The 144,179-nt window shown below is 41.6% G+C and overlaps 2 long non-coding RNA genes across 3 annotated transcripts; one reads left to right on the plus strand and one right to left on the minus strand.

Moving 5' to 3' along the window:
- Positions 1-42,579: 42,579 nt before the first annotated feature.
- LOC120399083 lies at positions 42,580-57,622 on the plus strand. Its single transcript, XR_005594947.1, has 3 exons — positions 42,580-42,704; positions 46,933-47,133; positions 56,967-57,622. It is a non-coding gene; the product is annotated as an uncharacterized LOC120399083 (long non-coding RNA).
- A 21,520-nt stretch (positions 57,623-79,142) lies between these two features.
- On the minus strand, positions 79,143-105,397 carry LOC120399221. 2 transcript variants are annotated; one of them, XR_005595038.1, is made up of 3 exons: positions 105,361-105,397; positions 84,701-84,818; positions 79,143-79,621 (listed from the first exon to the last, which is right to left on the minus strand). It is a non-coding gene; the product is annotated as an uncharacterized LOC120399221 (long non-coding RNA). The 2 variants fall into 2 exon arrangements; XR_005595037.1 differs by lacking the exon at positions 105,361-105,397 and adding an exon at positions 92,900-92,995.
- Positions 105,398-144,179: the final 38,782 nt, after the last annotated feature.

The raw sequence follows: 144,179 nt of genomic DNA on the forward strand, positions 1-144,179 counted from the left end.
TCCTCGAACCCCTTGTTTCTTTGTGAGGTATATAAAAGGGTTGAAAAGTTCGCTCAAAAAGCAAGGGAGGATTTTCTGCTGGTCTTTTTTTTTCTGGTACATTAAAAATTCAGATAATCTACCCTGAAAGATTAGACATCACCTGGACAACTGGTGAAGTGGTCACATCAATGAGAAATCTGAACAACCGAGAGAACTGAATGTGTAGTCATACTGTTTCAGACTTGTTTTTGTTAGCACTTATTTAACTCCAATACCAAATGAACGCCGATGAGAAAGGATGTCTTAATTAAAGAGTCACCCTTTTGAGAACTTCAAATAAACATCTGAAATTCCCCAAGGAAGTTCTTCCATAAGCAAAAGGTTAATTACATTTCATTGGGTACCTCTGGTAGAAGGCTATTTTTCTGCTGTTCAGTTACAATAAGAGTAAATTAAAGGTTTTCAAGATTTCAGGGTTTTGATTGATGTGTCCATTAATTCACCTTTTCAAACTGAGGTGGAATAAGGTTTTAAATATTTTATTAATCATTTGTGTTTTTTCTGAAGTTCTCTTTTATTATTTTGTTTGATTAAATTGGGAGTTTGTGAATGGTCCTGATTGTTGTGGGGTCCTGGCACCCCATAGCACTCCCTGCTGGCCAAGGATGTCACTGCAGGCACTGCCAGACTCATTTTACTCCTCAGGGTGGATCTGATCAGCTTTCCAGATACCCATCTGTTCTGGAGATGTATCTTTGCCCTGTGGCCAAGCCAACAACAACTTAACCCCATCTGTGTTAGCAAAAAGTCCATCTAAAAAGTCCCAAATTTTCTCAGCCCTGATCCAAACTACCTGTAAGACTCTTTCCCTGCTCTGGTATAGAGTACTGGGCCCTCTGGTTGGTTAACATAAGAACATAAGAACGGCCGTACCGGGTCAGACCAAAGGTCCATCTAGCCCAGTATCTGTCTACCGACAGTGGCCAATGCCAGGTGCCCCAGAGAGAGTGAACCTAACAGGCAATGATCAAGTGATCTCTCTCCTGCCATCCATCTCCATCCTCTGACGAACAGAGGCTAGGGACACCATTCTTTACCCATCCTGGCTAATAGCCATTTATGGACTTCACCACCATGAATTTATCCAGTTCCCTTTTAAACACTGTTATAGTCCTAGCCTTCACAACCTCCTCAGGTAAGGAGTTCCACAAGTTGACTGTGCATTGCATGAAGAAAAACTTCCTTTTATTTGTTTTAAACCTGCTGCCTATTAATTTCATTTGGTGACCCCTAGTTCTTGTATTATGAGAATAAGTAAATAACTTTTCCTTATCCACTTTCTCCACATCACTCATGATTTTATATAACTCTATCATATCCCCCCCTTAGTCTCCTCTTTTGCAAGCTGAAGAGTCCTAGCTTCTTTAATCTTCCCTCGTATGGGACCGTCTCCAAACCCCTAATCATTTTAGTTGCCCTTTTCTGGACCTTTTCTAGTGCTATAATATTTTTTTTGAGGTGAGGAGACCACATCTGTACACAGTATTCGAGATGTGGGCGTACCATGGATTTATATAAGAGCAATAATATATTCTCAGTCTTATTCTCTATCCCCTTTTTAATGATTCCTAACATCCTGTTTGCTTTTTTGACTGCCTCTGCACACTGTGTGGACATCTTCAGAGAACTATCCATGATAACTCCAAGATCTTTTTCCTGACTCGTTGTAGCTAAATTAGCCCCCACCATATTGTATGTATAGTTGGGGTTATTTTTTCCAATGTGCATTACTTTACATTTATCCACATTAAATTTCATTTGCCATTTTGTTGCCCAATCACTTAGTTTTGTGAGATCTTTTTGAAGTTCTTCACAATCTGCTTTGGTCTTAACTATCTTGAGTAGTTTAGTATCATCTGCAAACTTTGCCACCTCACTGTTTACCCCTTTCTCCAGATCATTTATGAATAAATTGAATAGGATTGGTCCTAGGACTCACCCTTGAGGAACACCACTAGTTACCCTCTCCATTCTGAGAATTTACCATTAATTCCTAACCTTTGTTCCCTGTCCTTTAACCAGTTCTCAATCCATGAAAGGACCTTCCCGTTTATCCCGTGACAGCTTAATTTACGTAAGAACCTTTGGTGAGGGACCTTGTCAAAGGCTTTCTGGAAATCTAAGTACACTATGTCAACTGGATCCCCCTTGTCCACATGTTTGTTGACCCCTTCAAAGAACTCTAATAGATTAGTAAGACATGATTTCCCTTTAAAGAAACCATGTTGACTATTGCTCAACAGTTTATGTTTTTCTATGTGTCTGACAATTTTATTTTTAACTATTGTTTCGGCTAATTTGCCCGGTACCGACGTTAGACTTACCAGTCTGTAATTGCCGGGATCACCCCTAGAGCCCTTTTTAAATATTGGCGTTACATTAGCTAACTTCCAGTCATTGGGTACTGAAGCCGATTTAAAGGACACGTTACAAACCTTAGTTAATAGTTTCGCAACTTCACATTTGAGTTCTTTCAGAACTCATGGGTGAATGCCATCTGGTCCCGGTGACTTGTTAATGTTGAGTTTATCAATTAATTCAAAAACCTCCTTTAGTGACACTTCAATCTGTGACAGTTCCTCAGATTTGTCACCTACAAAAGCCGGCTCAGGTTTGGGAATCTCTCTAACATCCTCAGCCGTGAAGACTGAAGCAGAGAGTCCATTTAGTTTCTCCACAATGACTTTATTGTCTTTAAGTGTTCCTTTTGTATTTCAATCATCAAGGGGCCCCACTGGTTGTTTAGCAGGCTTCCTGCTTCTGATGTACTTAAAAAACATTTTGTTATTACCTTTGGAGTTTTTGACTAGCCGTTCTTCAAACTCCTCTTTGGCTTTTCTTATTACACTCTTGCACTTAAGTTGGCAGTGTTTGTGCTCCTTTCTATTTGCCTCACTAGGATTTGACTTCCACTTTTTAAAGGAAGTCTTTTTATCTCTCACTGCTTCTTTTACATGCTCGTTAAGCCATGGTGGCTCTTTTTTAGTTCTTTTACTGTGTTTCTTAATTTGGGATATACATTGAAGTTGGGCCTCTATTATGGTGTCCTTAAAAAGTGCCCATGCAACTTGCAGGGATTTCACTTTAGTCACTATACCTTTTAACTTTTGTTTAACTAACCCCCTCATTTTTGTATAGTTCCCCCTTTTTGAAATTAAATGCTACAGTGTTGGGCAGTTGAGGTGTTATTCCCACCACAGGGATGTTGAATGCTATTGTATTATGGTCACTATTTCCAAGCGGTCCTGCTATAGTTACCTCTTGGACCAGCTCCAGCGCTCCACTCAGGATTAAATCTAGAGTCGCCTCTCTCCTTGTGGGTTCCCGTACCAGCTGCTCCATGAAGCAGTCATTTAAAGTATCGAGAAATTTTATCTCTGCATTTCATCCTGAAGTGAAATGTTCCCAGTCAATATGGGGATAATTGAAATCTCCCACTATTATTGGGTTCTTAATTTTGATAGCCTCTCTAATTTCCCTTAGCATTTCATCATCACTATTACTGTCCTGGTCAGGTGGTCGATAATAGATCCCTAATGTTATATTTTTATTAGAGCATGAAATTTCTATCCATAGAGATTCTATGGAACATGTGGATTCGCTTAAGATTTTTACCTCATTTGAATCTACATTTTCTTTCACATATAGTGCCACTCCTCCCCCTGCCCGACCTGTTCTGTCCTTCCGATATATTTTATACCCCAGAATGATGGTGTCCCATTGATTGCTCTCAGTCCACCAGGTTTCTGTGATACCTATTATATCAATATTCTCCTTTATCACAAGGCACTCTAGTTCACTCATCTTATTATTTAGACTTCTATCATTTGTGTACAAGCACTTTAAAAATTTGTCCCTGTTTATTTGTCTGCCCTTTTCTGATGTGCCAGATTCTTTTTTATGTGACTGTTTATCATCTGATCCGGCCCTTACATTATCCTCTTCCGTCCTCTGCTCCTGACAATAACCTGGAGATTCTCTATCATCAGACTCTCCCCTAAGAGAAGTCTCTGTCCGATCCACACGCTCCTCTGCAGCAGTCGGCTTTCCCCCATGTCCTAGTTTAAAAACTGCTCTACGACCTTTTTAATATTTAGTGCCAGCAGTCTGGTTCCACTTTGGTTTAGGTGGAGCCCATCTCTCCTGTATAGGCTCCCCGCATCCCAGAAGTTTCCCCAGTTCCTAATGAACGTAAACCCCTCCTCTCTACACCATCGTCTCATCCACGCATTGAGACTCTGAAGCACTGCCTGCCTACCCGGCCCTGCACGTGGAACTGGGAGCATTTCTGAGAATGCCACCATAGAGGTCCTGGATTTCAGTCTTTTCCCCAGCAGCCTCAATTTGGCTTCCAGGACATCTCTCCTACTCTTCCCTATGTCATTGGTACCTACATGTACCATGACCACTGGCTCCTCCCCAGCACTACACATATGTCTGTCTAGATGCCTCGAGAGATCCGCAACCTTCGCACCAGGCAGGCAAGTCACAATACAGTTCTCCCGGTCATCACTAACCCAGCTATCTACGTTTCTAATGATCGAATCTCCCATTACTAACACCTGCCTTTTCCTAGAAACTGGAGTTCCCTCCCCTGGAGAGGTAACCTCAGTGCAAGAGGCAACCCCAGCACCATCTGGAAGGAGGGTCCCAACTATGGGAAGGTTTCCCTCTGCTCCCATTGACTGCTCTGCTTCCCTGGGCCTTTCTTCCTCCTCAACAGCGCAGAGGCTGTCTGAGCGGAGGTGGGACAATTCTACAGTGTCCCGGAAAGCCTCATCAACATACCTCTCTGCCTCTCTTAGCTCCTCCAGTTCTGCCACCCTGGCCTCCAAAGTCCATACATGGTCTCTGAGGGCCAGGAGCTCCTTGCACCGACTGCACACATATGTCACCCGCCCGCAGGGCAGGTAATCATACATGCTACACTCAGTGCAATAAACTGGATAGCCCCCACTCTGCTGCTGGGCTTCTGCCTGCATTGTCTCCTAGTTAATGGAAGGGTGGTTTAAAGAAAGAGGTTTTGAAATGTGATTTGAATTATAGGTTTTAAGGGGACAACAGGGGAACAAATAGGATCGACAAGGGACCCCACAGATGCTGTATTTGCTCTCCTTCACCTGGAGAACTCCCTTGCGAAACTCCTTGTTAGCAGCCCCTGTTCACAAAGCTCCCTGGTCACTTGTGCGCGGCTTTATAAAGCCCTGGCCTGAGTGAATGCCCCGCCCACTGATTAAGGCTCAGCCAATTACCAGAGGCTTCGAGCTTTCAAACCTTCCTTTGAAGTTCCCCCAGAACATCCACACTCCTGAGCGATATAGTTATACCATTCTAACTCCCAGTGCAGACAGCACTATGTCAATGAGAGGACTTCTCCCATTGGCATAGCTACCACCTCTCAAAGATATGGAATACCTCAGCTGACAGGAGAAGCTCTCCCATTGGTGGGGTAGCATCTTTACTAAGCAGATGTCCTTTTGATGATGTTTATTAGAAGGAAGCCCTATGTTTTGATTTCTTTTCTTTTAAAATAAGAAATTTCTTTTTATATTCTAATCATGTACATTACAAATGTCACCACTATTTACTGCAAAGCATTAACAAGGAACTTTGTTTATTATTGAACAAGTGAAAATTTAACCCATCTAAGTTTATCTCAGGGAAGTTATACTGAAATTGAGATCTGTTACTGCCTGCAACCAGCCCAAACTCACATGCTGCACTTTCCTAGGAATCACGGGGAAAAAAGAAAGGCACCAGCATAAAATACTTTATCAGACACCGACCTTTTGGCAGAAAGTCAGAACTATCTTGTGGGAAAATGCATAACTCTTAGCTCTCACTCTCTTTTTTCCTGACACTGTACATCACCCTGTTCTACCTCCCTGCTACTGCTAAGCTTCTATTTCATACACTTGCACAGGATAACAGACGTGCATTACATTTATTCCCTTATGTTCTTCTTTGAAACCAAAGTCTATTAATTTGTTCTCCTTATGTCAGCCCCAGCTCAGTCTGCTAAAATCATTAAATATGTCTATCTGCTAAGTGAAGCCATGTTTAGGCAAAAATTCTTCTTGAAACAAAAATAACGTACTTACAGCTGAATGATGTTTCCAACCATTAAAAAGACAAGATAAAACAATTTTAAATGAAGATGATGTTAACCCACCTGCATCATCTAAAAGGAAACAAAGCCTGGATTCTGTTTTAACTTGAAGTATCATTTATCTCCCCAATGTGTGGAAGTCGGGTCAGAGACTCAAGTTAGATTTACAGGTTTCACACAACTGCATAAGCAAGTACCAGTAAAACAGCCTCTGTTTAGGTCAGGACAGCAGTTATATTGCAACTGTGGAGGAATGGGAGTTTAGTACAAAGTCATTATCAGACACATATTACAAATTCAATATGTGTTGCAGATAACGTATGTAGGATTTCTCCTTCCAGTATATCGTGTCCCAAAATACCATGCATTTCTGAGGCAGGGGTGAACTTAAAAGGAAATATTTTATTGAAAAACTGTTTTCCCGATATAGGTAAGTAGAACGTAAAGTTGAAAACATTTCACAGTCACCTATAAAAGCACACTTAGAAATGTTCTTAGGATTCAGATTTCCTGCCAAGGAAATGAGATAGAATAGAATATCCCAAGCAGGAAGGTTGTCTGATAGACACTATTAATCACTTGAATTTTTCATATGGCATAAAAAGAAAACATTTTTTAAAAGTTAAACACTCCCATCATCAAATCTGCAATACTACATATTCCTTGTGAAATAATCACAGCTAAGATAAATTTGCCAATGCGTTTATTTTCTGTCTTTCATAGCATGATGCGGTATTATCTTGCAGCTAAATGTCTGACATTTCATGTCTTTTTTACAAAATGTAATAATGTTTTTTTCAAAAGATTTACACTAAGGGCCAGGTTCTGTCCCCCATGTGCACGTAAATTAGTAATACATAGAATAATTAATAGCAGTAGCCTTTTACTAAGTGTACTATTAGGATACGGGTTGCAGAGATTTCTATAGACACAGAGTAGGTACACTTAAATAGCTTCTTCTGCACTTAGAAGCATTGCCATTGCTACCAGTATTCCCCATTATAAGTGCTAGGAATCTGTCTCAGACCAGCAAAATTTTTCAAAATAGAAGAAACTTTTTATGTTTGACCACTGTGTTTAGTTTATAGACTAACAGACGTATGGGCGCATAAGCTGGTGTCTGACGAAGTGGGTATTCACCCACAAAAGCTTATGCTCCAATATGTCTGTTAGTCTATAAGGTGCCACAGGACTCTGTCACTTTTTACAGATCCAGACTAACACGGCTACCCCTCCGATACTTGTATTTAGTTTGGGTCTGTTGATGTATAGATTAACCCTGGAATGTCAATCCAGTATGTTTTAATGGCAATTGTACATGCACTCGTTACTTGATTTCCCACTCTCCCAAAGATTTGACTGACTATCTTGAACTGTTCAAGTGACATGTTCACTTGGCCACGTCTCTCTCTGCTTCTTGGCAATGGCCATCACAAAACACTTAGAGACTGGTAGCAAAACCCTCCTCCCTTCTATATCACCAGTGTAAAAGTTAACAACTCATTCCTGCATGTAAATATTAACAACTGGCGAGTCTTATTCTGGAAACCTTGACAGATTGCACTTGTTCACTGCCTTGCAGGAATAATCCAAATTGTCAATACAACTGCTATTAGCATAACAATAAAACGAACAACGTAAGAAACACCATGGACAAGCAGCCTGCTAAGAGCATGCTCCTGGGTTGTGCAAATCCCACAAGGAGCAATGATACTATTATTTTATCATAAAGATTGGAACAAATAGTTCAAACAGGATAAGAGACAAAATATGAGTAAACCTCTCCACTTAAGAGTTGACTCACCCCCCGCCCTCCCACACACCGCTCCGAAACCTATATAAGGCAAGAAATGGATTTATTCTCATACATAATGTCAGATAAATGGCTTTCTGTGCAGATCCACCTTAAATCCTTTCATTTTTTATTCCCTTATAGCTTCACATCCCAGCTGGCATGCCCCAATCCTATAAATGTCTCAATATAATACACCATCATTGTTTGATGTATGGGCTTCCATTTAGAGCACCATGTCCAAAGAATATTTCTTCATGCTCGAATGACTCATCTATGAGGAGATTAATCTCTCTGGGGGAGAAATCTGGGTCTCTCCTATGGAAGCAAGTTGCTATGTGCACATTAAGAGCAGCAGATCTCTCTGGAGTTCTTAATATTCAGGGAACTGCTCCGATCTGCCATAAACATCCTTTTGTCCTTCCCTCACTTAGTGTCATTCTCCATTATCATTTTCAACATGGAAATAAAAATGTAAAGCTACCCTTTAAAATAATATGATGAAGTAACACTCACTGAGGGCACTAATTTTTAACTAGTAAGCTGTTTGCCGTTCTTTTCTTTTTAAGTGTCTGTTTAAGTATCCTTACCTATTATATTTAGTGTTCAGCCCCTGCCAAGTGGATGCAGTCAGCTGACTCACTGATGAGGTCATGGCTTTTTTATTTAGCCCATCTTTCCCCTTGAAAGGGCTGAGGGTGTGGGAGGGTTAAATCCAGTACCCATGCTGAGTACCATCACCCTTAGCTCCTCCAACAAGGTACAAGTTAAGGGGCTACCTCTGGTTTTACAGAGAAATCAAGGCAAAACATGCAGACATCCCTAGACTTGCAGAAGTTTCACTTTCCTGTTAACCAGAAAGAGAATCCCAAGTTGAGAATGTATTTCAAAAACCCAGAGCCTAAGTTCTCTTGCTCCTTTCTGTCAGTAGTTTTAGAACCATGCTTTTATATTCACTCTGTGCAAGAATGGGTAGCAATGAGGAAAACAGAATTATAAATAGTTACTAATTAATTAATTCATCCTACAAGCAGCTATTAAAAGGACCAGACACAGCATTCTTCCAAAAAGCAGAACAGCGCTAAGCACTTCCACTCAAAGTCACAAACAATTTTGTGGCTATTGTCTTCTTTTGAAACCTATCAGAAAACCGTCTTTATCAGCCACCTCTATCAAGCAATCTAAAGCTATTAATTAATGCACCAATGTTTTTGCTACAACAAACATTTAATTTGCTGTCTAAACGGTGGTTATGATTTTAGCCCTTTGCTCCTTTTATTTTTGTCTGTGATATATACATTACACTTGAGAGAATCCTCTGTCCATATGTCCACAAATTACAGTGGACATATGGCAGTACACAGAAAAACAGTCTTTTGTATTTTGCATACAGAAGTCTTCTCGACTGTTATAAAGGAGACATTATAGAGTCCCTGTATTTCTATTACCATGCAGTCCAGTTTGGATCTCATCTCTGATCTTTCTCAACTGACTTGATTTATTTTAATTGTAGGGTCGCCCTATCAGGCTATATGTAATTTGCAAATTGTTAAAGTTATCCTATTACTATTGCCTGTAACAGGTATCACTTAATTAGCTGATCATCAAGGAATGTAGGTCATCGTTATAGGAAAGGAGTATATGTTATTTTCTTTTTAGATAATGTATTAGCACTAATTTTCCACTAGTTCTCAGTATATAATCAATAGGGTTGCAAGAAATATTAACAACAATCTTTAAAAATCTGTTAATGAAAAGTTTTCACATTTCATTCTGAATTCACAAAAATGGTCTAATTTCACACAAAAAAAGACCTTTAAATTTTGAAGTTTTTGAACTGAATCAGTTCATTTTTTAAATCAAAATAGGTCAGTTTCATTTAAAATAGTCCTATTTTTAACAAACGTTCGAGATTTTGAGTGTTGAAATTTCAGACAGGTGAGGAACAGTTTTAGGACAGAAACCTGCAAAGATGTGTGCTTTCCTGCAATGAGTGCAGGGGACGGGACTAGATGACCTCTGGAGGTCCCTTCCAGTCCTATGATTCTATATGTTCTGATACAACACCAGTCATTTCTCAAAAATCTCATGAAAAGTGACATTTCTGGGCTTCAGATCAGGCTAGAACAGATTTTTTTTTCTTGAAAGTGTTCCATGTGGTTTTGCACACCAGTGATAAATCACCGATGAGCAAAGTTCAAAGGTGTCAGAAATGTTATTAAACTGGGTATCTGGATGATCGGATGCATATCCAAATAGACATGCCTTTTTGGGAGCTTCTTTTTTCGTTAATGTTATTCTTAACATTTTCCATGCCATGCTTTCAAGTGAGCTTGTTCTCGAAATCTCCTGAGGAGTAGTGGGTGAAAAAACCAGTCACTGATTCTTTTCTCAGATACGTTCTTAGTAAGAAGAGTCACTCCACATGTTCACAATTAAACAAGGAGTTCTTTTATTTGTGTTTTTAGAGATTATGGGCCAGATTATCTATTATGTCCAACTTCCATTTGGGATTCATCTATGGGCCAGCCCGAGGTGTCGGTTAGAGCAGACCTATGCTTCTCTAGCATGTGCTAGCCGTCAATAGTTCCCAAGAGATCACTAGCCATCTGGGAATTGCTGGAGTGCATCATGCTCCTGCCCAACACACCACACTCCTGCCCCAATACACAGCCTGCACTGGGAGGGAGATGCAGGAGACAACTCTGCCAGAGGACTCCCACACACCAGATGAGACCCCGGCAGGGAATTTGCAGTTAATCTGCACTCCATTGGTGTTTCCTAAATGGGCACAAAACAAGCAGAACATCTCCTGTGAGCCTAAACTGTCTTCCCAGGAAATCAATGATGAAACTCTTACTGACTTCATGTGGAGCTAATATTGTCAAGTGCAAAAAATATATGTATGATTATAAAAACAGAAGGAAAGCAGTACTTATCTGCACTTAACAGGGTCATTTTTCTACAAAGGCTTATTTATAAGTTCAGACGCACAAAAAATAAATGGGATAGACGTCTAATTCTGGAGCTGTGAACGAGACTCAATAAAGGGCCTAATTCTGCTCCAATTTATGCTGTGTGAATCAGGAGTAACCCCCTGGATGTTGATGAGTTACACCAGTGGAAAGGTGGTGTGAGGGAGAAGATTCAGTCACACCAATGGTTCCAGAGACAGAGCTGTACATGTGCCGCACTGTTGTTAATCTACTTGTAGAACATTTACTAACTCGGTTTCCTCAGAATATTTCTGAAGGTAAAGTAATAAATAAAACAAACACAGAAACAAAACAGAAGTATTCCCTAAATAGTTAAATAAAACATCCCAGGAAAGTGCAGCACTAATGGGTCTGAAAACCTAAGCAGCAACATCTTCTCAAGTGAAAGTGACATCATGTACACTGACTGGTTTAAAATTGTATGCGGTTACACACCACACATTTCAGATTAGAATAGTAACATGTCCTTCAGTTCTGTGCTTCCTTACACACAGCAGCTACAGGGCACTGCCCTGTTCCCTGTATTTATTAACACACCAGATCTATTTTAATGCTTTCCAAGCAGATGACAAGGGATGGTTGCCAGGTAAAGTAAGCAAGGATTAAAGCTACATTTCGTGTGCCTAGTAACAATAGTTACCTGGCAACAAGTATTCTTTTTTTCCCCAAAACAGGTTATATATCCAAACTGTACATACTGAATTCATTTCCAAATTTAAACTCTGACTTCAGAACTGGAGTCCAAACGGTTTTACCACAATGGTCTGGTATGGGGAGATGGTCTATTTTATAGCCTGTGATCACACAGTTACAAAGGCATTGGGGTGGGCTTTTGGGACAACACAGTGGTGCTTCTCCTGTAAAAGTAGGAAGCAGTTCTGCTTACACCCATATCTACCTTCGGACAATGTGACACACCCCTTGGGGCTTGTGATCAGATTGTATGCCAGCGAGTAGAGCTGTATGGAATATTGGTGAGTTTTTGTTTATGTGCTGAGCTTTGCCTTGTTTGAAATTTCTTTTGCAGCAAAGGAAATGTCTTTATATGGAAGAACCAACGGGGAGAGCAGAAGAAACCATGGAGAGACCCTGCCTACTCCAAGCCCCACCTCACCAACCCTAAGATCCTACTCATATACCTGGGGAAAGAAGGTCAGGAATAGGACTAGCAGAAAACAACAATTCCACTTTGTCAAAAATTAAGATTTCAAAAGTTGTTTTTATCCAGCACTGGAATGGAAAATACCCTTTTTTTTTCTTTTTTGGTGTGGAACAGCAGCAGAGACAGAGGGGCAGCAACACCCTGGAGAATAGCCAATAGGCTGGTGGTTGGGACATTCATCTGGGATGTAAATGACTCAGGTTCAAGTCCCTTCTCTGCCTCGTTCAGAGCAGAGACTTTCTCACATCCCAGGCAAGTACCCTAACTACCAAACTGTACAGTTAGCCTTTCTCTGACCCTATTTATTATTTATTCAGAGGGAGATAGACTGACTTTATATCCTGCTGGTTAGGACACTTGCATGTCTCAGAGCATGGACTTGAACCCCAGTCTCCCACATTCCAAGCAACTGCCCTAACCACTAGGCTACTGGGTTTTCTCCATTCATCAGCCTTGAGATGTTGGACGCACTCCCTCCCTCCAGAAATTCCTTCCTGAGCCTGAGAACCTTTCCTGATGAAACTTTTGTTGCAACCCATATGTTTCCACAAAACATTTCGGTTTCAATGAAACAGCACTTTTCAAAATAAGTTTTAGCTGTAAATTTTTTGGCCAGCTCTAATCTGTAGCTGCTAAGAACTACGAGATTAGGACATGTAATGCAGAGGGTTCGATTTCCTCTTCCCAGACCAGACCTCAAGATTTCCCTCCCCACCAACCTAAAGGAATTGGGAGTAACAACCACAAAGGCATGGAGGGCGGGTATCGTAGACATAGCAAGGCGTTGCCTTCCCAAATAAACTGACTTCCTCCTGCCCATGCTCCACCTCCAGACCCCATCCTGCCTGCTGTTTGATGGGGGAGGCAGGCTGAGGGCCGTGGTGCGCCACGGTGCCTGCCCAGTGCTGGGCCCAGGGCCATTCCGGCCACGCCTCCTGTCCAGCACTGGGGTCGCTCCGGCTGAGCCGCCTGCCCACCCACCCAGCACTGGGGATGGCAACTTGGTGTGGGGGTGCCTTCAGGACAGGGGGGCATGCTGGCCGGGGGTTGGGCCTGGCGGCGCAGCCCAGGGCCACACTGACCGGCTCTCTAGGGCCAGGGGGACTAGCCTGGGGCAGTCGCCTGCAGCCACAGTGAGGAGGGCTGGCAGAGGCGTCTACAGTGGGGGCTGGGCTCTGGTGGGCAGAGAAGGGGCATGGCTCAGGCAGAAGGGGCAGGGCTGGGGTGCTAGCCTCCCCAAGCCAGGGGTTCACCCACCGCCCATGCACAAAGGGCACAAAGTGGGCAGGAGAGGTCTGGCTCATCCCCAAGCCTAGGTTCAGAACTGGAGAACTTCCTCTGACCACTGGGATTTTAAAAGGGTCCAACTATCTGGTTGGCATTTTTACCATTTCTCTCAGTGCTAGGGCCATGGTAGGAGAGGGGGCAGCTGGGAAGCAGTGGGACATGCAGTGGTAATGGAGCCGGGATCATATCACTAGAATGATAACCGTTATGATAACTTATCACCAAAGGCTCTTACGTAAATTAAGCTGTCATGGGATAAAAGGAAAGGTCCTTTCATGGATTGAGAACTGGTTAAAGGACAGGGAACAAAGGGTAGGAATTAATGGTAAATTCTCAGAACGGAGAGGGGTAACTAGTGGTGTTCCCCAAGGGTCAGTCCTGGGACCAATCCTATGCAATTTATTCATAAATGATCTGGAGAAAGGGGTAAACAGTGAGGTGGCAAAGTTCGCAGATGATACTAAACTACTCAAGATAGTTAAGACCAAAGCAGATTGTGAAGAACTTCAAAAAGATCTCACAAAACTAGGTGATTGGGCAACAAAATGGCAGATGAAATTTAATGTGGATAAATGTAAAGTAATGCACATTGGAAAAAATAACCCCAACTATACATACAACATGATGGGGGCTAATTTAGCTACAACGAGTCAGGAAAAAGATCTTGGAGTTATCATGGATAGTTCTCTAAAGATGTCCATGCAGTGTGCAGAGGCGGTCAAAAAAGCAAACAGGATGTTGGGAATCATTAAAAAGGGGATAGAGAATAAGACTGAGAATATATTATTGCCCTTATATAAATCCATGGTACGCCCACATCTCGAATACTGTGTACAGATGTGGTCTCCTCACCTCAAAAAAGATATTCTAGCACTAGAAAAGGTTCAGAAAAGAGCAACTAAAATGATTAGGGGTTTAGAGAGGGTCCCATATGAGGAAAGATTAAAGAGGCTAGGACTCTTCAGTTTGGAAAAGAGAAGACTAAGGGGGGGACATGATAGAGGTATATAAAATCATGAGTGATGTTGAGAAAGTGGATAAGGAAAAGTTATTTACTTATTCCCATAATACAAGAACTAGGGGTCACCAAATGAAATTAATAGGCAGCAGGTTTAAAACAAATAAAGGAAGTTCTTCTTCACATGGCGCACAGTCAACTTGTGGAACTCCTTACCTGAGGAGGTTGTGAAGGCTAGGACTATAACAATGTTTAAAAGGGGACTGGATAAATTCATGGTGGCTAAGTCCATAAATGGCTATTAGCCAGGATGGGTAAGAATGGTGTCCCTAGCCTCTGTTCGTCAGAGGATGGAGATGGATGGCAGGAGAGAGATCACTTGATCATTGCCTGTTAGGTTCACTCCCTCAGGGGCACCTGGCATTGGCCACTGTCGGTAGACAGATACTGGGCTAGATGGACCTTTGGTCTGACCCGGTACGGCCTTTCTTATGTTCTTATGTTCTTATTAAGAGTTAAAATAAAAAATAAAAAATTGCCAGTGACCTGGCAGTCAGTTTGGGATAGCTTATTACCTTGGTCTTACAAACAACCAATGATGAGGCCTGCATTTTTACATGCTTGTGTTTAAAAATATGCCTCCCCCTCTCATAGAAGTATAGGAAAGAGATTATTTCAGTATAGGGCCTGCTCTAAGGCAGCTGTCTATGGAATATTTCAGCTGCCTGCATCCTATCACCCAGGGTGCAGCCATACCATGTGTTCAGCACAGTATATTAGATACATTCATGGAGGATAGGTCCATCAGTGGCTATTAGCCGGATGGGCAGGGATGGTGTCCCTAGTCTCTGTTTGCCAGAAGCTGGGAATGAACAACAGAGAATGAATCACTTGATGATTACCTGTTCTGTTCATTCCCTCTGGGGCACCTGGCATTGGCCACTGTAGGAAGATAGGATACTGGGCTAGATGGACCTTTGGTCTGACGCAGTATGGCTGTTCTTATGTTCATATAACTAAGTGTACAGGTCAGATTCAGAATCATTTTGACCACGTTACAGAAGTAAGAAGGGATCCTGGTTGAGGACAAAGCTGGAAGATCTGTCCAACTCTGCTGTTGCCAACATTTATTGTTTCATTAACTGATCATCATAACACACCAGTGCTTAGATACTATGGGGGTGGGAATGATTTAAAAAAAATGAAAATAGATAGCTTAGAAAATCCTTCCTATAGCAGACTGAGTGCAGCACATAGGTCCTAAAGATCCCTAGTGCTTTGGATTTTATGGCAGGAAACAGGCAGTCTCATCTGCTGACACATCATAAAAAGTGTGTGTGTATGTGTGTATGCATGCATGCATGCACGCACATGTGCTAACTGCAACAAACACTCTCTCCTCAGGCCCAAACTCTCCTGTCGTTTTTTCCACATACCCACAATTCCACTTTGAGTCACACACAACCTAAACTGGCTCTCTGTTCTGTTTCTGGACCATCTCTCTCATCTATATAAGGGGAGATAGGGACTCACAATGTAGGCAAGCCCAGTAGTAGGCAAACCCTTGAGGTCCCCTCCCAGTTGGACTGTTTCCAGATAAATCTGCACCTGCTAGCTCCTCCCCCTGGTGGGCAGATGCTTTCCTTACCTTGGCTTCCAGTCTTCCTTTCTTTCCTTTCATCATTTGTTGGGAATTTTGTGGAAATTTCCAACTTTCACTCATCTGTGCATTTGCGGATGCTTGATCTAATGCTAGGGCAGCCATTTCTGTTCTATCCCCCCTAAAACAGGAAAGTAAAATTTCTGGTGTGATGTTTTCTCTATTTTTTTAACTTCTCATTACTGTTATGCTTCTGTTCCCCTCACTATGTCTTCTTTGTGCCTCTTTCCTGTTGTCTCTCTTCTCTATTGCCCTCACTCCCCCATTAGTTTTTTCTCTCTTCCAGCTTCTCCACATTCTGTCTCCCATCTCCCTCTTGCTATATCCCTCACTTCCATTTTTTTTTTGTCTTTTCACCCACCCTTCTCAACTAGTTTCCCCTCACTGCTCTAAGTATTATTATACACAGTTTACAGATGGGTGAAGAAGCAGAGCAAGGTTACGTAACCTACCCATCCCACAGTGAATTTATAGCAAACTGAAATGAGACTCCGAGTCCTACCTCAGCCTCTTGTGCTCTAACTACTAGACAACACTCCTCATTGGGAATTTCAAGATCTGGAAGTCCCTAGTATAATGGATATAGCAAAATGTTCACCTCCACCCATCTGGGAGAAAAATCCCAATGCATAGCTAAAATAGAATCACAGGACAGTGACCTCACAGCTGTGAACTGCAGCCTTTTAAATGGTGTTCAATCAGTCTTTATGGTAGTAATTGTTTTTTACAATATTTTCATTTTGAGAAAAACCCAAAGCAATTTTCACAACAGTTTACTTAAGAAGCTCAACAGGTGAGGAGCTACCTGTGCTGTCCCAGTCCACCCCCTTACCCTTTACCTTCAATATGTTGATATCAAAGAAGTTTTAAAATGGACTCTCAAAAAGTTTCCCTTCCTCCCACTTCAATTTTTGTTTGTTTCTTTAAGAAACCAACTTTTACAGAAAAATAAACACACAGAAGGGCTCAGGGCAAAGGTACATTTTGTCTACAGCTTTCATGAAAACATGTTTTTTCTTGTTAACACCTTGTTATATCCTAAAATCACAATACAGAAAAAAACTGTGAATGAGGCTATATGCATAGACATCTAAGCTTTCTAATGAAATTCATAAATCAGCATAGCTTTCCCCATATGGTTACCACTGGTATGTCATCAGAACTTCTTAATGCCTATCAACTTAACTGAGAGCTACCTGCATAGTCTCCTTTCTCACCATGTACTGTGCAGACAGCTGGAGCTGACACTTATAGTGGCAAACTATTCCCAACTGGCTGAAAAAATGAACAAAAGTGAGATATAATTGTCGAAGCCACAGGCTGAGAGAACCATTTTCCATTAGAGATCACTTTTGCAATCCAACAGGCAGTAGTTTTTCAGGCAAGTCAAAACCACCAGACTTCATGGGTTTATTAAACTATTTCAAAGTGATGAATCTATATAAAGTGTGACTTTGGGGGGCAGAGGGGTTGTTTTAGAAAATAGCTCACCTTCTGATTAATATATTGGTATACTAACACAATGATATTTTTATGAGTATTTTTCATGTGGCCTCTCAGGAGTGGGCATGGCACGTTCCGTACATGTTGTGCTATCTTTTAGTTTAGAAGTCTCCTCATTACTACTCCCACCTAATTTACTTCCCACAGAACTGGCTTTTTAATTCCTCACTGACTCATATCAGCAGGAGCCATTGGTTGCAGAATCAAAACAGGATCCCCATCACAGCTACAATGGAGCTCCAGAGGAAACGCCATTCCTACAAAACTGTTCTCTGGTGATGACCCAAAGCTGCATGTTGCTGCAGGGCTCTGAGCCATTACTGTAGAATACTGCATTGCTTTTTAATAAGTCCTGCAGCCCCGCAAAAGATCCTGGGATGCTTCTGAAACATGACTGCAGCTGTGCCTCTTTGATGGTTAATGAAATCCTCTTTCCCATTAGAAGACAGGTAATGAGGGCAGAAGGGCACTGGAAATTGTCAGGGTTTTAATTTTTTGTTTTGTCTGGCCAGCGGGAGAAAGGACGCAGTTTGAGAGACATATCCAGCCCTCAAGAGGCTCAGAGAAGAATCCACATTTTGTGGTGCTTTATAGTAATCCAAACCTAATGTGAACTGGGAGATATGAATTATCAATTACACTAAGCAACACAGATTCCCTACAGCAGGATTTAGACCCACTTTAAGGAACCTTAACATTGCTAGAGTAGCAGAAAGATGCCTTAGTGTAACTGAGCATCGGGCCCTGAACGTTTAGGGAAGTATGATTAGATGGGACTGAACTAGAACAGTGGATTGAAATCTCTCAAAGCTTAGAAAAGTTCAGATCTGAATCTCTGTCTAGAAATTCTTACCCAGTTTATAATAGATTCATAAACACAAGACTGGATCTACAACTCACTCAAAGTTTGGAGAAGTTCAGCTACGAATCTGAACTTCCCAACATGAGCCCAACACTACCTAGTTTCTGTACAATAACCACTGGCCCCAGGAATGTCTACTCGTGACTGGTAAAGACAAAAGAAAAATGCTGGTGTTTTTCTATTGAACTGAATGTATGCCTTCTTCAATAGCATCTGGGTTTATTATAGCCGAGTACTGGGAGTCTCACGTCTGAATGGGTACAATGTCATCGCCTGCTAGGGCTAATGCTTTCTTTATTTCAGACATGTTGGCATTATTTTTAGCACAGCAGGTGTGGAAAAGGTTGATTTTGAAAGAAAGAAAAAGAAAACAAAAATAATGAATTATTTATGTGAGTTAAATCAAAAATGTGCTCAATATAAATGTTTAATCAGGTTTTCACCAACTCCTCGCCATATGCTCTGTCCTGCTTGATGGCAGATTTCTAATGGAATCACTAAATATATCTTAATAGCTCAGTAGATAGTATGATGCAACTATTTCTGCCCATAGAGTTTCTCCAAATTTGCATTAGCCAGGTTAGAACAATGTAAACAATAGGCAGCTCAAAGATGGTTTACAAGATCAATAAAAAGCACCCATGAAATTTCAGCAAGCTTACAACATAGCATATACCCTACGGCCCTATCCAAGTTTTTATTGGGGAGGGGAACACATGTGTAAATACACCAACAGACATGAAAACAGACACACAAAATTTGGATAAGGCCAACATGGTATTTTCTGGGTAGCAAACTTACAAGCTGCACTTATCTGAAAGCTTCCTGAATCAGCAGTGATAGAGACTTTACTAATCTGTTTCAAACCTTCATATTAGGTTTGTGCTCATTCTTATTTCTTTGCCCCTCCCCAGTTTAACCTATAATTATCTTTTATAATTATGCCTAAAAATGAACATCCAGTGTGGGCTGTCACTAACCAACAGTGAGAGCAATCTACAGAACAAAACAAAATACCTACAAAGTTCTTCCTTTTCCAGGGTAGCAAGAGGCTGAAATGTAAGTGCTCCCCTTTTCAGGAGAAGTTCAGTACACTCTTCCTTTTTATACATAGCAGCAGTGCCCTGCAGTTTAACAGAGCCCAGCTGCATCTGGTCTCCAGCCACTTAACCCTTTCTGGTCTGGTTCCTCACCCCGGCAGTCCTGGTAGAAAAAAAATGGGGTTTGAACTTTCTGGGAGCCTCCTGGGACATGCATGGGTAGTACACCTCCCACCAGTGAGAGAAGGGTAGGGAAACTGGGGAAGAAAAACATGTCTGAAAGGATTTTTCATGGGTGTGGTGAGTCTAACCTTACAGAGCAGGGGTCTGTAGAATTTAATAGGGATGGAACTAATAATATTCTATAGAAAGGTAATAGAGATTTACAGAAATTACTCTATAACCCTATACAGTTTAATAGAGAATAATCTCCCTTTTATAACTGTTTTGTACTATCCTAATGAACTCTCTGTAGCAGGGATGTGATTCTCTGTGAAATTCTACATGGTGGTTCAAATAGCTTGTAAAAAAGTTATCCTACTCTATGAACTTCTATTGGACTTTTCTTTAAGGAATAATGGGATGTATTCATTAATGTTTCTCTTATGGTCTGTGAAATGTAAATAAGAGGTGAATATTTATAGACATTTATGACATTACTACAGCATTTAATACCTTTTATACCAAATTATAGATTCAGACAAAGGTTAGATATTAACAGCTTTGCTGAAAATGTCTAAATATTTATGAAGTTAGCTACACTTACAGTAGGAAAAACTTTGCAAATTTTACTTTTTTAACATTTGAGTATATATGAATTTCTGAACAATGTATCAAAATTAGTAATCAGACATATATTCCCTTTGTGACTCAATTTACCTTTTCCATCCACCTTCACTCATTCATTTCTTTATTTCTCTTCTCTCTAAAGGAACTTTTCTTTTACCTTTTAATATTTCCCCCCTTCATTATTTCCCCTCCCCTCCTCTCTGTTCTTCTCTTCATCTTCTTTCTTCACTCTTTCCTCCTCCCACCCCAAACCCTGCACTCTCCCCTCCCCGCAAACCCTTGCTCAGTCCACATTCCCTCCTGGACCTGAGTTTTTTCTACATAGAGTAAAATCTTTCACTGTCTATCTTTAACCATTGTCTATCATGCTCTTAAGTGGTATAGTTTTGCAAGTCATGTGATCCTGAGTAACTGTGACTGTTACTAACCAACCTTAAATGGTTTATAAAATGGATAAGATACATAACCACACATAAGAATAGGTCTGACATCCCATCCAGCAGAGGGCAATGGCACACATGCTACATGTCAAGTCTCTTGATTATAGCAATCCATTTAATACCAGCTGCCTCATCTCCTACTTTGTCAAACCAGCACCAGCGAAGGTAGTAGGGGTCATGTAAATGTGACTGGTGCTATTCTCCAGTTCCCCTTATAGCTATTTACACAAGCCTCTGCTGTACCCAGTCTGTCACTTCAGACAGCACATTGCTCAGCCGTCACCATGATGAAATCTTTCTCACTACTCCTGTTGCTCTTTTCTTCAGCCATACTGTGGAATGTACGCACTAAGGCAGGGTGGAACAGTCCAGAAAAACGAAGAAGAACCAGCCCAAAGGTTGGCCCTGACACCACACCTGTCTTATAGCTCAGATCAGTGCAAAGAAATAACCAACCTCCCAATCCTGTCTAAGGTTTCTTCTATCCCCAACAGATCTTTCTACCTTTGCTTATATACTAGCAAATCCTCTTGTGAGGCCTCAGCAGGTTGGGCAGTCTCTTCTGTGCTGGATACTTGCTTCAAATCTCTTACGCTCTAGTGCTTCCTCCACATGAGAGACACACAATTCATTGCTTCATGATGTGCTTCTGACCCAGGGAAGCCCTAGAGCCAGGAGAGTTGAAGACAGCTGCTAGTCTGGCAGAAACTGCCAGGTTTGCTGAGACCCTGCAATGGATCCACAACATCAGCAAAAGGAAAAGGTCCTGGGGGAAGAACAGACCTCAGATCAGGTTAGAGTGAAAGGCAAGGGGAAGAGAAGCATCAGGGAGGGAAATGGATAACTTGAATCTCTGATTCGGGGCTAGGGAGATCAGCTGGAGAGCTGCTCATTCTTGGAGAGTGGAAGCTGAGCTGGATTAGGGGTTACATTGCAGAAGATGGGAAGAGAGGGATGTACGGAAAGATCTGATTGGGTTGGGAAGGGAAAGGATTGGGAGCTGGCAAAGCACAGATTTCAAAAGATTCAGATAATTCCTTTAAACTCACCCATTATTTAGTACAAAAACATACACTGTTCTTAATTCTTTATCAGTAGTGCATCATTTACACTTTAGCACCACTATCCATTTTGTTTCTACTCGTTTTTCATCTCTTTCTTCAATGTGGTCCCCTGTAAAAATTCACCAGTTACCTTAGAATACAACATAATGTAACCCAAGTATTTACCAGTCTCCCCTAGATGTGTCTGACCATAAATATATCAAATACAATGGAAATACTGAAGTAAAATGAGTTATTATCTAGGATAAAACTGGCAAATAAGGGCATTTGTTTCACCTATCTCTCTAACTGTACAGGTTATCTATATAACTCTCTGTCTTACTGTTAACTACTATCTTTTGTGTTCACCCCTTTACAAATCCTTCCTGGGGCTTCATGAAGAAAACATCATTGCTTACATTTCCGTCTGTACCTATTGGGTTCTGGGAAGTGGGCGGGTGGAAGCCTGCCCGCTGCTAAAGGATCCCCTCCCCCCAGCCTAAGGGGAGGATCTACAGGACCTCAGAAACCCACTAATTTCGGGGGACAACTAATGAAAGAACAGGGACAGGAGTGCGGTCAAAGGGTTATATTTCCCTCTGTATCTATTGGGTTTCCGGGAAACGAGGTGGGAGGAAGCCCGCCCCATGCTAACGGAACCCCCCCCCCAGCCTAAGGGGAGGTACCACAGGGCCTCCCACAGGGCCTCAGAAACCCACTAATTGCGGGGGACAACTAATGAAAGAACAGGGACAGGAGTGCGGTCAAAGGGTTACATTTCCCTCTGTATCTATCTATTGGGTTTCCGGGAAACGGGGCGGGCTTTGCCCGCCCCATGCTAACGGAACCCCCCCCCCAGCCTAAGGGGAGGTACCACAGGGCCTCAGAAACCCACTAATTGCGGGGGACAACTAATAAAAGAACAGGGACAGGAGTGCGGTCAAAGGGTTACATTTCCCTCTGTAGCAGGGTGGTCACCCACTCCAGCCGTAAAGGCCTTAAAACAGCCCAGGAGAGGGCTGGGGCCAGGAGCAAGCAATTCCCAGGCTGATTGGGAAAGCAGGCTCAGCTGTGGCCACACCCCAATTAGGGCTCAGCTGACCCTTATAAGAGGGCAGTGGGCCAGAAGTAGAGTCAGTCTCTCTCTGCCTCTAGAGAGGGAAGGGCCTGGCTGCTTAGGAGCTCACAGGGTATTTAGAGTGGAGCAGGGCTTGGGGAAGGCCAGAGGAGCTGGGGAGCTCCGGCCTGGAAACCTCCCAGGCTGCAGGCCTTGTTGAAGGCCCAGAAGGGTACTGAGGTTGCAGAGGGCAGCCCAGGAGTAGGCCAAGGCAGCAGGTCCAAACCCCCCTTGCCTGTGATGAGTGGCTTGTACACTGCAGTCTGCCCCAGTGAACGGGGGCTACCTGGTGATTGGCAGTAGCCTGATACTGAGGTGAGATGGGGATAGTGGGTGGGAGTTCCCCTGGGTGGGGAGATCCAGATACTGTGGGGGTACTGCCAAGGGGCAGCCCCCAAGAGAAAAGGGCACCGGGGTCCAGGAGGGACACGGGGGCCAGTGGCAAGCTGAGACACTGGCCTGCAGAGGTCACTCCTGGGTCAAAGTGCTAATTCCCAGGATGACCGACACGAGGTGCCACGTGGATGAGCTGCCACACCGCTACACCCTCCCATTTTCTGCATCTGATGTATATAAAAATCACATATGGACACAGCATCCCTTCTCACTATTTTTTGTGATACTGTATAACAGTACTACAGAATCTTTTTTCTCTTCCATCCTGATCCTTCCTCCTTTTCCTCAGTCAGAAGTGTTTGCATTTTAGTGAATGAACGTCAGCACAAATTGTTTTTTTGTTTCCCATCTGATTTCACTTACCTTTAGAAGAAACATACATTAATGTAATTTTGTAAATAAATAAATGTTTTGCAAATATCAACAACTTGAGTCACCTTTTTGTCTCCTGAACTCCTTTTCAGTAGCTTCTATATTTACATTAATCCTCAAATTGCTGAGTATTTGCGGTCATTTTAACGCCTCTTCCTACTGTAGCACTACAAATTAATTGTACTAAAAGATTATGACCTGATTCTGTACTAATAATGCTTTCTGTATTAAATAAAATGAGCTGGAATCATGTTAGTTCATTTTAAAAAAAGAACTGAGTTGAACTGGCCTCAGCAAACTTCAGTCTGAGTAGTGCACTTTTAATTTGCAGAAAGAATCTGGAAAGCTGAGGCAGTCTGTTTGGTCACCTGTACCATATGAAACAGTGGATGCAAACAAGAGACCTCCTAAAATTGGAATATTTTGTGGCTGCTGAGAGCACCTGTCATTCACAGTAAAACTTTTTATTTTTTAACTAAAACTGCCCTCCATTTCCTACAACAGCTAATCACCATGTAGTCTTCATTGATTTTTCATCGTGTAATATTCACATCAAAGCATTCTTGCCATGCTGATCCTTTTCAGAGTATAACGTAGGAAGGTTAATAGTTGAAGGTCAGCCCTCATCTCTCACCACCTTGTCTGCTGCCATACTTGGTAATAGTAAATGTTCCAGCTGGTGTGGGGGAAGTAGCCTAGCATACACTATTTGTGTGCCTAGCAGATGTAAAAAGCCTGGTGCAGTGATCTGGGTGCACCTGTTGGTTTGTCACCATCTGCTAGCCAAAATGTTAAAAAGCCACACCCTTAGACAGCCAGCTGAAGAGAACTTAATCGCTTCCCTACAGGCTTCAAAACACAGACCACTGAACACGTCTTACAATAGAGGAAAGGCGAACACAAAGGCACAAACTGTCTGAACTAGGCCTCAGGGGGAACCTAATCTGCTATCATTGTAGGGTTTTGTTTCTTGTGCTAACAAGAAAGAGCTCTTTAAATAAATCTAGATAGTTATTACCTGATAAGAAAGCATGTTATAAACTGCCAATTTTTAAAAAAAAGAAAGGCATTAGGTTAACATGGATACTAATATTAAGTAAATTAAGCTGCAGTGGTATTTTTGAAGACTCTTTAGTGATGTGGAACTATTGCAAGGAAGCCTGTGTTAGCACTAGCAGCTAATGAGGATGACTTGTAAGCTGAATATCACAATACTTGCTTTGGAAACTGGAGACTGTGTTTAGCGCATGCCATGACTTTTTCCTATAAACAATTACCTAACTTCCTAGTGTAGCTCAGAGCAACAGAAGCATCAACACCCTCCAAAAAATGTACACTATGTGAAACCTGTCACTGAAATACATAAAAATGCCTTTACCACTGAACAAGCTCTATGCCAGAGCAAGAAATATACCAAGACCATGATAAATCCTCATTTATTTAAAAATATTCCAATATTTCAGATGTTTCCCATGCAACTACCTTAATTACCTAGAATAAAATGTTGTATGCTGAGAAAATCAGGAAAAGGCACTTGTAAAAGCTCTGCATGTTTGGATACAATTTCAGAGACGGGGTGCTGCCCACTTTTAGTTTAGTGTCCAGTAATTATTTACAGAGTAATTAGGAAGGAATAGGATAGAATTAAGAAATGGAAAGAAAAGGCTGAACATTCCTGATACTGAACCCAATCTTGATTACCTCCTCTGTATGGTGTATTAGAAAATGGTTAAAAAAAGGACAAGCAATAACTTAAATGTGTTCCTGATCCTGCTTGCAGGCTAGGGGGTTCTGAGGGAAGCCATATGATCTTTGTAGACTGAGTCAGGCAGCAGACAGCCAGTCTGGAAAGAGCCTGCTTAAAGCAAGGTGGGATGAGTTGTCCTCCTCTGCCTGAAGGAGCAGCCTGTTTTCTCTTTTTGTTTTGGGGTTCTTATATGTTATCATGCTGAAGTCTAAGAAATAAAGCAAAGTTACATTGCAACTTTCCAGCAAGACTATTTATGTTTTTATCTAACTTGTCTGTTCATCAGGGCCGGCTCCAGGCACCAGCTCAGCAAGCAGGTGCTTGGGGCGGCCAAGGGGAAGGGGTGGCAAGTCCCTCTCGGAGGTGGAACTGCCACCAATCGCCATCGTGGCTTTTTTTTTTTCACCGCTTGGGGTGGCAAAAACCCTGGAGCTGGCCCTGCTGTGCATGTGGGCTCTGAACACAACACTGTGAAATACAGAGCATCATCAATTTCCACAGACTTCAATAACAGCTGCCTCACTTTCTGGCTTGTCTGCTTCTTCATCAGGCATTTCTGAGCTTTATCCCATGTTGCTGCTCACCAAAATTTGTAAAGCCATCACCTTATCCTCTCTTAAATCCCTCCTTAAAATCCATTTCTGCCAAGTTGCTGCCATCTGGCATTGGTTAGATGAGGAGGTATATTTTTCTGTTATACTCTGTTACCTTGTCTTCTTGCTTCATTTGTCTGTTTTGTCTCCCTGTTGAATCCTGCTGAGACCTAGATTGTAAGCTATCCGGAAAAGGGACTTTTCTTCTATGTTATTTGTCAGCATGGCACAATGGAGCTCTGATTTTTGACTGGCTTTTCTCAGAGCTATCCTGCTACAAATATAATAAATAAAAGAATAATGTTGCAAGAGCTGCTTATCACCTATGAGATATATTAGCCATAAGGAATATTCTTCAAGAGGAAATAGTGGAAGCCTCATCACTTGAGATATTTACAACTAGAGTGGACAAAATACTGGAACATGTACAATAGGGGAATAATCTTTTATTGGCAGGCATTAGGTCTTTTCTATCTCTAAATTCTCTGAAGCCACCTAAAGGCAAACACTGGGTGGAAATTTATTAAATTACTGTGAAGCAATCCAAATTTAACAAAAATTAAATATTAAAATATAAATTACAACTTCTCTCTTTAAAATATGTACAAGATAATTCAGCAAAAACATTAGAATGAATCCTTCTATTAAATTATTAGTAATGTCCAGTGGCTACTTTTCCATTTATACTAACGCTGAGAAACATGAAAGGCTCGCTTCGTAATTACAGTGTTTCATTCAAGAGGTTCCAAGGACACTTAAGGTAGATGTGTCTGTGTCTAATCAGCTGGCTTCTTTTTTCCCCATTTCATATCAAAATACAGTTACCAAATCTATGCTTCCAGCCCTTTCATTTTGACTTCACACTACAATATAGTTCAATTTTAAAGAATGCTGAAGGATCACAGATCTGCATTAACACCTTTAAACTAACCATAGTGCATTCTCTTAATTTAATGGTTTCACTTCTGCCCTTAAGCAATATGTATGTGGTTTGTAAACTTGAGACATGCTACCTTTAGGCAATAGGCAAGCTCTTTACAAACATTAAAGTAGGCAGCATATGGTGGCACTATGCAATATGGAACTGTTCTAAAGGTACACGTTTCCATCTTCAGTTGTACAACCCCCGTTTTAAATAAAACATAATGTCATATGGTTTATGCTTAAATACTGCAGTAGAAAATACTGGTTATATGGTCATCTTCTAAACAATAAAGGAAACAATTTACACATGTGCAGTTGGAATTACACTGTTTACATACACACACACACACACAGAGGAGTCACCAACTACCTTTCAACACATTAAAATGCTAAAATCGGACAGTTTATGGATTTGCAACTCCTTGCAAGCTCATGAGGTTTCCTTTTTTGTTTTTATTTTTAATCATGGAGATATAACAGCAGGGTATTTTTGTTTTGTTTTGTTTTGTTTGTTATCAATGCATATGTGTAACTCTTAAACCAGGCATTCCCGTCCCTCCCTCCCATGTTTCTGCTTCTGAGACCAGCTGGGCCATATTAGTCGTGTCAAAGAAAGTCGTGGAACATAACATGCAATTCAGCACAACATTACAGTAGAGGTGAATCTCTTTTATTAGAAGGGCTATCAGTATTACTGCTCTGGGACACTGCTATCTCCTTAAGACTACTCTTATGTACATGTATATCTCAATAACACTTACACATAACATAAATTATCCTATGGTCACAAGGGACAAAGATAAATGTGTTTTATTTTTCACCAAGGGCCTCAGCTTGTAATTTACCAGTGATTTGAGAGGAAGCAGGATTGGGCCCTGAAAAAGAGGATAGTGATTTGATTGCATTGGTACATATACTGGCAGTGTGTCTTGGGAGTCAAGAGACCTAGGCCTTATTCCTATCTCTGGCACTCATTTATTGTGTGACCCTGGGTGGCTCATTTAACCGCTCTGGTGCAGAGCTTCAGTGTTCCCATCTACAAAATGGATAATGAGACTCTTTCCCTACTCTGTTATATTTTGAGATCTAGGGGTGAAAAGTGTCATATAAATATAAATCAGGTGTACCAGGTGAGGCCAGTATGTCAGTCTATGGTTGAGTTTTACTCCCAAGTATGTGACAACTGTATGGAATAGCAGTAGCTATCCTTGGACGTGGATCCTTGGACATGGGTAGATTGGCAAGATGATTGTTTAGATAGAAAGTAGGTGGCACTGTCTTGGTTTCATTGAGAATTAGTCCCCATTGCTAGAAGTAAGTGATTAACACATTTATGTCTGGGCCTGAAAATGAAGATTCCTTCCCATACTGCTTTGGTATGAAAACTATCAGGACCCTTCTGGTCAGTGGACACTTCAGTCCTTCATATACCTGTATTGCCCTGGTGTTTGCTCCAGCAGAATACTGCTCTGCGATCTGGGTATTCAGCTGCCACACTCATCTTGTCAACATGAAACTGACGGTTGGCCATTCATTTCATTAGTGGCTGCTTGAATTATACAGCAACCTCCTATCTGTAGGTCCTAGTATAACCCACACACCTTCTGGGTGTGGTGTTCTGTTCCATCTAGTGGCACCAAGTCCACTTAGAGAGAGTTAAATGAGTCAGCTCTACAGCCTTAGCTAAGGGACAGTTGGCTTTTATCTCATGTGGTAGAGGCTCATGCACTAAGCTCCAGCGGTCTCAGGTTCAATCCCACCCGCTGACGACCGGGTCTGTCGGTGTTACACTAGCACACACAGCTCTGCCAGATCTTCAACAAGATGCCATTACTGTTAAGTCTCCTGGAGAGATGTGATGTATGAAACCAACTTATTACATCGGTTGACTGATACCCCATTCTCAGACAGGAAACACCACACCGTGCCAACTGGAAGGTCTGCTTGTATTCAGGGGTAGAATCTCATTCCTGCAGACTGGGGTGTGACACTCCAGTTCATCTCTTGACACCCTTCTGCTATGTCAGCTCATGTGCTCCTGGATGAGAGTGCTACTGGCCCTTTACTATGCACAGATGATCAATGCTACCAAGGGGCTGAAAATCTACATCCTTTCAGGATATAAGCCTTGGTGGGGAAGAAAGGCTAACACACTAAGGAAAGTCAGGAGTCCATCACAGCAGCTGCTGCCTTGTCCACTTGATCATAAATCCCAGAGTAGGTTCAGTAAGTTACTCTCTGGCTCATCCAGAGTTGCTGAAACTATGCACTGGCTTGGTCTGGCTTCCTCCATGCTGTGGCTGTGGGGCAGGGCTGCAGATGATAACTCATGTGGTGAAAGAGTGCCCAGTCCAACATCTGGAGGGTTTACAATGCTTTGCCTCCCTTGATACAGAGGCTATCTACTTGTTACAGAATCTGAGTGCTGAGCTCCAACATCTGCATCTGAGAGGAGGAGGAGGAGGAGAAGGGCTGAATATCTTTGCTTTAGAGTCTAGCCTACTCTCTTGCACAGACAGAAAAAAGAGCTTTAACTTTCTGCTCACTGAAAGCTAAAATCAGCTCCACTAGCTGTAAGTCAGACTCTTGTCCATCTTGGTCTTTTACACAAATAGTCTGGTTATGATGCCAGTACTGACAGGCATCCACACCAGCTCACTATCACCAGGGAATGGAGCTGCATGTCAACCATCCCTTAACTATGAAGAGGTCCAGCCTTTCACTTAATAGCCATTTCTTGGTCCTGCAGCGCTTGCTAATTTCTACCCAGTCTCTCAAAGTTGCTCTGCTTGGCAATTTTATTAATAAGTTGGCCGAGTCCATTTAAGGTATACTTTTCACCATTGATACTCTGAATACATTCCATTCTGAGTTCAAGTCTTTCTTTGTCAGGGTTATGAAAGAGCAGGGGCATTAATGGGACTCTTGCTTTTTTTAGAATGGGGTCACCTAGCCCATGTTGTCATGCTGAATCTTTGATTGTGAATTTCATTGTGATGTCATTGACCAGGGTTGTTGCTTTGGTGACTAAGAGATGTTGCTGGTATTTCGATAACAGCCTTTTAGTGGTTTTAGTTATATCTAGAAGTTGAGTCAGTTGGTAATACTAGACCATGGTATAATCACGGCAGGCTTTTTGACGTGGCATCCTTCAGGGATCTTTCCTGTCTCCTATTTTATTTAGTATTTGTAAAAGGCCTTTGTCTGAGATTTATTAATACTGGCAGAGTATTATCAGTGCATTGATGATACACAGGTATACATTCCTTGCCCTGTAGACCCTGCAAATTAATTCTATAGTATGGAAGAATATTTGAATAATATTCCTCCTCATCTTGCACTTCTTCCTCTTCTTGAGCCCATGTAGAGTCACTCAACAATAAGAAACTCTTTTGTGTCCCCATTTGTGGAGGAAATTCAGTTAGAGAATCCTACCTGTTGTTGCCACTTTTTTGTATTGTTATTTGCACAATCTATACAGCCTGTGCTGTTCTATATTTTGCAATGACCTCAAAACAGTAACACATGACCTCATATTCTCATGTCACACTTATTGCAATTACCTCTTTTCAAGCCTGACATGAGTTTAGCTTTGATGCATTCAACTTGTCCAGAATACAGTACCACTTTAGATAATTAGCTGGCGCAATTGTGATGACATTACATCCTGTGATCTGTATGTGACCTGACCATAAAATAAGATTGATTGTAATTTGGCCTACTCTGTTTTAGACTCTGTCTATATTTAAGATCTCTGAAGCCATATCCTGATGGGTCTCTGAGCTCTGTCCCCTTTTAGACATTGCATAGTCAAATCTCGGCTTTGGAGACATACGAGCACAAGAGCTCCCTTACTGGGTCAGACCATGGTACATCTTGTCCACTATCCTGTCTCCAATAGTGGCCAATACCAGAGCTTCAGGGGGACTGTACAGAAGACGGCAATTATGACGTGATACACCTCTGTCTTCCACTGCCGGCTTCTGGTAGTCAGAGGATTAGGGTCACTCTGAGCATGGGGTTATGTCCCTGATGACCTTGGCTAATAACCACTGTTCACTCCCTTTTTCAGATCATAAATGAATATGTGGAACAGCATAGATCAAAGCCTGTCTTTGATCCAGTGGGCCATAGAGGTGAACATTTCTCCCCATTTTGAAAAACCACTCAAGCGTTATTTGTGTATTTTTTATTAAGAACACCGATAGCCTTATGTGTATTGTTTTCCAGTGCTCCCCATTCCTTTCTTTTATTTATTTTTTGTATTTGACTCCTTGTTTATTTTTATCTAGGGCTTTTAATAGGGTTGTTGTAGGCATGGACCAGATCCTTAGCTTGTGTAAATAGGTGCAGCTCAATTAAATTCAAGTGAGCTGTGTCCATTTATATCTGCTATGGACCTACTTTTTATTATTACTGTAATGTATAGCATCCTGAGTGCTGGAGGCAAAGGCAGAGTGGGGTTATTTCATAAAACAGAAGAACTGGACCATCTTCTGACCTGGATTGAAGTCAAACTAATTAGATCAAGAAAGGTTATTATTAATAACAATGGGAGTTATGGAATCCCACTGACTTCACTCAGAGCAGATTGTTCCTAGCACCTCTGAGGAGGCATTCAGCACCTTTTAGAATTGAGGCCTATGAATGAATTAGATCTTTAATCATATAGATATGCCAGAAAAGTAATATGTTGTCTGCAGTGTTGGTTCCAAGATACACAAGAGACAAGGTGAGTGAAGTAATACCTTTTATGGGACCAACTATATTGAAGACCTCTGTGTAACTTGAAAGCTTGTCTCTCTGACCCACAGAAGTTGGTCAAGTGAGAGATATCTCATCCACCTTGTCTCAGAAAAGTAATATGGCTATTTCCTCTCTCTGTGGACAGAGATATGCCTTAGGTTTTCCTGGCGAAGGCTTTTCTGCTCTACGCCATGAGGCATCACTTTTCATGATATTATGTAACATTAGAAATATGCTTCAGTATATGGATTATATTGAAAAACTCAGTCACGTGAAAAAATGGGTAAATTCCAGAATAATTAAGAGGCTCTATCATCTTTACTAATGGTCTGTCATATCTTATTCCACACGTGGTTTCACTGAAGTCAATGACCATGATTCTTATTTACATGAAGGTCCTTTTAAACTTCTCTGGAAGTGTAAAAAGACCTTAGGATAAATGGGAAGAGGGGTGGGGTGGAGAATCAAGCTCATTGAGAGTAAGGCTGGAAGAATAAAATAATTGGAAATTCAATCAACATTTTTCTGCAAATTAAAAGAAAAAGCAATAGGTGCTGATGAAACTTCCCTTTGTTGATGGAACAAAACCTAAATTAAACTGTTGACTTATCTGGCCTTTTGGTAAACTGTCCAAAATCCAAAAATTGAGAAGCTTTGCTACTGTGTAAAGCTGTCTGTTCAGCTCTAACGAGCAGTGATTGTTTCAACATAGTCACAATTCACACTAGCTAGCCAAACTATAATTGCATTGGACTACATTTTCAGAAAAGTGCATGATTGCATGCACAATTGTGGTGAATAGGTCTGGAGATGACCAGCTCGATGTGTAACTGGCCATGTGTATGCAATTATTGTGAATGTGAATACAAAATATGGTAATTAGGTACGAGAAATATAACTATACATGAAAATTAGACACAAACACATACACCATTTTAGTCACATTTTAGTCAGCCAAAAATCTGAGTTGAGTAAAGTTTTGGCAAAGTCAGCAGCCACACAAAACTTGCATGCTTTCAGATTTTGCTACAAACTCCAACCAGGTTAAGCAAGACATTTGTTTAGGTTCTCAAAACTTTAGTGTGTTTGGTCTGGATTTATGTTTTCATCACTGAATCATGCTGGTTTCATGGCTCCAATTCATGGCTTCAGCTAGGAATCACGTGAAACACAACAGTTCTGAATGAGTTTTGATTCGAGGCTGTGGGATCAAACATGAAACTCAAATACAGCTCAGAGTATGTAAACTCATGTAATATGGTAAAAAACACTATATTTGGAATGTTGTGTAGCAGTAGTTTTAATTACAGTACTTTTTAGTACAGAAAATTTATTCTTGAATGAACTACCCAAGATCCCTAACAGAAAGATGGGTATGTCTATGTTTGGAGAGCGAAAAGAAAAGATGGATGGCAGCACCTCAATGTTTCTCTCATTTGCTAATAATAAACAAAATTCCATGTGTGCTGTATTCCAGATCCATCAAATATGAATACCTGCAAAGAGAAATAATCAAACTTCACCTCAAAGTTGTTAAACAATATCATGATCATGGTACCAGCAGCATATATTTCTTCTTGCAAATGTCCTAGTGCTATCTGGCCTTCATAAATCAGATCAGAGAACCACAGAAATTAGAGCTAGAAGAAACTGATTGTGCTATACAGTGCAGCACAGTTTCATTGAAGTATATTTTCTACTGTTTTGTCAGCTGGCCCAAGTGGTGAGGTTTCTACAACTTCTCTTGGGAGTTTACTGCCTAGCTTATTACGCGACATTATCTGGGAATTTTTGTCGGATGTTCAACCTGAATTTTCCCTTCCTTAATTTCACCCCATCACTGCTTATAATACACGCCCCCTTGCACCAACCATAAATAACTAATCTCTCCCCTTGGATGTTACATCTTTAATGATTTTAACAAGAATCAAAAAGGAACTGGGCATTTCTATGGCTAACAAGAATACCCAGAGTTGTTACATAATGAAAATTTTGGAAGGGAGATAAAACCTCATGCTTGCGGGCTTAGGCTAGTCTCTTACTATTAGGAAGAGACTTTCATGGTAGCAGCTTGTCCCATAGCTGACTACTGAAGAATTTCTTGTACCATCCTCTGAAGCATCTGCTGTTTGCCACCCTCAGAGGCATATATTGGATTAAATGGACCTAGATAGCAAGTCCCATGTTCCTATTAAATAGATTTGTGAGTTTCACGACTACCACAATTTTAAAGTTACAAGTAATTTTTAAAATGAATTTTTAAGCGTGATTGACAGGTCTGATATTCAGAGAGGAAAGGAAAGGAAAAAAAGCTTGGTATACATACTGACTTTGTGTAAAAAAAGGCTACATTTTCCCCACTTAGACACAAATACTTGCTACCTTCTGTACCTGTTCCGCAAATTCTAAATTAACAATTTAACTTGGATTTACTGTTGATAGAAGTTTGGAGCTGCACATCAGCTTGCCCCACTGTTCTCAGCACTAAAAGTCCATAATGTCTTACCACACTTGAAATTCTTCCCCACTCTCTAGAGTCCCTAATAATATCCTGGACATGTACCTTCATCTATATTCATGAGAGTGCAGATGCAGCCAAATTAGTGGCAGCAAAGCACATTTTACACTGTAGAAAATACAATCTGGCTTTTCTGTTTTTTTGTGGGTTTTTTTGGTATGATAAAAGTTTTATTTAAAAAAAAATAAAAAATCAGAGCATAAGATTTAAATTCAGCACCACCCGTCATAAGAGTCTGTTTAAAAATGCACAGCTGGCTTGATGATAAGTGACAAATCAAAAGTCAGAGTGAAACTTCCCGATCATCTGAGCCCTTGCCACCCGATTAGCAGAAGAAAAACAGGGCAGATGGAAGGAGATGCAGCAGTTCGGAGGGAACAGATGGCCACTACGAACTTGATATATGAAATTAATAACACTTTCTCAAATACAATTAGTAGCAGGAATACATTACCTGAATTTTCATAACTGTGAGAAAGCTGACATTAAAATGAGGTTTTTCAGATTAACAGTTGATATGGCATTGATATTTGGAGGGAAATAAAAATATATGGAAAACAATGACCTTTCTGCTTTTTTGTGTCGCAGTGGATTATAGATGCCCAGCCATCTGAAGCCTTCATTCATATAATGCAAGGTTGTATCGTTTAAAATTCCCAAGATATGTGATTCTTTTATTAAGATTTTTTAAAAATCTATTTAGTGCCATACACAGAAACCATGAGGTTTCATATACCGTCTGTTCTGTCAAATGAACCTGCAGCAAACACAAGCTTATTCTGTCTTTCTGGCTCGGGGCTTGTCAGTCCAGGGTTTTTTCAGAAGTTGACTGGCTGTTTGGATGCTCAGTTTGAGATCTCTTAAAAGGTCTCAATTTTTAGAGGATGGGTATTCAGCACTTTCTGAAAATCAGGTCCATACAAAGTTGGTCACCCAAAAATCACTAGCCAATTTTGAAAATCTTGTCCTCCGCCCCACTTTTCTGGATATTCTATACATATGTCCATAGAGTAGAGAAGCAGTAAATTCCAAAGGGGGTGGGGGTTGAAATCATGCTTCTGCTTTGGGCAAGAACAGCTTTAGAAAGCCTCATGTTAGCCAGCTCAGTAGATTACACAGATACACAAGCAGCAAAGAGAGTCCTGTGGCACCTTATAGACTGACAGACATATTGGAGCATGAGCTTTCGTGGGTGAGTACCCACTTCATCGGATGCATGTAGATTACATGCATGTAGATTACATGCATCCAACAAAGTGGGTACTCACCCACGAAAGCTCATGCTCCAATATGTCTGTCAGTCTATAAGGTGCCACAGGACTCTTTGCTGCTTTTACAGATCCAGACTAACACGGCTGCCCCTCTGATACAGATACACAAGAAAGCAAGGCTAGAAGTACTCCTCTTAGCACTCTCACTGCCTGGGTGGGTGGATCCCAGGTGTCTTGCATGACTGCCTACAAGCTTTGGCATCTAGAGGAGGATGATTTAGTAGGTGTTTCTTCAATCACATCCACCATCAGCTTATTCATAAAACAGAATTACAGGAGATGCTCTTCTCCCAGCCCAGAGGAAAGTGTTAAAAAGAAAATTAATAAAACCAATACTGACACTCTGTTGCCCTAGGAGAAGTAAAAATCATTGTCCTCAAGTGAAAAACATCCCTTCCAGAATGTAAGACTACACATACATGTAGTGTACACATACATGCACTATTGAAAGAATTACCCCCCCACCCCATGAGCAATGTTTTACTGCAATGTAAAAGTCAATATCTGAATAGATACTTGGGGCTAAATTTAATTCTCTTTTACAGCACTTATACAGCCAGATTCTGGTCTCAGTTAAAGAGGGAATTTCAGGGAATAAACAAAAGTGGAAGCATATGACCTAATTAAGAATTCATCCCTAGGATGGTCTGAAATAATGCCATTCTAAACAAAGTGTATTTCATTGGTTGTTCTGTGCAGAATGTTCTTGAAAGGTTTGGTGATCCCCTATTGCCTGATTCCTGAGATAGGGAGGCAGTGAAGTTGTGTTTCTTCCTACAGTGACACACAATAATTTCTAGCCCTCTCCTTTTCATGTTTTGTTATTTTCTTCATTGTCACTTTCCTAGACATAGTCGACAGATGCAAATGTAATCTGTTTATGAATCACAGCATATATTTATGTGAATATACCATATGAATATGCTTGCAATGTGATTAGAGCTGGGGTGAATACTGCAAAAAATTATCTGCAAACATTAATGTAATAAGGGGCCTGCTCGTAAGCATACTGAAATCAATGGAAAGACTCCCACTGGCTTCTAGGGGTGTTGGCTCCAGCCCAAAATCAGTACATTCTATTCAGTGGTACTCATGATCCCCTTTTATTTGCTGTTCATGAGTATTTGGGCAAGCAAGGTTTTGTTCACACAAGGGTTGTGAAGGGGCTGGTGCTTGGGCTAACACGTGTATTTGTGTGCCAGTATCCATACTGCCACATGACTACATATGTTCACATGAGAACATGTGTTAAATAGACACCCAATGCAATAAATGATTATTATTTATATTGCAGTACTGTCTAGAGTTCAAGAATTAGGGCATACTATGAGAGGTGCTGTACAAGTGAGTAAAACAAAGAGAGTCCTTGCCCCATAGAACGCTCACAATCCAAAATAGGGAGAAAATGCAACAGGTGACTAAACAAATAGAGTTTGATCCTGTATTCACTGAAGTCAGTGACAAAACTCCCATTGATCTCACTGGTGCAGGAGGAGGTCTCTAGTTAGCAGGAAAGTTGCAGTAAAATTCTGAATGTGAAATAGGTGCTTTTCGGGGCCCAAGATTTTTGAAGGTTTCCTGCTTCTAGTCTTGCCAGGTGCCAAGCTACCTTCTCCTACCTTTAATTTCAATAGATTTTGAGGGTTTTAGGCAGCTCACAGGACATGCTCAGTATCTTGAGGGATTGGGCCTTAACAAAGGGCAAAAACCTGTTCATCTCTTAGTCATCCCTTAAACCTGGGAAAACTCCCATTCTCTTGGTTTAATTTAAGCAGGATTTGGAAATAAATAAGGCTTCTCAAATCAGATGCGCAGAGGTGTGAATGCCATCAAACTCTAATGAACAGCAATGAGAGATTTTTCCAACAATATACTGAAAATGCCCATTGTGGCACATGCCAAAGGCATCTCTGTTAGACTATAGTATGCACTGCCAACATTTAAAGTGCAAAACTGTCACATTTTTATTCAACAGTAGGAACTGTTCTCAGCTGCCTTCAGTCTTCTCTTTTTCACTTGCATGGTGGAAAATATGTAGAGACGACGGTACACTCATACTAAATACAATCTTTTCTATGTATTTAAACTTTCGGTGCTCGCTTGACTCAGTGACCCATCTGTAGTGTCCGGAATTACATTAACCAGTTCCAGGCAGCACAGACAGAAATTCCTTTCATTCATCAATAGATAAGGGGTTTTGACAACCTTCCCTTGGGATCAAGAGGGGGAAAAAAGCAAGATGAGATTACACTGTAATAATGCAAAGAGCACAGTAAAGGAGCCAAAGAAAGACTGAGGGAGGCTTTAGGGCCGCCCGGGCAGACTGGGAGACTGCTATCAGAATTAAACAAGAGAGAATCCAGATCCCCCTTCTACTTCTCTACCTGTTTCTTCTCACTGTCACTATCAGCTCGCACACTGATATAAAACAGGTCCAACAAGTATTCCAGTAACTCTTCAAGACCACCAGGGCAAAAACAAAAACATTCAGGGCTTGACACTTAACCAAGGCAACATGCCAAGCTTATCACATGTGAAAAAGGCTTCTAGAGGAAAATAATCATCTTCATGTTCACAGGGCCAGGGTGTTAACTCTCCAAGGAGTCCCAAGCATTTTCCATCCTTTTAACCAAAGGAGCCAAGAGATTCTTTGCATGGAAATTCAGACATCTCACCAACTTTCTAGCAACTGCAGAGGAGGGGAAAGAGCCCAGGAATTCTTTTTTTGAATTGTATCACTGACCACAGAGGAAGGCTTGCAAGTTAATTCTCAAGCCTGGGAGATGGGGAGTCTGAGCTTTATTTCTAGCTACTCCACTGACTTCCTCTCAGGTCAAATTACTAATAGAGCAGACCAGAGGGTGACAATTCTATTTCATGGACACCATGGAGGTTTCAAAATGTGTTTTTGTTCCATGCTGAACCTTTTTGCAAAAACAGAGTTGTGTCAAAGAGTCTGTTTTTGGAGCAGGGTCATGGTTAGAGCATTTGCCTGCACAGCCTAATTCACAGCAGAGTTCTTCAGCCCAGATCACTCCAACTCAGGGACTTGCACCTTAGCCTCCCACATCCCAAGCCAGTGCCCTACCCTCCAGGCCAGGTGCAGACAGTCCAACCGACTCGCAAAAAACCTTCATGATAAAATGTAATCAAAATCAATGCATCTTCATGAAATGTTTCAGCTTTCTGAAACAGCATACTTTGGCAAAATTGTATTTCTTTGACAGTTTTGCAACCAGGTCTAATCACTAACATCAACATTTGATCCTGGCCTTTGTCATTCAGTCTTGCAGGTGTAGATAACTGTGGGTTCAATTAAGTTTGCAAATTTTTTGGTGTCCACAATGTTGGTCAGTTAGATGTGAAAACGCGAAATCCTGAGAGGTGCCAACAACCTTGTCACCTGAAGTCTCATAAGTACTAGGTATTGATCAATATTACATGTAACTTTAGCTGTGCTGACATGAACAGTTAAAATATGTCCACCACATTTTAACTGGATGTTTTCAAATAAAACAAAATTAATTTGCTTCTGTCTCCACCTATGTTTGTTCCTAACATTGTCATTTCCTTTTCAATAGATCCCTTCCCTTGGTGCCTTAGGCTCCCATTCAATAAAAGCTCAAAGTGCCCCTTTATGCATCTTTTTGTTTGACGAATAAGGGCTTGATCCTGCAAGGTGCTGAGTGCCTAAATTCCCACTAAAGCCAACGGAAGCTGAAAGAACTCAGCACCTCACTGGATCAAAACTTCAGTTGTTGTAGTTGAAAAAAAAATCACTTAGGAACTAAATACACTACAGCGTGGTGTTGCTCAAAGACCTCTGTTCTACACCTTTATTTGCACATTTTACACATGCAGACAACGAGGCACACTTTGCCTATTCTTGGAGAAAAAACCTTTATGAAATCCCTCACTGGAGGAAAAAAGTTAGTTGCATACATTATTCCTACTAGAGGCAGGAGGAACATTTGAAGTATTCATTTAATCAGTGTTTAACATCAGCAGATTTCAATGCATAAACTTTCATTTCTCATTGAAAGTGAACTGCATGACACTGACAGCTACAAATGAAAGTGATATAGTTTCACAAACTGCACCAACTGAAAACCATGACTGGTTGAAGATGATTCCTGCTTTGTTGGGTTTTTACTATACATAGAACACCAACACACTTTCCAAACAGTGGCAGGATGTCTATGGGTAATGGGAATTTCGGTAGATATCTGATTCATGATTTCTGACTATACAGTATTGAAGATGAGACAAACATAGGGTTATTTTTGAGGAAACGAACAACAGGTATCACAACTATTCCTCCATTAAAGTAGCAATGAAAAGTTTGAAGAATTGGACTTATCCTTTTCTTCATATAGGTAATACAAGTGAAGACGGCATTAGTCACATATCACTAGATTGGTTTTAACTCTTATTTAATATATTAGAGTGGTTCCACATGCTTAAGCCCCGGTTGTGGTAGGCTTTGGACAAACAGACTTGGCCCCTGTCCCAAAGAGTTTATAATCTAAGGGTATGTTGAGCTATACTTCAGTTAGGGGGTGTGATTGCAGACATAGTCAATCTAGCTAGCTCAGATACTAGAGCAGGGAAGCCACAGCAGTGTGGGCTGTACAAATCCACTCAGTAATTACCTGGGTAATTACTCAGGTGTCTAGCCCATGCTGCCAATACCCAAACTAAACAGATTAAAACCTACCCAAGTTGATCACATTCCATGATTGGGAGACGGGTAGACAATCAACTGTTTAAGCTTTCTGTGGTGCAGTTGCTTCACCATTCCAACCCATCTTTCTCTTCCCAGCCTCCTGTCCATACCAACATACCAGGCAAACAGTTCCTCCTTCCTGAGATCTGTCTTCAGTTGCCCAAGCCAAACCTAAAACCTCAGCCTCTCCAGCTACTCCTCCCGTTCTTTTCCTTTTAAAGCCATAAAGTTTCTCAGTACTGGTGTCTCTATGAACTTTCAGGCTGCTCCTCGAAGACTTACCCAACTGCTTCACCCAGGAGCTCCCGCCAAGCTCTTCAGGTGGTGCTGGATGTCTCCAACAGCACACGCCAGGTCCTCAGTGACTCTGAGTTCTCAACTCTGTTTGTATAGTCCTTCTAATTCCCTCTACACAGCTGGGGTCAGTCATTATAATTAACCTCCCTAACACCTTCAGATGCAGCCACTAATTACCGGTACTGGGTTGCCAGGTCACAGGCAAGGCGGAGCCCAGCTTGCTTGAAGGGCTAGCCAGCCTATGACAGTGTCTTACTGTGAAATTTTTATATACAGGACTTTTCTACTAACCAGGCTCTGCTAGGGAAAAGCTGGCTCTGCTACCAAAAGTTCCTCTTCTTGACTCTGGCTTTGTTTATTCATAGTTTCTCTTTATGTGCCCTTGGTGTAAGGGGGCTTCTCAGCTATAGGGCTATTCATTAAATCTTTCACTTACAGATAGCCTGTGATTCCCTCTTCCAAACACATGGCTTTCTTTCCTTCTCTCTCAGAACTATTTGCTTTCCTGTGTTCCAACTTCCTGGCCCATATGCTCCCTTCCCATATATGGCACAGAGGGCAGCAGATGGGCGATAATCATGCGGAAAAAGGCAATTGGAGGCCATGCAGAGGGGAAAGACAGCTCTGTGGCATCATGCCCTGGCAATACAAAGCCACCACCAGCCATCCACAGCACTCACACCGCAAAGTTGCTTGATGATAAAAAGGCCTACCAGAGAAGGAAAGAGGTGGGTTGTAGCCACTACATGGCATGCTGCCATTGGCAAACATTATAACTTATGATCCAATGCATATCAGGAGTTACCAATGGTTTGAGCAGCAGTAAATCTCCCTCTGCACCAACAACACACTCTGCACAGGGCACGGATCATACTTCTTTGTGTCTTCTTCAGTTGTGTGTGCATCGTGATTAGCAGATGACAATTACCACCCACTGGAGGGGACACATTCATGGAGCCACTGAGGGAAGCTAATGGCAGCATGTCATGGGAAACAATTGTACTACCAATGGTGGGTGAGACCTGACACGCATATAGGGGCATGCCAGTGTATATAGATATCTTCAGCTCTTGTAGGTTTGACCTGGAATTTCCAACAGCTATTTGGTATCTTGGTTTTCAGGTGGCCATGCCCCTTCCCTGTATCAGCAGCTCAACAAAAGCTGTGCTATATGCAAGGTGAACATTCCCATTGAAATGACAGCAAAGTGCAGTCCAGCTTCTCTGAGTGCTGTATCATAGAATATCAGGATTGGAAGGGACCTCAGAAGGTCATCTAATCCAACCCCCTACTCAAAGCAGGACCAATCCCCAGACAGATTTTTGCCCCCGATCCCTAAATAACACCCTCAAGAATTGAACTCACAACCCTGGGTTTAGCAGGCTACTGCTCAAACCACTGAGCTATCCCTCACTCTTCCTTTAGTGACTGAGTAACCTTCCCAGAATGATGGAGAGTAACAGTTATCACTGACAAATCATGAACCGTATCAACAGCATTAAACTTTTGCTAAAGTTTAGGGTTTTTTACATTTGCCCATGGTGTTACAGCAACCCCTATACAAACTAATAGCTGGCTCTTGATAATGCCTGAAACTATTCCACAAAGTGCTTCTTTCCCCTTAGAAAACAGATTTTCCAGACGGCCATCCAATGAATAGTATATAATACATACCATTAGCATGCTATATTATCTATAAACAAGATACATATGCTATATTACACACATATACTATATCTGCTGCTATCTTTCTGGAGGTATGAAGTATATTTATACAAACATGCAGACACACCTTGAATGTATCTCAGTGTAAACAGGCACAATTTCAAGTGATGGGAGTTACACCAACATATACTAGAATTTGTTATATATACATATAACGGAGGAAAGAGTGGTTTGGCTCAAAACTAATTATATAACCTATTAGCAACTTGAAGAAAGGGCAACAGCACACTTCTTTGGGCAGTGGTCAAATGTCTAACATTAGGACATGAGACATGGACATGTTCAAGTTATTAGGTTGGGAGAAACTGCTAGTAGAGATGAAGAGCACACCTGGATTTGAACCCCAGAGTAATGTCCTTAGGATGCCATCCACCTGTACTGTATGAGTCTCAGAACACTGACTTCAGTAGAAGGCAGCACAATCATCAAAGGTACTTTTGTTCTCCCTCCAACAATCCAGAACCCAGTTCAGCAGAGAATGACCACATTGTCTTTACTGAGCTCTTGGAATTGATGGCCCATTCTGCCGCTGAATGACTCTTCTATGTAGCTTTTGGAGCTTCCCTTTCCTAAGAATTTTCATGGGAAGGTGAGAGAGAAAGACTGGAGTCATGGGTGAGAAAGAGAAAATGCAAAGAGTGTTGGCCTTTTTGGAGAGTAGAGAAAGAAGGCTACAGGAGACTGGGAGTGAATATGTGGAATACTGTGGGAACAATAAAGCAAGGGATGGATCACAAGGGGGCAAAGAAAGAGCCACTTTCCCCATCCTAAAGATCATCCCAGTCAAACAAAAAGAGGAGCTCCAGGCCTTCCTGCAGGAGTAGAACTGGAAGATAAAGTATTGATGGTCTCTTTAGGCAATATCATTTTTTTAAATGGGTCCCAAGCAAATACTAATGCATTTAATAGTACATACTGTCCTCACAATCTCAGGAAATATATTTTCTCTTGGACAATATTTTACTTTTCTTACCCTCGGAACAAGTAAATATTTCTACAGTACAAACACACATATTCAAGTGATTTCTTCCTTAATATCCATCTCTTATATTTGCCCCCCTGGTTACCAATCTTTAATGCCATTACTTCAGTAATAAGGCAGTCTCCAGGCAGTCATTTCGAGGGGCTTTCTGCAATATGTCTCAAGTAATGTTCTCTGAAGCCATAGGCCAAAGGTCTAGGGCTGTATAAGAAATGTCACCGCCCCCAGATATGTACTGCCTAGAGTGCGATGTCCTGCACTAGAGTTATGGAATGGAAAATGTATAAAAAAGCTAAAGGAAAGAAGGCCATACCCAGGCACTTAATGGAGCTTGGTAGCATAGCTTGTTATGATATAATTACCAGCCAATCAGAAAGCTCCATTTATGTCCTTAAGTCCATTTTATAATAACTCGTAATGATAGGATGTTATTGCTGCCATATACAGCCTTCATGCAGAGAGCAGTGATATGGATTCAGAATACATTTGGTGGCTTGACAGGGTAGGACCAATTTTATTTTAGCTATCCAGTTTTCTCTGCCAGGCATTTCAGTTCAAGAAGTAAAACCTTCACATTCAAAACTGTTTTCCAAGACTAACTGCTTGAGATGTTTAGTTTGGCTAGAGTCAAGTTAGTAATACTGGCCACCTGTAAGAAGGAAAAAACAAGACATTCCTGCAGATGGAAGTTCTGAGCTAAAAATGCAGAGTTCTAAAAAAGGAAAACTTTGGGGGTACAACATTACAAAGTAAACACCCAAGACACGATACCAATGTCTAAGAATCCCTCATGATTCCTTTAGTGCCACACAGATGTATGGACAAAAAAATCCACAAAACGTCTGTACAATCATTTATAAGACTCTTCATAGCTTGAGTCACGCAATAGTGTGCAAAACACTACAGAATATACTTACAGGAAGAATCTTGCACTAGCGAAGAAATGGATAAGATGCTTTGTATGATCCTGCTGATGGCTGTCATATACAATCTGCTAACTAGAAAAATATATAAGGTAGATTTCACATACAAAATGCTCTTTCGCCACATGAATTGTGATATGCCAAGGCAGCTGAAGAGAACCCTGCAGCACAGCAGTATATTAGAGGAAAAGGCTGCCATGTAGTAAATATTTGTGTTTCATTCATTAACAGTTACATGACTGGTCTCTGACTTTGCTAATCTGATGGCAATCTCAGGGTTAATGAATTAAAAAATAAATCTGTGCAAACCTAAACCTAATTCTAATTCTAATGAGAAAGAGCAGCACAGATCCACAGCACACAGGTAACAAAGAAATATCAGGCATTGTGGAGCCCACTGAGAAAAAGACAAATACTGGGGTAAAATGAGGAGCACGTTCTATTTCTTTGTAAAATGGCGTATAAAAAGTGAGCCCTGCCATATTATCACCATTACAAAACTGTATACAATAAGCAAAGAAATGTAAACTAGGGCCAGGGACATGTGGGGAGTAAGACAAATACGGAAGAGAAAGGTGAAAAAATAAATCTGAAATGTTATCTATAACCAGTGTGACAGGAGAGCCAGGCCTGGGGCTTGGTAGCTTATTCTAACATCTTGCTCTGGAAAAGATCGTGTTGGAAATCTTGCAAGGTCAAGCTCTCTCATGCGATTTCCAGTACTTCCTGCTTTCAGCCAGGCTGGAAATACCATGCCAAGAGTATCTCATTTATATTTTCCCACCCCAGTGTTTCTGCCTTCTGCTTCCACCAGCAAATACAGGTGCTGGGTTTTGTTTTTTAGCTAATCATACTTTTTTAAGCCTCTGAAAAATTCAGGTCTGGTTCAATTCCAAGTCTCAAATTGGTTCTTACTTTGTTTGCATCATTTTGCCTATTCCTAGTCTATTTGCACTTGTGTGTGTCATTTACTTGTAGGTGACCACTCATTTCACTGGGTCAGATTCTCAGCTGCACCAAGTCCAGAATCTCTCTCAGCTGAGCACTGCAAAGGAGGACAGTGCAAAGGAGCCATTTGTGGCTCCCCAATCCTGGGGCCAGTACTGTGCTTGTCTGCACGCCAGGATAGTTTAGCGTGGCCCTGAAGCCACAGTCCTCAAGGGTCATTCTGGTCGCTGATGATCATCAGAGTTCATGGGCGCTCTGGGCATGCCCACTTTCTCCCACTATAGTACTCACTCTGCCTGGGGCCAGAAGGTGGGTGTTGTATTGGCTCTATGCCACAATCAGATCGATCACTCCTTTGTGTATGCAGACTGACTCAAATGGGATGTGTTCTGGTGTAGAATCTGCCCCAGGGTCTTTAAACCTTACTTATAATCAGTACTGGAAGGTTGTAATATAGAAACCCTCTTGTGCTCCATTGCTTTGAGTAGGGATATCATTCTGCATTTGCAGGGGGATTCACTAGATGATCTAATAGGTCATTTCCATCTCTAATTTCCATGATTCTATAGTGCTATCAAAGTTGATTAAAAAGGCTCAGCAAAACAATGCTCTTCCTGAGGCAATAAAAAAGGCAGCCTGACTGCTAATGGCAAAACTAGCAAGAAAACAGAGCAGGTGTGTGCTTAGAAAAGCAAAAAGAAATCCTACAAGAAGCAAAACAAATTAAAAATAAATAAATGCTTAGAGAAAAAACAGCACACCTCTCTTCTGAGACACTTAGCTGATAATACAGCCCTCACAGCATGATTCAGCCCAGTGGGCATTAATAAAGATATTTTCTATTCTTTTTTCTTTCCTCCCCCTCCCCCCACTCCCAATACAGAACTACAATAACCATTAGCCCTAACTTACAGGAAAAAAAGTTTATTACAGTGCAGGAAAATGACTGTGTTTTGTTTGCAAATTCAGTTAATCAGTTCTGTATCCTGGCAAAATGTATAGTAATGAACTTACAGTCAGGCACATTTTAGTGCAGTTAATCCATTCTGGTAATATTGATTTCTTCTCAAATAAAAGGAGAAGTTAGATAATTGCAATGTTTTCCTTTGTATGATTTTATTTTGTTAGTAATTTTACTGGGGCTCAGTTTTCAGATAATTTAGATGTACAGTGTCAATGCTGTACTGGGTTGGACAGGGAAATTGGGTAGCTGTCCATGCAGCTAGATTTGCATAAGGGATATAAATTGGCAGTCGGGAAGTTTAGGCTTGAAATTAGACGAAGGTTTCTAACCATCAGGGGAGTGAAATTCTGGAACAGCCTACCGAGGAAAACAGTGGGGGCGAAGGACCTCTCTGGCTTTAAGATTAAGCTTGATAAGTTTATGGAGGGAATGGTTTGATAGGATAACGTGATTTAGTCAATAGGTCAATAACGTGCGACCACTGGTAATTAGTACCGAGGGTCAATGTTGGGATATTGAAAGTCTTTTTCCTGAGTGTCTGGCTGGAGAGTCTTGCCCGCATGCTCGGGGTTCAGCTGATCGCCATATTTGGGGTCGGGAAGGAATTTTCCTCCAGGGTAGATTGGCAGTGGCCCTGGAGGTTTTTCGCCTTCCTCCGCAGCATGGGGCAGGGGTCGCTTGCTGGAGGATTATCTGCTACTTGAAGTCTTTAAATCAGGATTTGGGGACTTCAACAGCTGAGTCAAGGGAGAGAATTATTTCAGGAGTGGGTGGGTCAGCTTTTGTGGCCTGCATCTTGTGGGAGGTCAGACTAGATGATCATAATGGTCCCTTCTGATCTTAAGTTCTATGATTCTATGAATCAGTCACCACAGTAACTCCATAGGATGCTTCCCTGTATTCTTTAGGAAACAGTTCTACATGAGGGGATTGGTCTGATGACAGGTAAAACTGTTAGAAGGGTCAGATGGAAATTGATGTTTGCTTCCAACTTGATTAGGTTTTGTTGTCCACTTGAGGACAGAAGAATTAAAGATGGGAAATGATGGCCTGTGTTTCCATTGTTTACTCTACATCCCTTTGGAGAAAGCCTGATTTAAAGGTCTGAGGACTGAATAATTGCTGGAAGGTTCCATTTATAAATGGCATAGGTATCTCTGTACGAAAGGGTGAGCTTCTGTCTCCTTTAATGAACAATCAGGTACATTTTTATGTATTTTTTATTATATAATGTTGATTTCCATTTTTCTTGTATATCCGAATCCAGCTCCTTTGTTATTATGTTTAAATACTGGTATAAAGACATCTATCTCTAGTTTTATCTTAGTGAGGTGTAGCATTGGAAATAAAAAGAGTAGAAAAACACAAGATCATAAATGTACAGACATACTTTATGGAAGGGCTAAAAACCAGAACCTTGAACGTGAACCCTTTAAATTTGGATTCACAGTTCAGGAGCTGAACTTGTTTTTATGATTCTGATTCTGTGTCAAATCCTAACTCACAAGAGTTCTATGTTCCAAATCCATTTCAGATGTGACCCAACTCTCACCAATTCATAGATTTTAAGGCTAGAAAGGACTATTATGATAATCTAATCTGACCACAAACAACCCACAAGACTTGGTGCTGTTGAATCATAATTCTTATTCAGCCTTGACTCCAAACCCTGAACCCAACAGAAACCTAATCTGGATCTGATCACAGGCTCCTTCAGCTCTGTTACATTAAAATACTGGCATAGAAGGGATATCAGGAATGTCTTTCTGTCTAGAAAAATTATAACAGAGTGGCAGGGGAAGCACATGTGAAATAATGAAACCTTCAAAAACACACTTGTCATAAGTAGATCCAGCTCTTGCAAGAGAATTTTCTAGCATGTTCCACAAGAACCACAGGTATATTCTCATCACAATACACAGTGATTTGTGTGTGTAGCACCCATTTGTGCTAATGGGAACAGCATGCATAACCTCCCCTACATATAAACAAATCAAAGAGTGTATACCCCAAAAACACCTTTCTTGATATCAGGGCGGTAAAATTAATCTGGATGCACAAGGGAAAGATTTGTAATTAGCAATTTAGATTTCTTTGCTGCTTTTCATAATATCCTGCAAAACTCCAGCTGACACAGTAAAATGTACTTCAGGAATTTTTTTTGTTTCTTTTTAGTCTTTTGCCCTTTGAAACTAATAGAATAAAAATAATTATCACAGGAGAATGTTATGCCTGTGTAATTCTTTTCAGTGCATTGATAATTATTGTATTTCACGTGGTCTTTTAATTACATAGTATCTGAGATTAAAATTCAACAGCAGCTCTCACCAAGAAAGTACTTTAATATCTGCAGTGCTGCTCCTGTACACTGGCATCTGAAGATAGGCTAAAAAAGGGGGACATTCAGTGCTAGCATTCACATCCCTTCTAACTGACTGCAATGCCAATGAGCTGCACTGACTTTAAACAGACCTCCCACATTCTTGATAGGATGTTTTCTAGCAGAGTGATCCACAAATATTATCATTCAATGACAATACAGTTTCATCAAGGTACGTTTCAATCCACAGGATACAAGTCCCACACAACAGACGGAAAATCTGGCGCAGTGATGCGCACACTGCGTGTGTTACTTACTGGTTATTGCGGTGGTCATACCGAGTCCCGTATGGCATTGTATTAACGAATGGCATGCAAGCACCTTCTGTTGAAACATCTGCGACAGGGAAATTTCAGGCATTTTTCCAGATATTTTTTGTGCTCTGGACCAAATTTTCATTAGGACTATAAAACCTGGCAGGCAGCAGTGTTGTGTATGATTTTTTAATAAACTGGGACATGCCTTTGTTAGAAGAGTGAGGAAAAGGGCTCTTAAGAGATTTCTTTCTACTACAAAAAGTTCAGAAAACATACGACAGCTCACAAAATAGCATCTCCTAACTTCTTTTCTTCTCCAAGAGTAAGATTTCCTGATTCTTTAGATGTATATAAAGATTTACAGTTTTTGAAACGTAACCAAAAATGTAGATTTTTTTTCATCTCTCAGATGAAATGATTCTAACAGTGGCATGACTTGAGAATGTGTTCAAAGTGAGTGCATGCAGCTAACAGACTTTTAGCATCTTTATGATGCCTGCTGCCAAGAATCTCACAAAGGATTTCCACTTCGCTGACGAGGTCCCTCGGAAAAAAAAAAAAAAAAAAGAAGAAGAAGAAAGGGAAACAAATGGACATATGTCGATTTCATCTTGTATACAGTATGAACCTAACTCATAGTGTTACTCTTTTTTGTTTGTTTTAACACCAAATCACACATTATCCATTCTTCACTTCCCTGTAAAACAACAGCCACCAGACACAACCTGAAGTTTCCATTTTGTAATTCTCCCTGCGATCCTATGAACACTAATGCAGAACAAACACGCTTGGTAGTAAATATGTACATTATCATTATGTAAATAGGTATGTTATCATTATAGCAAAATGATGATGTTCTTTGCTAAGCCAATATTCCCTTCCCAAAACATTATGTAGTTTGAAGTATAATTCCCATTATACCACTGGGGCTGGAAAAACACTTCAGTTCAACAATTATTAGTATGCTGTATGTAACAAAATGTTTTCCATATATAAAGATGGTGTTCAATTCTAAATCTTTCCAGACAAACTAATGCTTTTTCACATGGTACAATTCAGCCTTAGCAATGAACAGAAGCATTTTGAGATTAATATCCATTTCCATGTTCAAACTGAGCATCATATTATGACATTTTATATTGACAACACTGCAAGCTGAGATGATAGCATTTTAAACTGAATGAGGTGAATGATTTACTACTAATACAAATTACACTGCATTTCTGAACCTTATATGAACTAGGAATGACTGCATGTCACAGTCTGTTTGGAAATATTACAGTGTTTACATAAAATCTATTGCCTATGCATAAGCAAGTATATCAGCACAGGAGAACTGAAATCTTTAGGCATACAGTAATTCTTAAACCAGGGTTATTCTATCTACTACCCAAGATCCACAAACCCGGAAATCCTGGACGCCCCATCATCTCTGGCATTGGAACTCTCACTGAAGGACTGTCTGGATATGTGGACTCTCTACTCAGACCCTATGTTACCAGCACTCCCAGCTATCTCCATGACACCACTGATTTCCTGAGGAAACTACAATGCATTGGTGACCTTCCAGAAAACACCATCCTAGCCACCATGGATGTAGAGGCTCTCTACACAAACATCCCACACACTGATGGAATACAAGCTGTCAGAAACAGTATCCCTGATGATGCCACAGCACAACTGGTTGCTGAGCTCTGTGCCTTTATCCTCACACACAACTATTTCAAATTTAATGACAATATATATCTCCAGATCAGTGGCACCGCTATGGGCACCCGCATGGCCCCACAATATGCCAATATTTTTATGGCCGACCTGGAACAACGCTTCCTCAGCTCCCGTCCACTCACGCCCCTTCTCTACCTACGCTACATTGATGACATCTTCATCATCTGGACCCATGGGAAGGAGACTCTGGAAAAATTCCACAATGATTTCAACAGCTTCCACCCCTCCATCAACCTCAGCCTGGACCTATCTACACAGGAGGTCCACTTCCTAGACACCACGGTGCAAATAAGTGGTGGTCACATTAACACCACCCTATACCGAAAACCTACCGACCGCTATGCCTACCTTCATGCCTCCAGCTTCCATCCCAGGCACACCACAAGATCCATTGTCTACAGCCAAGCACTGAGGTACAACCGTATCTGCTCTAACCCCGCAGACAGAGACCAACACCTAGAAAATCTCCACCAAGCATTCTCAAGACAACAGTACCCACATGAGGAAATAAGGAAACAGATCAACAGAGCCAGATGTGTACCCAGAAGCCTCCTACTGCAAGACAAACCCAAGAAAGAAACCAACAGGACTCCACTGGCCATCACATACAGTCCCCAGCTCAAACCCCTCCAACCCATGCAACAAACCTCGATGCCAACTCTGCCCACATCTCTACACCAGCAACACCATCACAGGACCTAACCAGATCAGCCACACCATCACCGGTTCATTCACCTGCACGTCCACCAATGTAATATATGCCATCATATGCCAGCAATGCCCCTCTGCTATGTACATCGGCCAAACTGGACAGTCTCTAAGGAAAAGGATAAATGGACACAAATCAGACATTAGGAATGGCAATATACAAAAACCTGTAGGAGAACACTTCAACCTCCCTGGCCACACAATAGCAGATTTTAAGGTGGCCATCCTACAGCAAAAAAACTTTAGGACCAGACTTCAAAGAGAAACTGCTGAGCTCCAGTTCATCTGCAAATTTAACGCTATCAGCTCAGGACTAAACAAAGACTGTGAATGGCTTGCCAATTACAGAACCAGTTTCTCCTCCCTTGGTTTTCACACCTCAGCTGCTGGAACAGGGCCTCATCCTCCCTGATTGATCTAACCTCGTTATCTCTAGCTTGCTTCTTGCTTGCTTATATATACACCTGCCCCTGGAAATTTCCGCTGCTTGCATCCAAAGAAGTGGGTATTCACCCACGAAAGCTCATGCTGCAAAACGTCTGTTAGTCTATAAGGTGCCACAGGATTCTTTGCTGCTTCTACAGAACCAGACTAACACGGCTACCCCTCTGATAAGTAATTCTTAAAGTTCTTGTGGCAAAAAAAAAAAAAGCATACTAAATGTCTAAGTTGTGCGCTGTGCAATAAATGACAAATCCCATGCAAGTCATACAGTACATCTGCCATGTACCTATGGTATATAGTACATGGGTACAGAAGTGCCAGTTTCCAGTGCTTAATTTGTAATGAAAGAGATGCTGGTGCTCAAGCAATTAGGTGTAGGTACTCAACCTATTTTTTACTTTCAAAACTGATACAGCAAGTCTAAAGGTGCCGAGGCTATGAACTGCCAAGCCCAGAGATGCCAGGGCTGTCCCTGTCAACCCCTGGCAAAAATTAAGCACTGCCAGTTTCCTGTGGCTATCTAAAGAAGGGAGAACAAAAGGAAGACCAGGCATAAAGTAATGTTGGATGAAAATATTTCTAACATTTTTAGGTGAGTAAATGTGAATATGTGTCTTATTCTTTCTGAAAAAGTGGGCTAATCCTTTAGAATCACAGAATCATAGATGTATGTAAATGGATTCAAAATGTCTCAAGTTTCTGCTTTCCTTTTCCTTTGAATGTTGCTTTGAACTGAAAAAAATCCATCTTCAGAAAACGAAGATATGCCAATTAGCATGGAAAATGAGACAAATTGAATTCACTAACTATGAAAGAGATGAGGGTCCGATTCTTACAAATTTGCTGCCCATTTATTACAAAATATCATGTACCATATTCCAGCTCAGAAAATGTTTAATTTTAAACAAACTATGCATATGAATCACATCAGTTATTTTAACGCCTCAACTCCCTTAATTTCTTCCCTTAAAACAAGAAGAGGCAGCATAGCCTACGAGTACACTCAGAGCTACTATGCATGGTCAGTTTCCTCTGTCCAGTTTGGCCGATGTACATAGCAGAGGGGCATTGCTGGCATATGATGGCATATATTACATTGGTGGACGTGCAGGTGAATGAACTGGTGATGTTGTGGCTGATCTGGTTAGGTCCTGTGATGGTGTTGCTGGTGTAGATATGTGGGCAGAGTTGGCATCGAGGTTTGTTGCATGGGTTGGTTCCTGAGCTAGAGTTATTATGGTGCGGTGTGCAGTTGCTGGTGAGAATATGCTTCAGGTTGGCAGGTTGTCTGTGGGCAAGGACTGGCCTGCCACCCAAGGCCTGTGAAAGTGTGGGATCATTGTCCAGGATGGGTTGTAGATCCCTGACGATGCGTTGGAGGGGTTTGAGCTGGGGACTGTATGTGATGGCCAGTGGAGCCCTGTTGGTTTCTTTCTTGGGTTTGTCTTGCAGTAGGAGGCTTCTGGGTACACATCTGGCTCTGTTGATCTGCACGTCCACCAATGTAATATATGCCATCATATGCCAGCAATGCCCCTCTGCTATGTACATCGGCCAAACTGGACAGTCTCTAAGGAAAAGGATAAATGGACACAAATCAGACATTAGGAATGGCAATATACAAAAACCTGTAGGAGAACACTTCAACCTCCCTGGCCACACAATAGCAGATTTTAAGGTGGCCATCCTACAGCAAAAAAACTTTAGGACCAGACTTCAAAGAGAAACTGCTGAGCTCCAGTTCATCTGCAAATTTAACACCATCAGCTCAGGACTAAACAAAGACTGTGAATGGCTTGCCAATTACAGAACCAGTTTCTCCTCCCTTGGTTTTCACACCTCAGCTGCTAGAACAGGGCCTCATCCTCCCTGATTGATCTAACCTCGTTATCTCTAGCTTGCTTCTTGCTTGCTTATATATACACCTGCCCCTGGAAATTTCCGCTGCTTGCATCCGAAGAAGTGGGTATTCACCCACGAAAGCTCATGCTGCAAAACGTCTGTTAGTCTATAAGGTGCCACAGGATTCTTTGCTGCTTCTACTGATCACATAGTTTCCCCCGATAATCCATGCAGTGTTATCAACACATAGGCTGTTCTTGAAGCTACAGAACAGCATGTTAAGCCAGCAGAACTCCATAAGGGACCATGCTCTAACAATTAGCCCCTGGGAGTATGGGCTCTGTTCTGCTACTAACTCCTTTAGAAGCAACAAAGAAGAAGAAGTGGGTATTCACCCACGAAAGCTCATGCTGCAAAACGTCTGTTAGTCTATAAGGTGCCACAGGATTCTTTGTTGCTTTTACAGATCCAGACTAACACGGCTACCCCTCTGATACTTAACTCCTTTAGAAGTTTTTCAGCAACAAGCTTATATTTAAAAGCAACCTGTGATTTGCTAGAATAAACCATTTTGAACTAAACAAATTAGTCTACTCTACTGTGTGTAACATGAAACAATTAAAAATATTAAACTTATAATCAGTGCAAGCAATTTAATACATTAACTTATAACCAGATTGGTTGACTGGATCTGCCAGAACTGGATTCATTGGAAGGAAATAAAGGAAATTATAAACCCACATGGCCACATATATCCTTGCTGAAGTCAACATATAACTTTAGTCTACTATGTTCAAGTGGGATCCCAATTGCCCAAAATGCACTGCAACTGTCCTTAAATTTAAAAGCAAGAGTAAAATAACAATTAGAGACCACTTAAACAAAAAATATCCTTTCAGCTGCTCAGACACTTAGTCCCACAACAAATTTTAAGCTCTAGGTCTCACACCCAGAGCCACCTTAATCATTTACATTATTAAGCCCTTTGGTCCATTGTTGTTTGCTCTGCTCAGCACTGCCTTAACATATGTGGTTGTTTGGAGATTCCGAGGTGACATGGTCAGTTTGATGAAGTATACATAAGCTTTTGGCACTGCATATCTGCAATATCATGGACGGTCAAGGAGGCGCCTGTTATAAAAATACACAGTGAAACACAAATGGAGGACTGCTCTTTCTCAAAGGCTAACGTAATGCATTCCTTCTGTTTAGGCTCATTTTCCAGCCTTTCACATTCTTTGTGAACAAGAGTTATAAAACAAGCCTGATGCTGGCCAATTATTTTTACTTTGAAGGCCATTAATCAAGATTGACTAAGAAAATGAAGACAGCTAAGCAAAATTTCATATGTGACTAGAGTGAGATTAAAATAAAACCAGATGGGGATGGACAGAGACGCTAAGCATTTTTTTTAACTCATGTAATAAATGTCTTTTACAAATTACAGCACTCTTATTTTCTTACAGTAAATCAAATTGGGTCATAATGTACAAGTGGTCTCATTGCTGAAATGTCAAAAATAGAACCTGCCTTGTTCTCCCAGAGTAATTCCTCAAATCTAAACCAGCAGTGTGGCCTGACAGCCTATAAACCATCTACCTGGATGCAGATCAGTTTTAAGGTAACTGTCTGTATCTGATAGATGTATTTCTTAAGCCTGCAAAGTAAGCCTTACATTGAAATCTATAGAATACACTATTCTTAAGGGTCTGAATTTGCAATCCCTCTATGCATAAACTTCCTATTGAAGTTATGGGATTCCTAGAGCCAGGAATTTTGCAATATAGGGCCTAAATTGATCAACTTTGACAGTTACCAGGTGAATCGGTGGCCTATATACCTGGAGAAAGGGCTTACATGTTTTTCCTCTACTATATGTAAGATATCACACAAGCTGAGGGTGTCATTTAGAACTTTCAGGGGGTATCAAAGAACTTAATAACCAAGAGTGGGAAGAAGGGAAGAAGGGAAGAAGAATCTCCCATCCTCAACATCAGCCTATAAGCAAATGTGAAGCCTGTATATACAACAGTAATACTAAATTCTCAAATCCTACTGTCTCTGAAATGCAGATCTGGATTTGAGTTTTCAGGCTTGGGGTCATCTCTGAATAATATATGCATAACCACTTTTGATTAGGGAGGAACAAACTAAGTTTGCACAAACTTCTCACACAAATGTTTCAAGTGTTCAAAACTAGTTTCAATTTCTAAATCCTTTTCCCTCTCAGTAATTCATTTAAATCCAGGGCCTTCTTCTGCCCTCTGATCACTCAGTGTAAAATGCCACCATGTTTTTCCCCTACTAAAGTGGAGCTTATGCTTTGCATTAGGGATAAAAGAACATTAAAAAAAACAAACCCCTAGCTGGGTCCATGTGGCCTATATATAGTATATACACTGTATTTTCCTTCTCTGTTAGTATTTCTGCTCTTTTCTGGTCCATTTTCAATTTATCTGTATTTGTTTATCGCTGTTCCTGGTATCTCTTCCCTATCTACCATGTTTTCTCATTGAATTCTCTCTCTTTTTGCCCCTTTTCCAGTCTCTTTTAAGTGAAATGGTTGCCCCACAATGTGCAAGTGTGAATCCACCTTTTGAACCCAGGAGTGGGTTTGAAACGAAGGAAATGGAGAGTTCATCCAATTCCTGTTCTTCTGTTCCAATCTCGTTACAAACATTGGGTCACATAATAGAAGTCTAAAAACTCAGTACATTCCACTTAGTTCTGTTTTCAGAGCAAATGAGGTTGGATGGCAAGCTTTCAAGGGAAGGTGATCAGTGGGGAAATTTAATAGCCACCTTCCTAGATCCTTGGTCATTTCATGAGATTGCCCTCTCCTTCATTCTGTTCCACCCAGTCTCCATCTCCTCAATGGCTCTCCCAAAGTCTATCCTCCCCAAAATTATGCCTTCTCAGTCTCCACCCCCAATTCCATATTTGGAGAAGGATAAAGTGCAAAGGCAGTTATTGCTGTTCATAGGAGTAGCTTTTGATCAGATTTCCACCTGAAAATCCTCAGGCAAGCCAGAGAAACATGCAGCAAAGCGGACCTGTAGGCTTTGAGTCTTCTATTCAGATTATACCTCTCCAAGTTGGCTGGTAGAGGACGCAAACTCCCAAAATGCAACAGTTGCTCATCAATTTATGAATCTCTTCTCATCTCCTCCTAAATCTTTCCCTGAGACCCTCTCTGGTGTTGTCAACTATGTACCACATTTACTCATGCCTGTTCTAATAAATTAAGCATTCCATACAATAATCTAGCTGATGCAGTGGAAAGACACTCTACCTCTTTTTATAAACCACTGTTGTGTAGAGCTGGTTGAAAATTTCAATTAAATTATTTGTGAAAAACTGTCACCATTTTTCAAATGGCTCTATTGTCTGCTCTTTCGAACTAACCTCCTATATGTGCTGCGTAAGTCTCTAATGGCACATACTCAGAATATATACTTTAAATAATCCACAGAACACTCCTTGATGATTTCAGTGCTGTCTCTATTCACTGACAAATTTTATATCTAGCAGTTTAATTAAATGAATATATAATCTACTCATTCCTATTCCAGGACCATATCATGATCTCCTCAGTGCTAACAAGCTCAGCTACACACAGTAATACATGACAACCATTTTAGTGTTTCCAATCTGCCTTACTTTTTCTTTTTACAGGAACTACTGCAAAAGAGTCAGGGAAAGACAAACTCTTGAACATTTTATTCAGCCTAGATACTGATCCTGCAAGGTGCTGAGCACCCTCCACTTCCATTGCCTCCATTAGGACTCATGAGACCTCAGCACTTCCCAGGAGACCATCAGCACCTCAGAATCAGGTCCCAAATGCAGTAGTAAAATTAACTGTCAATTTTCTTATGCTTAGCATGTGGAGTCTTCATAGAGCCGTAGTATCTCACCATTGCTGCTGAGCTTAAATCCTATATTATCAAACCACTGCACAGAAGGTGCATGATCAATTCCTGCTAAGCTCTTTGGTGGTCTTAGGTTTCCCAGGTGCTTGCCAGAATACAGCCTGCTCTGTGGACAGTGACACCTGACTGTGAACTCTGCGCACTCCTCTGCTTTGCTGCTCAGGTGTTTCTTTTGTCACACAAACCGGTAATTGTCTGCAGGTGTGCTGAACTGTTGGTTGGTATATAGTTCCAATGCATGCTTCAGTAAAACAGGAAAGACTTAATCCAGAGAGATTTAGCCTGCAGTGTTATACAGGCTTCCCATTTAAAGTCATCATTGCCTGGCATACAGAATAAAATCCTTTCAACCTGGGATGAAGGACCATGCCATTTTAACAGATGGCTGTAAGTGTTAGCAGCCGAAAGACCAGGTATGTTCATTAAACATGTTTACTGATGATTCATATCAATCAAATTGCCCAAAGGCTGCCAGTCCTGATCTTGCATGACTGTGGTAAGGAGGAGTTATCATCACTAAACTAACTCTAAACTAGATTTATTTTTCAATATAAACAATAGCTTCTGTGACTGTGTAGCCAATAGAGTTTTGGCTTACTTTAATCAAGTAGAATCAACGGCAGAGGCTGATAGCAGCAAAACAAGGCAGATAATAGAATCATAGAAATTACAGTTTATGATCTATGCCCTTTTCCCCAAAGAGAGGGGGAAATCTAATGGGTAAAGCACAGAACTGGGAGCTAAAAGACGTAAGTATGATTTGAAATGCTGCCTCTGACTTCCTGTATGACATTGGGCAAGCCATTTAAGTTATCTGTGCCTCCATTTCTCTATGTGAACTGTAGAATGGAGATATTGCACTTCTTACAGACACCTTGGTGATGGGAAATACAGAAACCCTAATAGAGAAACAGCCATCTCCCAGGGAAGTGGTGACAGTTAGTCCATTAGATTGACTGGTACTGAATATCAATTTTAGACCTGAAGTGCAGCACCAATTAAAAAAAAATGTATAGGGTCTAGAAATGGCGCTGCTAAAGCGGCGGCAGGCAGCGCGCCGCCCTCCTCGGTCGGTCCCCGGCGGGTCCCTTCCTTCCCGCCGCGGCTGAGCCGCTGCAGGGGCAGGTCCACCCGACGAGCGGAGACCTGCGCGGCGCCGCTGCGAGCGGAACCGAGGGCGGCAGCGACAGCGAGAACGCGGGCGCACGCGACGCGTGACGCGGGCGCGTCGGCGGGCGTCCGAGCCGCCGCAGTGCATGCCTGCGGGAGGTCCAGCTGAGCAGCCGGCAGGCCACACCGCGCAGTCATGCGCCTGCGCGGGGTCTCGTCGTGCTCCGGTGCTGGTGGGATCTCAGGCAGGCATGCGGCGGCCCCACCACCGCCCAGCCGCCCATTTGGCCGCCCTAGGGCAACAGCATTTGCTTGTGCTGCCTAGAGAGCCCCCTGGGAAAGAGCCTCTGCTAGATGGTAGAGAACTTGATCACTCTGTTTGGGGCATTCAGGAAACAAAGGGAATTTTCAAGGGTGCTGCTTGCATCTTGAAAATATGGTCTCTATTCTGGGCACTAAGCTAGAGCTGTACAGACACTAAGGTTGGAATTTTCAAGGTGTACAGGAGTCAGAGCTCAGGGTCAGACCAGAGTCAGAGGCCACATGCCAGTGCTAAGGGTCAGAGCTGAAGTGAGAGATCAGGAATTGGAGCTGGGGGCCAGAACCAAGTTACCTGGAGTGAAGAAATAGTGGGGTCACAGCAGAGACGGGTGAATGTTTTGAGCAACTACTAAATTAGTGATACTGCTGTTGCTGGGCTTAAAAGCCAGTCTGCTGACCCTTCCAACCAATCAGTTGGTGCAGTCAATCACGCAGCCTACCAGGCCAGCTGTGCTCATTAGGTTGCCTGGAGATTGGTTCTGAGGCTATCCCTGCTTCCACAGTGGTTCTGCTGCAGGCCCTGATTCCTGACAGCTATGTCCTTTCACTAGGACAAGAGGTTTGGGGAATCCTTTCAAGCAGCACTCTATCCAATATAAAGCACTCTACTTCTAATATGCAAGCATGAAAAGGAGAATAACTTAAAATTCACTTCTCATGAGCATTTGTGTATGCAAAACTCAGGTGTTCAAAGGTTCATGGTGAGTGAACACAAAAGCACAGCCCACGTGATTCAAATTTAAATTCACTCAAGTACTTCTAGATGATTTTTAGTGGCATGCACACAACTCTGTCGTATCTGTCCCCTTTAGGTTTTAAATAGTCCCTGTCATTGTGGTATCTAAGCTCTACCTATGAACGTCTTTCTGGATGTGCAACATTTAGCCAAATCTAGTCATAATACAAAAATATTCATTAATTCTTTTAAAAACAAAATAAATTGCTAGAAAACTTGCAGTGTTTGCAGGATTTTGTACAGTTTGTGTAAACCATGTAAATGAATAATATCAATCTGATAAAACAACTATTTTATGCTAGTTCTTATTCATGCTCATAGGAATCATAACCACTCAGATACAACTTTTGCTCTATAAGAATGCTTCTGAGTAAGTCACTAACTTTACCATGGATGTTAAAGTGAGAGAATGAACTACATATGGATTTATCAAATGAAGATGGGGAAAGATCAAGACAACAGTCTGGAAAATATCAAATTCACCCCTCCTTAGATTCTTCCAAAACCAGATTTTTTTAAACAATTTATTGGACACCTGAGAAATAGCTAAGTCCAGGTTTTTCACCTGATGGAAAATGTTGGAGATGCACATTGCAGAGCAGACATCAAATCTATCACACCAACTGATTTTCTTGTTCTAAAGTCAAGTGATGGATTGATGTTTCAAGAAGCCTCCCCTGTTCTCTAAAAGCCTCGTTATATTCCCAGTTTTGTGTCTCTACATTTCCATCTTTATTCATTTCCTCTGAGAGAAATCCCTATAGGGCTAACAATAGCTAAGGCCTGTACTTGGGACCACACCTTCAGACCAGCTGGATAATGAAGTCAGTGTGGATCATTAACTTTTGTTTGACAATGAGAGCTCATTCTGTGGGTGCTCTGTAATCTGCTTGGGTTGCCTCTAGTTTCCAGTTGGAATCTGAGTTTTGCAGGGGAGGGGTGTGTGTTAACTACTCAGTAAAGATCTGAATGGCTTTGGAGTTCCCTATGTGAAAAACTACCTTCTCTTCCCCATATGATACTATCACTTTTGGTATCAGCTGAAATGACTGGGCTGCCAGGAAGCAGGGGCGGCTCTAGGCACCAGCAAAACAAGCTGGTGCCTAGGGTGGCAAAATGTAGGGGGCGTCCCCTGCCGCCGGGGAGGGCGGGAGTCTGGGCCGGCGGACCTGCCGCCGTCATGGCTGCGGCAGGTCGACCGGAGCCCGGGACGAGTGGACCTGCCGCAGGCATGACTGCGGAGGGGGCGCTCGTCCCGCGGCTCGTCTGGACCTCCCGCAGGCATGACTGCGGCAGGTCAACCGGAGCCGCGGGACCACGGCACCGCCGCCAGTCATGCCTGCGGCAGGTCCACTCGTCCGGGGCTCCGGCGGACCTGCCGCAGCGGGAGCTCAACCGGAGCCGCGGGAAGAAGGGACCCGCCGCAGGACCGGGGAAGGGCGGCGCAGCGCACCGCGCTGCTTGGGGCAGCGTGATTTCTAGAGCCGCCCCTGCCAGGAAGTGCATCTTTTGTGATCAGCCCTTGAATCTAGAACTTACACAACATGCTGGTCTGAAATAGCTGCAAACCTTTCCATTTGGCATGCTGTGAGGCCCTTATATTTCCTCAGTGGGGCAGGAGGGGCAAGAAAAGCAATCTAGGGAATATGATTGGAGGGAACTTCAGGCGGATCTGGGCTTCCTATTTCAGATAGGCTACTCATTCTGATCATGCTTTATAAGGAATTCTAAAAATGCACAGAACCACAGGATAGGGCACAAGAGCACTCTATTTAAAAGAAAAGTGTGCTCTGCCCAACCGACTAATGCTGCCTTAATGGAGATGTTTTCATGTAATGGGATAAATAACAGAAAAAAGTTATGATCAGAGCACCAGGGGCCAGATCATGCCTCCCCTCCCTGAGTGTACCAGGAGATTAGCTGGGAGCAGTTTCAGCACCAACATAAATTAGGGAGGCTTGAGGTTATGACAGCCAAAGATTGCTGGGAGGGCAGCATGTTCCAGCCTTGCTTCAGCCTGTCTTTAACAGACTCTTGTGCTGGGTGGAGGGCAGAGGGTGGGCCAGAGCTCTTCACCAGCCATGTTGCCTCTCCAGCTGCCTGCATTCTGGGAGACTCCCAAGCTGTCTCTTTAGAGCAGCTTTAAGTATCCCTGACACCACTTGAGAAATTTAGCATGAGCCAGGACCGGCCCATTGAGAGTAACTTCACTAATTTGGCTCTGACGCTGCACTGGAGTGTGAAGCTGGGTTTAAAGAGGGAGATTCAAATGTGTTCAGTGTTGGTCTAACTGTTCTCCCGTTGAACCTAGTGGGAATGTTGCCACTGACTTAATCAGGGGCAGAGTTAGGCCAAGGCTGGGCGCTTTTGAAAATCCCACCCGACTGTCTCAGCTCAGACGTGATTCTTAGTTTTACTAATTGTAGAAACTATTCCTTTCACCAATGTAAGGTTACATGGACCAAATTCTTATCTCCTTTGCACTCGTGCAACCATGCCAATTGCAATGGCATAAGGTAGCTGTAACAGAATTTAGCCCGAGTGTCAACTCTCCCGACCTCGCTTATCTTAACATTGCTTTGAGATGTCTCAAACGTACATATAATTTCCATTTAAAATATGAAAATTGGCCAGGGATTAGTCACAAATCTAATTATTTTTGGTACTATGAATTTAAAAAAAACAAACTATATGAAAACTTTGTATCTGCACAAGTAAAATGCATTTTTTCCTTACACATTTCTATAATTTTTTTCAGGCTAGCACATGTTCTAACTACAGATTGGCACAACAGACCCAAGCAGTTCCAAAGGCAGTTATTTGGGGAGGAATATATGCCATAAGCATATTCAATGATAGACCAAAATATTCCTGTCTAACAGCTACATAACATGCATTTCAATAAATTACCAAAATATATATTTATCTAGTTGGTAAAAACAGCACAAGATGTGCCTTTCTGATCTATGCGGGGGGGAGGGGGGGGCTAATCCTGCAATGGGAACTGCTAGCACTGACCCTTTGTCTATCTCTTCTGTGCTAATGGTTTCTGCTATGCAACAGCAGATTGTAGTGAAGGCTCCAATTTTTGTCATGGAGGTTGCAGAAGTCACAGAAGCCGTGACTTCCAGAGACCTCCGTGCCTTCGGCCGTGGCGGCTGGGAGCTGCAGGGTCATCACCGCACCCCCTATGCTGCCTTTGGTGGCTGGGAGCTTGCGGGGTCCACCTACCACCTCTGACAACGGGGCCTCCTAAGCTCCCAGCCTCTGGTAGCAGGGTTTACTCCACAGCTCTGGGCCTCCACAGGTGGCAGAGGGACCCCTCAGCTCCAGGTGTCCACAGGCGGCAGTTATTATTAAAGTTTCAGTACCATACCCCATCACAGGGAAATTTGTGCCTTTAAAGCACTGACCTGCAGTGGGTTATTGTAGAGTTTCAGCAACCGTAGGAGAAACTCTGAGGGCAGAGGAGGTAGATTATCCATCAGGGAGGCAAAATCCCATCCCAAGCAGCTGATTTCTAGGGAGTTATGTGGGCTGCCTATCTTTTAGGATGCTACAGCCTGCTTCTGCTGGCATGCTCACTTCATAACTGTCTGGCCCTGTATGGAAGTGTCTCAAATGGAAGCAATGTGGAACAGAAGATGGAATTTCAGAAGTAACTTTGAATTACAAGGCTTTTTACAATACAACACCAATACAGAACACAAATTTTGCTTTCTGTTTGCTCATTTCTGCCACCCTGTGATGGGGTGTGCTCTCCACACTGGCCCTGCAAGAGCTCCCTGCAGGGGCTGGAGCTCCAGGCCCTTTAAATCCCTGCCCGAAGTCCGGCAGAGATTTAAAGAGCCTGGGGCTCCCTGTAGTGGCTGAAGTCCTGGGCCTTTTAAATCACCGCCGCAGAAGCTGGTCCAGTCCGGCACTGTAAAGAGCCGGTATGCCAGACCGGCTTACTTTCACCTTTGGTCAAGGGTGAGTCCTGGTTCCTCTGCCAGCCACGATGGGAGTGGCACAGTGAGGCAGTGAAGCAGAAGACTGCTGGAGAGCAGAAACTTTGATTATGCCCGCCTCCCCTCCCTGCCCCCAGAAGGGGAAACCACAGTAGTGATCTGGCTGGAGGGCTGAGTCAACATAAGAACATAAGAACGGCTGTACCGGGTCAGACCAAAGGTCCATCTAGCCCAGTATCTGTCTACCGACAGTGGCCAATGCCAGGTGCCCCAGAGGGAGTGAACCTAACAGGCAATGATCAAGTGATCTCTCTCCTGCCATCCATCTCCATCCTCTGACGAACAGAGGCTAGGGACACCATTCTTACCCAAGAGTCAAGAAGAGAATCCTGTGATTCCTGGAGGAAGAGAGGAGCTGCAGAGGATGTAACCCCTGGAGGGAGCATTGGCCTGATGGAGATAATCCCCAGAACTGCCATCCAGCGGTGAATAGAGCAACCCATCATGCTCCAGTATCTTACTCCATTTACTTAATTTACTTCAATGGGAGCAGGCTAGAGCCTTTACATTCATTTACACAGGTGTTGCTTGTAGAAAGTTTGTAGTGCCCCAATAAAGCTGTTTTCTCTGAGCAGTTCTGAATATTTTTCAACTTAGCCAATATCTCTACCTGCCCATTGTTATATTTATGAAAACTCTTAATAATGTCAAAAAGACCCACATACATCAGATCACTGCCTCTAATGTGGAAATATCAGCTTGCACTTCTGAATTAGAAAGGAGATTGTTTATATGTTTCAGAATCTTACACACTTTAAAGACATTTAATTTTCACCAAAATGCAATTTGTAGATTAAAAAAGATGTTTGCTTTTTTTCAGAATGCTCTCAGCTCACATGAAATAGTTCCAGGACATCCTACCCAGTTATGTCACTCATTTTAGTCAGTCTGTAAAGAGGCATGACATTTCATAACAATGACATGTCTGCTTGGGAAATGGCAAGTGGGGGGGAGGGGAGCAGTTCTTAAAATCATCTCATTCATCTATATAGAAAAGCTTCCCTTCTTCAACTGAACCAGGTTACATTTTAAAAATATTTTAAAACAAATTTAAAAATTAAAGGGTTCGTTACCTGGGAAAAGATTCAGGTTTCACAAGTAATGAGTGGGAAGAAGAATTGCCTGATTTCTCTGCTACTTGTGGGTATTTTGATTGAATTTAGCACATCTCAAGCTGCCAAATGCCAATGCTACTCATATGAAGCAGCACTGCTTCTCCAATTAAAAAGTGGAAGCCCAGCTGCTTCCAGGCAAGTGGAAAGGAAAGTTGGCTTGAGTGGCAGCAAAGGGAGGGGGTCAAGGGAAAGTAAATAGAAGTGCTAATTTCTTTGTAAGAAGTTGGAGGAGGAGGAGGAGGGAGAAGTGATGGGCTGGCATTGTCAGGCACTGGAGTGGAGAATGATTGTTACTTAGCACTACCTAGCTTTCCTCTTGATAACACAGCTTCCTTATTATTCTCTCATCTTTAACATCTCTACCAGCTTGAAGTATTTCTCTCATTCCCCCCTTTCCCTGCCTTTCCAAGTGGGGAACAGGGAGAATTCTAGGTAAGGGAGCCTTTGAGTTACTACTCAAGAAAAGAGAGACTAATGGGAATCCGCAGCATGAGCTCCCCAAAGAGTAAATTAGGTATATGTGATATACTCCTTTTTGGGGGAAAAAATGGATCAAATATGAATACCTGAAAAGAGCAGAATCCAATACAAATAGAATACTGGCATTTTCTTATCCCTGTTATCAAAGCTCTTCACAGCCCAGACCTGCTTCTGGCTGATCTGTTATGCTGCAATCTGTACGCAACAAGAGTTGTGAAAAGCAATAAAAACATCTCTAATATATGATGTCTCACAGACCCGCATAATATCCAGAAGTAACCACATGCAAATTGTATGGTGCCTACATTAATTATCTTACCAATAAAGCATCAAGAGAAGTAACCAGCTATCCCAGATCTGGTTCATGCTTATTAAAAATGTGGGGATTTATGTGTGACATATTAAGAAAAGCAGCTGTCTAGAAAACATTCAAACAACTAAAGCTCAAATATTCTCAAATTCTGAGATGTGTTTGAAATCAGAACACAGAAATAGATCTGAATTTTTCAACTAGCCCCTATATTTCTAATGGACCAAACTCCAGAGCCAAACAAACCCAGACTCCGGGGTGTCTAGAATCCAGTTGTAAATTTACATTTCACAGTTTCCGTCTGTCCTATAAACCAACATACAAATAAAGAAAGAGGGAAGATTTACATCAAGTAGTTTGCCTTGGTGGACAGTGGACCAAATGGGGGAAATCCATCAATGAGTGCTAGGAGCCTAGGCACTTAACTGCATCTTTAGGTGCCGAAAAACCTTTAAAAGATTGTCACTTAGGTGCTTAAGAATCTAAGGCCATTTCTACACTATAACTTATATCAGTGAAAAAAAGACACCCCTGAGTGACATAAGTTTTGACAGCGTAAGTGGTAGCGTGCACAGCGCTGTGGCAGGAGGAGAGTTTCTCCTGCCAGCATAGCTACCACCACTCGTTGAGGTGGTTTTATTATGGCAATGGGAGAGCTCTCTCCCATTGGCATAGAGCCACTAAATGAGATCTTACAGTGGTCCAGCTGTGCTGCTGTGAGGTCTCTAATGTAGACATAGCCTAAATCTCTCTTTTTGTTTTCTTTAAGTGATGCAAGCCTTTGTCTCTCCCCCCTGAACCCCCATGACTGGAGGCGTGTTAATGGGCCACTTCACCTTGAAATATGTGTTAACTCTTTATGCGAAACTACCTGTTCCACCTTGTATTTAGCTGTGACCCTCTGTGTACGTTTCCCAGACCCGAAGAAGAGCTCTGTGTAACGCGACAGCTTTTGTCTCTCACCAACAGCACTTGGTCCAATAAGAAATATTACCTCATCCACCTTGTCTCTCTCATATTACCCATAGTCGAACTCCATCATTAGATATTAGGGAAAGTTAATACTGAGATCAAACAACAACAACATGGAGTTAGTAACTCTGGACCTGAATTCCCTCAGCTGAGCCTGGGACTGACCTCAGGCTGGTTAACAAGCCCAGCTAGGCTGCAGCAGAATCACCTGATTGACCAGCCTGTTAAATTGGCTGCAAGGAGCTAGCAAGTTAGCGTTTAAGTTCAGTGGCAGGTCGCTGTCTGCTCAATGCATATACCCACGGCTGCGATCGCTCTTGTGCTTGCCTTATTCCCAGCTTTGCTCCAGCATTGTTCCCGTCCTGCTCCAGTCCATTCCAGCTCTGCTATCCTGCTTGCTCCTGACTCCGACCTTTGGCTTGACTCATGCTTCCTAGCTCCAGTTCTGATTCTTGGCTTGACTCCTCATTCCTGATTGCCACTGGTCTGACCACTAGGCTTGACTGCCCATGTCCCAGTCCTTGACCATTTGAGAAGACATGTTTTAGCTGCAGGGATGGTCCCCACTAAAGCCAACATCTCTTTGGTGGAGTTAGTGGGTGCCTTGCAGAATCTACAAACCCAGGTCAATGGCCTGCAGGCCCAGAATGTACCAGAGCAGGCACAAGTCACAAACTATATCACCCAGACCCATCAAGCCATGTATACCCCAGATTTAAAAAGAAACAGTAAGAGGACCGGGAAGAGAAATGTCACCATGGAAAAGAAATGCCACAATGGCCAAACAAAGTCAAAAGTTCACACGATCCATTGTCTACAGCCAAGCTCTAAGATACAACCACATTTGCTCCAATCTCTCAGACAGAGACAAACACCTACAGGATCTCTATCAGGCATTCTTAAAATTACAGTACCCACCTGGTGAAGTGAAGAAACAGATTGACAGATCCAGAAGGGTACCCAGAACCTACTACAGGACAGGGCCAACAAAGAAAATAACAGAACACCACTAGCCGTCACCTACAGCCCCCAACTAAAACCTCTCTAGTGCATCATCAAGCGTCTACAACCTATCCTGAAGGACGATCCCTCACTCTCACAGACTTTGGGAGACAGGCCAGTCCTCACTTACAGACAGCCCCCCAACCTGAAGCAAATACTCACCAGCAATTGCACACCACACAACAAAAACACTAACCCAGGAACCAATCCCTGCAACAAAGCCCATTGCTAACTCTTTCTGCATATCTATTCAAGGGACACCATCATAGGACCTAACCACATCAGCCACACCATCAGGGGCTCGTTCACCTGCACATCTATCAATGTGATATATGCCATCATGTGCCAGCAATGCCCTTCTGCCATGTACATTAGCCAAAGCAGACAGTATCTATGCAAAAGAATAAATGGACACAAATCAGACATCAAGAACTGTAACATTCAAAAACCAGTAGGAGAGCACTTCAACCTCCCTGGACACTCAATAACAGACTAAAAAGTGGCAATTCTTCAACAAAAAAACTTCAGAAACAGACTTTAACAAGAAACTGCAGAGCTGGAATTAGGTTGCAAACTGGACACCATCAAATTAGGCCTGAATAAAGACTGGGAGTGGCTGGGTCACTACAAAAAGTAATTTTCCCTCTGATACTCACACCTTCTTGTCAACTGTTGGGAATGGGGGACGACCACCTTGATTGCATTGGCTTCATTAGCGCTGACCCCACAATTGGTAAGGCAACTCCCATCTTTTCATGTGCTGTAATATATATACTGCTTACTGTATTTTTCACTCCATGCATCTGACGAAGTGGGTTTTAGCCCACACAAGCTTATGCCCAAATAAATTTGATAGTCTCTAAGGTGCCACAAGGACTCCTCATTGTTTTAACTGTGGTATGTAACATATCACTTATATCATCCTCTAATATGATGACTAGAGGGTTGCTAATATAACACTAATTTTTTTTCCAAAAGACTCCAGAGGTGATCCTGGTAATTACAGGCTGGTAAGCCTAATTTCAGTACCAGACAGACTTATTGAAACTATAGGAAAGAGCAGAATTATCAGATATATAACGAACACGATATGGTGAAGAGTTGACATGGCTTTTGTAAAGGGAAATCATGCCTCACCAATCTATTAGAATTCTTTGAGGGGATCAACAAACATATGGACCCAGATGATCCAGTGGATAATGCCTCTGATGCCACATCAAAGGCTGTTAAGAAAAGCAAGCAGTCATAGGATATGAGGGAAGGTCCTCTCATGGGACCAATGCTGTTCAATATATTCATAAATGATCTGGAAATGGGGGTGAACAATGAGGTGGCAAAATTTGCAGATGATATGAAATTACTCAAAATGGATAAATCCAAAGCTGAATGAAGAATTACAGAGATCTCATAAAACTGGGTGACTATGCAACAAAATGGCAGATTACTTTGCAGTTGGGGGGAGGGATAGCTCAGTGGTTTGAGTATTGGCCTGCTAAACCAGGGTTATGAATTCAATCCTTGAGGGGGGCCGCTTAGGGATCTGGAGCAAAAATTGGTCCTGCTAGTGAAGGCAGGAGGCTGGACTCAATGACCTTTCAAGGTCCCTTCCAGTTCTAGGAGATTGGTATATCTCCTATTATTATTTATTATAACACTGAATTTCATGTACATTGGAAAAACAATCCACCTATATATACACACAATGATGGATTTTAAATTAGCTATTACTACTCAAGAGAGAGTGATCATGGACGGTTCTCTGAAAACATCAACTCAATGTTCAGTGGCACTCAAAAAAAGCTGACAGAATGAGAGGAACCGTTAGGAAAAAGGTTAGATAAGAAGTTAGAAAATACCGTAACGATGCCATATAAATCCATAATACACCCATATCTTGAATAGTGTGTGTGTAGTTCTGGTCACTCTATCTCAAACAAATATATATTAAAAGTGGCAAGAAAAATGATTAGGGATATGGAACAGGCTTTGAAAAAGATAACCATTCAAAATAGATATCCCTTACTAGTTATAAATGACCTCTTCAAGAAACTCCACTCTGAAAATCTTCACCAAGCTGGACCTCCATGGGGCTTATAACACACTCTGTATCCAGGAAGAGGATGAGTGGAAGACTGTCTTCCAAACCTGATACGAGTACTTTGACTGCTTAGTAATGCCTTTAGGCTGCACAACACTCATGTGACATTTTTATCAATGACACCATCAGACATATTGGATGAGTTCATCATTATATACCTCAATTATATTCTTATTTTTCAGATAATCAGGCCCTTTGTGACCAACATATACTCCAAGTTTTGGAATGCTTTGCCAGAATTATATCTGTGTTACGCTGGAGAAATTTATGATCACATTCCTCTGGTACACTTTATCACCCAAAAGACTAATTATGGTATGATATCCACAATCTCCAAATGGTTAGCTCCAAGAGACACAAGGGATGGGGGTGGGGGATTAGCAAACCAAGGAATTATTGTAACTTTTAGCAGCATTTCATCAAAGGGTTTTCTTGTCTGATAGCCCCCATGCAGTACTTCTTTGGAAGGGAGTCCAGTTTATCTGGTCACCTGAGGCACAGGCCATCTTCAACCAGCTGAAGAAGGCATTCACTATGGCTCCCGTCCATCTGGATCCCATCAAAACAGTCATCAATTTTTTTACCATAGGAGCTGTTTTAACTCAGCAAATGGGTCCCCATAACCAACTCCCTCCACACACCTTTTATTTCCAAAAATTAATCCACTGGAACTATTAGCAATTAAGGCAGCTTTTGAAGAGTGGCAGCACTTCATAGAAAGGGCCCAGTTCAAGTTCTTATGGACCACATGAACTTAGTATCTCTGCACAGCCAGAAAAATAAATCACTTTTCGTATCCTGATTTGAGTTCATCATGATGTACTGCCCAGGTGCAAGTAATGGAGAAAGGAATGCTGTATCCTGCAAAGATTAATATGTCATCTCATGCACAGAACCATTTAACACTTTTGATGTCATCTAACTTTGTCAAAGGAACCATGGACAGGAGCCTAATGGCTGCCCCTGATCCCTTTGCCACCCAGATTTTCCAGAGCTTGGTCAGTGAAGAAGCCCAACCTGCCTTGTGTTTCTGACTACAGAATGGGCTCCCCCTGTCACAGTGAATGCATTATGTCTCAGATGGCTCACCTGGGCTCCAAGTTCTGAAATTATGTCATGATTCACCACTTGCTGGTCACTTTGGTTGAATTACAACAAAAAACGTAGTAGTCTGGGTATATGCTCATAAGTTGCTTCGTCTCCTCAATCTGTTTCCCACCACGTCTCTGCCCTGGCCTGTAGTGTAACTGAACTTCATTGTAGAATTTCCACACTCCCACAGTTGTACAGTAGGGCTAATCACAGTTGACCTCTTAACTAAAATGGCATACTGTGTCCCTTCTCACCCAGTCCCTACCACACCAGAAACAGCTCACATCTTTCTAGAGCACATTTTCCAGCTCCATGAACTGCTGACTGGTATTGTGTTGGATCAAAGCCCACAATTTGTCTCCCATTTCTGGTGTAAGTGTTTGGTTTTTGTTTTTGTTTTGTTGTGTTTTTTTAAGCTCCTGGATGTAGAAATCTTATGCCATCAGCATACCACCTACAGACCAATGGACAGATTCAACGGGTAAGCCAGGTCTTAAAGCAGTACCTCCAGTACTTCCTAAATTATAACCAGGATAAGTGGGTGTCCTTGCTGCCATATACCAAGTTCACTTACAACAATTCAACCATGCCAACAGAACACATTCTATGCCAATTATGGCTTCCATCCCTGCTTTCACTCAGCATTGTGAGGCTCCCACAAGCTCCACAATCCCTGCAGTAGCAGACCTGGTCACCCATCTGCATCATGTATAACAAAAACTTATAGAATAGTTGGATGCCACCAAAACTTTAGCATCAGGGACAAAGTTTGGTTATCAACTTTGGAATCTCAAATCACCCCAACCATTGGCTAGGCTCATTCAAGATTCTCGAGCAGATCAACCTGATGACACTCAAACTTCAGTTATCAGAATCAATGTGTTTCATGTCTCCCTCTTAAAAACCTTAACTAGAGAACTCCTTCCCAACTTGATCCAACCTGCCACCACTGGCCATAATAGTCTCTAGAAAAGACTAATATCTTGTCCAACAGATTCTTGACTCCAAGCAAGTTGGGGCCAAAATTCATTACTTGGTGGACTGGGGAGAGTATGGTCCTGATGACTGGGCATGGGACCTGGCAGAGAACATTCATGCACAAGAGTTAGTACAGGACATTCACTGGATCCATCCTGAGAAGCCCAGGCCAAAGGCCCCTAGAAAGCGCCCTTGAAAGGAGTGTGGGGTGTTGTTGGGAATTACACGCCTTAGTTCCCTCAGCTGAACCTGGGGCTAGCTGGCTCAGACCTCAGACTGGTTAATGAGTCTGGCTGTGCTGCAGCAGAATTATCTGATTGACCAGCTCACCCAACTGACAGGAAGGAGCCGACAGGTCTGCATGTAAGCTCAGCAGCAGGTCATGAGCAGCTCAACACATATGTCCACAGCTGTAATCACTCCTGTTCCCAGCCTTGTTCCAGTCCACTCCAGCCCAGCTTCCCTGCTTGCGCTCTGACCCTAGGCCCTGACCACCCATGCACTCGTCCTAAACCATAGCTGCCTCCATCTGAGTGCCAATTCATTTCTCCAGTTATTTTATTGTTTTGACTTAAGAAAAGCAACAAAAAATAGGATTTCTGAGGAAGGCTTTATACGGTTTGAAATAATGTAAAGGTGGTTGTATTTGTTCTCTTTTGCTAACTAGATTTATATTGCAATGAAACAACATTTGGCAATCAATTTCAGTTTAAAAAATTAAAACATTAACAATATTTCTGGTTTTGCTGCTTTGAAATCTCTGTCCTGAAAAATTCAGGAAAAACAAAAGCAAATGAAAACTGACTTTCATATGGAAAACATGCTATTGGTCTAGATTAAGGTGAACATCTGATATCCTCATTTTTCCAGGATACTTTGAGAACTAGGAACAACATTGTCTAGAGATGTGAAGGCCTGCTTCTACAACATTACATACAAATGTCATGTTGCTTTTGTTTAATCTGAAGCTAAACCCCAAACTCTAACCTAAAGGTCAAAAGCACCTAAGTCCCATTTCAAAAGCGACTTAAGCACCACAGTGCACAATTTCTGGTGAAAGTCGATCTGGATCCAGAACAAAATCAGTATTACTTTGGTCTATTTCTGCTTCCTTGATCCAAACATACAGGATAAGTTATTCATTACACAAATCCAAAAATAAAAAGCATTTCAGAAAGAACGTTGAGAGGAAAAGGAAAGGAAGACCAACCTTTAAAAAAAAAGTCCATCCAGTCCATATAGACCAATCTGTATTCTCATCACTTATATTTATGGGGGCAAATTCTGAGGTACCTTTTGTCATGTGGTAAGGCCAGGGCCGGCTCAAGGCACCAGCGCAGCAAGCAGGTGCTTGGGGTGGCCCATGGAATTGCCGCCAAAGAATGAAGTGGTGGTGATAGAGCGGCCGCTGAAGAGTCGGCGATTGCGGCTTTTTTTTTTTTTTTGGCCACTTGGGGCAGCAAAAACTCTGGAGCCGGCCCTAGGCAAGGCACCAAATTGCCTAACATATTCTCCAAAACAACAGCTAGGTACTGTAGATACTATGTTCTTCCTACCACAAAACATCAGCTCTACATGAATTCTGTGAATTTTGATGTGCATGGGAGAAAAAAATGCATACAGTCACTAGATTTGGTCAAAAAAATCTGTTTTTATTTCATTTTATTTTTTTTTGCCAGAAATGCAGTTTTCCCAAAAATAGAAAATTTTCCTGTGGGGGGAAAATATTTTTGCCAAATTTTTCCAAATTTCCCATTGGTAAAATTGAAACATTTCATTTTCTGTGAGGCTAATCCCACTCAAAACATGTCACTCTGATATCAGTCTGTCCACCTGCATTTCCATAGTGTCTCACAGGAGCTGAATGGGACTGTGAGGGACTTAAACCTCTCCTCTATGGGCCAGGCTTCCCAGCCAGACTATATCTCCCATGATGCACCATGGTTTCCCCTCTTGTTGAACTACCATAGTGAATCATGGAAGATGCAGCTGACTATGGAATTTGCCCCATAGAAGAAAATGGGGGCATGGGGCACCTGGACTATAACTCCCATGAGGCACTGCAGTAGCTCAGGGGAGCACAGATTAATGTACAATTAGTCTGAAAAATGCTTTGACACTTCTAAAAAATGATGCATTTGGGGAGGAATGGGAATAGGAAAACTTATTCAATTTCATTATGAAAGGCCAAGTTCACTGGTTTGTATGAGGCTAGCTTAGTTTCAGGTGAAACCAATATTCTAAGCAAGCCTCATGGGCTGTGAGCCTGTGTTAGGCAAAGCTGCAGGTTTTAGTTCTCTGAAGCTACGGAAGCCAAAAGTAGTGGGTTTCATACAACTTCATTAGGACAGAATTCTGATCTGATCTTGCTTACAAATCTGAGAGCAGACTCCAGCCCTAACCATTCATCATTACAAACAAGGTGTTATCTGATTTAAATAGGTATCCTCAAAGGAAAAGAGGATCAGTACATCAAAGCACTATCTGTAGTTTATTTAATGTGCCATGGCCAAATGGCAAGCCTTTTTCATGTTTGAGGTTAAAAATGTAAGCAGTTACATCTGTGCAATTGTAACTGATACAGCCAAGTCTATATACATATCCAGAACTCTTTTATCCAGTTTACTTTACATAACATATTACCCCTAGGAGGACTCATGGGTTTAACTGATTTCTAGTGTTTATGGACATAATATTTTGTCCCTACAAATAAAACCACATACAAAAAATTAATACTTGGTCTCATCGAAATATTGGTCTGTTTCAGTGTGGAATCTGCTGCTATAGCATTAATGTAATCCAAAGAATCTCTTTCCAGTTTAAAAACAACAACAACAAAGCGCTCATGTTAAACCTGAGCAGTAAAACAGCACATCAACTGCACTGTTCCACAGTCATTCTGAGCCACATCTCTCTTCCTCACAGTGAAACTCCAGGATCTCAAGGGATATGCAGAAAGCCAGTTTTCTCTGTCATTCATCCAACCTAGTTCTGGTGACCCTGGAGTCACCTTCATTTTCCTGGCTGTATGGAATGCCATTTTATTACCTTTCCTTGGCAAACTTCTTGGGGACAATAGATGAAACTGCATCCATCCCAAAACCAAGCCCAGCCTGCCTCATCCAATCAAGCCCCTTCCTCGGGCTGCTCTGTCCCCTCCCACATCCCTACAGAGAACCTAACCCCACAGAAGAGGAAGGAAATGCTTTCTCCACAGGACTGCATGAGAAGTACCATTCGAAATCTTGGTTTATAATAGGAGCTGTCAAACTATATGCTATATATAAAGGACATTTGAAGGGGACCACTGCATAATTCACATATAGAGTGAGGAACTGAGCCAGTCACTGAATTGCCTTTAACCACCTTTGAAATGCAACAGCTGCCCCCAAAACTATACTTTCTGGAGTGCCTCACTGCTGTTATCAAATACGAAATGTTAAATAAGTGAGACAGAGGATAAAAATATTGACCTGAAGAAGAGCTCTGTATAACTCAAAAGCTTCTCTTTCCCCCAATAGAATTTGTTCCAATAAAAGTTATTACCTCACCCAGCTTCTCTCTCATTTGTGTCTAATGATATGGGAAAGACCTCACAAACAGGCAACTGCACAGCTCTGTGTCCAGTATCCCAAAGCTGTTGCCTAATTTCAATTATTTCAATTATTATTGCTTGTTTGATGACAGAGAAAATCATTTGGTCACAGGATAAATTAATATGAATGGGCTGTGCTGTCCAATACTTTTAGAATTCTCCTGTTGCTGTGCTCAGCATTGCAGTTGCATATTGATTCATCCCATTACCCAGCATGCCACTTTCTGATATTGTCACTGGGGAACATTATAAGTTCGTAGATTCCAAGGCCAGAAGGGACCATTCTGATCATCTAGTTTGACTTCCTGTGTAGTACAGGACATAGAACTTCTCCAAAATAATTCCTAGAGCAGATATTTTAGAAAAACATCCAGTCTTGATTTAAAAATTGCCAATGTTTGAGATTCCACCACGACCCTTGGTAAATTGTTCCAATGGTTAATTACTCTCTCACTATTAAAATGTTACACCTTATTTCCAGTCTGAATTTGTCTAACTTCAGCTTCCATCCATTGGATTATGTTATACCTTTCCTTGCTAGATTGAAGAGATCACTATTCAATATTTGTTCCCCATGCAGGTACCTATACCTGTAATCAAGTCACCCATTAACCTTCTCTTTGTTAAATTAAATAGATTGAGCTGCTTGAGTCTGTCACTACAAGGCATGTTTTCTAATCCTTTAATCATTATTGTGGCCCTTCTCTGAACCCTCTTAAATTTATCAACAAATTGCAGACACCAGAACTGGACACAGAGGTGGTTGTACCAGTGCCAAATGCACAGGTAAAATAACCTCTATATCCCTACTCAAGATTCCCCTGTTTATGTATCGCAGGATCACATTAGCGGTTTTGGTCACAGCATTACACTGGGAGCTCATGTTCAGTGGATAATTCACCCCCATCCCCAAATCTTTTTCAGAGTCACTGCTTCCCAGAATAGAGTCCTCCTTCCTGAAAACACAGACACATACACACACACATTTAGCCGTATTAAAATGCATACTGTTTGCTTGTGCCCAGTTTTCCAAGTGATCTAGATCACACTGAATCAGTGACCTGAACTTGTTATTACTTACCACTCCCCGGCAAAGAGAGGTCATTTTGAGTGCCTCTGCTTTTGGGAGCCCAACTTGAGACCTCAAGTTTTTACACTGATGAAACTACAATGACTTTAATACAGTTACAACAGATCCTGCCGATTGATAAGTCTGCTTTTTTCCCCCTACTCTGGCCATGTAACAGTATCCTATAGCTAGCCACTTGATGATTTCCCCCACCTATGTCTAGGAGACTCCTTGGATTGTGTAGAATTACAATAGCAGTGCAGATGTCACCCCTGCAACCAGCCACTGGTTTAGGACACAAGGTCAGCACCCAGCTGAATCCTGGAGGAGTGGCAGGGAACCATTGCATATTGCAGTTGCTTGAAGGCTGCTCTAATTTGCATTGTGTGGTGACTGGTGTTCAAGTGCCCCCTAAGTTGGGGGATCAAACTTTACTAAAAGCTGCCTTTGCAACATTCTCCTTCTACTGAGCACTGTTCAGCTGCAGCTGTGGATCTGGCCACTTGTACAGTCATTTGCACTGTTCAAAGTGAGTGCAAAGTGGATGTAAAATGCTATCAAAGCAGAATAGCAGCAGTTTAAACACATTTTGCACTCACTTTCCACCCATGTAGATGACTATGTAGCTTGCAATGCACTGGAGAATTTTGTCCAAAATATTGAAACTACAGATAAGTAGCTGATCTCTTTCTAAGCATAATACAAGGTGTAGTGCAAGTCAGCTAATCTTCTAAGATGCAAATAAATGCAGTGTTTATTACTGCTTGAGTTTTCTCCTTTTGAGCAGATGTCCAATCCAGAGTCTCTGCTCATGGGGAATTGAATGTCTATGATACAGTTAGGTATCTCTGCCCTCTTCACCTGAAAAGGAGCTTCTTTTAAAAACACTGACATCCAGCTTTCCTGACCTTATTCTTTTGCTTCTCTTGTTAGCAAAACACCGCAAAGCCTTCTTTAATTAAGTTAAAGCTAGCATCACTGGGACTTGTAGATGCAAGCCTCATTAGATATGTTAAGTATGTAAGATCTGAGTGCAATGCTCATCACTGTATGGTTTCAGCTTTCACACAAGCAAGCTGAAATAAACATGAACATTAAATAAGATTGTAGCTGGAAAAATCAGGAGTATCTGAAGAATGCAGAAGAGGGTGGAGGATTTGAGTATCCACAGCCAAGGGAATTCACAGAATGAAAATCCTAGGCTAATCACTACAGGAATCTTTGGTTGATTTCATTAGGATGTACATTTTAAGTGGTCAGACATGTCTATTTAAAAATAGCAGCTAGTGGAACATACTTGCCAAACAAATAACATTTGAAACTATATCAATCTTTGAACAGAACATTCATATAAAATAAGATATAGGATGTTCTCCACTTTCCTGGCCACACTGTGACCCGCCCTATTCAGTGCAGTGTGTGAGGAGGACAAACAAGGCAAGGCACAAGGGAGTAAACTATATCATCTTGAAAAATGGTACAGGCTGCTTGGGATTAGATTACAACTGCCTGGAGCACCCTCACTTAGCTTCCCCCCTAAAGATATAGAACTGCATCACCCCCAATGTAAGCCAGAGCCTCTGTGGCACAACTTAACCCTCTTGTCTTTCTAGACAGGCAAGCTGTATTATCTAATGCCATTGCAGACTTACTGAGGAACACATTCCTCTCTGTTGCATCATTGTGAAGCTGGGATAAACTCCAACAAGTCCAATGGAGTCCTTCCAGATTTACAATGGTGTAACCAAGAGTAGAATTCAATCCATCCTGTTTAGTCACTGAGATTATTTTATGATGTTCCATGTGGGAGTTAGAGGAGTGACAGACGAGGCAGAAATTTTCAATGACAAAGCAAAAGATCTAGGATTTTACTTTGAGATGTTTAATGTCATTAACCTGCAGTCACTGAAGGTCCGGAACTCTGCTTTCATGTGACTGAAACCTTCAGTACTTAAGCCATGTCAATAGGCAGCACAGACTACTAGTTCTTTATGTAATGGAGTAAAATTGACAAATAAGCCCACAACACATTTTAGACATCCTGGGCAAAATTCTGCTCTCTTCAGCACTTTCAAGTAGTGTAGTTGCACAGGTAACAAAGCAGAGGTTGTTTGTTTGTTTGTTTGTTTGTTTGTTTGTTTCAAGAGATCATATTTAAAGACACAACAGAGTTTAATCAAAGTCAATGGAGAGTTTTAGAAAAATGGATCTCAAATAAAGGCAGGATGAGACAATCAGTAACAAAATTGGGAAAAAAAATTTAAAAAGGGAAAAAAGCTCTGCACAAACCATGTTGACCTGATGCAACTTATTGTTAATTTTTGGACTTTGGATGTACAAAGGACTGCATAGGTACCCAGACTAATAGAGAGAGGCAGGAGGGGTTGTTCTTGCAGCACAGAATCTGGACTATTTCTTACCTCCTTTGATGGAAAAAAATCATAGTTCCAGAAGGGAAATATGGAGGTTCTGATATTTGAAGAAAGATCTTATGAATATTTTAATATTCCATACTAATGATTAGTCCTATGAGCAGGAAATGTCTCATGGGAAGTTGATATCATCATCATGGCAAATCCCATAAGAAAGTGGCCTCCTTGAAAGCCAAGCACCACCCAGATCAATCTCTGGGGAAGTGCTGAAGGTGGTCTGATTGTTTTTTAAGTTTATGTCCACCACTGGCAATCTTGCCATGCCACCAAAGCTTTTGGTGCCTACATGATTATCGGCTATGCAGTAGCATTTTAAAAAAAGCCACTGAAACTGAACCAGTGCTGATGGAGACACTTGCTAGCTTTGAATAGCCTCACTTCTTATATTGTCCTGTCACATAATATGGAGCATCTGGTGGAGCCAACATCAATCTGGTGTTCTTCAGCCTCCCTCAGAGCCCACATTTCACTTGTGTACAACAGAGTTGGTACAACTGTGATTCTATGGATCCACAGCATCGTCAGGTAGAAAGCTTGAAGTCATGACTTCCCCACAGAGGCTTCTGAAGGTCCCAAAATATGGTAGCAGCTGCTGCTATAAGAGCATCCACTTACTTCAATCATCCTCAAGCATTGTCTATAACAGAACAAATATTTGAGAACTGCTACCTGCCTGATGTTCTGTCCAGGCGGGTTAATACTGAGCTGGTTGAAATCTGGAGCTGGAGGCTGTTTGAAGATAATGGCCAGGGATCTAGTTTTATTCAAATTAATAACAAGACCAGGCCTCTGATAAGGCATCTCTGCATCCTTAGAAAGATAGTGTCATTGATAGAAGAGCTCTATAATGGAACAGAAAGCTATGTTCAAGTCAATGGCTGATACACAGCATGGTTTCCTATCTCTATGAGAGTTTGATGAGGCTGTGTTCTGTCACCATCATTGTTCAATATTGGCACTGATTGGTTGATGGATAAGCTTGAGGAGGCAGCTGTTGGTTCTGCTTCAAGATCTTAAATATGCCAATGACATTGTCTTGTTGGCTCAGTTTGGTGAATCGTTGCAGCTGATGGCCAATCTGGTTGGGCAAAAAGCAACACACATTAGTCTGGTTATTAAGGAGGATAAAACTATGTCTCTGCCCATTACCATCAAACAGCCTCTCATGGGAAGTGGAATGAGGCAACTTATGGACCCCATCATCATTACATTTCAAACAGTACCAGCTAACGGCATTCTTAAGTTACTAAGAAATGTTGTCCCCGGACAGGGTAGGGCCTATATCTAAGTATTCTGAAATTTGTAAAGAATTCTTTGTAATATAGTTTATTCCTGCCTACATCGACTTTGAAAACTGTCAGCAGCTTGCTGGCAAGAGCTGTGTTTAAGCACTGTTCTGGCTTCCGTGGTTTGAACAATGAATTACACAAGGCTTTGGGGAGCAAGGCACACACAACTCACTATCAAAAAATGAGCATAATCTGAGGTTGTGCTGGATTACAAGTTGGTTTTATATTACAGGCAGTTACAAAGTTGCCACTTTTAATAAAGTGGCAAGGGGACCTGTCCACTTCCATTAAATGATTTAATGTCATTTAAAGAAGCTTTCTCCATATAGCGGAGAGGTAGTGCTGCATGAAAGGACTCCTGGGTTTTGGTGATAAATGACTAGAAACTTCTCATAGAGGAGGGGTTACTAGAAAAAGAAACTATAAGAGGAAGATGGTTAATTATATATACTTCTTTGTATACTGCACTGAGACATTGCACTCATGGTCATCTAGCATATATTTTCAAAACATTTCTTTACTAACTTTGACAATTGCTACTAAAGTTTTGATAACCTTACTAGGTGAAATGAGGCCATTCTTTCATATTGATGATTCTTTTGTTATTACTAGATGTGCTACAGAAAACAGTCAGTACTTGGCACAGAAGAAATGCAAAGATCCCCTTCAAAACCCACCTTAAGGTTTTTAATATGCTCATTTTAAGATTGATGAGGGAAGGTATTCTTTGGCTGAAGCACATTTGGCTTCTATTGGTCTCCTGATATTACTGATTTAAAAGACTACAAAATCAGGTACAAATATTTGAGAAATCTTCACTAACTGCCCTGAATCATTCTTTTTCTTCCTTTCAGGCTTTAGAAGGGGAGAGGGCAAGGGAGAAATTCCACGGCATTCATTATCAGCTATCAGGGCAGCACTCTCACTTCTTTACTTTTGATCAAGCAAAGCTGTATCGCTAACATTGGAGTTAATGCATTAATTTCCCTTTGCCTACAGAAACATCTACCTTATGGAAATCCAGAGAAAATTATGTCACAAGTGAAAGTGAATTTAGTGGTTTTGTCTTTAGTCCCACGTCGATGTTATTTATCACAAAGCTAATTTGACATGAGTTGTGTTCTGCAGACACCCATGATTCAATTTATCTGGCCTCCACTACCATAGTATCTGAGTGCCTCATGATCTTTAATATATTTATCTGCACAACACCCCTGTGAGATCAGGAAATGTGGTTAACCCCATTTTACAGATGGGGAGCTGAGGCACAGAGTGACTAAGGGACTTGTGCAAAGTCACACAAGAAGTAGATGGCAACCTAGGAACTTGAACCCATGTCTCCCAATTCCTATGCTAGTGCCCCTAATAACTGAACCATCCCTTCCTCTCTGATTGGAGTACTAGAGCACTACCGAGGTGCTTTGGCAGAGAAGATCTCTGGAGAAGTTTACAGAATGCCCGCCTGCACTATGCTTCATTCGATGCTATTTTAAAAAACTGATCTGCAGACCTGTTCTAAAACCTGATCTGAAACTTGCTCTTGCTGACCCCCAAAATAAATAAATATCTCTGCTAGAGAGTGAGAACATTTAGTGAAATGTAAGTTGATTTCTAAGTCTACAGGGATGTGGAACATGCGGCCAGTTGACATCTAGCAGACCATACCCAGAGGTCAAATTCTCCTGGCAGCTTTTTTTCTTTCAGTTTCAGAGGGGGTGGGGGGAGTGTTGCTAAAGTTGCTCAAGTCCTTGTTCCTTCTCAGCACCCCAGTGATGCTGTTGCCACTGGTGTTTCCATTGAAAAAACGAAGGATGGTCCAGTGGTTAGGGCACTACTCTAGGACTTAGGACAATTGAGCTACCAGAGTCTTTCTGTATTAACAATGGTAAGGTGCTCAGATACTATGATGATGGTGGGGGGGAGGCACATAAGTACCTCAGATGGATAGAAAGTATGTGGTAGAGTGATAACAATGTACTGGGGAGTATCAAAACTTTTGACTAAAGTGCATACAAGCTCCAGGTACATATTAGATGGTGCAATTTAGCTCTCCACTCAGTATAATGACAGGTTTCAGAGTAGCAGCCGTGTTAGTCTGTATCTGCAAAAAGAACAGGAGCACTTGTGGCACCTTAAAGACTAACAAATTTATTTTAGCATGAGCTTTCGTGCAGCTCACTTCTTCGGATGCATAGAATGGAACACACAGACAGGAGATATTTATACATACAGAGAACATGAAACAAATTTATTTTAGCATGAGCTTTCGTGAGCTGCAGCTCACTTCTTCGGATGCATAGAATGGAACACACAGACAGGAGATATTTATACATACAGAGAACATGAAAAGTTGGTATGCATACTTCCACCTTTTCATGTTCTCTGTATGTATAAATATCTCCTGTCTGTGTGTTCCATTCTATGCATCCGAAGAAGTGAGCTGCAGCTCACGAAAGCTCATGCTAAAATAAATTTGTTAGTCTTTAAGGTGCCACAAGTACTCCTGTTCTCTTTTCACTCAGTATAATGCGGATAATACCAGTGCTGTTCATGTTCATTATCTAATAATATTTACTATTTATTGTATTGTAGTAATAACTATGATAAGTATTTATACAGTGGCATGCACTGACACTTTGAAAACAAAAAAGACACTTTCCTTGTCATGTATAACTTGCTGTCTGCTTAAGACAAGACAAGCACAGGGCATCAATTCAGCACAAAGACAGCACAGCGTGATTCATGATGGAACTGCTTGAAGGGCAGACAGATGGTTGGAAGAGGTGGGATTTAAAGGACAATAATGGTGTATTAAATTGGAAAGAATTTTTAAAATCTTATGTACTTTTCACCCATAATGGTTTTACATATTTTCTGTACTTCATTCTGATTGGACCATGAAAGTTGAATTTGGTTTCTTATCACTTTCACATTCTGGCAGAGCCTGAGCCACAAAACCAGATTTTGAATCTTCCCAAATAGTAGGGTTGTTTGGAACAAAGGTCATAGGAGCCACCTGGATTCTTGTAGCAGAGGTGGATTAAGATTCACTGGAGCCCAGGGCACAAAGAACATTTGGGTCCCCCACACTGCATTAAAAACACAAATATATGAAAATGTGTTAATACAAAGATGCCATTCAGTGTTTACACACTGCATTAATAATACAACAAATCATATTCCAGTTCATTATGCCTAAATTAGCTGCTCAGTTTTTCCACATAGGAAATGACTATGGCTTGATATTCTCCATACCATTACACAATGATGTTCACTGCTAATCTGGACAACACTGGTGTTACAAGAATCAGTCGTTCACAGATTAACAAGTGGTTCTTTCATCGCCGCCAATTTCCTTAAACCTAACCATTACCCATTCCCCCCCCTCACCTATTGTTCCTGTTACAGTCCAGTTTTTCTACTGTGGAAGTAAAGATGTCTGAAAGACAGCAGTCACTATTTCAGAAAGTAACAATTAAAAGAAATAATCCTAACCTGAGGTGAAATTACTCTATTATTAAGAACTTTTAAGTTTCAGCCGAGGGTGAGAACTGGTTTAAAACCAAGTTTGCAAATGATCACATAAACTATGAAAAAATGTTGAAAGAATGTGATGTGTGCCAAAGTGACTCTTTTTGGCTTTCTGCCAAAGGCTATTCATGCCGAACCATGAGAAAGTTGACATTTTCTCAATTACGTTTTAGAACTAACTATTTCAGCTAATCAGAAACTAGCTTGTACATATACATTAAAGCACACTTTTAAGACTAGGCCAGGTTCTGATTAGCCAGAATACACCACAGGAAGTTCGGTCATTACTAAGCCAATGAGAATATAGATTTTCTAATAATATTGCAGAGAAAGAAAATGTATCGCTCCATTACACCAATGTCTCATCATAATGGAGGGGAAAAAGTCACTGGGGGAACTGAAGATTCTCATAAGATAAATTTCTCCCACGTCTATAACTATTTGGGTTTGTTCTTTATGTTTTATCCCCCAACCAGGCTTGGCTTTGGCATTCACAGAGCAACAGATGCCCATTTGCCCATGAGAACAGTTGATTCCACTAACCATCTGTGTTAAGTAAATTTGGGCGGGTGAAATTCATTTGTGAAATTCATAGTTCGGTGAGTTGGATCTGGAAGCAGTGGACTGGTGTAAACAGTGCCACATCAGTCCATGCTGGGTGAGGGGGAAATATACACAAAGATCTTAAAAGTACGGTCTGGGGTAAATAGCGTGTTAGTCTTTCATCCAATGCTAAGTTGGGAGAACCATACTATAGAAGGCCTCATATCAGCTGAGCAGGCGGGTAAATAATGGCATATCACAATGTACATGACAAGAATCCATACTAAGATCTCAAGCCTCTGAACCACATGCATGGAGAGGTGGGATCCACAAAGGTCTCAGGGGTGCAGATGGGGGTAAATAGGGCTACATCAGGACATATCAGAATGGGGTAAATAATGCTGAATTGTGAGATACAGGGATAGGGGCATCCAAAGGCCTCAAAACTGGATGGAGGCATAGAAAACCCAAAGCCTCTGTCTCACCATATATTTAGCGATCACCAAAAGACAAAGGAAAAAAAAACTGGAAGAGGAGGGGAGCGAATAGGTCATGCTGGGGGGAGAGAAGTGAGAGGCAAGGAAGAAGTGATGGGGGCTCCCACAGTGTGTGTTGGAGTGGGGAGGGTTTGGAGTTTCCATGTTTCCCACCTTGATCAGACCAGCAGAGTCTCCTGTGTGCTTGTGGAGGTTGCATCTCCCTGGGGGCTGCCTCTGTGGGTTGAGGTAGTGGGTATTTCGCCAGCTCCCCTGGCTTCAGGAGCTCTCCATCCCAGTGCCCCCCACCTCTCTTACCGTCTATGTTCTCCCAGTTGCTGATGTGTGGCAGGTTGCAACCCGTGTCCTCATGGCTCAGATCAGTCTCAGGGCAGTAGGATTCAGCCAGGAGTGGGCATTCCTGCACAGCTTGGGCCTGGAGGAGACACAGCAAGAAGTAGTGTTCCCCATCTTCCTTTCCGGTTAGCCCCGGCTGCCCAACCAGGTGTGGGAGAATGCAGGGGGAGCCCAACACCAGTGGTGGCTAGAAGCCATGAACAGCAGCAATGAAAATATCAAGTAGGAGAGGAAGAGGCAGCGGCTGCTGCTGTTCTCTCCAGCTGCACTCACTGGCTGATCCCCTCACTGGCTCATCCACGAAGCCTTGCCCCAGGCAGATCCAGCACGGCCAGCAGAGCGAAGGACGCAGCAGCTGAATCATATTGCCTTACCATCATGAGATTTTTTTCCAGGGCCCCCCAAATTGGCCAGGACCCCTAGGCACAGGCCTTGTGAGTCCATGTGTTAATCTGCCACTGCCTCGTAGATCCAGAAGAAAAAGTCTCCCCCAGAATTCAAGGTCGTTTGGTATGGGGACTGATATAAATATGTGATTTTGTTTAGTTTCTAGCATGCTCATCACCCGGTATCTGACACCATTTCTCTAATTTTTTATTCGCCTGCACTAGCAAAATGCTGTGATATTTTAAACACCAACAGTGGGTAAAATATTCAACCCCCAAATTAAACTTGCTTTCTTTTTAAAAGATATTCCCTAAAAATCATATTACATTTTGAAGATTAAAAAACCCCCTAAATATCATCTAATCTTCCTGACATTGTCCCTTTAGCTATTTCAAAAGAGCATCTGTGAAAGCTCACAACTGAATAGGACTCTAGCTTGAGGGGCATGTAGCATGCCTCTTGGAAAACTGAAATGCCATCAGTAAAAGGAGACATGCAAGTTGCTATGAAAAAGACCAACAAAACCAGCTAGTGATATGCTACAAAATACCACAACTCATGTTGGAATTCATAAGGATCAGGCATTATTAGACCAGTGTCTGATATTATGCATTAGTGTCATTGGGCCAAATATGATTTTGCCAGCCACAAACAGGTTACCAGCAACAGAGTGCTAAGGTACGACAGTGATGGGTGCTATAGAAAACCCTAAAGCACAGGTTGTATTTCTGCTACCTAGACTAGCTGAAACGTACACTTTTATTTTAAGTTGTCATTGGTCACTTCCTCCTGAAAGACCAAAAGCAAGTTACACTAGGGTTACAGAATACATGTTCAAAACAGGATATGCGGGTCCCCAAAGAAATTAATATGACTCAGTCATCTACTTAATCTTTAAAAGAAAAAGGAAGCTACTTAAATTGCATGATTTTTTTATGATGTCTCCCTTCTCCCTTAGCTCTTACGCTGACCATGAGAAACATTTCCTGGGAGTACTAGAGCCAAGACAGCAAATATTTCAAAAACACTAATCATCTTGGTAATGAATTTTAAAATGAAATTTTGATAAGATAGTTGTTTTGAGCCTATGAAATGCCCAACTTCTCCTTTTTCACATCACGAATCAAAAACTTTCTTTTCAAGTGGCATGGAAGTAAACATAAGCTGCAAATGCATCTGGACATAAATTATACATTTTATTTGTTAAGTAGGTTATTTTGGGGCGGGGGTTCAATTTTGGCAGAGCTAAAACATTTGAACAATTCCACTGAAGTAGAAAAGCCAAATTATTTTAAAACATTTAAATTATTATTTGCACATTGTTCCCCAGGTGGCTGGTTGGACAGAGGTTTAGATTTTGCTTTTGAACTGTTGTAAAAAGTTAATTTAAATGAACCGCTATGCTCCTGAACAAAGAGACTCTTTACACTCAGTGATGTGGGTCATTAATTGGACATCTCATTCATCATAGACCCTTACGAGGAAAAACAAAGAACAAGGACTAGAACAGTACTCTGGCTTTCTTAAAAAACGTTTAACGAATCTGCATTTAATCAAAACATGCAAAACAATCTCCAGATACTGTCTGGCAACAAATTTAGGATTTGCAGAGCTGAAATGTTCATTTGCTTGGCTATAAATATTATGCTGATGAAAGACAGTCCTAACTCTGTCTTCCAACACTTCACTTCTGATAGGGAAGTTAAGATTTTATGTGTTTGCTTAGAAACCCATTAGATCTAACCTTTCCAGGAGAATTACAAATGGGAATGATAAATTGCTGTGTATCAGTTTGTGGGGGGAGGTGTCTACTGAGGTGCTGCAGGGGTAAGTATTCAATTTAGTCTTATTTATCATCATCATTAGTGATTTCAAAGAGGTTGTACATGAATGAAAATCAAATATGATACTAAACTGGGAGGAATTGCTAATGCTAGTGAGGACAGAAAAATATTAAAAGTGACATCAAATATTTAGAATGCAGAATAACAGAAAATAGCAAAATGAGAGTACCTTGCATTCTCAAAGTTTAACGTACCTGAGAGAAAATACTCTGAAGAGGCAGAATTCAATGGAAGAGAGAAAGCAGTAACCTAATAAAACTTGAGTGGTAAAATTAGGTGTGAACGTGCAAAGAGATAATGCAGTAGAAGAGGACAAATCGAGTTTGTGATGAATATACAGAGACATCTCACAGAGAATGCAGTTAACCACCTCTTTATATATGGCTCTGAAATGACTAGGCCTAGAATGTAGTATTAAATTCTGGCCACCATATTATTAGAAAGAAGGACAAATTTTATGAGTTCAGAGAAGAACAAAAATAATCAGGGGGACTGGAGAAACTGATATATGATGAGGAAAAGATTAATGGCCACATTTTCAGACACTGGCCTACATTTTTGTGGAATAAATTATACGTGCAGGCACAATTTTGCACCCCTTGGATGTACAAGTCCATGATTTGCAGGTATAATCCTGGACTAGAGTCAAGGTTTGGCAAAATGGGTGCCTAAATATAGGCTCCAAGATTCTATGTAGGCATCTAAATAAGGGGGTTGATTTTCAACTTTGAGGACCCTAGAACACCCATTAAAGTCAATGGGAACCGCTTGTTGCTCAGTACTTTCAAAAGTCAGGCCACTTATTTAGGTGCCTAAATATAGATTTAGTGGCCTGACTCTAGGCCACCATTTTGGAAATTATTAGTCTATAATATTATTAGTCTATAGGTATCTATATGACTGACACTGAAGTTGCCAAGTAATTGCTGGCAAAAAATTGTGCGCACTGTTATTTGTTTGTGCCAAAAATGGAGAACTTGTGAAATGCAAAATGGGACAAAAACTGCATAGGCTGGATTGACTGAAGTCCATGGAGCTAGATTAATTGACACCAGCTGAGCATCTGGCCGATAGCACTATGCTAATTAAAGACAGGATTTTTTCCAGGAAATTTTTGTTATGGTTCTCTCAATAATATGCAGGTTGTGACCAGGCACTTTATGAAAGGAATCTATTGGTGAATGCTCCCTGATGGCTGTTTGAGTGCTAATGAACAGGCTGCAGGGTTTTAGCTTCTCCCCATTGCAGAAAAATCTTGAGAAGCAAACTCACTGAGGAAAATGTGTGATTGCTTTTAAGCTCTGAGGAACCAAATTTCTGTACCCTCTATAGGGGCACACAAGGCCCCAAAGGCAACTGGAATAGCCCCCCCTGTTTTGTCTGGGAGCAGACTACAGAAAGGGTATACTGGGAAATGCCTCACATCTAGTTCCCTGGCAGCAATCTGCAGCATCGTGGATGGGGTGTTGGGACAGTGTGGGGAAAAGGCCAGAGGATCTACAGCATATGCGACTAAACACTACATAGGCAGAGATCACCCAGTAGGTCCATGCCTTGGCTCCAGTTATGCAGCCAGGGATTCCACCTCCCTGCTCCCATCCCTGCAGAGTCCATTTACATATGCTGGGGGTGGGGGTGGGGAGATAAGAATTTGAGACTGATTCTTCTCAAGTTTCCTTTTTAAAAGTCATGATAAGTTGGAAATGGAATTTTCTTTGCTTTGTTGACATGCAACCCACATCTGTAGTTGCTATTCACCAGTGTTGGGCCCATACCAAAACCTTGGATTTGAACAACCCCAAACTCCAGTTTTCAAACACCAGGATTTGAATATTGTGGTTTGGGGCCATTATATGTGATGATATGGAATAATACCATACCACTTAATTTCATATAGCATTTTATATGCCAGCTATAACCCTTTCTGAAATAGACATGACAAGACAGCAGAGAAAAAGTGGTAAAACATTCCATAGAAAATGGAAGGAAGATACAGTAAAACCCTTTTAACTAATTATACCAAAACCTATAGTCCTGGCCACTGGGAACTCTTGGATTAAATCAGTGCATTTAAAAAGCAAAACACTTAGTAGAATTCCCAGAATATTTCTTCTCTTTAGAATCAATGACCTGCTGCAAAGAAAGTGGATGGAAGTGAGCCGAGAATCATTTTTCTTTACTCAAATAAACTTTCACACTTAGTCTAAACTTGTCCATAGATAAGACTTCAGGTGATGTTTTACACTGTGCTAAGTATTTAAAAACGGGCACCATCAGCCTGGGGAAATAACACTAGTTTATCAGGAACTAAGCTGAGCACTGGAAGATTATCATGGAACATCATAAAAATACGGCTGTTTGTAAGAGACCACAAAAAACAGCATGTTTTGCCCTGTAAAACAGCCAGGGCAGTTTTATTAAGGTCAGATGGCACTTGAAGACAGAATCATGAAGAAACATATTGAAAGGCTTTTATAGAATATTCAAGTTGTGAAAACACCTTAGGGATTTACACAGACTTACACATGTTTCCTATTTTTATTTCCATAACTTCATGTACATTTGCTCAGTTTAACTATCAAAAAGTTTTCCTTTTCTGTCATTGCTGTTCTAAGCCTTTGCCATGTTCAATTCTTCCAAGTATACGTTCCATACTATTTGAGAATGAATCAATCTTATCAGCTTCACAGAACATAAAAAAAACCACATAGCCAGATAAAAGAACAAAGATACAACATGTAGAACTGTTTTTTTAAACGATGAGGAAAATACGGGAGCCAAACGCATCCTTGCTCTAATTCATTGATTTCCATAGAGCTACACCGAAAATGAATTTGAGCCACTGTCTCGTGGGTCAGTGTCTGGTAGACACTGAAAGAACTTGAACCCAATAAATGGTGAATATAAGGAGCTAAGAGAACAAAATCAGAAACCTTGCCTTAAGTAGTAAACAAGACTGGCAAGTCAGAGGAATTGTATATCTATGCAACACTAAGGGCCTGCTCCTGAACTCCTTGCTCAAGGAAAGCTACTATTGATTTCAGGGTCCATGACAGAGTTTCTTGCTTATAGCTCAGTTCTTGATGTCTTGTGTCAGCTCTTAACTCCTATTTTGTACTTTGATAAACTTCTAAAAACAGGTTTAATACCATGCACATTTGGTAAAAAAGGAGCAATAGAGGCAAACTTGATAGAAAGTGAATTTCAGTGAGACTCATTTTCACACTTGAAAACAATATTTTTCACTTAGTTGATATCATACTGGCATAGTTAACATTTCAAGTAACAGCCGCAATCACACCCTTTTCTTTCTTTCATATTTTCAAAACACTTAAATACATTTCTTATCACTAGTTTGAAATAGATATTTCAATAGTATGTTTCTTATACTATTTATATATTCAACCTGTACTTTGATTATAGAACTACTACATAAAAAATTGAATTTAGTAAAGATTAAAAACAAATGCAGACGTTGCCCGCAGTGGGAATGAGATGGGTATATTCTTCGCATGCTATCATAAACTCTTGTGTTATGTTCTTATGTGTTGTCAAATAATTGCCACCATTCTGGAGGCGGCTATATTTCAATGGCTGGCAAAGCTTGTATGCTTTCTATAGTTTGTTAAATGTTTTGGGATCTTTCAGGATTCATAGATCATACATTTTAAGGCCAGAAGGACCTTTGTGATCATCCAGTCTGAACTCCTGCACAACACAGGCCAAAGTACCTCACCCAGTAGTTTCTGCATCAAGCCATAACTGTTTGAGCTACATCATATGTTTTAAAAAGACATCCAGTGTTGATTTAAAGAAATTAAGAGCCAGTGGAAGAATTCTCCTTTACTTCAGTGGACATTGAACAGGGCCTTTTTTTTAGTTGCCAACCAAGTTTATAAAATTTCTGCTCAAACAGGAGACTCCAATGCTTTTACTAGATTCATGAAAAATGCACAAAGTTTAGCTATTCCATCCTGTCTTAGCTAAAATAAGGTTTGATAGTCAAATGTCCACACCACTTTTCCTAATCTGCCTATACAATGGTGATATGATTTATTTACTAAGTGCCACAAAGTACCACACAATTTCATGAGATGGTTGCACAGTAACTGTTTGATAACTTCACAAGAAGTGATGGTAACTACATGGAAACGTACACAGATGCAATCGTGCTATCCCATCACAGGTGCTGGAACTGGGGGAGCGGGGTGCTGCTGCACCCCCTGGCTTGAAGTAGTAATAACCCAACTACATAGTTTCTGGCTTCAGTACCCCCCACTATAAAAATTGTTCCAGCAGCACAGTATCCCATTAGATTAAATAATGATAAATACTTTGTCATACACTTATTAAAAAAAGAAACTACTAAACAGCGGACAAAAATTATGAGCAGGTTAACTTTAAACAAGACTGTTATAGAAGTAGGTTTAAATGAAATTCCTTTTAAGTGGTGTGTGGTGGGGAGGGATAGCTCAGTGGTTTGACCATTGGCCTGCTATAAACCCAGGGTTGTGAGTTCAATCCTTGGGGGGGGATTTGGGGATTGGTCCTGCTTTGAGCAGGGGGTTGGACTAGATGATCTCCTGAGGTCCCTTCCAACCCTAATAATCTATGATTAAGTCCCAAGCATCTTTTTGAAAAATGTTATGTAAGCAGAAAATGAGTAAACATTGTTTAGTGTAGCTGTTCTGTTTCCTCTGGGATAGCTGTAAAAATCTGACTTTATAAATGTAAAGATAATTACCCTCCTTAGCAATATCAGGATGTAAATACTTAGAACTGCTTGAGCTACCGAGTTAACAGAGAAGCCTACCCAATAAGGGGAAAAAAAAGACTAAGGACCTGATCCAAAACCTACTGATATCAAGGGAGTCTTCCCCCAGGCTTTGGATCAGGTTCTTAGCAGAACAGCCTTCATTACTACCACTGCACTCCCTGTTTATTCGTCCCTTAACATCACTTCTCACATCTTCACAGAGTTTAATCAAAGAATCCATATAATTGATGCTTTAATTGAAATCACACAGGGAAAAATTCACCTCTGTGCAGAGTCCACACAGGGCCTATGCACTGCTTAGGTCCCACTTTAGTCCCACTCGAATGCTCAAAGTAGGGCTGAAGTGGTGCATAAACCTTGGGTGGACTTTTCTCCACAGGGACAAAATGCTGACATTAAAGGCAAGACTCCTTGACTTCCCTGTGCAGCTACATTGAGCTATGTTGCAATCTACCCTTTCAGGAGTTCCCTGTTAAGAACTCACAGAGTAGAGCTGGTCATGAATTTTCTAACTATGGCAAATATGTTTCATCAAAAATGTTAATTCATTGAAACCGAGAAAGTTGCAGTTTCAACAAAACTTTTGCTGGAAAAGGTTTCTCAGGTCACGGATGGAATTTCTGGTAAAAACTAGGGAAAAGAGAAAGTGTGAGTGAGATCTCGCTATAGCCCAGTGGGTAGGTGATGCAAGTTTCACTCCCTGCTCTACCTGTATCAGACCAGGCTATACAGGGCTGGGTGGGTGCCTCTCATGCTGATTTTCACAAACACTATTCAAAAGGTCTTAGTTTCATCCCTATGTAAAATTGGAAAAAACTCAAAAAAGATTTTGGGACAGGAAATCCACTTCGTGCCAAGCTCTAAATAAGAGTACCTTTGAAACGGTCTCATGTGAGCTGAGCTGCTGCCATTGTTTAGAACCTCAATTCTTACTACAGAATTGCAACATCCGTTTGTTTTTATTAACAATACTTAGCATTTATATAGACTGTTTCATGTTCAAAGCTCTAATTCATTTTTTTCCAGAATTGCTTAAGCTATAGGCCTAGTTTAGAATTATATTTACATTTGTCTTAAAGAGAAACCTGTCCTTTGAAATAAATCATTGTATCCATTAGGGGTTCTTTTTTGTTGCTATTGTTTTGCACTTACCATCAATTGATAGGTTAGCATAACATGTAGGATGATACAGCTTCCAGTTCTAGACTTCAGTGAAAGCTCTGTGCCAATGACAGCTACATCCAGAATAGTAATCATAGTTCAGAATGTATTTCCTTAAACACAGTGCTCATGCTTTCTGTAAAGCAAAAAATATTGTGCATTGGATCTCAATCTTGGCTCAAGACAAAAATCTATACCCACAAACAAATGGGGCTTTATTATTTGCTCCTCAAAAAACTCACACTTCACTATTTTTGCAGAAGAAACTGAAAGCTACTGTGTAGCAGTTGAATTTTTGGGGAATATGCTGTGTTACTGTATATTTGAGGCTTTACACAATACTATCAGCTTGATCCTTTTATGGTATAAATCAGCATAACTCCACTGAATCTGACCCTTATCCTTTTGTTATCAAGATAGAGCCTTTTACCTTTCATAAGATTGAGTAGATGTTTTGCCCAAGACTATATTCTGTGATTTCCCTGTGTTTTGTTAACACCTGTTTATATGGCTGGAAGTTTTATTTGTGCCGATCACACCTTTCATCTACTCCCCAAAGTCTATCTGACTCTTTGCCTGTTTCACAAAGTTTTAATTGTCCGTCTTTCAAATCAAGCACAAACTGAATCAGAAAAAAAAAGTGCTATTGTATATATACAGTGAAAATAAAACCTGCCATTGGCCTCTTTCATTAGTGCATATAAAGTTTTTGAGTGGCATTTTTAATTGTAGCATTTGAGCCTCACTGTAGTCATACCTAACCCTTCCATAATGCCATCCAGGCTCCAACAGACTCTCTTTGATTGTCTAGGATAGCTTGACATTCATGCTTCTTTAGATTTGAGAACAGACCTGAATGCAGGTTACCTGGGTCCTCCTCTGTCAGTTAGCTGATTGCCTTCATGACAGCACAGTTTGGACAGAAAGAGACAGTTTGGACACACTCTGTAATCCCAATTAAACACTCTGGGTTTATCTACACTGGCAGAGTTACATCTCTGGCAGTTACAGCACCGCTCAGAGAGCGCTGAAGGGAAACTACTGTTGTGTGTTCACATTGTCAGCTGCCTGCACAATAGCGTGTTCACACTTGCTGTACTTGCATCGGTATTCAGAGTGGTGCACTCTGGGCAGCTATCCCACAAAGCATCTCTTCCTCTTCTGCCACTAAGAATTGTGGGAAGGCGGAGGGGGTCACGTGGCATTCTGGATCCTGTCCCAATGCCCCGTGATGCATTGCTTAACATCCCAGCAATCCCTGTGCTTCCGTCCACATTTGGCACCATCTTTCAACAGTTTGTGTACTGCGCGTCCTGCCTCTTCGGTGTGTAGGAAGGGATCCTGCGCAGTTGACCAATATGCTGCTTGCTCTCACTAATATGTCATGAGTGGCAGTGAAGTTATTCCTTAAACTACAAAGGCAAGAGGAGTGCGACATTGATCTTGCCACGCATATTAGCTACGACACAAGATTGCTTGTGGTATTCACAGAAGTGCTGACCACAGTGGAACGCCACTTTTGGGCTCGGGAAACAAGCACTGACTGGTGGGATCACATTGTCATGCATGTCTGGGATGATGAGCAGAAAATTGCCAGTTGCTTTGCGGGGTTCTGTTTGCCTTCAATTAATGGACTAAAGTTTGCTTTCAAACCAAAACAATTCTTTTATTAAAAAACAACCACCAGAGGAGAGATGGTTAAAGATTTGTGTATGTTCAGGTATCATGTGCAATCTTGTCCTTTGGAGTACAGAGCAGCAGGTACTGTATTTCAGCAGGCTAAACTGCCGCGGGACAAATGTTGAGTGCAGAGGGTACTGGGAGTCCGCAGGGCTGGTCTGTGATGGGGCAGAAGTGGAATGCAGCAGGTACAACCTGGAGCAAGGAGGTTGGTAAAAGTGTGTTGGGAGTGTCTGAGGGGAGCATGGGAAAGAGTTTTGCAACAGCGGCTGCAGGGGAGGGCTGGCACGGAGCTGCTCAGTTTGCAGTGCTAGTAGTGCCTGGAGCATGTCCGCTTGGTGCTCCATAACGTTTAAGAGCCGCTCCGTGGCTTCATTCTGGTGTGCCGCATTCTCCTTTTGGTTCCTCTTCTCGCCACTCCTTCAATTCTTGTTTTTCGGCTGCGGAGTGTATCATGACATCACGCAGAAAATCCTCTTTAGTTCTTCACGGCCACTTCCTAATTCTTCGCAGCTGTTTTGCCGGCAGTAACAAAGAGGGAGGTCATATTTGTGAAGCCAAAATGCAACATTTTACAAAAGCAGTATTGTTTGCAACACAGAGACCACTGATTTAAAACACAGCCACTATTCACATACCTGTCACTAACTGGCTGAGGTCAGGCAAGTACACATGAGCCACACAACCCCCAAAATGGAGAGTAATCACAGGGGCGGGGAAATCAGTGTTCCAGGACTGTACTGTACACTGGGCCCGTGGTGGCAGAGTGGCATGGGAAAATTACCTTTAATGGGGCAAGAAACAAAGCAACTCTGCAAAAGAGCCTGCAGCAGTAGATTGCCCAGTATTTCCGCAAGAATTTCCTGGAGATCTCTAAGGCAGGTTCCCATGAAGCGAGGGAGTCAATCAACACCCTGTTCCACCGCTCAGACTAGGCATGTGGTTGTACACACATCATACAGACACAAGCCTGCTTTCTGCAACTCTCCTTCTCTCAACAACTCACTTCAGTGATTCCCATAATCAAAGCCACTTCTCTTGTTTGCGCTTCGCCAAGCTCCGACAGCTGTGACTGGCTAGCCTCGTCCGGGGTAGAGAACAGTTCCTGGCTGCATGCATTTCTGACCTCCGAGTCATCCTCTGCCTGTGGGTCCCCCTCCCACTTCACATCCTCCTCAAAGGTTTCTTCCTCCTGGCTTGGTCCACTCTCGACTAGCATGCAACCCATCAAAGTATCCACAGTGGCCTTTGCAGTGGAGGTGGGGTCGCGCCCAAGTATTGTGTCCAGCTATTTGTAGAACTGGCAGCTCGTGGGCGCAGAATCAGAGCAGTGGTTTGCCTCCCACGCCTTGTGGTAGGTGTTGTATCCTTGGGGCAGCCGGTGTAGGAAGCAATCACTTGAGGCCAGAGAGCAGACAGCTAACCAAAACCTCCATTTTATTTACAGAGACAGAGAGCTCACTCAGCCGGTTGAAACCGGCTGAGCTATCCCTTAATAGTCTAACTCAGTTGCCATAGTAACAAAACCCATGACAACCAAATACACAACATATTCCTCCCCCCCTAATAAGAACATCCCCTAAATAAAACACACACTAAACTAGAGAAGGAGGGTAGACTGCCTCCATTCCTGGCTAAACCCTGGGGATTATTTTGCCCCATAACCGTGGGTTCGCCCTAACTAAAGATCCAGCCGATGAGGAGGCCTTCTGTCTCTAGGTGGATTACGGCGAACTTCTGGTGTTGTTGCACCCGAAAGTACTAGGGGCTCAGGGTCCGCAGCACGAATAGGTGAGGAGGTGGTATCAGCTCGTGCTGGGCAAAGGGGTATCTCAGCTGCCGGCAGTAATGGAGGAGAACAGTCAGGAACAGGTGACTCATGATTTGGTGTCTCACCAGGAGGAGTGAAGTCAGACCCCTCAACTGCAGATGGGTCCTGAAGACTGGCATGACCTGGCAACAGCTGATCTACATGTCGCCGCCAGGTAAGATTCTCTGCAGTCCGGACTGTGTAGGAAACAGGTCCTGTTTGAGTGATGACTGTGGCCGGGACCCATTTAGCTCTGGAAGTATAATTCCGAGCCAAAACTGGCTGCCCTGGGCTAAAGGTTCGGTCTTTTGCTCTGGGTGCCCGTCTGATGACTTGATATTGCTGCTGATGTTGCACAGTTTGTCTGGGTTCAGAAGGTTTCAGCAGATCAAAGCAAGTGCGCAGCTGTCGTCCCATCATTAGAAAGGCTGGGGAAGCCTGGGTCGTAGCATGAGGTGTGTTTCTATAGGAAAGTAAGAAGGTATCCAGACACTTTTGAATGGAGTGTTGTCCCTTTGCTGATTTCAAAGCGTTTTTCATTGTCTGCACAAATCTTTCAGCTAATCCGTTGGTGGACGGATGATATGGTGCTAACGTGATGTGGTGTATCCCATTTGCCTTCATAAAATTTTGAAACTCCTGAGAGACGAACTGCGGTCCGTTGTCGCTCACAAGTTGTTCTGGCAGACCAAAACGACTAAAGAGTCCTCGTAGTTTTTGGATAGTACTCTCTGCAGTAGTGGACTGCATTATAGAGACTTCTGGCCATTTAGAATGGGCATCTACTGCCACCAAGAACATGCTTCCTTCAAGGGGGCCAGCAAAGTCAACGTGAATACGTTGCCACGGGTTTTCAGGCCAGTCCCATGGGTGTAGGGGTGCCCACTGGGGTGCATTTCTTACACCCTGACATGACATACAAGCTTTTGCCTTCTCTTCAATAGCACTGTCCAATCTAGGCCACCAAAAATAGCTTCGTGCAATTTCCTTCATGCGCACTATTCCACAGTGACCGGAATGTAGCTGTTCTAACATCTGTGATCTCAGGGGTGGTGAAATAACGACACGCCTCCCCCACAACAAACAACCAGATTGGACCGATAACTCTGTCTGCCTGGACATGTAGGGAACAAGGTCGGGTGAGACCGGAGAGGTTTCTCGAGATTTTCCATGCATCACCAGGTCCATAACTTGGGATAATACTGGGTCAACGCAGGTTGCCTTCTTTATCTGAGCAGCAGTCATGGGTGTATTCTCTACCTGTTCAAAGTAGAAGATTTCCTTTTGGGCACTATCTTGATGTTTGACCGGTAAAGGCAACCTTGAGAGGCCATCTGCATTGCCGTGCAGAGTGGATTTCCGATATTTGATTTCATATGTGTGTGTAGAAAGTATCAATGCCCAACGTTGCATACGACTAGCAGCTAATGGGGGAATGCCTGTGTAGGGTCCAAAAATTGATGTCAGAGGTCGATGGTCTGTAAGAAGAGTAAACTTTCGCCCAAACAGGTACTGATGAAACTTCCTAATTCCAAAAACAATTCCTAATGCCTCCCGTTCGATTTGGGCGTAGTTAGTTTCTGCTTTGCTTAGAGTGCGTGAAGCAAAAGCAATAGGTCTTTCTTCTCCCGAAGGCATAATGTGTGACACGACCGCTCCCACTCCATAAGGGGAAGCATCGCAGGCCAATTGCAGGGGTAAGGATGGATCAAAGTGCGTTAGAACTTCAGAATTTAACAATGCATCCTTAGCTTTGTTAAATGCAACATCACAGGCTTCAGTCCACTTCCAGGCCTTGTTCTGCCCAAGGAGCTCATGAAGTGGTTTTAGCAATGTGGCTAACTGTGAGATGAACTTTCCATAATAGTTCAGTAGTCCTAGAAATGAGCGTAGCTGGCTTACATTTCGAGGTGGGGGAGCCTCCACAATAGCTTTAACTTTTGCAAGGGCCTTATGAAGACCTGCAGAATCGATGATGTGTCCCAAATATTCAACAGAGGGCTTGAAGAATTCACACTTGTCTTTGCGAACTCGTAGGCCATACTCTTCCAGTCTTTACCTTGACTTCTACTTCCTTCTGTTACTGGAGCAGCACCAGGATCCCACCCTCGTCGCCAGTGTTGTATCCTTGGGGCAGCCGGTGTAGGAAGCAATCACTTGAGGCCAGAGAGCAGACAGCTAACCAAAACCTCCATTTTATTTACAGAGACAGAGAGCTCACTCAGCCGGTTGAAACCGGCTGAGCTATCCCTTAATAGTCTAACTCAGTTGCCATAGTAACAAAACCCATGACAACCAAATACACAACAGTAGGCATTCCGCAGCTCCTTCACTTTGACCCTGCACTGCAGTGTGTCCTGGTCATGGCCCCTTTCTGTAATGCTTCGTGAAATCTGTCCGTAGGTATCATAATTCCTATGGCTGGAGCACAGCTGGGATTGGGCAACCTCCTCTCCCCAAATGCTGATGAGGTCCAGCAACTCGGCATTGCTCCAAGCAGGGGATCGCCTGGTGTGTGGAGCAGGCATGGCCATCTGGAAAGATGCGCTGAGACCACTGCACACATCACCAAGCAAACAGGAAGGGGACTTTCAAAATTCCCAAGGAATTTAAGGAGTGGGGCTCCCAGTTGGTCACCTGAGGGCAAGGCAGTAGAGTTCAAACCTATGACCAGAGAGGCTAGAACAGGCATTGTGGGACACCTCCTGGAGGCCAATCGCAGTGCTGTAATTGACCAGGGTGTCTACACTGGCACCACGGCACCGTAGCCCTGGCGCAGAAAGCTCTACGCCTCTTGTCGGGGTGTTTTTTTTACAGCTCTGCAACTGCGTAGTTTCTGGACACTAAGTGGCTTGGCAGTGTGTACACCTTGGGAGTTAGACCCCAGAAAACTGTTTTACTGCACAGAAATTTGCCAGTGTAGACAAGGCCTCTATCAAGCATATTCCATTGGAAGCATTCCAAAGAGGGCGTAGAACCTCACTAGGAAATGACGGTACCGTGTGTATGCCAGAGTTCTTCCTTCTTACTCCCTTCCCTGCTGATTTGCTGAGATGTTTCCAAAGGCCAGAGAGGACTCCTTATCCAGTGAAGGTTCTGCACATTCATCCACTGGTCTGCCTTTTCTCCTAAGTGGCCATGTTTCCATGATCAGTTTTCTAGATATCTCGCTTACTCCTGTACTGCTGGTTCTACAGCAGATGAATAGTTCAATCTAATCAAGATTTTCTCAACTGCTCTATAAATTGGAGTGGAAACTTTTTACTTCCTTCCTATGAATTACAGGAGTTCCAATCACTGGTTATTTTATGTGGCACATTGCCAGAAGAAATACTGAATTCAAGGACAGTATGACTGGCAGTGCTATGAGTGGTCGATCCCAGGCCTGTATTGCAGCAGGAAGCCAAGAATTCCCAGCAAAATGGCCAAGGGAACGCAATGGCAAAGTGCTAACAGTAAATGAAGAACCTGCGATGCCCACAGCACATCATTATCTTCTTGTGGTAACAATTCTGAGATTTCATGAATTCATAACAACAAAGCAAAAGTGCCCAGAGCTAGAAAAGATGGAAGTGTTTCTGGAAAGACCTAAACTGTCCAGATTCTTACAGAGCAATTTCTGGTGGTCCAGAAGGAATCTAATCCAAACCTGTTAGGACAACTGCAGTCTAAAATATTAGTTTAAGTTCATAATGTAATATTTACATTAAAGCAAGCAAGCACAAGAAACACTGATACAGAATTTAGATGTAAGGCAAATTGCTGCACTGCTATATTCAATATCTCACATGGGAACAAAAGAGAACATTAACTTCAGCTTTGATCCTCTTATCTTCCACTAACACCAAAAATCTATGTTTAAGTAACTCTTCCAAGGTTACCCTCATTTCAGGAGATTTCATTTCCCCCTTTCATTCTGTCATAGTTAACTTTGTTCTGCCAGGAGTTGAGGGTTTGGACACAATCACTGATATTTTCAAAGCTGTATTAATGTTAGTAGGAATTGGGTATTCAAATCCCCTAGATACCTTTGAGTTTACTATCTAGAAGTGGGACCAACTGTACCATACACTGCACTGCAAAAAAAAAAAAGTGATTACACTTACTAACATGATTATGCCTAGTGTGTGCATACATACATACTGACTTTTACAATGCGCTAAGCTACTGATAAAGGACACAAGGCAGTACCATGTTTAAGTGTTTGTTAGAATGTCTCAAATATACAGAAGATTAATATATACAATGGCTATATATATATATATATATATATATATATATATATATATATATATACATATATATATATATAGCCATTGTATATATTTACTGACAGGTTTATTCCCAGGTCAGGAATACAATGGTTCTTATACCAGTGGGCACTGAAAAAAGAGCACTATTTAGAAACCAAGTCCAAATGTAGTAGAGACTTTTATATAATCTCAGAGTATAGACAAATGGGGGGAAATTAGATTTCCCAGCTGCCAGATGATTCCCCCATTTGTAAAATGATTAGCCATTTTCATCTATGCTTCTGCTTTTTAGCTCTCAGCACAAGAATGCATCTTTGTTAATAAAATCTTTAAAGAATGTATGAAGGTGAAATGGTAGCCACCATCTAGAAACACATGTAAGGTTACCTACATACTATGGCGGGAGGGGGAGAAAGGTGCAACCCTGAATAATTAATGTAATTAATTAAAGAAATGGTACAGATTCACCCCAGGAAACTCATAATCACTAGAGTAATGACAACCTGACTTGGGCTTCACTGCCTAGGCAGACTCTGTCTAGAAACTTCCCAGCATCTTTTGCTGTCTGCCAGCTGAAGTGTGTCAGGTTACATGGAGTGCAAAATAAAAATTAATTTCAAGGCCTTGTGTTTTTGACAATTTACAAAGGGAGGCTCTCCAACAGCTGAACAATATTAGGATGTCAGTACTGCATGTCATAATCATTATATTTCACGTGACCATATGGTAGGTGCCCCACAGAATAAATAGCAGACATAATCCCTGTCCCAAAGATCTTACAATCCAGACAGAGAAAATCAGACAAAGGATGTGGCAAGCAGATACAACATACAAGCATTTTTGCCATCTCTTTCCAATAACAGTATCCCACTGGAAGGTTAAATGCTGGTATATCATGAGATAATTAAAATGCTGGTGTAAAATAATTAAAGGACTGAAACTAATCACCTTCTACCAATCCTATGCCACCTGAGGAGATAAATCCTCATGAAGCTAGGTGTGCTGCTGACACAGCTGTGTTATACTATCACGATGACCCTACATGTCCTCAGTTATACTCTAATAGGCTGTAGAAGATACTTCTAGGGGAGTGGTAGACAGTATGATCCATTATTGGATAGGGCACGAGGCAAGGAGTGAGGAGACCAAAAGTTTTGTTCCCACCTCTACCACTGAGCAGCTGTGTAACTTTGGACAAGTCACTTCACCAGCCTGTGCCTCTAATTTGCTTCCCAGCCTTTGTCTTCTCTATTTAGACAGAAAGCTTTTTAGGGCAGGGACTATCTCACTGTGAGTGAAATCCTGACCCCATTGAAATTAATGACAAAACTCCAATGCCCAGGATTTCACACTATATATTGAGCAATGGGGTTCCAAACATAGTTTGGCGCTACTGTAACAAAAACAACAGTTCCAGATTTGTAGACTCCAAATTGTTTGGAACCTTTAAAAACAGATTGGACAAAACAATAGAGAACAATCCTGCTTTGGTAAGAACATGGAATTCTTGATCTTCTCTCTAACTTCTGATTCCCAATCTTTGTACCGCACTTTGTGATCTACAGATAAAGTGTGCTATAAACTGCTCAGAATTCTTTTTATTGTTCCATTAACATTGTTTAAGAGTTAACAACCTTCTCTTCATTTTACAAAACAAAATTAAAATGATGTATACAATCTTTTAGATTAAAAGATAGACTTCTCAGCCTTTGTCAGTTAGTCTAACATTAACAATTATTTAGGAGAAGCAGTATGACAGCCATGAAACAAAACTTTATAAGTATTAAGCATAAGTATTGCATAGTTCTTATGTAATTGAATTTTGGATAGAGTATGTTGCATTTCTTTATACATAATAAAATAACTAATCACATTCTTAATAGATTAAGGCATCAGAAACGGTAGATACAGAAGCAGGATTTAGCACTGTATTCTCACTACTTGCAGTAGCAGCTTTCAAAGGTTAGGATACTAACTCAACAGGGCCCCTTAACTGGAACAATCATTTTGAAAGAGAAGTCCCGCTTCCTTTATTGTTATAATGTTTATGCATATACATGTTCATACATATAATATACATGTTAGCCCATCACTATGCATCTGGGTGCTGAACATAAGTTAAACAATAATTGGAGCCACTGGTTCTACCTCTACTTTAAAAGAAGCTACTCTGCCAAGAAAGACCAAAACATGGCGCAAAAGTGAGAACATGGTTCAAAGTGAACTGACCCAAACACAACTGGGTCAGAATTTTAAAAACAGTCATACACAATTCATTGTTTACATTTCCTCTTGATTACTCTTTAACTGAAAGTAGGAGAAGTTAAAAATACATTCATTCCCCTAGTAATTTTACTATTGCCATTCAGCGATTCAGTTGGTAGCATCCATAAGGGGTTAATGTTGCATCTACTTAGTGTTAGAAAGGAGCCATATGGATTCTCTTAGATAGTTACTGGAAAAGAAAAGTTCCCCTCCATTTCTGCAGAGTATAAGAAAAATCTGGGAAAGATCTGTCATGTAAAAGTTAAAACAAGAAATCATTGAGTAAGGTAGAGTGCAAAAAAAAGCACTTGGTTACCTGCATCCAGTGTTCCAATCCAAACTGCAATGAGCACAGGACCAGAGCTGAGGGAAGAACTGCAGGTGACTAGATGCTCCATCTCGACTATTAAGCCCCCTCTGTGATCCTCATAACTACTGTGCTGCCTGTAGAGTGGGTGACACACGGGCTGGAAAGCAAACCAGCCACCAGGTCACCCCATTGTACACCATGGGGTGACCTGGTGGCCCGTTGGCTAGGCACAGGGCCACCAGGTTAACCTGTAGGAAGCAGGTGGTGGGTTGACGTGATGGCCTATCGGCTAGGCACACAGTCACCAGGTCAACCCAGAGCCCTGAGGAGGGAAGAGGAAAGAGGGTGGCCAGACCCTCCTCTGCCGAGGGTCACCCTGCCCATCACCCTCCTCTGGTCCCCTCCGGGGGACGACTATTAAGCTCCCCCCCCGCACCATCTGGGGAATGACTATTAAGCCTCCCCATGGACCTACTCCATCTTGACTATTAAGCCTCCTCCATGATCCTCATAACCACTACTGCGCTGCCCTTGGAGTGGGGTGACACACAGGCCGGAAAGCAAACTGGCCACCAGGTCAACCCATAGGTTTGTTATCTTACTGTTTGGTATTGTGGAAAAATGTTGGCTTTAATGATAATCACTAATACATCTGCAGTGAAATCCTGACTCTATTTAAATTAATGGGATCTTTGCCATTGACTTGAAATGGCCCCAGGATATTATCCCCAGAGAAAAATTAGCTGAGACAGAAATAAGCTATAGGTAGTAGTAATCTAGTGAAAACAGATGCTGAAAGAAATGTGGAGGAAGATAATGCACAACAAATTTGAGATTAAGTTTGCATTTACTATGGTAGCAAAATAGTTGCTATTTTCAATTCTCATTGTCTTCATCAGCTGCTCCCTATCAGGTGGTAGGACAAGATCAGAAATGAGGACATTCAAAGCCAACTCCAGCAACCACCTTCATCAGTTTGATTTTTGGCTGCTTTCCTGATATAGCTGTACTAATATAGCTATAATAAGATGGAATACCAATGACTTACAAAGCATGTTTAGCAATGAATGCCGCTACTTGGCCAGTAATCAAGTGGATGCCAAAAGCTTTGAAACTGTGATAAGATCAACAATGGTAGACATAAACTGAATATCCAGCCAAAACAGATTCAACACTTAGGTAGAAATCGATCCAGATGCCGCTCAATCTGCAAGGAGACTACATTCCTGTAGATTTGCCATGATGATGATGATGATGATTGATGATGATGGCAACAAGAATGGCCACTCAGAGATTGCATGTACCTCACTATCTTTGTGACTCTGGTAACACATACCTGAGCTATTGTTCCAGGGACTTTTTTACCAGAAATGTGTACTTATTGTAGGGTTGTTAAGAGATGGAAACCAGCAGGACAGATTTGTTTACGAGAGAAGACTTATATAGTGACCTAATATAGCTTGGCTAAGTGTAACGGGGCGTACAAACCCCACAGTGGTGAAGTAAGCTTAGTTTTAGCTCAGTCTGGGCAAACAGAGGAGGAGAGCAGTTATGTGATGCAGGCTCCTGATGAGAAGCCGCCAAGGTCCCAAGTGTTAGGGCCCAGCCCCCAATGCCAAGCAGCCACAGGCCTCTCAATCACAGACAGCAGCAATGATGAGCTACAACTGTGAGAGGAACACCCTTTGGGGCATGGACAGAGAGAACTCCAGACGGGACTCAGGGGTGAATCAGTAACACCAACAGAGGAACAGAAGCCAGGGTAGGATGTGGTCCAAGGAGCAGGCCTGGGGGTGCCTGACCCCTAGGCTGCAAATTTTTTAATTACTGCTTCACTGGGCCATGGGTTGGAACTAAGTGGAGTGGGGAGAGCCCAAGTTTCCCTACCCCCAGCCATTGGGCGACATAAGTCAGAGTATCGCCGTCAGGCAGTGCTGCTGGAACTAGACCTGAACCCCATCCCACCCTACCCCGACATGTGGTGGAGAAAGCGGAAATTGCCAGAGTCCTGTTAAAAAGACCACAAGACTGCTGACAGAACAACCATATAGAGGCTGTGGATACAGAAAACCTGCTGAAATGAATGCTGGAGAACCAGCAACATCACACAATCCAGCAACAGCAGGGCAGATACCTCAACAGATGGTGGCCCAGCATCAACAGCAAGTAGCCCAAAAGCAACAGCAGCTAATTCAGGAGCTGGTGCCACCAGGGACAACAAGGACACCTGATCCAGCACTATTACAACTCTAGGGGGCATCCAACATCACAATGCCCTGACCCATTAGGATATGCCCTCCCCACTGGGCTGCCCATCTGGCTCATGAAAATCAGCCCCAGAGATGACCCTGGAGCCTTCCTGGTCACCTTCAAACAGATGAAACTCTGTGGCATGTTAGCCACCAAAACTCTGGGCCACCCTGATAGATGCATACCTTATCAGCCCTGCACAAGCCGCCTACCAGAGTTTGTACCCCAAGGAAGTATTAGACCAGCAGTTCTCAAATTGGGAGTCAGGACCCCTGGGGGGATCATGCGGTTATTATATGGAGTGGGGATGGTTGCGAGCTGTCAGCCTCCAACCCAAACCCCACTTGCCTCCAGCATTTATAATGGTGTTAACTATATAAAAAAGTGTTTTTAATTTATACTGGGGGTGGGGGGATCACACTCAGAGGCTTGTTATGTGAAAGGGGTCATCAGTACAAAAGTTTGAGAACCACTGTACTAGACTATGTCAAAGAAAAGGAGCTATGCTCAACTATCTAGATATCAATTGTGAGATGTTCTGCTAGAGGTTTAGCAAATGTTGATTTTATTTCCCCCACCCCACCCCGGGAGGGAGGAGGCAAGCAGGAAGAAGACCCACCACTGCATTCTAGACTGAGGGGGAGGGTTTGTGATGGGATGTACAAATCCCACACTGGTGAAGTAAGGGTTAAGGAGCATCTCTGGGCCCAGAAAGCCCCACCCAGCTGCACCTGCTGGCCATGCTCAAAGTGGAGGCAGACCTCAAAAAGAAGCAGTTTAGCTCAGTCAAGGAAGATAGAGGAGGAGGGCAGTTGTGTGCTGCAGGCTCCTGATGAAAAGCCATTGAGACCCCAAGTGGCTGGGTCCAGCCCTCAATGCCAAGCCACCACAGGCCTTTCAATTGCAGAGAGTAGCAACAAAGAGCCACAAATATGAGAGGAAGACCCTTGGACCACGGACAGAGAGAACTCCAGAAGTGACTGCTTCTTTGGGCCCTGTGTTGCAACCCGGTGGAGCAGGGAGGGCCCAGTTTCCCTACCCCTGGCCATTGACTCTTGCCACTAAATGACATAACCCAAAGTACCACTGCTAGGTGATGCTGCCAGGACCAGACCTGAACCCCTCCCTCCCTGACACAAAGCAAAAGCTGGAAGGTTTAGATATCTGTCCAAAAATATATAGGAAGGCTGTAAACACTACATGAGGAGAGGACTCTTTGGATTAACCACTAACTCAAAATTCATGGTGCAGTTACTTAAATCAATATAAGCAGCAAAGAGTCCTGTGGCACCTTATAGACTAACAAACATATTGGAGCATGAGCTTTCGTGGGTATTCACCCACGAAAGCTCATGCTCCAATACGTCTGTTAGTCTATAAGGTGCCACAGGACTCTTTGCTGCTTTTACAGATCCAGACTAAGATGGCTACCCCTCTGATACTTTAAATCAGTATGTGATTTCATAGGCACTTATGATAACGTATAGTTCAGGCAAAATGAAATTAAAAAGGGAAATTAAGGAAGATTGTCACATAAGGAGAATTTTGTTAAGTACAAAGGCTGAGAAGGTTTCAGATGTCCATTTTGTGGGGGTGGGGAGCATGAGAATAATGGAAGTACAATTTAGGAAGAGGTGTCTTGTCTTTAAGAGTGCTCTGAAAATCACCATAATTACTTAGAGTAATCAGATACTGTACTGCTCCCTTTCACTGAAAGTTGGTAAGAAAAATTTATTTTAATTTTAGCAACTGTTTGTTTTCAATTCTCTAATTAGCAGTTTAAAATATCTTGGCCAGAAATGTCCTTTGCTTTGCACACACCATTCTAACACTCATTTTAGCAAGTTCAGTTTCAATCCTTAACAGAACTTGACTAATGTAGATGAGAAGGATTCACAAACATTCTGAAGAATTAAGCCTTCCTATTCAACTTGGGTGTTCCTCCCTCCTACCTCCTTCTTCCCCATCCACCCCATGCAAAGGGTCAGCCTAGGTCCTATGCACAAGGTCAACCAATTTTCTGTCAACATTTTGTTTAGTTGACAACCCATGGAAAGTGTCTGCTTTCCTAGAAATATTTTGATTTCTTTTTGGTCTGAAAATCAAAAATGGTTCAGTTTTAAGGTATTTTTACCCATTTAAAAATTTCATTTTCTGACCAGCTCTAACATATACCACTTGCATGCCACAGAAAGTTTCCAAATAGATCCTAATTAGAACTTTACTGCATAGGCTTCAGTGAAATACTCCCTTGACCCACTGCATATGGAGGGATTTCACCCTCCCAGCTGGTATTCCAAATCCCTTTTTTTATTTGCTTATTTGTGAATACCATTGTTTTCAAGAATATTTCTGGAGACACTGTGAAAACTAGTGCAAATATATACTTGTGAGAATATTCACACCAGAGGTGCTCTTGCAGCACTTTGGAAGAGCTGTTTTTATTATCCACAAAATAGATTCAAGCAAGTATACAGATATGTGGATAATTAGTGAACAGAAAAAAAAGTATCCTTCCTGTTCATAAAACTCAATCTGGGACAGAAACAACAGCATGTGACCAACTATACAATGAGATTAACAAATCATGGCAAGCAAATAGTCATAGGATGATATCCCCTCCTGCCTAGTGGGTGAGCGTATTCACCTTTCTAAAGGTAGAGTGCAGAACAGATGAGAAGGTTATCTTCAGCCAACCCAGGCTGATGGTCTGGGGCCACTGTGCAGTTCTCCTGTGGCTATTATTCTGTCCCATGGGCTGGAATAGCAGCTACAGTGTCTCTGAGCCTGTTATGCAGAACACTGAGGCCACAGCTATTGTGGTCTTCCACAGGGACCTAAGCAAGGGCAGCACAGCACACAGTGTTGGAAGTGTAAGGTGGGAAACTGAGTCACAAATCCATCCAATTGAACTTAATCAATTTTTGCCTTTGTTTATAAATTTACAGACAGAATTATTAACACTTATCCTTTCTGGACATATATTTATGGCAGACAACAAACTGAGAAAACAGAACAGGGAGGGGCCCAAGTTACCAAGTACCAGGAAACAACTGGTATGGTTGTCACAGCCTCTGATCCCTGGCCTGGTGCTTTAGTCTCATTTCTTCACTTTCTGGTCCTGTATTTCTCTGATTAGGAACTTGTTCACTTGGCTTCTTATATATTATCAGATTCAGATTCATTAGCTATCTTCCAATCCATGTTAAGCATAATCTTACATAACCCTTACAATATGCATGCGCAAGCTTCAATTTATACATTTGCTGTTGACACTATTTTCATGTCATTGTGCTTTCATTTCACCTTGCTGTTGGTTTTTCCCAACATTAGCATTAGTCTTGCATATTTATTATAGTAATTAACGTCTAAATCTTCCAATACAATAACAAAATGTCACCGTTGTCCTGTCAGTGTAAGCATTACTAAGCAAGTCTGTGTAAGAGAAAAACTGGCAAGACAACCTGACTCGTGCCAGGCAAAAATTAAGCCAAGCACAAGAGTTACCTCATTCAAACTCATTCACTATCCATAATTATAAATTATGACTGTAATAAACCCCTTATTTTTACCATTTAACAATTCATCTTTATATTTCATTATCATAATGCAGTATATATGTGTCATCATCACCTTTAATGATTATCTGAATGAGGAAGTTATGGATTTTCAGGGGCCTTTCCACTCAAAGTCCAGCATCATGTTTGTAAATCATTTAAAATAAAACCCTTGTTAGAAATCTTACCTGTTGCATTTCTGAGGTGCTTTTTATTTTAATTTAGTTCACGATATTTAATTGTAATCAGTTGTTCTCCAACCGTGCACACACCCTTGTGTGGTCACTCTGCCAGTGGAACCCTGCTCAGCCCCTATGCAGTGTTTAAATGGTGCAGGAGACCTTGCCTGATCATCCTCTGTATCACAGAGCAATTTCAGCCACACTGGCTAGCTTGCAAATCAAGAGGCTAAATTTTGTTTGCACAAAGTTTTCATAAAAAAATAGCGAATTCGTAAAAAACATGCCCCACTGAAGGATAATTCAGGAACAGAAAACAGTGCTATATTTATTGGGAATAACATTTCCATAAATTATTTTACCAGATCTATGCTATTCTTATGTTTCTCACATTCATTGGATTAATATGAAAAATGTTGCAGTAATTATGTGTTGATCCCACACAATTTTCCATTATATTCCAGTATAGCAATTTGTAAGGATAAAATTACAATCTTCTTGTACTAACCACCTTGTTTGTTTGCTTGCTTCATTGTAAATGCTACATAAAGACCACAGAACATCAAGCAGTAAACCAATCTTGCTCATTCACTCTATTTACAGCATTTACTGAATTGTCTCTGAAAATATAATGCAGCTTATTTCATTTTGCTAATGCTAAAGGTAGTCTGACTAAGGCCACTTTCAGCCTAGTAGAATGCAAACACACACGCACACCTGGAAAGCTATCCTTTTACAGAAATGGTATCATGTCAAACCCAACATTTCATGCAAAAGATGCTGTCACAGCCTATAAACAAACACCAAGCACTGGATCTAACCATATCATAATGGCCTTTATTTTTTCCTAGCTGGAGATCTGCAGCGAGTTTTTTGACCTGAGTTTTAATGCCTGGCATAAAGGCTTCCTGCACTCACACACACTGCTCTTTTGTAATGTTTCAGGCAGAAGAAGAAACCCAAAACAACAAGCTAGACTGCCACAGAACTATCACACTAGCAGACTACCGCACTACGGTGAGATGTGCAAAGCTGAGGTAGACTGACCAAATACAGAGTCAGTGACCGTGAATGTGAGGTGGAAAAAAGAGGCACAGAGCACAATTCAAACCCCGAGAAGAGTGCAACTCACATGACAGAGGATAGGTGGAGACAGAGAGAGACACTTTTTTCCTGAAATGTACAAAATACAATGTATTTGCATAGCATCACACTATGCATATCCAACCACCACTTTGGTAACTGTCTAAAATGACAAATAGACCCAAGGGATCAAACCCCAAACACAATCAATGTGTAACATTACCCGATAAGATGTAGATAAAAATCTACCTGGGTTATGTCTTCACTGTAACTGGGTCAAAACTCCCAGCATGGGTAGACAAACACATTAGTTCCGCTCACCATAGCATGCTAAAAATAGCAGTATGTTGCAACCCAGACTGAAGTTCAAGCTCTCCTGGGCTTGAGAGCCCAAACTGCAGCCTGAGATATGACACCTGTACTGCTAGTTTTAGCATGCTAGTTCAAGCCCCCCTCAGGCAAGTCTGTCTACCTGGGCTGGCAGACTTGCTCCCAGCCGTGGTGTAGACATACTCACTGTAGCCCTAAGGATTAATCTGCTGGTCTGTATAAATATCTTTCTTATAAATTTAAGTATTTGATGTAATAGGCTTATAGATTTATATTAAGAATAAGTGGCTGTAATGCAAGAGACCTACAGGTCAAACATCCTGTATGACGCTAAGGCAACTTTAGCACATTTTGGGACCCTTACTCAGAAAAGTAATAATAGACAAAATACCTACACAGATGTCTGGAGACCTTTGACTGAACCAAGAACAGTAAAGGGTGGAAAAAAGGGGACTTTTTTGCCCACAAATCTAACAAGTACACCACAAATGCATATATATCTGTCATTCATACGCACATACATACTGGCCTATGGGGCAAATGTACCCTAACATTTCCGTGGGGGAAAGATGAAATTTGGGCATAGGAGGAAGGATTTCCGACTAATGCCCTATAAAAAGGTGTGACAGCTCACCATTAGACAGGCAATCTACCCATCTATCTGCTCCTGTCTGCTCTTCATTGCCTCTACCTTCAACTACGTATCGATGCTACCCATCTATGATGGCTATTAACTATTAATAGGCCGTAGTATTATTTCTTTTCAAACTGTAAGTGAAAAGGAATTTAATTTCCCTTATGTTTTATTTTAGTTAAAGCATATAGCATATAGAGTTAAATTAGAAAGCAAACAACTTTGCAGTAACTTCCTCTGCCAGAGGTGTAAAAACGCCCAAAGTGCTGCTGCACCAGAGTGCAAGTATTAATCAAGTTTGCATAAATCATAAATATCTCTCTTAAAGAACTCTGATATTTGTAACTCTGTAATCCTGAACTGTTTTACCATTTGCTTATCATTTCATTGATTTTAATAAAAAGGTCTTTATGACTATATCTGTCTCAGTGTAAACTCCTGTCATGACCCCGAAGTTCCTTTTATAAACTCTGTGAAGCCTGATTCAGGACGAACTTTATCTTCTGATCAAATATTGACGAGCCAAACCCATACTAATTAATAGCCAATAAGTATTATTAATTAAACTTAATTAATTAAATAAAATTAAAATTAAGTGGATAAATTAAATCAACACTACTAACACACCCCAAATCAGGCTACATCACAGAGGCCTGAGAGACCTGTCTATTTAAACCTGACAGTTTGGAAAGCTTATTATGCCCATAAAGTCTCATTGAACTATTGATGTTGAACTACAGATATTGTGGATTGATTTGGTTGATTTGAAATATAAATCATAATCATTCCTTAGCATATGAAGTCCTGAAATCATCTCCAAGAAAGCATTACATACTTCGTAGCTACAAATTAACAAACATAATAGATCAGATCCTCAGCTGGTATAAATTGGTAGAGAACCACTGAAGTAGCATAAATTTCATGGAGATCTGTTGAATTACGTCGACCTGAGGATCTATCCCAATGGTTTTATTTATGATGCTATTTTCTGTTTGTATAAGTTTAAGATCCTATATTAATTTTTTTTTAAAAAAAATAAATGTATGTTGGCACAGTGCTAGCCTTAATTTATGATTCTGGCAAAAGTCCCTCAGGGACCTTATGCCACTATAGGAGTGGGTGTAGCAGAGCTCAACTGCACTATATCTCCATCCCTCCCTGGTTTGACCATGCCCCTCCCCCAGATGGCCCCTTCCTTCCACCTATGGTGATGCGAGAGGGTCAGCAGATACAAGAGATGCAGAGCCACCTGTCAGTGGAGAGTTCTCTTGAATGGAGCATTCCCTACTGGCCATCTTCAGACACTTAGGTGGCACAAAGGAGCTTTTGCTGAGTGGAGATTCTCAGACAAAATCTTTATTAGATTAGAAAATAATAAGCAATACCAATGTAAGAATCCTCCACTAATACCCATGATGTGACAACTCTAAACTCGAAGAAATGAATTTAAATTAAGTACATTTTCTTTAAAAGAAAAAAAAACAAGAAAGCAAGCAATGCTGCCTACAACAGTGTAACTGATCAAAATTCTGCATTCGAAATTTGCCATTAAGTTTTATTAATTAAACTTATCTGCACTCACCCTCTTGAATTAATAAAATGTGTCTGACATTCATTGCAATACTACAGGCCGTGGCTGTTATGAAAATATGGTTGCTAGGATACCTTCATTATTTCATCTTCATGTTACGCTTGCCTATCAATTAAAGAAGAAACACTCTAGCTAATTCTCAACATATCTATACACATTCCCTTATCTTCATGTGACATTTCTCTGAGCATGCACCTTCTAATCTATAAAATATTAAACAATGAGTGATCATATCAGTCTGCATGACTCTTATCCTTAGAATTTCTGTCTCCATCTTTGTTTAAGTTAGGACAGTGAAATATCCATGGCTACACCCATTAATTTTCCACTGACTGGATTCAAGCACCTAAAAGATGACCAGATGCAAGTCTACACCTTTGCACTGCTCAGCCTGTTTAAAAGCAAGGAGATTCTGGGATTGAAGTGACACATGAAAGAAGTAATCTACAGATTCAAACTATCCACAGTCCCTAGCAATCTTTTTCTTGGACATCCACAGCAATATGATTCATGTCCAAGATATAAGACACCTGAAAATTGCATTTCCTAATGCATATTATTAACGAAGCACATCAGGTATTCTGATGAAAGATGGGTTCAAATGAAAAATGCATCCAAAGCTGTGGGAATATTCAGCACCAGATCTACATTTTGGGGTCTCAGTTTATCAGATGGCATCAGAATTACAGACAAAGCCTAGTGGAACACCACCTTGGGAAAGAACGTTGAGTAAAATTCACCCTGATGCAAAGAGAGATCACAAAGCCTAGGCAACACTTAAGTGGACCTTAAACACACTCAGGTCTCTTAGGTCATTTCCAGAGTTTGGACTCCAACAATTATATGAAAGATCTGTAAACTGCAAGAATATTCTGGACAATGGCACACAAATAAGAACACAGAGGAAAAACAAAAACGTATATTCTTTCCCATTTAATGTTCAATAATTTTGAGGGTTTGAACAAATATTGCGTGATGGTCAAATGAACCAATAAATAAGAAATAGGTATAACAGCTACTGACATTTTCAGACAGATCAACACATTTAAATAAGTGACCTATAAATAGGCTGCTTATAATATTACAGCACATGCTGACCACACATATGTGAGCTGTCAAAGCAAGTACCAGAGACTGTACACAGCTGTTTTCACTTGGTTTAAGCCTGTGTGGTCCTCCTTCCAGGACAAAGAAATATATTTATTTATTTTTTTAATTAACAATTCTATTTATGACTTAGGGGATCTCATATATTCTATAGGTAGTTTATGTCCTGGATTGGATCCACAGCTCAAAAAGCAATGCAAAGCTTTCAGTGAAATGAGTAAAGTAGATTGCATGAGACATTTAATTTTTTCCCAGAGAGTTCAAGAAGTGTCATGAGATATTAATAGTGCTGATCTTGTGTATTATTTGTTGAGCATGAAGAGGATGTTTAAAGAGAAAGAAGAAAACACTATGTTTGCTCTCAAAAAATCTACATTCAAATAGCCTTATTTTACTGACAGCTCAAGTCTGTTGAGAAGTGCTGAGTGCCTTCATCTCCCACTGAAGCCAATAGGAATTGAGGGTGCTCAGCACCTTGCAGTAGACACTCAGCATCTTATAGGATGAGGACTAAAGCTTGAGATGTTCACTTGCTGATGGTCTAATAGAAATGGCATCCTTTGCAACATGCAATCCATATATAGTTCTCTCCTCCCTTCTATGCCCCTGCTCCTGCTGGGTGATGAGGCAGAAAGCCTGGTACAAATGGATTTCCCTACCCCTTAACCTCTGCTTTCACCTTCCTTCTGCTTTCTGGTAGGGAAATAGGTCCTTTAGTTGCTGAGGCAGCGATCCTGGTGCAAAGGGCCTCCCCTTTGTTATTATATGCTAATCAAAAAACAGTTAGCCCCCAAGGCCTATCAACCTAAACACAATCTTCAGAATTTTTTGTAGCTACAGAGATAGTTTTATATTTTGCTGCATGCAAAAATATTCCATATAACAGTCTCAGGGTGAGAGACTAAGTGATGGTGTGATGTGAGATGAGAGTTTTATTGGCAAGGCTGTATAACACATGAGCAAGATATGCAGGCCATCCCCAACAAGTGCTGTTTACAGCTCTATATAAAGTCTCTCCATCATATAAGCTTTGTATGCCATATACGTGGCTTGTTTTCTCTAAACTCCAAGATGTCCATCTCCTGTGCTTCCAGAGACCTACCTTGTCCTATTTTCATTTTGTACATCATTTTGCATTGTCACCGACACCATCTCCCTTCCCCTTTTTATACTGGAAAGCCCTCTTCCTCTCTCTGTTGTGAGGCCTAAATTATAGTCTATTTATAGTCTATTCTGTGGTTCCTTGCTTTTGGCTGCTCACAGAATCTGTTTACTCTCTCTCTCTCTCTCTCTCTCTCTCACACACACACACACACACACACACTCCTGTTCCTCATCCTAGCTCAACTTCTGTAGAGTTGTCACCTTTTCAAAGTGTAAAGCAAGACAATTAGTTAGTGTAACAAGTTTTCCCAAGGCCGGGAGGTCACATTACAACTCCTTAAATTTCAGGGTTTTAGATGCTTTTGAGATGCAATGTGAAAAATGTCTTTGATCTTTTTACTGCCTTGGCAAACCCTTTATGGGGCAATCCATTTACCCAGTCCTTTAGAAAGCGCCATAAAACATACTTAGCACAAAATATTGCATTTTACTAACTACATATGTCTCTACACTCAGAATAATTTATACTTATGTCCAAAGATCTAAAAACATTTTATGAACATGAATGAATTTAACCGCCACCACTGAGGTAGATGAATGTTTTTATCCCATTTTTCCCAGATTAAAAACACTGAGGAACAAACATATAAGAGGCATGACTTTCAAAGTTAGGCTCATATGCATGAAAATCAGAGCAGTGCTGCACTTAATTTGTATGCAGTTACTGTGATTGTACATACAAGTTGTCTATTTGTACATGAAAATGACCCAGTTGCAATGTCCAACTAATGCACCATTCCTCAGTTTGTGTGCACAACTGCATTAATGATATACAATTAGGTGTGCATTAGTGTCTACATTTTATACATGCTTGTTATTGAAAAGTCAGGCTTCAGTAATTAACACAAAGTCACAAAGGAAGTCTATGTAAGAGCCAGGAATGGACCTGGTATCTCCAACTGGAAGTCATAACCACAAGTTTATCTCCCCTCTCTATGAATGTACTGACATAGTATAAATATCATTGTGCTTATTTCTCCTTCCCTCGCATCCCAAATTCTCTATTTTTGTGTCCTAAAAAGGAAGTTTAACTTGTAGGTTAGTGATTACAAAATTAGGGACCTTCTGAAAGACATCGGAAGATGTCCCTGTCTAACTAGATCATCAGCCACTTTCTGACCTGTTTGTGCCCCATAGCTGACAAGATGGAGCCACAAAGCCACCTTACCTACTCAGGTGAGAGAATTCTCCTAGTGTGGGAACTATCCTCTCACAGCCCTTTATCAGATCAGGGTGTGTGGACAGAGGGTTAGCGTGCCACAGAAATCCTTAGCTGCTAGTATTGGGGCTATTGGCGGCCAGGAGCAAGTTAGAACAGCTCTCAGCTGCCCCTAGGCTCAGAAGACAGTAAAGATTGTATGTCACAGGCTGGCTAGTCCTTTAGGCTAGGCAAACTCAGTCTTGCCTGTGACCTACCAGACAGCTCCCAGCTGCTGGTGTTATGGCAACTTAAGGATAATTAATAATCTCAGTTGTAAAAGGGCTACGAAAAGACTACACAGAGCTCAGAATTCAATCTAGAGGGAGGCGCTGCAGAAACAGCAGGACCTTTTGGCAGGTACAAGAACCCACAGGGAGCAGGGTCAGGCTCCTGTGAGGGAGGCCCTGAGGTAGGATCAGTAAAATCACTTTAGTGGAGACAGAGAGGGGTGGAAGATTTATTAGTTCAGCAGAGAAGAGAGTAGCCAGAGGCCCACAAACAAAAATGTCTGCACTATATTACAACATCTGTGGTTGGCCCAGGTCAACTGACTTGGGCTCTCGAGGCTCGGGCTCAGGGCTATAAAATTGCAGTGTAGGCGTTCCAGCTCCAGCTGGAGTCCACGCTCTGGGACCACCGTCAACAGGATCTCAGAGCCCAGACTCCAGCCCGAGCTTGAACGTCTACACTGCAATGTTATAGCCCTGCAGCCCAAGCCCTGTGAGCCCAAATTAGCTGACCCAGGCCAGCTGTGGGTGTTTTATTGCAGTATAGTATAGATAGGGCCCTACCAATTTCACAGCTGTGAAAAATGTGTTATAGACCACAAAATAAGCCCTTCCCCATGAAATCTGATCTCCCCTTTGCTGTTGGGAGCATCCCCCGTCAGGGGGCTCTTAGCTTCAAGTCTCGGCTGGGCTGGGGAGGGAAAGGACTTGTCCTTCCCTGGCATGGCCACTCTCGCTTTCATGAGGAGATCAGACCCACCTCGGAGTGCCTCCTGCTGCTGCAGGAAGCTCCAGCCCTGCAGTTCCTGCAGCTGGAGGAGACTTGTGGAGGTAGGTCTGACATCCCCCTGCTCCTGGGAGCACCCCAGGTAGGGGCTCCCAGCTGCCAGTCCCTGCTGGGCTGGGGAGAAACAGGACTTTCCCTTCCCTTGCATGACAGCTCTGGGTGGGAGGGGGTGGGGAGACCAGACCCACTTCTGGGTACCTTTTGGGTTACAACACTGTGAAATGTAAATAGCCGAAAATGTAAAATTGACCAATGCTAAAACCGGGAAATTGATCAAAATGGGCCATGAATTTGGTAGGACTCTAAGTATAGATATGCCCAAAGGGAGGCCATGTTAAGCACAGGCTGTGAGGAAGCAGCATGAGGGGGCTTAGAGATAGGAAGCAGCCCAAGGAAACAGCAGCATACCCGAAGAAGGAGCCCTAGCTGCTAACAGAGGGTGGGCCTGAGTTCCTGTGGAAGGGGCAGGCAGGAGCAGATTAGGCTCCCATTGGGGGGGGACCCTGAAGGAAGGCTAGTAAGAACACTTCTGTGGAGCCCGAAAGGGGTGCAAGAATTATTATTTGGATGCTTAGGTTGGACCCCAGAAAGGGACTGAACTTTGTGACATGGCTAAAGGGCTAAGCCATGCAAGACCAGGCAAGAGGCAGATGGCCCGTATGAGGCACAGGAGATGAGGACCCGTTCCAGCATCAATCCCTGACACAAGGGGATCAGATGGCTTGGGAGTACATCACCTTACATGGCATAAAACCCCCTTTACTTCCCCATGGTCTGCATCAAGTCTCCTTCACCCATACCCAAATATGGGGCCCTTTGCTTTTCTATATCCCAGCCACTACGTCAGTAATTCAATCAAATTCTTTTCACTTCCCGCCCCCTTCCCTTCCACGCCATCAACTCATTCACCCTGTCTCCCTCTGATATGAAGCCTCCTCTCTAAGACAGATCTGTTTCCCTGCCTGGTCCCAGACTCCTCCTAACTGCTGCTTTTTTTCTGGCAAGTACCCCATACCCTTCACCTTAGCCGAGGGGCCCCTTCATCTCCTCCCTTCCCCTTCTCCCTTTCTTTGGTCATTGTTCTCCAGAATACTGAGCACCCTCAACTTCCATTCTGCTCAATAGGAACTGAGAGCTCTCAGCACTAGGCAGGGAGCACTCAGCATGTTATGGGCCTGATCCATTAGTGCTTTTTACCTAGCCTTAGTCTCATGTCTATCAAGCCCCCCATCTCTGTTACCATAGCCATTTTCCACCTCAAAATTTCTCTTTTTCCACTTCCAGATTCAACATTCTCCAGCAAACCACCATTTTCCTTTGTGCGGGGCTGGGGGAGGTGTGTGCAGATGTGTTTGCAAATGTGAGCACATTTCCATCTTTTTCTGTCTTATGCTGCTGTCACCCACTTCATTTGATCTGTATTGTGCAGCAGTGTTACTGTAATTATATTACTTTCTCTTGCTGCCAGTCCCCTGTTGGAAAAAAAAACAACTTAGTCAGGGGGAGTGAATGTACTGTAACTTGATCTCTATCACCTGTGCTAATTTAAAGGGAAAGCATTACTATAAGAAGTGTGACACCTCAGAAGGTTCTGGAAATATACCAAGCCTCTGATGTATACGAACTTGGGATTTGCAGTATCAGTGCTGTCAAAATCCTAACCTTTTTACAAGTACAAATTTACTCAGCAAACAAAGGGAAATAACATCAAACTAAAAAAAAATTACCTCCATTAAGCAATATAATTTAACAAGTATAGCAGTATCAGTGACCTCGCTCTGCTATTTAAACAATGAAGATGCTGTGGTCCTGGAGTAATTGAACAATTCCTTGGCTACGATGAACAGCAGCATGAGTCCATTAATTTAAAGCCTTGCTGTGGTCCTGTAGAACACATTGTAATCCCACTCTGCATCATGTAAAGTTATTTTTATAAAGTCAGCAAAGGATTTAAAAAGCCTAGAACCATAGGATATAAATCTAAAACTGCAGGGTGAAATTCTACAGTACTTCATATACTGTATAAATACAATTTTCAGACATTTTCAAACCCTCTATCTACATTACACTAAATGATACAGAAGCAGATGAACATGTTGATTTCAGGGTTTAAATGCATGTGGTTTGAGGATGGGCAATAAAAATAAGTTTCTAGGGGGGTCTCAATTTTTTATTATGTTGATCACATCAGAAAGGATGTTTCCTAGACCAACTCCACTTCCAATCCCATTTACTGACTGGACATCATCTGCACACAGGGAGAACTTCAGCTATTGTAAGTAGCATAACTAGACTGAGTGAAAAGAACTTTCTCATGTAGCAAATAAAGTTTTATATCAAACCTATACTTCTTCTGTGTTTGGTCCCACAGCTCAAAGTAAGTGACAGGTTTAGCTAAAAGATAGTTTAGCCCTATTAACCACTAAATCAAAATCTATAGGTGGTCAGAATTGGGGATGGGGGGAAGGGAAGGAATCAGCATTTTCCAATGCACCATGGTGTCTGAAATACTACAAGATAAGGACATAACAGATGAACTGTGGTCTCAGATGTAGAGCTATAAGGGCAGTAATACATACATATCTTCAGCTGTATCTTCCAATGTAAATATCACCAATGCAAATATCAGAATACAAGAAGACCATCTAGATTTGAAACAATCAGGGGAGGTTATTACAGAGAATTCTTTCCTTCTCTGGCAGTTGGGTTTTGCCAAAATGCTCAGGGCCCAACTTACTGCCATATTTGGGATTGGGAAGGAATTTTCCCCCATGTTAGATTGGGGCAAAATGTCAGCACTTCCACTGAAGTCAGTGGGGCAGGATTTCACCCATGGTCGCTACCCTGGAGACAATATAGAAGGCAAAGGGTATGGATTTCTCCTCCCGCATCCTTCCTGGCTGGCTCACAGTCCATGGTGCACAATTCTGTCCCTGCGGAGGCTTTCCTTAAATCAGCTTGCTCCCTGCATTACATCCTTCCTAGCTGGTACTGGCTCTCCACACTTTGCAGGCCCTGTGCCTGGGAGCTAAGGAGAGCCTCTGCATAGAGCTATTCACCTCCTTTGAGTCTCTCACTGAATTCAGGCAGCCCTTTATATATCCCAGCAGGCCTGGTCCTGAGCCATTTGCTCCCATCATGTGACCTCTTGGCTATTCCCCTTGTCTAGGGAGGCATGCCACACCTGGCATAAGTGAGGCTGAGCTGCAACATTCTTAAGAGGCCAGCTTGCCTTGTGACATGGTATGTTCTCTGTCTGCTGATCCAATAATCATAGTGAGTCACATTCCCTTTCCATGTGTCTTTAATGGAGACCTCATTACTCTGGCCCCTTTGCCTCTTTATAATAAAATCCTACCTAGGATTTAATAATTAAAATAAATCTGCTAAAGTCAGGCCAAGAGCTAAGTTCCTATTCTTTCTGTGTACCATCTTAGCTATGCAATGGAGAGATGACACTCTGCATCAGCCAACATATGATAACCTATCTTTAATTTCTCTGCTGCTCCGGCACTATTATCTCTCCTCTGCCACAGCTGCATACTGCTATTGTCAGTGGTAAAGACGAGACATCTCTAATTAGAGGGCAGGATAAATTGCTTTTATCTACTTTTAACATGCTTTTACATGGCACCTGGTACACATGTCTTAGCTAGGCAACCATAATTTGAAAAGCAAATGACTGCTTGGAGAAATATGATACATTTTAAAAAGAAAATTAAATGTATAGAATAGCAAAATCAACATATTGGAGATTGCTGAGCTTTAAAACTGTCAGAAGTCTTGTATGCTTATGTTTTATACTGAGTTAATATAAGCATTCATTGTCGATGCAGACCCCCTCCCCTCCCACACACACTAGCTGGATGTTCTAAGGAGCAAACTGTGAAGTTGAGAATCAATGTAATGTATCCAAGACAGCCTTGCTATATAGGGACTCTGTCTTAACCATTGATAAGTCCAAGTGGAAAGACTTAAAAGGAACATTAGGAAAACATACTCCACAGGATCAGCACTGACTCAAACCTACTTATCCCGCAACTAAAGCTAGCCAGTAATAGTTCTTACTGCTGGCTTTATAGTACTCTAAAAAGATAAAAGTCTGATGTTGAGCATCTATTTCCAGCATATGAAAATTGCTAACAAATGACTCACCTGTTCTATTGATCCATCAAGCCGCTTATTTATTATAAAAAAGAACAAATTAACTGCTACATGTCTAAAATTACTGGGCTTTGGCTAATAGCAGCAGAGCAACATCGCTCAATAAAATCTCAGCCATCTATTACCTTTCTGAGTACAGTTCATGCAGTTAGGAGTGCATGACTGATGTACAAAAACCAGGCTGTTCAATCCCTTCGCTCATCATCAGCAAGTATTAAGTGCTTCTCCATGAAAGGCATTGCTATAGAGACATACTTTATCCACAATGCACTGTCAGTCTGGTTCATCTTCACTAGTAGAATCAGACACTACTCAAACTGCTAAGACATCTTCATTCTTTTGATTATACTTTCCAAGTGTTCTGTGCAGCTGGTCTGATTATTGGTTGTTTGATATGTAAGACTTCCCAGATCCAAATAATGGATTGGACCCCATTGTTTTATTTACTATTTATTATAGCTTTGCACACTGAAAAATCTATAAAAGCACATCTATGATGTATGCAAGAGTGACTGCATACTGAGAAAAGCTCATTAGAGGTGTCCCTTCTTGCTCAACGAAGGGGACATCTCTTTGCCTCTGTACCAAGAAAGTTCTGACTCAAGTCTTCCCTGCAGTGGTGTGTACATTACTAAATTTGCTCAAAGGATTATAGTCTACACAGAGTTCCCACTGATGCCAATGAGAGTTGTACACACAGAACTAAAGTAGATCATGGTCTTAAAAACATTCCAATCTTGAACACAGATTAGATCACCCATGACAAGTTTTAATGCAGCTAGCCTGTAAAGTCCCTCTAGTAACCAAATGAGGGGAAATTCTCTTGTCAATTGAAGACAATGTTTTGGAGCCAAAGACTTTTGTTCTCTTTCCCATTCAGCGTATATGCAGATCTTATTCAATACTGAATTAGGCCAAAATGAAAAACTTACCTGATGGTCTGAAATATCTCTGTCATGAGTTACTGTTCCCATTTACAAAGCCGCCATAAATTACAAAAAGATGGTGCAGGAGAAGGAGACACTGCCTTGAGGAGCAAGAATGTTGCAGGTCATCAGGACTGATGTATAATGACACATTTTCATAGTCTCTTATTCTGTGCCTGGCTCCAGACAGTGTTAGTACTTCCAAAAAGTGATAACATTTACTGTTGTTGTGATAATATAATTGCTTAGGATCGGTATTTAAAATGAATTGTACAGATAGTTTATGTGTCCACTGATAATACTCAGTGCTATTAAATCCAGTTATACAACTGTAAGGTAGCATTCAACCCTGTACGCAGGACCAGTATAATGCATATACATCACTCAAGCCTCCAGTCAGGTATTGAATAAATAATCCTCAAGAAAACAACATTAAATGATTCCTATAGACCTCAATAGAGTTGCACAGGTGAAGCTGCAGATTAAATTTCTCTCACTGATATATTTATATGAACACCAAAAAGCTATTTTAAATAACATAATTAATATGGCAAAGTCAAGTACTCAAAAATTAGGAAGTGCCAGAATTAAGGTTGCCAGTGCAACCTTAATTTGTCAGTTTTATGTGTATGCATTATGATACAGCTGTAACTGAAGTCAATGGGAGCTGTACTTTGAACATAGCAAGTGCTATATAATGCAAATTATTCCTGAAGTGTTTCAGATTGGACACTCAAAATTCATGGATACTTTTGACTGTGATCCCTCTGTGCCTCAGCTCTCCAACAGTAAAATGGAGATAATAATCATAGAATCGTAGCTGGAAGGGACCTTGAGAGGACATCTAGCCCAGTTGCCTGCATTTCTGGCAGGACTAAGTTTTATCTAGACCATCTCTGACAGGTGTTTGTCTAACCTGCTCTTAAAAATCTCCAATTACAGAGGTTCCACAAGCTCCCTGGGCAATTTATTCCAGTGCTTAACCACCCTAACATTTAAGAAGATTTTCTTAATATCCAACCTAAACCTCCCTTGTTGCAATTTCAGCCCATTGTTTCTTGTCCTAGACTCAGAAGTTAATGAGAACAATGTTTCTCCCTCCTCCTTGTAACAACCTTTTATGTACTTGAAAAGTGTTATCATATCCCTCTTGAGTCTTCTCCAGACTAAACAAACCCAGTTTTTTCAATCTTTCCTCATAAGTCATCTTTTCTAGACCTTTAATCATTTTTGTTGCTCTCCTCTGAACTGTCTCCAATTTGTCCACATCTTTCCTGAAATGTGGCACCCAGAACTGGACACAATACTCCAGTTGAGGCGATATTACAGCAGAATTACTTCTAGTGTCTTGCTTACAACACTCCTACTAATACATCCGAGAACGATGTTTGCTTTTTTTTTGCAACAGTGTAACAATGTTGACTTATATTTAGCTTGTGATCCCCTATGACCCCCAGATCCTTCTCTGCAGTACTCCTTCCTACGCAGTCATTTCCCATGTTGTATGTGTGCAGGTGATTGCCCCTTCCTAAGTGGAATACATTGCATTTGGCCTATTGAATTTCATCCTCTTTACTTCAGACCATTTCTCCATTTCACCCCTTCAGCTCACAGGGGTATTATGAAGATAAATTAACATTTGCGAAGCACTCACCATAGAAAAGCCCATGAGCAAATTAATATTTCCATCTTCAAACCAGGGTTTGGAAAGTGTGCCGTAAGAAAAGCATGGGGCCACACCTTGAACAATGAGAATAAGATAAAATATTGAATAGCTGCTCATGAAGTGAGCACAGTCCACCTTCTACACTGAACGAGGCAGGGGTCATGAGGAAACAGACTGTATCATAATGAATACACACAATGGAGCTACATTAAGGTTGTAAAATTCCAAACTTGCAATCTTAATAATGTTCCCTTAATGTAGTTTGTGTGTAATTTCTTAGGTTTTTAAAAAAATTAAACTAAAATAATAAATTATACCATGTGGAAACATATTGAGACCAACATGGGTGGTCAGCAACTTAGAACCTTTAGAGACACCATGCAGACCTCCGCCACTTGAGCTCATGGAGAAGCTGCTATCACTAGTAGGTTGTCATTTTCTATGTAGACTAACTAGAGTGGATGGAACACTTTGCTAGTGGGTTTCACCGGTTTTTGTTCATAGCAGGGGAATGGTGAGTCTTGGGAAGCTTGGTTTCATTACAGGCCCTGGACTGGAGGGGTGTGTAGTCACAGACCCTTCTACCTGTTCTCCCTTCAAGCTTGATTCCTTCTGCTCCATCCTCCTGTCCTGTCTCTTCCCCACCCTCTGACTCTTCACCCAGCCAGTTTCAGTCTCCACTCCTCAGAAGTCTCAACCCATTCCCAGTCTCCTTGTTCAACAAGTCCTAGTCTCACCCTTCCAGACTCCCTGTCCCAGTCTCTGCCTCCCATTCCCAGCATTCTTGCTCAACCATTGACAGTTCCCTTCACCCCCTGGCTTCCTGTCCTGGTCCTTTGTCTTAACCAACCCCATTTCTCTCCCTGCACTCCAACTCATCATATCTGCTTCCCTTCCCTCTCTCATCTCCTTCCATCTGCCCCCGGTGGTTCCCAGTCCCAATCTCATTTCTCAGCCAGTCCCAGTCTTCCCACTGGCTCTCAGTTTCTGCCCCGTTAGCTCCCAGTCCCCTTGCCCAGGCAGCCCCCGTCTTCCCACCCAACTCCCAGTCCCAGTCCTCCCCACATGGCTCTTTATCCAATCTACTCCCCACAGCACTCCCAGGTCTAGATCTTGACCTCTATACATTAGAATCAAGCAGCTTCCTCAACCACGTTGCTTTGGCCCTGAGAAGGAAGGGGGGCATTGAGAGCACAAGAGAGATCTCAGTTAATGGACCCAGATCTTGCAGCAGCCCAGAGTTCAATTTGTGGGTAAATCCCAGCTCAGCCCCAGGCTGGAGCATGCTCAGTGCAGATGGAATTTTTGGAGATTTTAGATGCTAAAAATAAGTCAAGGAGTCCTACATGGCCAAATTTGGGAAGACTTTCACAGGGATGGTAAAAGGCACCACTGTGCAAGATTTCAATTTCCTGCTCCACAGTATGGAAGCACTGGAGAATCTCAAAGAAAAGGCTGCAAATCTTTTTTAACATGGGCAAAATAATGTATTTTTCCCTAGCCTTGGAACTGGCCAAACATTTTTGGCTGAAATTTTCCAAAAAGCTTCAACCCAAGGCAGAGACCCAGCATGGGCAATTTCAGCCCAAATAGTTAAAATTTGGCAAAGTTACAAGCAACCGAAAACAGGATTTTATAATGGGGAGTGTTGCACAACATTAATAGGAGGGGGTACTATCAGCCTCACCTATAATATAAGGAAAAAATCCATTTATTGGGAAAAACAAGATCTAAAATTTCTATAGAGAAAAAAGCTACTTACCTGTGATTTCCCTCTCCCCACTTTCCCTTTGGCCACCAGAGTACTCCTTCTTTCTGGGATTTCTTCCTAGAAGAGGACTCTAATATCTTCTCAACCTGAAAAAAATAACTTTGAAAATCCAGGGTCTGATGGCCCATGTTCCGAGGGCCAAGACAAGACTAAGAAGGGCATCTTAAATAATATGAGGTGGGGAGGAGGTGGATTGGGGTATATTGTTTTATCTTCCTTTCCCACTGGAATACTGTGGGTTTTAATATTCCCACAGGATAGAAGGGGTGTATGTTTGTGACATGGGAGAGATTAGTAACTAAAGAAGAAACAGATAGGTAGGAAACTATACAGGTTGTTTCTCTTCTTGCCATTTGGCTTGTATTGGAGGAGATGACATTACAGGATATGTTTACAGGACTTTACAGGACCCAACACACATTTATTAGGACAGTTAAGCTCTTTGGACTGCCCTATTGTATGGTACAGGTATATACACTCAGGCCAACTACAAAGGAGCAATAATTTGTACACTGACTGGATCAGGCAAGCAAGAACCTATACTTGATGTATTCTGTTTGCCAGTGGGAAAGAATAGGTTCCCTACTGAGGAACTTAATTGCATTTCCCAACCCTTTGCAAAGATTCTCAAGGTCTGAGTGAACAAAACATGTACATACATAAATCTGATGTATTGCAGTCCTTCCTCTACCCACCCCCATCCCCAATTTTGCTTTGCCATCATAATTTACTCTTCAGACATCTTACAAGTAAAACCTCAGAAACCAACTTCAGGCCAGATCAGACTGTTCTGCAATCAATGAAGTTACAACAAGGGTAAGATGGCCACTAATATCTAGAAGGAAGAAGTTCTGCCTCCTTGACATGATACTAATATATTACAACAAACCTCTAGACACAGGTATTTGTATCTATGCATATACACCCATTTCAAACATCATTTTATTTTACATAAGATGAGACAAGTGGTACTGCTACTAAGGCTAGTAAGTATTTATTCACAAGAGGCCCCATACAGGAAAGACTCTAGATGCCTGGAACAATATTATAAACAAACAGACATTAATTACATGGTCTGGCAGAGGTGCCATTCTTGTACGCTGCCTTGTGATGTGGCCCAGCACTGTAGCAGCCCTGACTCAGATTCCCCCATGGAATCTTCAGCACACTTCAGTTTTGGATAAAGCTTAGTCCTCCAGCCCAGTCACAGAGAGAGTTCAACCCCTTCTGGGCCAGTGGAGTCCCCCAAGTCAAAGTCCTATAAAAACATAAACTAAGAGAACTGTCAGTCTTGCTAGTAAAGATTAGCACAAGTTACACTTGTCCTGGGACAGCTTTAAATTATAATGCTTTCCATTGCCATGTTCCCAGTTTCTTTTGCCTTAATGCATCAGATTTGCTTTTTGGAATAAAGCCCATCTCCTTTTCTGCTGACTCTGCCCTCTTTTCACACTATTTGAATGTATAACTAAACAAAGGGAGGACAACCTGAAAGGCACGAGAAAAGAAGTTCAGCAAAAAGGCCCCAACACACACTCCAGACCACTTAGAATACGTAAGTAGGTTCTGTGTTTTTTTCAAGTAAGCAAGCAAAAAACCCAGTGTAAATAACATGAAATGCTTTTATGGGTTGAGCACTATAAATAGAAAATATTCTACTTCAAGGTCTCCTAGTAGAAACCCAGAGAGACTCTCCTTTACTCTGGCAAAAATAAATAAATAAATAAATGTTCATTAAAGAATTTTAAGAGGGTCTGCCTTGCCCATTTTATATATTTTCTATTCAGAATGAGTGAAATTGGCAAATCATTCCAAAAGCTGAAGCAGATACTTATTCAAATAGGATTTCATTTATAAATATTGCCGAAGGCTTTTATTTTTCCTCCACATTTGTCCTGTTTCCATATATTGTTTTCCTACATCAGTACCAGATGTACAGTAAAGGCATTCACACACACACACACACACACACACACACACACACACACAGAACCTCTGCTTGAAAATAGCTAGCATACAGCATGGTAACATACATAAGTAACTCATTGGTGTCTATGTAGAAACCTAAATAGACTTGTCTTCCTTATTAGACTTAATTAGATTTAGGCCACAACTGCCAATTAAGCTGTCACTTTAATAAAGAACCAAAGCATATGGATCAAATGAACAACCTTCATTAAAATTAGTCTGTCCTAGCTCCATTTTCCCTAAATGTTATGCTACATATTAAAGGCAATATTTAGTTTTAGTTTTATCTTGAAAAGATTGATTGCAAAAGGTAAAATATAAACCCCAAGAAAAAAATCAAGGTTTATTTGAAAAAATTCTGATGGAGTATGGCACATTGTATTAAATGACCAGTATTTAGTAGACAGAAGGGAAAGCTTGTGCTACCAGAACAGAATACATAGCTCAAATATCTTTAGCTTTGGGATGCAGGGAGGCTTGTTGGTTGGTTGGTTGGTTGAAATGTACATATAAAGCAGTATAGTTGTAAGAAACTCTGTCTAATTCAAGATTCAGAAGCCTGCAGAAAATCCTAAAATAGAAAAGGCTAAATTTAAAAAGAAAAAAATTAAATGTATTTAAACCTAATCTCTTGTCTGAGCATGATCTAACTGATTGGAGCTTTCTAATATAAACTTTCACATAACTGAAACTCTGATATAAGTGGCACTTTCTTTGGCACGATGAACATCTTCAGGGAGTAATAAAATGTCAACTTTAAAAAAAATTCACAATTCCATTCATCTGAACGTTGTTCAAATATTTCTGCATGTGCTTTCACCTGTGGTGTCCAAACTTCATTTGATTTTGTTAGTGGAAGTTTACTCAGCAGAATGGTTTGGCAAAAAAACAGACACATGAGATTGCCTTAGGGTATGTCTACACTGCAATCAGAGGGGTGAAGTAAAAAAAACAGATTGACAGAGCCAGAAGAGTACCCAGAAGTCACCTACTACAGGACAAGCCCAACAAAGAAAATAACAGAACGCCACTACCGTCACCTTCAGCCCCGAACTAAAACCTCTCCAGCACATCATCAAGGATCTACAACCTATCCTGAAGGATGATCCCTCACTCTCATAGATCTTGGGAGACAGGCCAGTCCTTGCTTACAGACAGCCCCCCAACCTGAAGCAAATACTCACCAGCAACCGCACACCATACAACATAAACACTAACCCAGGAACCTATCCTTGCGACAAAGCCCGATGCCAGCTCTGTCCACATATCTATTCAAGTGACACCATCATAGGATCTAATCACATCAGCCACGCCATCAGGGGCTCATTCACCTGCACATCTACCAATGTGATATATGCCATCATGTGCCAGCAATGCCCCTCTGCCATGTACATTGGCCAAACCGGACAGTCTCTACGCAAAAGAATAAATGGACACAAATCAGACATCAGGAATCATAATATTCAAAAACCAGTGGGAGAACACTTCAGCCTCTCTAACCACTCAGTGACAGACTTGAAGGTGGCAATTTTACAACAAAAAAACTTCAAAATCAGACTCCAAAGAGAGACTGCTGAACTTGAATTAATATCCTCCTGCTGATGATAGCTGATCTCAATTGATTGGCCACTTACAATTGGTACGGCTACTTCCACCTTTTCATGTTCTCTGTATGCATAAATATCTCCTTGCTGTATGTTCCTGTCTATGAATCCGATGAAGTGGGCTGTAGCCCACGAAAGCTTATGCTGAAATAAATTTGTTAGTCTCTAAGGTGCCACAAGTACTCCTGTTCTTTTTTTAGAGGGGTGTTTGTGGCTTGTGTGAGTATAACCAAGCTAACATCATCTAGCTAGTTTGGGTACCTCCAGCAGTGGAGTTATGGCAGCATGGGCTTCAGCAAAGACTGTATGAGCCTGCCAGGGACCTGGATAGATATTCATGCTGCCACCTGCAGCTTCACTGCTATTGGTACACGTGCTTTAATCACACCTCTGCCTGCAGAGTAGACATACCTTAAAGGTGTAGGAGGCATGCATCTACATTCATCTTGACTAACTCTTTTGCTTTCTAAAGAGTTGAAAAGCAAAGACTTGGGGCAAAATCTATAGGCCTGGGGCCCTGTCCAACTATTGCTAAAGTCAATGGAAAGACTCCCAATGATTTCTGTGAGAGCTACTACTATCAACCATTAGGAAAGTTTTGTAAAATCTCTCAGCATAGCTCACACAAGTTCAGCTTCTGTAACAGAAAGCAGACACCAGTTGCCACAGCATTTTAAGCACTGAGTTGACTAGATCTTGTCTGAGCACTACTACACTAGGGATCTCAACCTTGCTACTACTGAAGGAGTTGATCCAATGAGAGCAACAAGGGGAATTTTTGCAAAATTTCCCTTGTGTAGACTAGGCTATACTTACCAGCAGGGCCGGTGCAACCATTTAGGCGACCTAGGCGGTTGCCTAGGGCACTAGGATTTGGGGGGCGGCATTTTCTTCAGCAGTGACCGCGGCAGCCGGATCTTCGGCTGCCCCGGTCGCCGCCAGCATTTAGGTGAAGGGATCTGGGGCAGGGGAGTGCGGGGAGAGCCGCCTGCAGCAAGTAATGGGGGGGCGGCACATAGGGGAACTCCCCGCCCCAGCTCACCCCTGCCACGCCTCCTCCCCAAGCATGCCATGGCTGCTTCACTTCTCCTGCCTCCCAGGTTTGCGACACCTCAAAAGCTCACTCCATGCAGAAAAGAAAGCTTGGTCACTAAGTAAACTAGCACATTTTGATGTGTGTGGCAGGAATAGGGAAATTTCTTTACATTCCACTAGTCACAGGAGAAATTTCCAGTTTCAGGGAGTTAAGGGTTTTCCAAGTGATTTCCTAAAGTGGATGCACATAACATCCAGGGAAAATAATGTAAGTGGCAAATAAACAGAAAATGCTGAACTCTGGAGAAGGTCTCCTGACTCACCAATTATGTCTCACTTGTAGCTTAGTCTAGGCACCTGCACAAATGAGAGAGCATGTGAAAAACAGTGCAAAGCAGATGAACTGAATGAAGAACGGTTGCAAAATATTCTGACAAAATGCTACACAGACCTGAAAGTAATAAACATTCTCCCTGTCCATTGTTTCCAGAAATGTCACATTGCTACAATTTTCCTCCTGAAAATTGGGTTGTAAGTGTAATAAGAACAACATTACAGAAGATGATTGTACAATAATCTACTCCCGGTTTTTAGGCTAAAGTTTTACTCACTGTTATTTTACCTCCCCTTTTGGCAGGTTTTATGGAAACTAGGATTATGAATCTAAACATTTGTCTGGGTCTTCCACCCTGAGGCTGCGTCCCTGAGAAGGCTGGACATCTCAGACATGTCTTAGGAAAACCTGACCTATCCCTTCCACTCTTTTTATTTTTATGTGAAACTTTCCCCTTTTTCCCACTGGATGGTCTAGTGACCAGCTGCCTTCCTAGTTGATATCAATGATACTTGAAACATTGGGCAGGGGAATCAATGATTTCCCTCCCTGAAGCAGAACATGTCATCCAGATCCCTATTGCAAAGTGAAAGAATGTCTGCATCTCTAGATTGGGGGAACTCAAATCCTTTAATAACTTCCCCAGAACCAGACACCAGCACCAGTTTTTCCTTGTTAGCTTTCCTTAAGAATAGCAGAAACGGGCAAGATTTTTGTAAAAATATGTACATATTAAAAATTATGACAAGAACTCTCTCCAAGATAAACAATCCATGGGCCTGTTACCTCAGAGAATTCAGGTATGTAGCATCATACCTAGGTAAATCTGATTTCCAGCTCTGAATGAGTCACAAATTAATGACTTTAACTGTTGCTGCTTTAACAAAATGGCAGATTTCCGCTGAAAGAATTCAATTTGTTTCCTTAATTAAAAAAAAAATTATAAATCACAGAAATCAAAATTTCTGACCCTGCCTCGCAGGAGAATGTTTTCTTTCCTCAAATGAATATTTAGACAACTTGTTTATTTTTTTAAAGCGTTTCTTTTTTGGAGCTGAACTTGAACACCACTAACTTGCAAGTCTGCATTACAAAGCTGCCAGCTAAAAATAACACCCGAAGAAAGAAGTCATGTGGAACAAGTCAGGGCACCACAGAAGCATTAGGGAATAAAATTCTCTGCACACAGAAAGAAAAAAGTAAAGTTCATGGTCACAATTAAAAATCTGTTCACAGTCCAATACAATATTATAACTATTGGTATAAGCTCATAGCTCTCTTGCAGCAACTCAAAAAGGAATGCTCTTTTCAGGGCTATGTGCCAGTACTACAGTGTGGATAAAGCCCCAAAAGAGAATAAGTGGCTATTTTCCTAAGCCTGTTCTATTATATTTAGGTTCTGAGGCTGTTCCCCTCCCTCTGATATCTGGGGTGCCTGTTTTAACGATTAGAACAAGAGGCTGGGAGTTAGAGCTATAGTTGTGGGAAACAATTACAATGGACCAACCCACCCAAAATTAGTCTGAGAGAGCTTGAAAGTCAGCCCAGTTTGTGAAAGGTTCATAATATAATTGGGTGGTTTAGATCAGTAGTTCTCAACCTTTCCAGACTACTGTACCCCTTTCAGCAGGCCCGATTTGTCTTGCAGATCCCAAGTTTCACCTCACTTAAAAACTGCTTACAAAATCAGACATAAGAATAAAAAAGTATCACTGCACACTATTACTGACAAATTGCTTACTTTCTCACTTTTAACATATAATTATAAAATAAATCATGACCCCACAGGTTGAGAAACACCGATATACTATATAGAGCAATATAAACAAGGCATTGTCTGTATGAAATTTTAGGGTATGGCTACACTTGCAGCTGTACAGCGCTGCTGCGGGAGCGCTCCCGCGGCAGCGCTTTGAAGTGCGAGTGTGGTCGCGGCACCAGCGCTGGGAGAGAGCTCTTCCAGCGCTGCAGGTACTCCACCTCCCCATGGGGATTAGCTTAGAGCGCTGGGAGCCATGCTCCCAGCGCTGGGGCACTGTTTACACTGGCGCTTTACAGCGCTGTAACTTGCTGCGCTCAGGGGGGTGTTTTTTCACACCCCTGAGCGAGAGAGTTGCAGCTCTGTAAAGACCAGAGTAGCTGAGGCCTTAGTTTGTACTGACTTTGCTAGTGCTTTTCATGTAGCCTGTTGTAAAACTAGGCAAATATCTAGATGAGCTGACATACCCCCCTGGAAGATCTCTGTATACTCCCAGGAGTACATGTACCCCCGGTTGAGAACCATTGATTTAGACCTATGTTGTTGATGCAGTCTGCCTTCCTCTGACCCTGTAAAAGGGGTATGATGATAATTGCCTGTTTCATTCATTGTTTGTAAAGTGCTCTGAGATTTTAAGATGGAAGGTGCTGTTTAAGAGACTAATAATAAACAACAACTAGCTTTCACATCTTCCTCACTATTCAGATACCGACTACAAGATAAAGGACCAGACTTTCAAAACTGCACTCCCAAAATTATGTGCACTGTAGTGTATACTTGACTGGTGTATGCGTAAACTATAATGTGACCAGTAGCTGATTTGTGAGTGGATATGGGTATATACATGGGCAACATCAGGAATTCTCTGCAGTTTGCATAAACACAAGTCAGGGGCACACAAAAAGTGTGGTGTTGCACATCTCAAAATCTGTCCCGTAAGATCTAAACCAAATGGCTTCAGAGGCATTAAATAGGCATGTCTACCTGCATTTCCTTTTTTATTATGACTAATGTTATCAAATAATTCACCCCCCCCGCCCCCGCATTCCTTTCTTGGGTACAGGTTGTTCTTCAGCACCACTGGTTGGTCTCCCTTTGCAGCACTACCACTCTGAGGTTTCTTTTGACAGAAATGCTTTTATTCAGCAGCGTCACAATGTCCATCTCAAGTGCTTTCAGCTGGCCTGTCAATATCATAAAACTCACCTTCTTATACTGTGAGTATTTCTGACCTGAGCTAATGTGATTCTTGACCTGTCTAAGAGTGTCTCAAATCAAACTGCTGTCTCTTGGGAGAAGCAGGGTTAGCAAAAATAATCTCAAACTCATTGAATCACCATGGCAGCAGAATAAAAAGATCTGCAGATTGGATACAAGAACACAGAAGATCTCCCCTCCCCAGGTATAAGAGAAAACAGACATAAAGTAACCTGGGAGTGAAACTATATAATTTCCTGTGGGGTAAGTGAGAGTGGTGGAACAAAGGCATCAGGCTTAAAAGAAGCCCAGTTGAGTTTAATCAGTATCTATATGTTTCTGCTAAAAGAGGATAGAAGACTAGCTCGCCTAGGTTCTTAGCTCTGTTCTTAGCTCAGGTACATTAAAGGGTGACTAAAATGGCTTAACAGTTTTATTGACACTCATCACAGAGGGCAGGATTCTGGCATCTTTACTCACAGCGAGTAGTACCTTAAGCCGAGGGTAACCCCAGGTGCAATCAAGTAGGCTGCATGCACAGATAGATTCGAAGCAATGTGAGCAAGGGTGCCAGAATCTGGCCCTTATCAACTTTCACAGTTATGCAATAAAAACAATAAGTAGTAGAAATATTAGTCAGAAAGGCTTGAAAACAGACTCACTGTTCTGTTAATGGACAGTTAAGGTCATGAATGTAAATGCTCAAAAGTCAGGAAACAAAGAAGTGAAAGGTCCAAGAATGACCTTTATTAACCCATCTGTGTATTTTTTGCTGTACATTTAACATAATTAACATATTCATGTGACAGGTTCAGTCACAGAGACCCCCTCTTGGGACTGTCACCTGACGTACGGAAATTACCTCTGAGCCTGTTTTCCCTGCCAGCTTGGGACTCCAGAACCCTGCCTTGTTGAGTCAGACACGCTAGTCTGCTGCAACACAGACCCATTCTGGTCCATGTCCCCAAAGCTGCAGACTTTAACCAAAAACTGATCAGCAAGTCACCTATCTCCAACACCCAGACACCTAGTACGTCCCTCGGCCCGCGCCACTTCCAGCAGCTCCCATTGGCCTGGATCAGCAAACCGTGGCCAGTGGAAGCTGTGATCAGCTGGACCTGTGGATGCGGCAGGTACACAAACTGGCCCAGCCTGTCAGGGGCTTTCCCTACACAAGCAGCGTCCCAAGTTTGGGAAACACTGGCATAAAGCATATTCAGTTACATCATATTCATACTCATAAGCATATTTCCATAAAACATATGGAGTGCAACGTCACAATTCAGATACACTTTAAAAATCAACCCTAGACTAGGAAGTAAAACAAACTGGACCAGACTATACCTGGCCCCTGAAGAGGTACACAAAAGAGAGGGGAGGAACTCAAGGAGCTAATTCAACTTCCCCAGGTACAAAGAGGGGCCAACCACAATTGCGGTCTCTGAACTCTCCCAAGTGCGGGGGCTGTTGCTTGCTAGGAGCACAAGCTCTCCCAGAGGTAGAGATAGGAGATAGGGCATTGATTTCTTGTGCATCAAGCATGTTCCCTCTGACTGCTGGGAAAGATGTGATGCCTTACCACCTACAACTCCGATCTGTGACTTAATGGAACAGTCTGTCCCTAGATGTGCAATATAGCTTGCTTTTTTACATTACGATGAGCACCGTATATTTCATTGTCTGTTTTTGAGCATTTACATTTGGAATCTTTAAATAAAAAAATAAATAAATTTTAAATAATTGGAGATATACCAATCTCCTAGAACTGGAAGGGACCTTGAAAGGTCATCTAGTCCAGCCCCCTGCCTTCACTAGCAGGACCAATTTTTGCCCCAGATCCCTAAGTAGCCTTCTCAAGGATTGAACTCACAACCCTGGGTTTAGCAGGCCAATGCTCAAACCACTGAGCTATCCCTCCCCCGCATCTTCACAATGCATTAATGTAAGTTTTTGTATTTTAATTTCCTTATTCCTCCCTCCCCACCCCAAGAAACAAACAGCCAAACACTACAAATGCACAAGTACTAGAGGCCTGTGGAGCTTTTAATCTCCACCTAGTGAACATTGAAAGCTCTTGGGCTTGCAGAGCTGATAAATTCTACTGACTTCACCAGAAAAGTTTGGAAGCCCCAAACTTTTGCCTTGAACATTTTCTGAGTAGATATTAGTTATGACACTGCAATTAGTACCATAGTTCAGCTCACAATGCCAGCAGGTGTTGCTACTGCATATGCTACATGTGAAACCAAGCATTTAAACAAGTGTAACTCATTTTTATTTGTTTGTAGATAACGTAATAGATAAGCCAACCTAAACATAAGAAATTGTAAAAATTAGTAGTTTGAAGCTACGGTGATATTTTCAAATGAATTTTAAACTGGCTGAAGCCAAGAGACACTTAGCACCTCACTAGATCAGTCCCTAGATTTATATAGCACTGCGGGATATTTCAGGGTGAAAAAAAGTTATTGTTAACTTTAATTGGTCAGCTGAATCAGTACAATCTGGTTTTAAGAAGTCACTCTTGGTCTAAGACTTTACACATCGTTTTGTCTTAGAGCAGTGCTTCTCAACCTTTTCTATATTGTTTTGCAACAGAAAAAGATGTTAACTGAGTCAAAAAGAAAGGGATTACAATCCCCCTGGACCTGTCCATTACCCTCTTGAGGGCCTGACAATTGGATGAAGGATTCATGTCTCAGAGCAAATTGTCACATCCAAATTACAAAGCTCTAGGAAATATGGTTATTAGAGTGGACACCATAGTGCTGCTAATGGTACGGGTATGATCCACACAGTAAACAGATACTACCTATCTCAATTGTCTCATTACTAAGTCATAAACAAAGTTTACTTAACATTTACCATATAAACATATGATAAAAAAACCATCTATTCTCCTACTGTGGACATACCCTAAATGTGATCTTTTTCAAGCAGTCATAGCTGTTCAAGCAAGTATGCTTCCTGTAGCTCGGGGTGGAGCATTGGTCTTGTAAACCAGGGATTGCAAATTCAAACTTTGCTGGAGCTATTGCAAAGTGGCTACTTCTTGGAATCACTCTCTTTAAATTTAGTCTTGACTGCACAGACTAGGTGGGTGCATCAAAAAAGCTTCACTTATTTCTATACACCTGTCAGGGATGCTTTAGGTATACTTGGTCCTGCTTCAGAGCAGGTGGTGGGGCAGGTGGACTATTTGATCTCTCAAGCCCTGCATTTCTAGGAGTCTATAATGAAAATGCCTGGCTATTACATTTCCCCCGGGTGCTGGAATTCAGGCTGACCTTAGGGCTTCCCCTTCTGGGAATGATTTTTAGCTGATCTTACTTTGTTTAAACTGTTTTGGTGCATAATTTGATGGAATGTGTGAGCAGAAGGGAACTTGGGACTGAATGCCAAATGGCCGCTTCCCTCCTAAACCCTACAATGCTATTAAAATATTACCAACTGGTACTCAAGATCTTTTTGTTGCAGCAACTAAAAAATAATTTGGATATCAGTTTTTTTGCTTACTGTTGTGTTGTGATTCTTGTCTCTGTTGTCACAAGTATGAATATCAGGTAATGGGCACCATTCATTTCTGTAGTTAGTAGTTTTCCTGGGGTGCCAGTGACAGGAGAAATGTATGCATTAAAACAAGCATGATGAAAAGCAGCTCTCTTTATAATTTCAGCCCAGCTGCTGTATTGATGGATACAATCTCTGCCACATGCTCCAGGTGGCTTCTAATGCCTGACTCCCTGCAGAAACCTCTATTTGCACATCTTAAACCACTTATTGGATTTGAACGGGATTTTTTTAGCCTGAGTGCAGTAACAGTGTTCACTTATGTAATATTTGTAAATCCTGGCTTTACATTTCACTCACCAACTATCTTCAGAGGTATTCAACAGGGCCTTTTTGTGTCTCTGATTCTTGCCTTTTACTTAGAGCCTGTCAACTCTATATGGCTACAAAATATATTGATAAATGTATTTTCCATCATTGTCAGGGTTTACAATGAAGTGCAACTCAGTTAATCAGACCCTATTGAACAGTGCTTTTCTTTGTTGCAAGATTTCATATAAAATTCTTCTGAATGCTTTGTATTCAAAGTTCACAAAGATTAACCTTTATTCAGGGCTTGCATCTCCAAAGGCTCTAATCAACTTGTCTTCTGTTGTTTAAAACTTCACTTACTACTGTACCAGTTGCTTTGAATTATTGTATTTGAGACCTTTATTCTGTGCCAGAATGACTGAATTGACATACTGTAGGCTGCACAATAGACGGCTTTTATAATTATGGATGGGCAGAGAAGATACTAAAGCATACACATTCCTTCCTGTTGTATGTATTGTAACTGTCCAGCCATTTGCACATTTTGCAGGTTTCCAATAAATTTTCAAGTGTTCTCATTCCTCCACCAAATCTGCATGCAGCCCAGATCTCATATAAATGTTTAAGGGACTTAATAATAAGTTAGTGCACTAATTAGTGGAGACAACAGGAAACACCCATGATTTATAGCAAATGCCCAACAGATGATTATGCTGCTGAACCACAAGTAAATCTTTTTAGCAATGAGTTAATTGCACCTCAATATACTTATCATTTTTCTCCTTCACACACACACACACACACACACACACACACACACACACACACACACACACACACACACACACACACACACACGTTGGCTTTGAAAGGTGGCCCTTCTGGCGGCTGCAGGTGTTTTTGTTGATAGATGCAATTGGTAGGCAAAAGCATTGAATAAACTTCTACACACATACTTCTTTGTTTAGTATGAAATATTATTCTCCACTTGAGTGATGTTTGCATTCCTCCCCAATGCAGTTGATTTGATTTGTGACCTGAATACAATGATACACACACTATTGGTCCAAAACATGGACTAGCATATTTGGGATTTTTGGGGGAGGAGGTCATTGGGATAGCAATCTGACCACGTCATTTCATAGCCTTTCTGGATATACTGCACATCCACATTTTGTTTTTTACACTGAAGTCCCATAAGGCTATTAAGCACATAAATTTAATATGAATGCATGGCAGCTGGATTGACACAATAGACCTAAGGAGACATTACTGCCTTTTGGGTCAATAATCTGAGTGCTAAGAAAGATTTATGCCAGACTGTAACAGTTCCTTCTGAGCCTTTACAGTCTGCTGGGTCCAAAATCGACTTTCTGAAAAGTGCTAGAGCTCAGTCTTCCAAGTAAAAGATGTGTATTCTCAAAATTATTATGCACTACAAAATATGCGCTAAGTGCGTAAACTACCTACACTCCAAATGAGCTGTTAGGTCTATCAGCTGAGTAATACACAACAAAATACAGATGTAGGCAAATAAATACTACACTTTTTAAAAAAGCCTAAAATGCTAAATACTCCAACACACAAACATACTAAACATGTTTGGTTGAGAGCAAAGTCTATAAATCCAGAGGAGCTCCTGAATCCGGGAGGTAGTTGACATTCACTATCCGACCCTTTCCTCAACAACCATTGCCCTTTAAATAATAAACTATGGGAAACATTTTCCCAATATTTTGGATGAGAAAATGAAAATGAAAATACCATATTTATCACTTTTTGCTTGTCAGTCCCATTTCCCCGATTTTTTTCAGTGGCAAAAGGAAAAAGCTGAGAGAAAGTGGAGGAAAGAGAAATCCCAAAAGCAGAAAAAATTCTGGTTTTGAGTGGGTTTGGTTTATCCATCAGAAAACTGGAATTTTTAAAACAATTCTTGAAAAATGTGAAGTAAACAAACATTTTTAATTTTTTCTCCAAAGCGTACCATTTTTGTCCAGCTCTACTGACTTGTTATCCCAATCCTTGCAAAAGACTTGCTCTATGGCTTTGGGCAAATAGTTTAATCTCTATCAATTCCCCACAACCACCCATGATATACAAATAATCTTTCTTCCTTTATTCTTTAATTAATACCATTTCATTATTTGCTGAGCATTGACAGTGTGTCTGAGAGTGTTGGCTGTGAGGACTAATTACAAAGGACTAGAGCTACCTATATGTTGGCTATTCTCTTGTAGGGGCCTGGGAATCCTGCATGTTCACACTCAGCTTTTTGTCATCAACAGGAGAGTGGGGCTGGAGCAAAGAATGAGTGGAACTCGGGGATCTCCCAAAGGTCAGGGCCAACTAGGCAGAGACCTAGAGTCTCTATACGGCTTTTGCTGAGAGTTCCATATGTTTTACCTTTAGTCACTTCCCCAAGAATGTCCCTCACGCTGGGGGATTCACGTGACAGAGGATTAATGTTGCCAGACGGTTCAGCCTGTCCTTGACTGGATGAACCCTGATGGCAGCTGGAATTCTGTGTATAGGCGAGTGCTATATTATGACTAATAGGGTGCCCTTTGCCAAAAGGTGACCCTGCTCAGGTATCAGTTATGCTGCATCCAGAAAGAACTCAGTGCAGTGCACTGCTGGATTGGCTTCACATAAGGTCCTGATTGAAAGCTCAGTGAAGTCACAGTGGATTGGAGCCAATCTCCACTTAATACAATATGTGATGACTCAGTCACTTTGCATATTACAGCACATTGCTGTTATAACCTAGTCACATCCCCTACTGCATAACAATTACTTGAGAGTACAAAGCAATCCCATCACACTTATTTTATATTGGCATTTGTGCAATTCCACTGTCACATCATAGAGATTTCCTTGTCATAACTTAAATACACTGTAGTCACATGATAGATACTACATTTAGAGCACACTGAATCTGCCACATGGACAAATCAATGTGCCATTCCAGTAATAGCACTCACTGCTTAGTTATCAGCATTTACCTTTACTGGTGAGAAAAACCGTTTGCAATGGTGGCACGTGAAGGGTTTCTTAGTTATCTATCATATAAAATCCTTAGTCTTTGCTCAGCAACCTTTTGTTTCTCTTTAATATTAACTATTAACGTTTCAATATTCTGACAGCTATGTGGGTGTTTTCCTTGTTGGTGTTTGATTTTTTGGCTTCCCTGTTCATTTTTTTTTCCTGGGGCAGGCAGGGTGCAACTTTGGACCAAACTGACTAGTGCCATGGGAATAATTAATGGGGATTTTTAAAATGTAACTAACTAGACCTGCACCTCACACATTTTGCTTGTATGCTGTCTAATCTGTGTTGCCTGGTTTAACTGTAAACTCCTCAGGACAGTGACAGACGTTTTATTCTGTGTTAGCACAATGGAGCCTTGGATTCTGATTAGAGTTTCTGAGGGCTACTGGCATATAAATAATGCAGTATACATGCGGAATAACTATTCCAGCAATAGAAGTTTGCTTTGCTTCTCACATGGAGATGTGTTGTTAGGAAATCAGAACATGGCACCATAAATGGCACTCTATTAAGGGAATGGGTCTCTTCATTGACACTTTAGGCCCCACTCTTCCAATTGGATCTGCATGAGCAGCTATGTTTGCAGGCCAGGGCCCTCAGGACGGGCTGTAGTTTAGCACACCATGCTGCATGTGCTTAATCTTTCAGCCAGTCATGATAATTTAAGGAGACTGCTTTAGTCAATTACTGGGGGTATGAAACTGGCAGAATGCACTGCTTTTCATTTCCTGTTAGTAATAAACAAATAGGAGCTAAAAGTTTTTTTCTCTGGCGCGTGGCCCTGCCCAAACATTTCTAGTTTTCGGCGCCTAGTTAAATACTGACCCATTCAAACCTCTGGTTTTAGTCTCCTTTCCAATTGTAATCCCTGCATTCCTATTGGGTCTTTCCCCTCATCTTAATTTATTGACTTATAAATATACAGAGCCTGATTCCCATTTACACTAAGGCCATTTTACACCATTCTGCCAGTACAAAGGGGCCTTAAAATAAGACTTAATTATATGTACACAATCAGGTCCACGTTGTGCAGGCACACCTTTCTCATTCAAACATTTTTTTCTGGGGGCTGGAAGAGGAGCAAGTTCCAGCCTCTGAATGAACAGAAAGGACATGGCTCATCCTTATTAAAGCCCTGTGAAGAATTCATAACAGTTGAATAGAAGAAATGTTGCCGCTTTCTGTTTGAAAATTGTCCATAAACAGTGATTTTCTCAAATGAATTCACAATATATTTTTCTCTACATAATTTTTTTTACCTCCTTCACAAGCAGCACATTGGAAGTATCCACTTAACAACTGAGTTCTTTTGACTAGGCACATAGAAACATACCATGTGACCTGTTTCATGACTAGAGAACCAGAACTCTTAAAACTAGGGCACGGATCTTCAGATGGCGCAAATTGACATAGTCCCATTGACTTCAATGAGCTATGAAAATTTGCAGCAGCTGAGGATCTGCCCCCAGGTTTTTGGTACATATATTTTCAACTATGATTGAAATTAATTTACTGTGAATATTCTTAAATATCCATTTAAAATGTGCCTTTTTGCAGAACATTCCTTCCAGTAAATTAATTCATTGGAATATTTGCAGAAAGTGACAACACCAAAGGGACATAAACATGATCTAAGTGAATTAATTTAAAAACTCAAATAAATATTAATAGACTTTTTTTATAGTATTCATTCAACCCTACTTACTACAAGAAACTTTTTTATGTCTCCAAATTACACACCAGGGGTGAAATCCTGTCCTTAGTGAAGACAATGGCAAAACTCCCATTCTTCAATAGGGTCAGGATTTTATAACCTGCTGAACTCTATTGTCCTTTTTATATGAACCTGAATTTTCCCAGTACCAGACTGTCTTTAGTACTGAAATGCCCACTGGCACAAAACAACACTTAGACTCTTTTATTTCCCCCCAGCCTGGCTCATCTCCCAGAGTTCCACTTGTACTGTTGGACTTCACTAGTGATATTTTGTATTTTAGGAATTGTTCTCTTTCTGTGGTTTACTGGCATAATTCTGTAAACTAATATATCTACATGCATATTTTTAACACTCATCATCATGTTATCTGAGAACCTAACACTTATACAATCCAAATTATGGAGCCCAACACATGTTCTAATGCTCTCACTTCTTCCCCTGAATTAGTATATTTGGGAAAGAAAGAAATTCACTTTCGTCTTTTCTTCCAAGTTGTTGCAGGAAGTCTGTGTTGCAGAAGAGAGTTACATTTTCTCCTGAAAGCTGTGAGATTCCTGAAACGGGTGTCTTCCCTTATAGATTTTTTTCCTGACTAGTTCCTTACTAGTTAATATTAAAGCTGGTCATTAAAAAAAATATTTTTTTTTTCATGTCAGTGTTTCACCACCTCTTTTTCTTTATTTTTTTAGTTATTTCAAAGATACAGCGCTAAGCAATGAGGCTTATGTATGCCTCAAGGAGGAAATAAGCGAAGGAGCTCTGATACCTGGTGTGGCAACTCATGGGAGACTATCAAATTTTCAGTGCTGACCAATTTATACAAATATGGGAGCGGTGGAGAGAATGATTTGTTGTAATGCTGTCCCCTTTGTCTGTTCAATTAAGTTGGTTTGAGGCAGCCCATTTAGGTCTTTCTCCCAGTGTGTGTCCCCCTTTTACTGAAATGTTCATGTCTTCTAAATAAAATACACATGTTCTCTCATAGTGCAAAGCATGGAGTCATCACAATGAACAGTAAACACACAGGAGTCATTGGCCAACAATCTAACTCCACATTTTGCAGTGTTCACACAGCCTTGAGAAGTGTGCCATACCACATCCTGTCCAGTCAACCCCATCTACATTGGCTGGAGGCTTCTCCTGTCCCAGCACCAATTGCTGCACAACTTCCCGCAGCAATCTTCCTCCACTCATCTGTCATAGAATCATTAGGGTTGGAAAGGACCTCAGAAGGTCATCTAGTCCAACCCCCTGCTCAAAGCAGGACCAATCCCCAACTAAATCCCCAAATGGCCCCCTCAAGAATTGAACTCCCAACCCTGGGTTTAGCAATGCTCAAACCACTGAGCTATCCCTCCCCAAAATGTCCCAGAAATTCAAGTTTTCTTTGTCTGGTCTTCTTGATTATCAAGACGAATAAATACAATGCTAACTACAAATTGCATTACTAGTGTAATATAATTTAAGGGAAAAGTATGCCCAGAACTACACCAGTGCAACCACAGTGACGTCAGTTGGATTTTGTGGGCATCACCTAAAAGCAGAACTTGGCCTTCATGACTAAGTTTTCAAAATATGATCTTTTTGCCAGTGATCCAACTTGCAGGGGGGCACTCTCCCTTGTACAAAAATGATACTATTTACAAGCGCAAAAATCCCATTGGCGCATGCTAATCTAGCACAAATTGAAGGGGGGGTTGTATCTATAAATTCCGTAATTTGTGAGTGCAATTGATAGCACCTAAAAACAACATTTGCAAGTGATTTGCCAGTACAAAGTTGCATGCAGGCAAGTAGAAGCCTGGGTAAGTGACCTTCGGTAACTTGGCATT

The sequence above is a fragment of the Mauremys reevesii genome, linkage group 2, assembly GCF_016161935.1.
Source record: "Mauremys reevesii isolate NIE-2019 linkage group 2, ASM1616193v1, whole genome shotgun sequence".
Lineage (NCBI taxonomy): Eukaryota > Metazoa > Chordata > Testudines > Geoemydidae > Mauremys > Mauremys reevesii.